Raw genomic sequence first — 123642 nt, forward strand, 5'->3', positions numbered from 1 at the left:
ATAATATTTTGATATCGTCCGCGTATAATAAGATTGTTTTTTGAATAGTTTACCGAGAAAAAGGATAAAAATAGAAGACTTAGGTTATCATCCTGAGATACGTTCGAAGTAAATTCAAATAACTTAGAGTAGCAGTCTGAGATAATAAGAAATTGTTTCCTTCAAAAGACAAAAAACATATAATAAGATTAGAACTAGGATAAGAGCGGATTATCAACAGTCAACAGTGACAGTTCGTCTATCAGTAAATAGTGGTGAACTGTATCGAATGATTTTCTAAAATCTGTAGTTATGATATCTACTCCACAGCCTGCTTCAAACCATCATTGTTTAGTATTATATTATTTATAATTATAATATTTTAACATAGGTAGTTGGTTATAACTTAAAATCCAATACAGACTGACCCCTTAGAACGGTGTGAAAATAATTCACAAGAAAATATCAAAAACCGTTAGTGAAAAAATATTCATTTAAATATGTAATTAAGTCAAAATTTGAACTTCGCTATGTTCAGCTGCAAGAATAAATAATTACCAACTGATTTAAAATAAAGGCATATAGTTGCGAATACTTCTAAAATAAAATGTTGACTATGTATTTATGATAGTTTTTAAACGCTGTAAGAATTGTTTATAATGAAAATATTTATCACTTAAATTAGGTTTAGTTCAGATCCTAAGTTAGGTGCAGGTGAATGCACAAAAATATATTTTTATTTTTCAAACTTTATATGCTTATTTTTTTAAAATCACTTTCAAAACTCATCGTTTTAACGTTGCATTCGGAAAGTAAAAAAGCAGAACACACACTTAAACACACTCACCAATGCATGTACACATTTCTTGAACCATTCTCGAGTGCTAAAATAAATCAAAAGTCGTATGACGTTTTCCCGTGGGAAGTTGTGGAAGGAGGTTAGAGTGTGAAACCGCGCGCGGGTCAACAACTAACAAGGGACATGTTTGGTAACGGTGGTAAACTAAAACTGAACATGTAACTTTGCATCGAACTTTTGGTTCTTCGAAATCGCAGTTGTACAAGAGAAGAAAATAACTATGGAGTATTGACACTATATTGCATGAATCTATGTGTATATATATTATACATAAACAAATACAAATACGAAAACAGATAAAAGAAATTATTCAAGCAATTTATCATTCTGGGTTTTCCAAACATCATATTATAAAATGTTTTCAGTATTTTACATTACAACAACAGCATAATAATATTTTGAATTTTTAAACGTTAACCTTCATAATATTTTATAATTAACATGAAATAGGTATACTTTTGAATAATTCTGCCTGCAGAGTGATTATAAATAAATAAATTTACTATAATAACAGTAAATCAACTGAAAAATAGATATAATGAATATATTATAATAATTACGTAAATACGAGCGAGACAGGGGGTGACCTAAGGATAGATACTTTATAAACATTTTTTTCCTGCACTTTTTTATACTCCAATTAAAAATATCTTATGTAGCTATTTAAATTCTGAACATTTTATTAATTATTATTTATGAACGCCATAATAGCATTAAATAATATTTTACACGGATACATATATTATGTTTAAATATTTCATTTTGTATAATTAGTTTTAAAGTGAATTTACTTATGATCAATGTTAGGTACGAATATCAACTATGTATTTTTAAACAAATTGAGTGGGCGACTAAAATATTTTAATTTTGAAACACTCATAGCTCGCTTAAAAATTAAAATATCGTAAAAACAACAATATAATAACACAAACATTGGTCTTACCTTCATAATATAATTATAATGTTAAAATATAAATGTATTTAATCTGGACATAAAATATATGTTACCTGCTCTTACCCACTTAGATTCTGTTGTTCATATTATTTAATACTAAGAACCTACGCAAAAAATATATCTATCTGTTATCTAAAGAAAATCAAGACTCATACTCTTATTTATTATTCATATACAGATAATGTTATAATGAGTAATTTAAAAAAAAAAATGCAAATATCTCAAATTCCATCGTAAATTGTATTACCAAATACTACGTTTATTGAACGAATTGTATTATGTGCCCATATAGAATGACGGAGAAAAATCACCAACACAACTATTTACTCCTTAGCCATTAAAGTAATGTTATTAGTAATTGCGTTACAAGCGTAAATGCCATAATACATAAATACCATAATATATAAATACCTATTAAAACTCAAATTTCACTAAAACATTAAGTGTCTATGATATATATATATATGTATGTATAAAAGATAAAAAAATGGGGTACCTAAAAGCAACTTTATCGTTTTAAAACATAAAAATCGTCGTTTTCATTTCGGATATTTTTGGAGCGTTACGAATCACTGTAGGTACGTCTTCCAGTCACGAGCAAATTATAATACAGCGGTATAAAATCAAGGTGATCTTATTTTAAAATCTGTTGGAAAATTAAAATTTACCAACTTATGTGTACATTTTATTATATAACAATGAACGATAATCAACTGCGGTATAACGTTGAAATATCATCAATGATTTATGACAACAACGGCGTGATGGTGGTGGTGGTTTGACGAAGAGGGAATGAGAGGATATTGTTACCGGTGGCAATTATAATTATAATTATACGCACACAACACGAAGCGCGCGCGGGATACAGTCGGTATACACTCAAACACGACAACTATATATATATATAAGTAATATAGTAAACACAATATATTATATTATGATGACTTTCGCTCGTCCGCGAATCAGCGGACCCGCGAGTCGAACAGCCTCTGCCACGATCGCTTCAGCGGCGTACAACGAGCTGTACATAACTCGCCGTCCTGCTGTCTCGCGGGTGTCGGATGTCCCCCAGATTTATGGGGTGGCGGTAAGGGCGAAGCGAGTGGAGTGATGCACCGCGGCGTATATATATATATATGTATGTATGCGCAATATAATGAGTGTGTGTATTTTTATTACGCGCGTGTGTGTGTGTGTGCGCGTAATATATCATTACGACAATATACGACCCGATAGCCACCGATCTCTTGAAAGGGGTAGGACTGTATAATAGCCGGAGATTTGGACGTGTCGTCGCCGACCCTCGTCGAAGGAGACGCCGCACTGTGCACACGTGTCATCCTATTTTTGTTTTGTTTTTTTTTTTTTAAATTATACTTCTCTATCGGTGATTGCCACTTATGAACACACAAAATGAAAAAAAAAAAAAGGTCGTACCCATTCATATGTAATAAGCGCATATACACAATAACAACATATACATAGTATTATATCCTCTGATGACCACCGTCCACGATATGAATCGGTAATAGGATTACGTATCGTATAATACTAATGTCAGTCAGCAGTGTAACCACGCGGTGTTGTAGATGCCCATAATAGTTTGCTGAAATATTAGTCGGCTTGTGGTTAAGTATAATATTATAATCGTCATCTTTGATCGTCCGGTTTAAATCCCACTGCGTTGTAACTTGTAACGTGGTCGAATACTACGGAGAAACTGACGATTGCTGTGAATTATGCCAAAAATTAGAGGGGGGCTTAACCTGCTAAAATAATCATCAAACGCCCCCTAAAAGAGAATTAAAAAAACATACGTGAAACTGATAATTTAAACTTTGTGTACTTGTCAACAATAATTCGCATGTATATCTGTGATGTTTATCGATGTTTATAAGAATTTCATTTTAGTACAAAATGTTCAAGCATTTTAATTAAAAAAAATTTTTTCAGCTTAAATTGAAAAAAAAATAATGTATAATATATATTTTAAATATAAAAATATATTTTTAAGTTAATATCACGTTTTGAAGATGTTATGATCAATGTTCAATATTAATAGTAAAACTATCAAGTCTCTATGATTATTTATTTTTTAATTACGACAAAAAAAACTCACCGGTTTTCACAAAAGCTGTTGTTGAATAAATACATTTCCCGATTCTATTGGTTAATTTTTATCAATTATTTAAAATAATTCGCTACAATATTTCATCGTAAATATATATTATATTAATTTATATCTCGTATGAGCAGATTCTGGACTGCACGTCCACACGATCTAGTTTTACATGCATATTCCTAGTCCGACCATATAGAGCGTATGATTATACAACACTTCTAGTTGTATTTATTAAATTATAAATCATAATAATATGTAAAAAGTGTTATAAATTGACAAACGGCAATACGGTTTTTATAATAGATTACCGATTATCCGTTTCGATACGCGTCTTATCTGGGGGAAATTGGTTGACGAACTTGCTACACTCACAATATTAAAAATAAACGCTCGTAATTGTTACCGAATTAAGTACTAAATTGTTTATCGATAAATCATTCATCAAGTAACGAATATTTATCGAACCTGAATCTTACATATAACATGTTACAGTATTTAACCACGACTATACTTGTGAATATTATACAACGATAATAATTACGCTTATTTTCTACGTTAAAATAGTTTTGGAGTTATAACATTTTAAAAACTTTTATAATGCTATTAATGCTAAGAAGACTCCAAGAATTGTACATAATTATCATTTGTCTATTTCTGATAGCTCCCCAGAAAGCAAGCGGACAAAAATATTTAAAAACAAATAAGATAATATTTTAAACACGGCGATACAATAAGTCATTATATATCACGTTTTACCATAACAATAGCCAATACTTTATAGTGAAATATAAATATTAGGCGTAAATAGACGAATGTACATACTTACTTAAATCAAAAAAATTATATAAATAATTATATCAATTATGATATTTAATGTTTGCATATAATATTAGTGATAAACTGTTAAAATGAAAATTGCAGTTTTCTAATTTATTGTAGAAAGTCGACATTCGATTAATCGGTGCATTAAGACTATAATTTTATCAGTGACGATTTATACGAATATTTTTAACTATGTCTAAAACAAACAATTATGCAGTGTAAAAATAATTACATGATTAATATATTTACGTAAGTATATTATTATTTTAATCATTGTTATACAACAATTAATTAATTATTAAGCAAAATGAGAATATAAAAATATTAAATAATATACGGTACGCGAATTCAGTTTATTATCTAATCGGATAATCGAAAGAATGTGTTATAAATTTTATCAAATAGGTTATCATAAAGTAAATATCATAAAAATGTCATATTGTATGAATCAGCAGTTACATGACCAATGACCACCTGTCTGTTTAGACGGGTGGTCAGTTAACAATACGTAAAAAACGTAAAAATATTATATATTTAAATCAAATAAAAATTATAAATTATAATGGATACACAAACTAGATTTTATTATGAGTTAATAAAAATTCATTAACAAAATAACAAAAACATACGTTATTTCTCAAAAATAAAGAATTTACAGCTAAATTTTAGAATACATATTTCAACTGAAAAGAAGAAATCGGAAAACAAATCCAAGAGATTTTTCAGTTATTGAAAAGATAAGTCATAATCGAAAAAAATACAATAAATGCATTTGAGCTTTCAAGTGACATTATCCTTTTTTATGCTTAATATTTTGGTAAAATTTGTACTTTTAAAGTTTTTTTTTTTATTAATATCGATTGAGTTCGCCTTTGTTGTGTTTACCTCGTCAATCCTATCTTTAATTATGTAAGGCCTATCAACAATTAAAACAAAAATAATTGTTAGTTGAACGAATAACTAGATTAAATCATATCTAGAACATTTTCGATGACTTAAAAATCGAAAGTTGTTGTTAAGCTTCCTTTTTTAGTTATAGAACACTGCAGAGTGCTTATTGAAACAGAATATGTATTTAAATAACGATGGTCGACGAGAAACCAACAGTTACATTAAGAGTAGTGGCTAATTAACATGTACAAAACAACATTTTTTAAATACATTTGTCAAAAAATAGTGCAAAACTAAAATCTTTTTAAAAAATAACTTTATAATAACTTTTAGTGTTATTCATTAGCCCTCACACTTCCATAGTTCCGTGTTTCAACAAATAATAATTAGATAATTATAAATAGTATAGGTACATAATATATAGTATATTATATTATATAATAAAATACAAATACTGTAATGGTGGTTTAACTTAATATAATATATATATTTATTAATTTATATTGTGATGTATAGTTAAAATTTGATTTATAATAAATGTATATATATATATATATATATAAGTAATATAATCACTTGGATTATTTATATTGTTTGTTACGATATTAATATGTAATAATATATACACCTGCGTTGTAATATAGCAAAATATATTAAACTTCTTGTAAAACCACAGACGTGTATAAATATAAAATATAAAAGATTTTAGCACAGCATTCTGCTAAAATAATTAGCGTTAAGCTCTATATTACCTTGACAAGGTGAACTTAAGAGTTAACTTTGGTGAGTTCAATGTTTTTGAAAATGTTCGTATTTCAATCAGATTAGTTTTAAATTAACATTTTACGAAATTATTACAACTAATCAAACTTTCAATTTTAATTTTTAATTTATGTGCGTGTTTGAAATTACCTAACTTAATTACTTAACTTAACTTATTTAGTATCATATAAAAAATAATTTTATAATGTATGCAACTAATAGGTACTTTTATTTTGTAAAAAGTTTGTCAATACTCTCCAAAGCAATAAACAAAAATATAGATAGAGTACGAGTCAAACTATTATATTTATTGGATTTTTAAATTTTAACGAGTACTCAGAGTATCCTCTGAGTTCTTACTATTTTACTATATGACGAGCAGTACCTATAAGAATTAGTTAATATTTTTTTTATCTAGATAACGATAAAGATAACACGAAAAGTGATAAGTCAATTAATTAAATGTTTTGAAAATAATACAATATTTGAATGGTCAATTTTCTTAATTAGATAATTCACCGAACTCATAAGAAATTGCTTCATATTATGTATACTTACGTTAGGTAGATAATTTAAGTAAAAATAACTAAAACTTGAAATAATTTCGTTTTAAACTTAAATCATAAAAAAATTTCTTGATAATTATAAGTATTTAGATAAGTCTCAGAGTTAATTATAATCATTCGTGTTAACACAAAAACAATATCAAAGATAAATCACTTACCAAACAGCCCAAACACGATTATAATATAGCACGGTAACAATAATTAAACGCAATTTTTTATCTCTGGAAAGCAATAATTTTATTTATCATTTTTTATATATTAATAAAATAATTTTATAAGATATTGTTTTCCAGAGATAAACATATGTATATATATATATACCTATATATAATATTCGGTATATATTTTCAAAGTTCAAACAAAACAAAATAACGTTATTACAGTTTCTACAAAAATTGTTTAGGTATTTCGACAAACAGGAAGTGATTAAAGTTAATAATGTTAACCTGGATTTCGACTCGTATTACCCGATAGACTGTGCTTGTTTACCTAGTTGCCATGTACTAAAATTAAGGGTCTTAGAACAAGAGCGAGGGAGAAGGACAACCGGCAATGTGTTAGAATAAGAGAAAAGAATAGTATATGACATTGTCGTGAAATTATTTAAAGGTTTGAAATGTTTAACCGTTGATGAAGTTTGTTTAGCGAAATGAAAGAATTGTTTGCTCGGTGATTATTTAATCAAAAGCAAATAACGCGCGTCACCAAAAAATACACCTTGCAAGATTTCCCTGGAGAATTTGACGTCATTATCTTTTATCTTGCGATTATTATTTATTTCATTTTCAAATGCAGCGTTGTCCGACACAACCATCATCGCAAAAAAAAAATTTAAATCACGTCACGTTGTGTGCGCCTACCTATATTAAATTAAAATCTCGTGTATCACATTCCAATAATGCACGCACAATATTTTTTATACGTGAAATTAACTTTAATAAAACAACTGAATATATTATAATAAAATATGTAATATATCAAACGTCGAGTCTATACGACTGCATCATGTATATGTGTCAATATTTTCCAAGAAAAAAGTTTTATTTTTGGTTGAAATCATAACAAAATTTAAAATTAACTCATCCATATAGTATTTTCCAATGACCACACACGGCATAATCCAAATAGCAACCACTGCGTATAATACAAATAAATATTTTGAAAATAAAAATGAAACCTTAAATTGGTATAAATATAATAATTAACGAGTGATGAGTGTATCAAACTAATTAATAAATTCAGTTATATTTTTATTGGCACCAATAATTTTTCTCTAAAACATTTTGATTATGAGTAAAATATTCAAGTTTTTATGATTACCTAAATGACTTTTTTCAACTTATTGAATATGCATATTGTTCATAAGTACATTGTTTATAATATGTAATTATACTGATTTCAAATACCTTGTTTCCCATTATATTATACACATTTTATAAAAGCCCTTACACACATAAAAAAACATTTTACAGGGGTGGAATAAAATTAAACATAATAAAATCAAAATACTCTATAACACTGTTTAATAAAACACAAAATGGAAATTGTAATGCATCACACATCGGCGCAATAGCCATTGATATTTTTACAACTATAATAACACATACAGACACCTAATATCAATGTAAAAAAAAAAAAATCGAGCACTGTCATAATTGTATAGTGTACCTATATTTTATCAGTCCTTCTAATTGCATTATACGTTCGTGTAATAATAACGCGCCGTAGATCACATATCATCCATCGTATCGCTGTATATTGATTGCATTTCAATAACACACACACACACGCACACACGCACACGTATACATTATACAGAAACGAACGATTCAGTTGTTTGCAATTAGGTGAAAAAATATAAAACAGTTCGATGGGAATAAAAGAGGGCTATTTTGAAGTCTGCAGCAGACTACAGGTACTCCGATACTCCGATAGTCGAGTACATGATGATACATGTGCGTACTGTTTCATGTATGATATTCGCCTTGGAAATATAATATTATTTAATAACTTTTTTACAATAGATATTTTTTTGTGTAAGGTAAAATAGTTCTTATCCAATTTACACCGTGATACGTGTTATGTTTGTTATGTTTGTACAACACGGTTGGCCTAACCAGAGCCCCTGGTTATTGTTTAACAAAGTATATTCACAATATTATACTTTCCGGTTTGTATTATATCCGCATAATAATGACATATAAAAACGGAACTAGAAACTTCGCACAAATATTAGGTTATCCGTGTACTCATGATATGAAATATCATTAAACAACAACAAAAAAAAAAAAATTCGACGGACAGAAGTAGATGACGTACGAGAGGAGACACGGGACAAGACACGACATTTATACACAGTGATTATATTATGATGACCAGAGCCTTGCCGTAGAAGGGGTCTAGGGGTCATGCGCCCCGGGCGCATGGTTTAAAGGAGCGCCGACAATCTTTTTTATAATATTTTAAAATATACAGGTGTAGAGGCTGAGGGGGTTGCAGCACCCCTTAAATATTAAGAAAATTAAAAAAAACTTTTAATTATTAATGGTCTACAAAAATCTTAGATTATATTTTACAAAAATTGATCAGCCCTTCTGAAAAAAATCCTGGCTACGCCAGTGACACACTTATGATACGTTTGTAAATATAATACGTATGATATATTATAATTTTACTATGTATTAATTTTTAATTATTGTATACTTAACTATCAGCTTTAGTTTTTTGTCAAATCAATGTTCAAAATACGTTGTGAAAATACAAAATTGTATCAAATATAATAATGAAATGCATAATGATAAATAAAATAGGGGGCGAATATTTTTAATTTTTCCCTGGGCGCCGAATCTTAACGGCACGGCTCTGATGATATGACAATAATAATTGACAACGATTGTAATAATATTACTATTACCGTTTACCTGTACGTTATTACGTGAAACGTATATGCGCGAGACGCATAAAATAAGAATCATAGCACCATAACATAATAGTATCATTATTATTATTATTATTATTATTATTATTATTGTTATAAGAATATAGTAGACGACGGTGATCTGCAGGGTCGGCGGCGTCGTCGTCGACAACGTGACAGAATGTTTGACCGAGCACGCTGCAGTGCGAATATAATATAATAAATCACCATCGGACGTATCTATTGTAATGCGGGACGAACGGATATAAATCAAATTATACATTTCTTATATTCATATATATATATATATATATATTATATATATTATACGATCGTCCCGGACGACAGGGCGTGTTCCCGTCGGTGGTTGCTTGTAGTAGTGTTAGTGTATGTGTTAATATGTGTGTGTGTGTGTGTGTGTGTTTTACCCACCGAGGGTTTTATGGGTGTGACAAACGGTATGAAAGGCAAACAGACAGAGAAAAAAAATTGAAACCCGTGTCGTCGGTATATAATATTCGCGAACTCCGGTCGTTTTTAATGTTTTCCAAAACGTGTGAAACGGCACATAATACGCGAGTACGTATATATATATATACACACACACATATATATATATACGATAAATACATTGGTTGGCATTTGATGTCCTTTATTTTTTTTTTCTAACGCCACGCACGTGTTGTACTCTCTGTCGTATATTATAATGCGGCCGACTGCACAGAGCTGTACAGATTATGACATCTTACTGAGGCGCTGCACGTTGTGTATTATATAATATAATAATAATAATAATAAGTTATATTACTGTCGACGACAATGGAATCCTTGGTGATAAATGATTTTCAACTCCTTTCGGAACGTTCTCTGTTCGCGGTTCCAAACGCTCGGGCTTAAAGAACCCGAAAAGAATACTCTGCACGTTGTCAACCGTTGTCATCGTTTCCTTTTCACACAACCCTTTGTAACCTTTCGCGCAATCGTTCAATTTCGCGATACGTTTCGCGTTACTTGCAATTTAGAGTGTTTTGAAATTTCAATGCAACACAATAATAATATCTTGTCATTTGACCGTACCGAAATATTTTATAAAATTCGTCATCGGTGCTCCGTGACCGAAGGCGGTGTGATTGCGTTCTCGTGAAGAAAAAATATGATCACAACGGGTACCGCATAACCGGACAAATTTTCGGCAACAACGTTTACCACGATGCCCATGTCAAAAAAAACATTGTTTGTGAACCGCATATGGGTCGTATCAGTGTAAAGATTCTTCTGAGTGCCGACTTCCGCCGACATAGGCATTCAAATTTGTGAAATATTCCGAAAATATGTAATATATATATAATATATATTATTATCATTTTTAGTATAATCATAATTAAATGCTTTAATTTTAAAGTCTATTACGGACAAACATTTTGTAGCATATTTAATCTTTTTGATTGGGTTAAACTGGAAAGATAATTTGCTGATTTCGTACGAAATATAAACAATGATTCTTCCCATTCTCGTTTATAGATTTTTAATATTTCTTTAAAATCGCAAATTAAATCTAAAGTTTATTTTAGATTTTAATAGTGGCCCTGACGTATATGTTGACTTTTACAACTGTATGGTTTTTTTTCATCGCGTTTTAGAGCAGAAAAAATGCAAAGGATCTTTGTGGATGTATCGTTTTACGTATTCCGTACTTTCAGACTATAAAATAATTGATGAATAGTTTTTAAATCGTATGTTTTTAAATTATATAGTAAAAACATAAGGTACCTTATTATTACCTTGGATGGTTAGTATTGGTTTCAATTACTAGAATAGTCAATAATATTTTTAATCCACTTCGGTCAAATTAATATTTATTATTGTAACGAATGTTTTTTTTTTAAATGTAAAAAACTAGTTTTCGATCAAAGCTTATATTTTATTGTTTGAAAAATAAATCATCGTTGCTCACAGTTTACGATGAATCATTATTGATATTATATTTATTTTATAAAACGAATAAAAGCAACAGAATTACGTCAAACGATGTGTACTGCAGAGGTACATTTGTGGGCCGATCAAACATGACGTGAAATGATCATTATTTACGTGTATCGCACTGTGTATTGTACTCAATCCCACTTGTTATACTTTATGTGTGTACATAAGTGTGTATTGGAGTGGGCGACGGCAGCAGACGGTGCGAAACGTTATCGTTTACAATTGTATTTATTATGATTGCCCTGCGAATTGAAAAAAAAGCCTAAAAAAAATTATCGACGCCCAACTACGACCGTACGAGTACTATTATACAGCAGTCACACGGCATTATAGTCACCCTTCTTATGTTAGGGGCGTTTCGAACGTTGTCCGTATAATCGTATTCGGTTCTATATTATTATTATTATTATTGATACCTACAACACGAGTTGCATAAAACAACGTGTGTCACGAGGAGGAAACGGCAATAGTTTTACACGAGGTGCTCTCGGGCCCGGCTCAAGGGGTAGGCGGCATAGGCCCACGCCTGGGGTGGAATTGTACAGAGGCGGCATTTAACATTTATGTATTATAGATTTTATGTAGTATTTACATGTAAGGGGCGGTAAAACCCAAGCCGGGCCTGGGTGCTATGCATATTATATCATACGTATACAGAGCAACATCCAACCGCGTGAGAATTAATTACATTTATAGGAAGGACCTACGACGACTACACGCGCACGCATAAGCCATGCATGACATATACCGTCACCGATGATCGCAATATCAAATCGTGATGATATTATCATGTGGTACAGAGAGACTGCGGCAGACGATATATTATGTTATAATAATCGACGATCTGTGCAACGATTTGATTCTGATCAGATGGACTACGGCGCACATTTGGTTTGCGCGGTCGCGGTGATTTTTACGACCATATACTTTATACTATCGTCTACGTGTGCATAGTGTAATATAATATATACTATTATTATTATTATTATCCGACGGCCGGAAGAGAGCAGCGCCGGACATGGCGGTGCAGTGTATACACTATATATAACATTTAATATAGTATATTATATTATACGCGTATATAGCTAGGTGTACATAATACGCGATATCCTCCTGCCCGAGTTTTCCTTGACGACTATACCGCCCCCGTCATAATATAATATATATAATACATGTAGCCGGACGCTATAGGGTCGGCGGTCGGAGTAAATAATAACAGAAGGTTGATTATCGAGTTCGACAAAAGGACGTAATGCAAACTAATAACCCGTGACTGCGGCCAGATGCGCCAATTTACGCGGGTGACCCACTCGATTGTTATAATATATACGGTGCAGTATGCGTATTTATTACCAGTGTGTGTGTGTGTGTGTGTGTGTGCCACCGGAGTAGACGTATTATAATATTATATTTTATTATATAGTGCGGTCGGTGCGTTTTATTTGCGAGTTCGCCCGCAAACAGAACTTTCTATAAGCATCGTCGTACCTGCTGCTCTAGGTGCAGATCCGCGCGCTGTCTGTTATGTATATAATATATATAACTCAATTCTATTTTTGAGCGAGCCCATTAACTATAGTGTTTCCTAGTTGCGGACAAACTTTTTCCGACAAGGTGATGAAAACCTATCCGACACGGGGATTGTACAAACACAAATCATTTTTCGGGACTTCCGACAACCAACTCTATAGTAGTCTCGAATCGCACTGAATCGATAAGTTTATATATTATTTCTGTCTTCAAAAAATCAGCCGTGTTAATGAGCATAACGACATAACCTATCTCAGGAGTCACCGATTAATATTTTTGAAAGGCCACATTAGGATCTGAAAATTTCTCGTGGGCCGTAAAAATCATAAGTAGATATTTACATTATTTAAAAACAAATAATATTTAACAAAAATAATAATTTACAATAATAACACATATAATGCTGTTGTCGTAATATGTTTTATTTATTCTTTGTCTGCGGGCCGGATAAAATGTGTTCGCGGGCCGCCATTCGGTGACCCATGGCCTAGTTATGTCAACTATACGTCAAAAATTAGTAAAAGAGAGTGTGGTGAATTGACGAGTCGGGAAAAATTAAAAATTGATATTTATTTGAAAATTATATTATCAATCGACATAATATAAGTAATTGATTACGTTCTGATATTAATTCAATGTTTTATCCAAGTTGTTCGTCCAAACCACATATTTCAACAGCATTTTACATCATTTAACATAAGGATTTCCGAATACCAAAAGTATAATTTTAATATAAATTGATTTTATGTTTTAGAAAGAATATATTTTAAGCTATATTTGAAATTAATGTGAAATGTGATAAATTGAATGCGTTGATAAATAATTAAAATGTATACAAAATGTTGTGGGTTAAATGACAGCGTACTGACGAAATCGTACGATAGAATAAATGTTTTTAATTAGAAATAATATTTAATTGTGGTATATTATACACAAGTCATTTTACTCCAAGGTATGTTCGGAATATTTTTTTTAAAAAAGATAAATATTTAACTTTAAACATTAACGATTGAAATTATTATCAATTTTTCTCGATAGTTTAAAAAATACTTTTATCACATTTCAAGGTGGTTTATCTATTATTTAATGATGTAATTTGTAAGTATCATTGAAACTTTAAGTCTGTCAATTTGTCACACTTTCCCATTTGTCTAAATCAAAACCCATGTCAAAAATAATGAATCGGGGAATTTTATCCACAACTAGTATAATGCTGTATTCACCTCACCAAAACCATTATTATTATATGTGACTCTTACTATACCTTTGTAAAACGTAGTTTCTACACTATGTGTCTATGTGTACACAAAGACATTTCGTATAACAGTAATAATAAAGATAATCGATCCGTGTTTATATAATAAGCGAATTTACAGTTCTGAAAATGAATTATATAATCAATTTTGAGGAGTGAAGATGACTTTGGGGGTCGTCGAAAAGAAATATATGCGCCCGTAAAAGTGAATAAGATGACGGGGAAAATGGATAAAAAAAAATAAAGGAAACCGTGAAGATATGTCCCAGGCCAGTCGTACCCTCTAATACTCAACCCAATAACCGTTTAAAACACTAGAATAAGTGTTTTTCGTCCTGCATTATACATAACAACAAGTTATGATTTTAAGAGGGCTCGAGACTATTTTGCATGGAAATAATATATGTATATATACATTCATATATAAGCCACTTCGCTTTGCCGTGCCTTTGTATATGGTAAGTAATGTTTGTTAGCACAGGCCAAGTGAAGGAAAGGTGATAAATAAAAACCGTAGCGAACATTAGTAGAATAACAAAAATGTATGAACAGTAAAAGACGTTTACTTTATTTTTATTTTTATTTCTTACGTAACTTATCTTTATGATATTATACTGTAACTGTTACGGCCAAATAATTAAGTATATAAGTATTTTCATGGTCTGTGTAGTAAGTACTAAGTAAGTACTATCCTATTGTGATATTGAAATGCTTTATCCATTAATAAAATAACTCTGTAAAATTGACGACATGATTAATATTACCGATAAATAAAAAAAATTTATTTATAGTCAAATAAATTATCATTTTATTATTAGTATATTATCATTATATTACCTAGTTCAAATATTCATACTACCAAGTACAAGAAACAATAAATTTGTTAACAAAGTCATTATGAATTTATTATTTTCATTTCATGAAGGAAAACAATTACTGTCGAATGTACTATAAATATTCTGAATTAATATTATGTTCTGAGTATGCGTAAGTATACTTTTAAAAGGTAACCGTAAACTTCATAAGTTTTCAACTGAAATTTAACAATTTAAATTTTAAATTTCCTCATAAGTCTCCACTCGGCTGAGTCTGCTGCAATAACCGTAAGCAGTTATTATTATTAAAATAATCAAAATGTGAAAAGTTAAAATACATCATTTCACACGATCTGACCGGGGATTATGGTAATAATATTATTCGCTTTCAAATTTAATTTTTCGAAATATACTATTTATATATATATATATCGGTCCAAATGGTGTGTATTCTATACGGATATAATATATCCTATTTTCGTTCATAACGGTTTTAATGAATACATGGCAATAACTGATACGTGTGTTTGAACATCAAATTTACCGCGAATATGGAATACCTACAATGCAAATTAATAATATTATGACGCTTCGGAATAATTAACGCTCTCGGGCGGTATATCTATATACATATAGATATAGCCACGCAGGTACACGCTACAGAAAACTGTCAATGTTCGATTTTCAACGATACTCCTCCGCAGTATACGAGTTTACATTACAATATTATTATTATTATTATTATTATTACCTACCACCCATTTGTATTATATTTATACAGTATGTATAACATACGTACACGTTCGACTAGTCAGCGCGCGTGTAAACGTCTAAACTGTAAACTGTAATTAGCCCGTATGACGCCGAGTAGTTAAGCCTATCGCGATTCTGTTAGGTATGCACAATATACGTTAAGAATAATAAATTTAAAGCGACATCAAGTCTCGTTTATCTTACGTAAAATAGGTACACATACATCTTTGTATTTAGCATTACATATTATTCACATGTTTTGACTTTCGTGTCTTATAGAGATCATTTTAACTTCCCTATTAATAGTTCTAAAAAACATAGTACCACTGAGTATACCTACACAATACATATTAATATCATATTTATATTGTTCATAGCTATACAAAAAAAATATTTAGTGAATTATTGTGCCTATTAGTTATATGAGATGATCAGTATATAAATGTATCAAAGTACCTATTGCAAATTTGCAATAACCAATTAACAATGCGAAAAATCGATAACCGTTCTATTATTTACAGCGCATAATTTTAAAAAAATGTCTATAATTATTAATTTATGACATTTTCTTTGACGTGGGTAGTCTATTTGTATCTCCAAGAGAATTCGATAACGACCGTTTTAACGAGTTCAATATAGGCCATTTTCTAAGCGCGTGAATGCGAGTCGTGTTGATGTATCCATAGTAAGTATATGGATCATTAGCGTATAAAGTTGTGTGCAAAAGAAATAGTAGACCGCTTGTACACGTCATATCAATAATGCACTATAAAAGTATTAATTATTTTGCTTTGTTTTATTAAAAGTATCGACTCTTTTCATATCCTATACAAAATATTGACCAACTTGTTTATCAGATACAATCCCTGTACATATTTGAATTGTTTTATGAAATTTTTTTGAGACAACTTTCTTACATTTTTAAATAAAGTCTTATTTTACAATATTATTATTATTTTAAAAGTTCTTATAGGTAAACAGGTAGTGTTCAAAATTTAAAAATCTAATATTTAGTAGTTAAATTTCAAAATAGTGTAAAAGTTGTTTTCAAGTAAGCTTTATCATGAATTATATAATATAATTTATACATTTAATTATATTTAATTGATCTCGCGTGCATATCCGATAGACATTCCACTCGAAATAAATATGACGAATTAGTACACTATGTTGCAATATAAATATTTAAGTATATATAGTACGCCTGTCCAGTACATTATTTCTCCCAACACTAAGTGATATTAAACACCAAACCATTCTTTCGTTATTACTAACTGTTCTTTTTGTCTAATTCATTCTATAAGTTGTATTTTTAAATAATCTAAATAATGAAAAAAATTCAATTTGAGTTACTTACATCTTTTATTTTATTTTTATTTTTTTATGTAACCTCGATACATAACTTATTGCGTCTGTTTACAATTTATTTAGTAACTCGCCAGTCCCCCTGACTAGATATATAATAATATATAAATAGGAAATATTTTGTCGAAATAGCTTAAATTGTGTGTGTGTAACATGATAACGCGTGCGTGCATATATAATACATGGTAGGTACTTCGGCGTGCCGTGTTCGAAAGAAGATGATATCCGTATTTAAGGACGAATAGGGCAGAGGCGGTAAGCGAAAAGAGTAAAATAAAAAGGCATTGTGCGTGCGAAATAATATGCTGGAAAGGACGTACTGGGATTTGAACGAGGTCTCAACAGGAGCCAGCACTCTCGACGCGATATCGTTGTGCGGACGCATATATACATACACATATATAATATTGTATAATATATATATATATATATATATATATATACGTATACGAATTGATAAATCCCTTTATTCGGATAACGCATGCAAGGGACATTACATTATCCGGTAGCCAAACATTTCAAACTTCTAAGATTACTGTATATACTGTTGACTACACACACGCGCGCACAAGAGCGCATACGTAAATCGTATATATAATGTGCACACACTGCGCTGTGAATACACGACGGGAAACATACACAAGCGAACGCGCGTCGGCTGTAATAATGTTGTGTGTGCCCACCGAAATATATATATACATATATATGAAATAAATGTATAATGTATGTACTATTTACGCTCAAAGATACCGCACGTTATTTGCGCCAAAACATAAGACAAAATATAGAAATCTAAAATATTTTATAGATATATAGGTAGATTAAAGATATTCACTATTTAAATATCCATGTATATATTATATATACAGAGAGATACTTACATAACCGGCTGAACGATTTTTTTCCAAAATATGTACAAATGTAAATTTATTATAGTATAATAGTAATTAAATGCAATAATAATATGTATGGACGTGTGGCTTTGGCCATCGGAGCATTACACTGACATTCAAAAAAAATGTTTAGTTATAGCTGGTATATAAGTAGGTAGGTAAATAAGTTACGAGTATGCAAAATAATTTATTTTATTCGTGTGGTGTATTACTGCAAGTCTGCAAAATCATGCATTATTATTTATTATAATACCCATCAATCCATCATCGGGCTCTATTCAGTAAAAATAATTGCATAATCCTTTATTAAATTAAAACCTGTCTAAAAATACAATGGTCAACACAAAACTAACAGATATCTCATAACTTTTAATAGAAAAAAAACGTTTAAAAAACCTCGAAATCGATAATGTCGTGAACAAATTTGCTGTTTCATTTTTAATCTTAACAACAAAAATTTACAACAGAGTAACTTTAAAATATTTAGTTCAATAATGTATTCGTGTTACTTAAATATTTGTACATAATATACATATTTTTATTATACAATGCATTATCGATTTCATAAAAATTAGAATGACTTTAAAAGTATGAAAATATGATTTTCTTTTCTAAAGATTGACTTTCCTCGAACCATACGCTTATGGAAAAAATTCTGACACTGTGTCATCTGATAAGACAACCTAATAGTTAACTATTCGATTTGTTTATTAGCTACTTACCATCCATTTTCGCTGTAGCGTATTGTTGGTATTCACTATACACAAAAATATATAGTGTATACAGATATAATAATGCCTTGTAGCGTATTGAGAACTATATATATGCGTATCGCATTTATGTATATTATACCTATAAAATCGTACGTGCCAGTAAATCGTTTTGTGTTTTTTCCCTACCCGAAATCCAATATCTATTTTTAACAGCTCGCACGACGCATGTTTTACGCAAAAATTGAATTTATACGTTCACCGTCGCATATTTTATGAACATTGATTGAACATTTTAACGTGTTTTCTTCACTCGTAGCGGGTCCCATTTAAATTTATAAACTTAAATGAACACGTAACACTTTTGGGTACTTTTTATTTATTTATAAACAACGTGCCGCGATGGAACTACCGCATAAGTACTACAATGTTATGTGGTATCGCAGTACTTGCACGTTTTACGTATGAAGTTAAATGTTTTTAAATTTCAAACATAGTGTCTTTACAATAAGATGTTTTCCTTTTGCATGAAGCAAACAGGCTACAGCAGGCTACCTACAGACTGAGTCGTACACGTCTAACAACAAAACTAATCCTTATTAATATTAATTACCTTTATAGAGCTATATAGTTCAAACCTAAATCAGATAAATTAATATTTAGTGACGGAACAACTGTTTTAATATTACTAGATACTTATTACGCATGTTAACTTTTGGACATAAATATTAATGAGTTATTTTTTTTTTATCAATTCATAGTTGATGCGTTTCGCGAACACGTCATAAATAAGACACCTGCGGCAAAGCCTTAGACGATATAACTTAATTTTGAAGATAAAGCTTTGTTGATTTGTAAGTAAGTATAAACTATATACATTATTTATGACCAGTAATAAAGTTGGTGTATATATTATATAATAATATATACATTTATAATATAATAAAATGAGCTATATAACTTTGGTTTTGATATTAAAAGAGAATCACAAAAGCAGGTAACAATGTACAAACTTCGTCAAACCTTTATAAAGATAGTTAAATTAATCCACGATGAATGTGAACTGTTCTCATTCAAAATTAAATTCGTTAAAATTCACCAACTGTCATTTCTGTGTTTGTCAAAAAGCTTTAACACCGACCCTGAAGGAAAATTCTGTGTGTCCTCGACAATTATGATGGTGTTTAGCCATTGTCAAATGTTCTTTAAGTCAGTATGATATTCATACAAAAATATTTAGGGAATACATTAAAATCGAGTACAAAAGATCTGATTCCACAAACTATTAATTAATAATGATTAAAAAGTTTATAATTAATATTATATAGGGCCGAAATAAATTGAAATAATAATAATATCATCGCTGTACCTACCGTATTAGTAAATCCGCGTTTTATTATTTATTTGAAGATGAAATTACCCAACTCGGGAAACAAAAATATAATACACATAATATTATTATAATACTAAACAGAAACGCTGACCGTATTAAACACGTATTAGAAATTCAGAACTGTAAAAATATGCATAAAATATAAATATAGGTAGGTACATCGTAACGCATTACACGGGTATCGATGATTAAATATTTCTTACGCTTATATCGCATGCACAGACCATATTATACACGCCAAACTTTCCATCGATTTTCAATCGCTTAACGGCGTGCAAATTCGATACCTATGCGTTTTCATTTAACTACCGCTACAAGCCTGCAAACAGTCTCGCAGCGCACGTATCTATCAATCACCTAAATAAATTATAATACTATGTAATATTATAATACATGTACCTACCAACTGTCTGTGCGCGCATTCGCGTCGTATCTATATCTATATATATATATATACACGACGCGTATATACGAGGGAATATAACACGTCATATATACATACAAACACATAATATATATATATTATGTTATAAAATGAGTATCGCTAAATTGCAGCGAACGCGTGACGGTGTGTATGTGTACGTACATAGAGAGAGTCTAACGCGCGGCGTGTTTATTTTATAATATAACAATAATAACAATGATATGTAATTAATTCGTTTTGTGGAATTTAATTTTCCGACCGCTAGCCACCGGCGATTCTCGCACCCCCCGCGCGCAGTGAGACTCGGCCCTCCGCCTTGCATGCAGGACTTACACCGACATCGTGTTGTGTGTCCGTTCAATATTATTTGACAACGACAATAATAACTATTATTGCCGCCGAGGTGAATTGGATCGTAAGCGCGCGGGCTCGCGGGCGTGCATGTGTGCGCTAACATTATATATATTATTATACGGACACGTACATAGATAATATATATATATATATATACGTATGTTGTACCGACTACAATATAATATATGTATAATCGTATAGGAACAAAAACGGGCGAATGACCATTATTATTACATCGCCCGCCTCCAAAACTACCGGGCAAGGGTGCGTCGGTGATATATGGCCCGTGAAAACAGCACAGGAGGAGGTTAACCCTTTTTGATTCGCGCGCGCGCTACAAACTCTGTTGGTGCGTGAACTAATCGGAAAATAGAGACACCGGAGTCGAGTGCGAGGAAAACAGACTTTCGAAAAAAAACATCATCCACGTCGTTGGCGTGTTCCGCTCGGCGAGCTGCGATCGACGATGTTTCGACTTGGTAAAATACACATCATCGTTACCAATAACAACTGCCAAATTTTTTTAATATATCGTACACAGCATACACATTATTATTATGATCGATTAAAATTATTCGATCTCCGTTTTCCGGTTCGGTAATCGGCAGTATAAGTAATAAAGGTTAGCTATATAATATTATATTATCTACGATAACAAGTCTGTGTATATATTTATATAAGGGTCGCGTCGTGTTCTCGTGTATAATGTTTATATATATATATATATAGATGTCTGTGATGCGTTTTCGGGCGGGTTTTGTTCGCGATCGTAATCCCGTTCCAAACGCGAAAATTGCAATTCGAAACACACCTGCCACGGCGATCTTGGTACGAGATATTTTGATTTTACACACGTACAACTCAAAGTCAACAATGGATATGCGATTATTACATGCGCCGCAAACGTCAAATTTTGAACAAATAAACATCTGAAATACCTATACTATAATGTTATTATATTGTCGTCGACGTACGGTTAGAAAATGATGATATTGCAGAAATAAATTAAACGCGCGTTGTGCTTGTTGTGGATGAGTAACGATTGTCGACGGTGTAATAATATTTTTGCTATTATTCTGTATTGTTTTACTTAAAAGTTATAATGATATAAAAGGTTTAAAAAGAATTAAATGTGCTATAATGTGCATCACCGCTAATAATTTGAACCTATTCTAAAAGTTCCGTGGTAATGGGGCTACAGAACATTTGTTGAAATTATACTTACATTAGGTAACAATAATAAACCTCATTACTGGTATTTTTTAATAAATTTAGTTTCTTAATATCGGCAATATTTATTATAATAATAATATGCATTATGTATATTATATAGCATGATAATAAAATAAAAATAATTAGGTAATATTAGTTAAGTAGTATATTCGTTTATAATTTATCTTAATTACAATAAGTAGTATATGATTTGTATATTTGTGTATTTTATTCATATTTAAAATTTTAAACGCAATCAAAATATATGTATGTATTATTGTGTTGAAATAATATTATGCGTTTGTCTCGTACAGTTTTATTACGTTTCAAATGATATACATTTTGATAGAAAGTACTTACATAAAACTATAAAAATGTATAAGCAGCAAATTATCGCACCTATAGTATAAATACCCACATTGAAATATTATTAGGTTCTAGTTAAAATATTCTACGTTTGAAGGCAAATACAGACTTGTATGTTATGGCTATATTCTTAAATAACATTATAATATAAATATGAATATTCCTCTTTTTTTTTATTTAAATAAATAATTCGTGTCTCTTATGTGTTTAGATAAGTGATAATGATTTATTTATTCCTGATGTTTAAATATTATGATACATTTTCAAAATACAACGAAATTTCAAAAATAACTGAATTGTGAAGTGTTGATAAGGCGATAAATAAAATTTCATCATTTTCACATTTGTTACCCTCGTTATGAGTTACTAAATATGAAACAAATTGAGGCGCGACGTTTGCAACCCTTTCTTTTTCGGACAATATGCTGTATTAGACGCTATTGAACCGAGTATAAGGGTTCGGAAAACGTAGGAATAATATATATGCGACAGAGCAATGAGCAGATGCAAATTTTTTTATTATTTCAAAATTATTGCTGTTTACATCTGCGTTATCTTATCCCTTGCGTGCGTTTTCACCCTATACTCCGTCCCGTTTCGAACAAACTCATCGATATAGACACAATTGTGTAGAACGAGTTTACACGAATATTGTTCAATTGGAAAATAATCGAGTTAGAATAAATAATATTATGGTGTACTCAATAAATCATTTTATACATATAAATATTTACGATTCATTCATTTCCAAACAGTGTGTTTATATTAAATTCCAATTCATTTATCAAATTTAAGTGCTTCTAGGTCGTATAAAGTATATACTTGCATACAATGTGTATGTTTATGTATATGTATATAATTTATATAATATTCCCAACTTTAATATTAGGTAATACCTTTACCTTTTTATAAATATTAATTATAAAATTCGTATGTTTATGCTTCAATAAAAGTGTACAATTATAAATATAATGTAAATAATATTTGTACATTTAATACTTCTCATGATATTATTAAGGAATACCTTTACCTATATCTTTGTATAAAAAAATTAGTTATTAAATATGGATATTACGATCTTCAATATAATAATATTTATTTACGCGTAATAAAATATTGATGAAATTTATATATTTTAATAAATATGAATGACAAAATAAGTGTATGGTAATACTTGCATAAATGACTACCTAGTGCTAAGTGAAACCTCTAACAGTGGACAGTCTCATATCTTGTAAGGATATATTGCTGCAGATTGACTGCCATGATAACCGCATCTTCCTTTTAAATTATTTTCCAAACTTTTTCATACGTTTGATTGACTAATTAAATATGTTTTCATTTATCGAATACAAATACCATTAAGATAAGGAAAAGTGAACAAAAAGAGTAAAAGATAATTACAGTATTTTTATTGCTTAAATATTTTTGATAATAAATAATATATTTTATGCTCGTTTATGAAAAGTAAATTATAATTTTGATGCTGGTTTTTAGTGTCCACGTCCACTATTTTATTTTCTGTTATTTTTCCCGGCTGTGTACTTATATTTTTTCTGGGTAATTTAAAAATATTCGTTTTTGAGAGGTGTAAGGTTGAGAGGTATTTATAGAGGTTTGACTGTATATTATATATTTCTATATTTTTTTTTTCAGTAAGTACATAATAAAACCAAAGCGTTCCAAAATTATCATTATCACTATAGTCGTTTAAAGATGATACCATTAAACTCGACGTAAAAACATACTGCTAAGAATATTATCAAATTACTAAGCATACTTTAGAATAATATGCGTGAAAATAATTTTGAAAAATGAATATTCGCAACGCGCGTACACGATTAAAAGTAATATTAAACATTTAAATTAGATTTATACATTTCGTTAGAGGATATTATTTTAAGTTTACGATTTGCATAACTATGTATACAATGTACTTATGACGTGTTCAGTGTAAACAAACCTACAATATAACGACAACTGCTTTAGTCGGAGTTGCGATAATGGTAAACTTGAACTTTGTGGTCACACACACACACACACAAGAACCATAAGGTTGATTATATTATTTCCGTCGTGCTATACACAACCAGTGAGTTTGAACGCGAGTGTGAATGTTAATGTAAATATACGTGGTGTTGCTTGTGTGTGTATAATATTTCGTGATAATCAAAAAAAGGGGGAGAAGCTTGTTAAAAACGAAAAGATACAAAACAATATAATAACGCGGGGGGTAGTTCTTTTGAACAGACCTACGTCAGTATGTAACATTATACCGTATGGTACTGCATATTACTCTACATTTTCATCTATTATACGCGCGTTGGTCCCGTTTTGGAACAGTTTGGATCGATTTCTGAACGGACCCCGCACTAAAAACGATCGTAAAAAATGTTTTATGTCGAAATCGACTACAGTTTTTGTTATGATAACGAGTTCCATGAAAATAAAAACAATTTTGCCTCATTATCGGCTTAGTCGTTACACAATGACGTTCTTATGTGACTAATTTACTGTTTTCAATCGTATATAGTCTCCATTTATTATGTTGCCTTATGGCACACATTAGCCGTATCGTAAGAGCATATATTTTAAATACGTCAAACATTACAGTCACTATATGATCATCGACTACTGGAAATTATACATGTGATTTTTTTATACATAATATGTGCCTGCAGGTAGAATTTTTAATGAACTGCAGTTTATTATGATCCTTATCCGAGAATAATATAGATAATAGTTTGGTGTTTTTGGCACGTGTTACTTCAAAGCACGAACACGTGAACGATTCAAGCATATAACCAAAAGACATATTGTATATTTTATTTTTAAACTTAGCTATAAGAAGTTATAATGAAGAATTCACAAAAACAATATACTCAATCAATTACGTGAATTTCTGGGGTCACAAATCAAAGAATCAAACAAAACAATTTATTTTAACTATCTGATTTATATAAACACTCAATCTAAATATCAATAGAATAATCATTATAAATAAAAAACAAAAAAAAAAAATGTAAACCGTCATTATTATAGGTAGATCAAAACCATTGTAACACAATAATTAAGCTTATAAGATTAAATAAAATAATATGTCTGTCTACCGACTATTAATATACCAAGCTGGTAATAATAGTGTTGTAAAAGGTTGTTGATATTGCAATGTTATTACTATTATGTACATTTTGTACTTATAAATCACATAAACCGGATAGGGTTAAATTGTGTACAATATTATATAATTTTACTTTAGCTGTTGGCTGTTTTAAGTAATTGTTTGTTGATACCTATGCAAACATATTAGTAATGAATTCGTTGAATGAATTCTCTCTCTGAATATAAATTTGATCCTTTTGTCTTCAAATTATTTTTGTGCAGATAATTCACTAATGAATAACTTACAATTTGTGAGATTATGAGATTTAGTATTACAACTTTCAAGCATTTGGTTAAATGGAGTTTTAGTCTTTACACAGTTTGTCAGTTTAAACTGGATTACTTCTGATTAAATTTTAAAGTAGGACTAGCGTTTCTTTTATAAAATTTACGCAATAGGCAATTAATCAAAATAATTAAGGTTTCTTCAAAGATAGAGGAGAAAGTTAAAAATTCAATTTTAACATCAACAGTATTACTAGGATTCTTAATAAAATTAACATAATATGCATTACACAAACTCCCAACATAACCGATGTGTTATAAGTGTGAGTACGTGCGATGCAAGTTTAACAGCAAGTTTGTCAACATTTTTGTACTTAGAGAAATATTTGCTTCCTCTCTTCCTATAAGAAACAATCACATTCTCGAAAACATTTTTCTCAAGTCTTTTTCTATTCACAAAGTTGTTCAACGAAAAGCAAAATACTATTATTTAAAAAATATCATTGTAAACCAATATATTTCTAGCTTTACGTGATTTCCTTGTAAAAAAAAACAATTATTTTGAATTATAATTCGTGATGTAATGTTATAATCTATCGACAATGATTTGTAAACAATACGTAAATACTCAACAGTTTACATTCTTGCAGTGCGTCATAGATCTTTCGAAGCGAATACGCCGAAATGGTGAATGCAAGTATATGTAAATATATAATATATATATATCAATGCTTTCAATTCTTAAGTCAATATATTATATGCGTGGAAAATACAAGCTAAATGTGTTTGCAAAACAACTTTGGTGAAAACTTTCGATCCATTACGTGTAATTATGCTAAGAAGACAATCTAAGATAGATACGCCGTATTTTCGGCCTGTATACTTATATAATGTACCTACTAAGTGTACAGTGTAGTGTGTATACAAACTTATTATTACGTCACACACCCACATGCATAATTAAACGTATCAATAGTGCATATCAAAAGATTAATTAAATTATACCTAATATTATGTACGAAATAATTTTCTACTTCTATGCATTCACCACATAATAAAATACAAAATAATGATCTGCTTCCTTCTAGATCGACATTAGAAAATAGGTGAATAATACATAGTATAGAAATAGTGTTATGAGTAAAAAAAAGTAAATGAAAGTTTTGAATACGTTTTTAGTTACATTGGTATCGGCTATAACGACTACATATTAAGATTCTGATCAAAGTAAAGAATATATTGTTTTTACAATGTGTTTTTTTTTTTTTATCTGTCATCAATCATCACGTTTTGGAGCAGAACATTTACTTCAATCTTTAACTTTAAGAATCAATCGTGGTAGAAAATCTAAATATATATATATATTATATTATATTCTAACCTAAATTTAACCCAAAATCAGAGAAAAAAATGTAAGGGGAAAATGCAGCAATATCGACACAACATTATTTGTCGTAGCTATCGACAAAATTGAATTTGTTTACTATTTTAATAGAATTGTTTGTGTTGAAATGATAGTTTTACAAGAATTGAACGATTTAATTTAATTTTAACTTCTTTTTCACATAATATATATATATGCATAAAATAAAAGATACCGGAGCCATCACAAATTTGGCAAACTAAAAAACTAATTCAATCACCTGTAATTATCAATTTCATCATATTTTTTACGTTATAAACACTTATTCCAAAAAATATTAAATTAATAAATTTATTAAAATAAAGTAATAACGAACGATTCATGCTGATGATCCATAGAAATTAAACTAATTTTTGTAGAATTTTTTTATGATAAAAATTAAAAATTATATTAAGATTTCAAAAAATCTTATACTGAAATTATAATTTAAATACTTGTGAGAAACATTTTATTATTACTTGAATACTACAGCCAACTCGGCATCCGATACAATATAATAATTTGCAATTAATTGAAATTCTATATGAATATATTTAATATATTGAACCAGTGAATTGAATACATATAACTTTAATCACGATTCCTGAAAAAACACGACACAAATTTTAACTATATGGAACATGCAGCTAAAATTAATTTTCGATTTAAATCCGCACGAATTTCAACCTATTCGTATAAGCTATTGATGTGTTAAGTAAGATATTAATTAATATTAATATTAAATATCATAAGCTCAATACATATAAAAATATATTTATAAGTGCTTACTATGATTCACGCAAATAACAAAATAATGGAATAAAAAGTTTTAATTATTAAATATTACCGTCGAAAATATGATTATTTAGTATTTTGTTTCCAATACAAACAAAAACTACTGTGATTATGTTATGAATAACAACAATGGCTGTTTAGACTGGATGCCAAAACCGGTGTTGCATAAAAGAGGGTAAACCGCCCAGAAGTGTCTTCTTTGTTATACCAGTAGAGGGTTATACCTAACCTATAATATTGTAGCCTGTAAGCACATACGCTAGATAAAGAAGAGGCATTTAAATCGTCATCATTGTATGCTGTTAGCTGTTTTTAGACTTTAAGTCCCTAAAAACATCTATCATGAATATTAGGGCTGACTGTTTAACATTTTTTTTTTTTAGATTAATGGTGAACAAAATACAACACATTTTTAATGGAAAATATTTTCAACATCGGACTATATCTTTAATATTTTAACCCTAAATGTTTATGTGATGGGTTTTGATTAACTTTTAATTACGTTTTTATAAATTATCCAATATAGTATATATGTTTCAGTGCCATATAATATGATAAACATATTAAAAAAAAAATTGTTTATCCTATTTCATTTATTTTATGAATAAAACAATGTTATAAATTATGAAATGTAATTGATTCGTGTAACAATTCTGTACTCTTTAAAGAAACATGAATTTAATATACCTACTTTTGATGTTGTTAATCTATATTACATAGAACAAATATAAATAAAACAACTAAAGTTTTTAACTTATGAGTATACTAACCCATTTTGCAGGCCATTTTTAAATTAAATTTTTTCTTTCATAACTCGTTTTGTTTGTTAGTTAAAATTATTTCAAATCTCTAGATGAGTATATTGGTTTTACAATAATGATTTTTCGAATAAAATTCTATAGCAGAAAATTTCTTCAATCTTGAAGGTTGAACCAAGTTGAAACTTGGATCTAATTAACACTTTGTCGAATTAAAAGTAGATAATTTTCAGTACTATTTAAAATAATAGAGAAAAAATATGATATCTTAAAAATGTAATATAATGTAATATACCTGTAAGTGAACCTTAAAATTATTAAATTTTAAAATATCAAAAATATTATAATAACATCAGTTATTTTTATGTATACAGTAATATATTTAAATGTTGGCCACAGTTGATGCTTGTATGGAAAGCATCGCGAATTTTCAAACATATATTAATTTACACAAAGAAAAACGTTCACGGTAATGAAAACGTACAGTGGCGGTGAGTAATGATGTAACAACACTCGTAAACATTATCTCACCGGTTTGTGTCAAATAAATTGCCACAACTTAAATCCGGAAGACGGAAGTATATATGTATAGAGCGTGACCGAGTAAATATAAACTTAATCCTATAGAAATCCAACATTTCCAAACGGTATTCATGAGCCAATTCACGTGGTTACCGGTACGGCTTTTACTGAAACCACAAAACGCACGTTACGTTTGTTGGGATCAAAAGATTCAATTTCACAATAATTACCGAACGTAGAAAAGACTCACGATTGTTTATTGTGTTTGCATCCTACAACAATTATCGCAATTCATTGACACTCAATACATTTTTGTTCACTTGTCGTCATATCAATTTTACAGAAGTAAATACTTTTTTAATATTCAGATAGAAACTTTGTTATAAATAAAATATTAGACTACATAATTATTAATTATTTATGTATATGCATTTTAACTAAACAATTTATCATAACATATTATTATTACGATAGGCACATATTGTTTTTTTTTTTTTATAATAATCTTACATATCGCACACATAAACATCACCTGAATAAATTAAATAAAACATATTATATATTAAGTTAAGTAATTATATACTCGTATGAAATGATAAAAATTATAGTCATTTAGTATCTACCGTTGTTAATATAGATCATTCGTAACATAATTATGTGCCAAAATTGTTTTATTATTAATATTTACAAGGGAAAATCAAAGGGGTTTAGAAAACGTCCAAAAAATAAATAGCTGTACAATATTACTCTTTTATTAATTTCTGCGAAACAAATTTTTTTAAACCAATGCATAGTTATCTATTCGTGAAGAAAATACTATTTCTTATTGTATATTATAAAAAGTATGGTGAAGAAAATAAATGTATAAATGCTTAATTTATATTATATGAGTATAACATGTGTAGAGATATGTCTTACGATTTCATCATTTATAATATTTTAATTGTAAGATTAATGTAAATATTTTAAATTGAACTTAATAAACGCTCCAATAATAACAGACAAAAACTAAGCAAACCTCACTGGTTAAAATTATTCACGTTGTGTATGTGTACTTATAATTTGCTATTAGATTTATATTTTATTTCATAACTTACTGTATGTACATTTTACTTATCTAAAATTTAATTATAATAACATAATTGTATGTTATTTATCTGCTATTTGAGATCCATCCGGTATTTACAAAAACTTAAAAACTTTCTAGTTTCTTTGAAGTAGTAAATATATATAGGAAAAATAAAGTTCTTTCATATCTGAAACTGTTGATTCCCTCGAGTATTGGTCAAGGTAAGTTATCCTAAGAGACTTCACGTATATAATAGGCAAAAGGGGTAAAAACAGAGAATTTAATATCTTAAAGTAAGTTTTTCCGATCGTGGTACTGATGGTAGCTTTCAAACTAAATATTAACCACCCTTCATTTGTACCTTGTCTGGGCACTTTTCGTTTTCATCATAAAGAAACGTTTTTATTTCGTGATTGTGAGTTTCTATATATAATGTTTCTATTGTTTGTCAGATTTAAGTAACAAAATGAGGACAATTCTCAAGACAGGTACTCTATATAGTTATTCAATTTGGATTTTCAGTAAAAAAGATAAATAAAAAAATAAGTGAACAAGTCAGTGATTGCAGTATTAGGTATGTTTCTAGTATTCGTATCGTATAGCCCACCTATGCACGCAGCAATACAACTTTATACTATCATTGATATTATTTTAATTACTCGTATTAAATTTACATTTGACAGTAAGTTACAAGGCGTATTAAATTATTTAAACACTGTATACAGCCTAATATATCTCGAGACTGAAGAAGCCAAACGTACTCGTTAGACTTTATACTATATGATGCATTAGTTGTATGAGAGATAACGCTATTTATATTCAATAAATAAATTTAGTTCGGGAACTTTTCAGACATAATGTGTAACGTCAAAGAATTAAAACGAACATTTTACAATTAAAATTATCGGAGAGAGGACAAATGGCCCCGTTGACATCCTCCATTCAAATTCAACACTAAAAGGTTTCATATAAAGTTTCGCTTTTAAGAATTATAAAAAAAATTAAATGTATAATTCCACAAATATTTTTTTGAGCGTTTGAAGTTAAAGTTTTGATGATAAATGTTTATAACAATTATTAAACCAAAAACCTTGAAAATTTAATACAAGGTATAAGACATATGCTGGATATTTTAGTGTTTAAAGCTCAAATTTTGAAAAAATTCACATTTAAACGATGAATAACAATGTTAGTTACTTTTAAAAAATATTATCTTTGGGTTACTTGATATTTTTAACATATATATTATTATATTTTATACACACGATTACATTTTTAAAGTGGTGTATACGAAAAAAATAATTTCTTCTATTTTCTTTTTAAAAGTAATATAAATTACTATAATAGCAATATAATATAATTATGCAATAAAATATACTTAATAATATAGGCTGACAAAATGTCTTCACATAGAATCGTTTTTCGTATGTGCCTAATGATCTATCACTAAATTAAAAACGTCTATTACAGTGACTTACTTAAAAACGAGATACACTTGAGGCTTGACACCCACTGTATAGCAGAGCTACAGTTACTTGGCTCCTTTTTTAAAATACATTTTAATCACGAAAGTATTATTTCACGGCATTTTAAATAGGCAATTAAATATTCATCGATGATAATCCACTATTAATTCTTGTTTGGTAAATATGTGTTTACAAATATTTATCTGAAGTCTAATGAATTTTCTCACTCTTATAAACTTAAAAACTCAAAACAATATTATTATTTATTACTTTTATATTTTAGAAATAAACAATTCATAAAATTAAATGGTTTAAGAGGTTATGATATTTCATATAGGTATGTTATAAACTAAATTAAATTTCAAAATAAATAATTTATAGTGCACGAATTCTAATAACTATCTACCTATTATACCTTTTATTTAGAAATAAATAAAATATATTTATTTATTTATAAATATATTTGATTTAGAATAAAAAATATTATTCATAAAGTATTGGTATTGTACAATAAATTTAATTTGACTTTTCAATTGTAAGAATGTCGTCGTTTGGAATGAAAATGAAAATGTATGGTATATTGAAAATGTTATTGTATTTATAATAAATTGTATTATAGTTACAAATACAGTTATATTTATCTAAAAATTTTGAAAATATAAAACATCATTACAATTGTTGATGTTTTTATATAAAAGTTCAAAGCTTAATTTTTGGTTACTATAATATATATTTTAGATAAAACTTATATTATTTTATAGTTGTTATTAATACACTTTATTCACAGTGTCTTAAAGCTTAAACCAAGAAAAAGATGAGCAAGTTACGTTAAAAACATTAACTAAAATCTAATAAAACAATAAGTTTGTTGCTAAACACAATATTATTAAATTTAAAAGTTTAACATTAATATGGAGAAAAATATTAACTTATTCAGTTAAAATAAACTTAATTAATTAATTATTTTATCAACTAGGTCACACATAATTATAATAATATTATAAAACTTTGAATTTTATAAATAATTAATAATTATGTAGTTTAATATTTTATTCATAACAAAGTTTCTATTTGAGTATAAAAAAGTATTTAATACTGTAAAATCGATATGACGACAAGTGACGACAATGTATTCAATGTTAACGAATTGCGATAATTTTATAAGACAAAATGCAATTTCTTGTTATTTCATACTAGCTAAAGTGGCTAATGCAAATACACGTTTGTATCATATAAACATTCTAAATTACCAAATCAATAAATATATATTTAGTTTATTTGTATTTAAAATCATTGTATATATACAGAGACACCAAACAAAAAAATAATTTTCTACCTCCCAAATATGCTCTACTACCATTTCGTGTATCTATATATCACAATTAAAAAGACTGAATCTATTATTTACTAAAATGTTGTATTGTATATCAATATCATCATTCACTTTAATTTTATTTTTATTGAGGCTTACTACAATATTTATTGATAGACCACAGATTTTTTTTAGACTGTTTATTAAGATGATCAAGATAACCAAATAAATTTAAAAATAAAAATACCGGATTTTTAAACCGATACTGAGGTTAAAAATGTAGGAGAGTTAGCACTTGAGACTAACTTCAAACACTTGAACGCTAGAACGGCACTATTACTCGTATTAATTATGTCTGCAGATATAGGCAATAATAAAAAAGTGGGCAAGTGGGTATCGCTCTGCTGTATAGTAGAGATGGAGAGTAGGTCACTGGTCACTATGATGGATGTGTTAAATTTGATTGCAATGACGGGTATCATTGTATACGAAAAACAATTCTGAATGGAGATGATTTGTCAGTCAATGATAATTAGTTGGATATATTATATATTATTACCTCTATTTAAATTGTAATATATCGTTATTTTACGCGATTTCGTAAGAAAATTAAATTTCATACGCTCATAAAATGTTTTCTATATTTACGCTGGATTTTATTTTTACACTTACTTGAAGGAAAACTTATGGATAACCTTGTATTGGATTTTTAAACCTTAAGTATAAATCACAAAAATTTTATGAATTTTCAACTTCGAAATTCCTTGCAAATTTTCGTGATTTCGATATATTTTGTAAACATTTGAACTTTAAATGCTTATAAACAGAAATTGTGATTAACGATTTTTGATTTTTTTTTTTTACTACGATAATTACAACTTATAATAAACCTTGTAGGTAAATTTTAAAGATTTTTTGGATAGCCAAATTTTTTTTATCGGCATTTTAAGAAAAAAAACTTAGAAAAGTCGAAAATTTTAATTATCTATAAGTAGCTTAAAAAGGGTCAAAATATTTTGAAAATTTAATCATAAATAGATAACCATAATATAAACATTTGATAAAAATTTCAAATATTTAAAATGATTCGTTTTTGAGTTACAGCAAAATCAAAAAATTGATTTTGTCGAAAAGTGGTTATATGTAAAAATTCCCGTATTATTGTTATTTTTTCAGAGTTTATCCCGACGCTTTTGAAAATTACTGGACATTTTTTACGTTTAACCGCCCCAAAGTACCAACTAGATGAATTTTCCTATTCAAAGAGGAGCCGAAGTCAAAAATCGAAGCATTATTACTACTCCAAAACGCGATGACAGATACAAAAATAAAAAAAACACACATCATTATAAAATCAATACATTCATCACTCCGTTCAGAATCTAAAATCATTGAATTCGAACAATTTTTTAACAATGTTCTTTAAAGACTAATCGTTATTTTTACACTTCTGTACAAAAATGTTACCTATTTCTTGTATTTCTTATGTTTAGAAAACTTTAAGTAATAAATAATAATGATTACACGTATACTTCAATGTATTGTCTCTATAAGTAAGATACACAATGACGACATTTGAAACGTATTGAACAATATTATTTTATACAAAAAAGTTTTTAAATATTATTATCTTAATAATATAATAATAATAATAATAATAATAATAAAAACAATATACTTCTTCCTAGTTCCAGGTGTAAAATTGATAGTTATAATTATGATATATCTCGTCGGGACAACTATACAAGCAGAAGCTTTTAAACTTGACGATGGCAACCGTTGAACAACGGATGTAATATTTATACAACATACTTTGTAATCGTGATTTCAAACGTAATTTCGAGTGCCTTTAATCCGCCATAAATAAGATAATGGATGCGCATAATATATATTATTATAACGCATTCTCTGGATAACGGTACCTAGTTGAGTTATGCGAGTTCGAAACTTTATTTATGAACAAACTTTTTTTTCTGTGTTTTCCAAGAAAATTTTAGAAAAAAAAAATAATTGTGAATAGTAAATATTTTGCTATAATGTTTTTATTCGTTTCGTATTCGGTTATCATTATAATATTCCACGGAAGCAATTTCGTATAAAACGGATCTCATTTAAAATGTACGAAGAGTTAAATTACGTTAACAGACATAAATTTCCTACTGAGTCGCTGTCAAGGATAGCGAATTTATGGAGTTAAAAAGGCAATGTTTTTTTTAACCGAATTACTGTGCTCTTCCGTTCCAGGATGGCACGGTGGCAGGTTAAGGGTGCCGGTAGATTATTCTCCCCTTGACTCGGGAGATGGTTATACAATCTACCTATCTGGTATATACCTGTCGGTCGGTCGACTTCCCTCCTCGTTTTATTTTCCGTTGTTGTTGTTGCTACTGCTGTTTTATTTATTATTATTTTTTTTTTTTTAAACACGTTCTTTTTTTTCCTGTCTTTTTACCTCTCCCCCGATGGTTTGTCATGAGTGACTAATTTATTCACGTGGTTAAAAAGAAGTTCATTTGTTCATCTTCCTCCTTCTTCCCGCTACCTCCTATTACTCCCTCCCACAATATCGTTGTACACCGTTTATACCCAATAACCTCCCACAATTTAAAGACAAATCCCTTAGGCTACATTAATTGTTCAAGTACAATTTTTTCTCTACAAAAGGCCACATAATTCTTTATTTCCAGGTCTGTCGGAACTGTAAATTATGTGTTTGACCTTAATAATTTGCTCATCTGCTTTCGCACCGTTCTATACCAAGCGTAAGTACTTTGCTCTTCATCCCCATCCATGGTGAACGCTATTCTCTTATTATTTTCTATCGAGTCTGAACTCTGAAGTACTGAAGTACCTATAATAAATCACGAAAGGAACAATAAGAATCTGAAAAGCAATAAATATATTATTGTTTGTAAATGTAAGCCTCTATAGCCTTCTATTAAGGATATATTTTGCTTAAATACTTCGAAGTTGTGTTCCGTAAGTTATAATATACCTACATTGGTACTTACGACATTTAAAAATAAAAAAATCAAGTACATAAAATGTTAATTAGGTATACTTTATATCATATTATTTGTTTATACGAGTACAACGGAATAGGTTATAGATGTATTCATATTATATATTTACGTACGTCAAGTTGATACATAAACTTTAGGCTAAGATTATAAAACTAATATCAAATTATTTTTAGGAACTGCTAAATTTTGCTATGCTATTTTCAGAATTTACTTGTATTTCATCAAGGTATAAATCTAAATACAAATATGTCGGTGCCAATTTGACAAAGCACCAGCACATGGCCCAAAAATGGAATAAAAAAATTGCTAGGAATATGCAAGATTTTTATTAAGTAATTCGCACTCCTAGAACAAGACTGCCACAACTCAAAATTTATAATTTTGAGAAAAATCGATTTGAAGTTTGGACCTAAAATATTTTAATGAGTTTTTTACTTATGCGTTTGAAATGTAACACTTAAATACTTACAATCATATTTTACAATATTAATTTTTCAAATATTTTGAAATTCACTCCTCAACCCAAAAATTTAGACTTGTGACCATTTACAATTTTTTAAGTAAATGCAAGACTGACATATTTTGAGATTTGACTGTATTACATACATGACGATTTGGCGCAAAACTGTTTATAAATACAATAGAGCCATATTTCGTGTTGTGGCTGCACTATCACAAACTATAAAATGCAATACTACGACAACTCTAAATATTGCTGTTTTGCACTCAACATATTACACGATAATTAGTTTTTATTCAGTATAAGATCGCCACAAGTCGAAATAAAGCAGTCTTGAATTTTGACTTCAGTGATAATTTTGATAAATAAAAATAAGTATACTGCCATAAAGTAAATATGGCTCTCTTGCATTGAAAATTAACTAACATTTAAATAATTCAATACTGAGACATCTCTATAGTGGCTAAATGAAAAATTATATTGAATGTGGCGTTCTTGCATTTTATAGAGCTTATTTTTCTCTATTCAACAGTAGTCATAACTCAAAATTGATGAATTTTGAAATTTGATGAAAAACCCAGAAAATGAAAAACAGTTCAACACCGGCTTATTATCTATTTAGTTCAAGAATACGGAAAATGATATCAAAAATTGAATTTTTTATTATTTACCTACCTACTGAAAAAAATATGTATAATATCAACCATTTTTGTGTTCAATACAAAGTTCCAAAAATAATGTACAGTGATAATGTTAGACATAATTGTAATATAATTGTTTTTGTTCTTGAAATTTGAATTCGAGATTACTTATACTTATCATAATATGTTATTACTTATAAACTTCAAACTTATAGCAATACCTTAATAAATAAAGATATAAAATATTTAATTATGAACATATTATAAATAAATAGCTTTAAATTAATCTAAATTATATTATATATATATTTGTGTGTAAAATATTATAATAATATTCATAATAGATATGGAATCTTTTCAATTTTTTTTTGAATTTTTATAGAATTACTAAAATTGTTGGTTATCTTCAAATTGTATAAAATAAAATTATAATTATCTATTTTTAATAATAGAAAAAAGACAATAATTTTAAATCTCTAAAATAATTTCAAAATAATACTATATATTTTAAAAATCATATCATGTCTAAAAAAAAAAAATAAAATATACATTTTCTGAAAAAGTTAAGTCTCTATAATTATTTATTTTGAATTACAACAATAAAATAAAATGTATTTTTTCAAAAACTGGTGTTTTTTCCCAATCTTTTCTAAAATTACTGAGAATTTAACTCTTAAAGTAACAAATAGATCCGATTTATTACAATAAAGCATCTCTATAATTTAAGATTGATGCATTTTTTCTGCTCTAGAATATGGTAACCAGTACCTACATTCATTAGTCCGTTCAGGATGCAAAATTTATAAAAAGTAATAATTGTTTAATATAAAATTTGTCTAATTAAATGAGTCTTAATTCAAATTTAATTATATTTATTATTTATTATGTTACCTATATAATTTAATTTAATCATATAATTTATTCTATAACTCTCTACACCACCACAAACTTACCATCAAGGTGTAAGTAATTTTTGTTATTTTTTTTTAATACCTACTTTCTATATTACATTGTTATAACCTAATAATAAAAAATTAAAATAATAATAAACATAACCTATATCTAAAAACAAGTACCATATAGGTACCTAAAAAAATATAACCTATTGTCCTCACTACTAATAAACAACCTTTATTTCGTCAGTATAATTATTAATTACAAGTTTATGATAGTCCAGTACTGTAGCCAGGAGAGAGAACAATTGTGGCACGTTCTCCTCTGAATTCCTTTTTTATATTGGCCGTACCACCGTAGTGTATATAATGTACAGAACAATTCATAATTGAGAAATGCGCATTGCGCATCATTTTTGAATGTGAGGCATTCCTGGAGAAGTCAGATTTATCGTTAGGGGGATAGAGAACCTGAGACCTAATATTACTAAGAATACGAAAACAAAGTAATTCAAGAAGCCTAGGAGCATCGGATCGACCCTCAATCAGACTAAGAATGAAATTGAAACCGAATTTTTCGCACCTAGCTAAAAGGGGATTGATACAACGAAGCTATGGCTTATTTTATATCATGCATTTGAAAAAAGTTATATAGTTAACTTATAAGTTATGATTTCATTTTCACCAGTACCTGATCTCTGCCATTTGAATAAAAAATTAATTGTTATGTTTCACGATTATTTTAATATATTATTATGTTAAATAACGTACTTCCAAATAAAGTTATACCTACTGTCAAAATAAAAATACAGTTAAATTTTTCAAATACATAGTACATCTAGTACCAGAATTTTAAAAAGTACGCTGCAATTAATTAATAATTTGTATACACCATACACGTGATAAATAAATAAAAAAATTCAAGTAATTATTAAAGTGTTTAAAAAGACTTATATTCGTATTTAAATTAGTAATCTGTAAACTAGATACATATACGTTAAAATGAATTAATGTTTCATTATTCTTAATACTACTGAAACTTACAGAGACTATGGTACAGTCAAAATCAGATACTTACCGTTATAAAAGTACACTATTATTATTATAATGAATAATACATTTTATTCCTGAAGAGTACGTATTACAATATGATTTACATGACAGTAAATAATTTACGTTCTCGTTTATCCTCCGTAAAATTGTATTTATATTATTATATCGTCCGTACAATATAAGGCTGGCGCACTCTAACGTTGACCATTGCAAAACGAAGCTCGTTATCGTTTCTCTACTGTGTATAGTTTTTGAATGTACATGTTTGTAAAATGATCTATAATAAAACGTTACTTGAGTCTAAAAACCATACATATAAATAACTCAAAGATAAAATTATAGAATTTAATAGTTAATATGCAGACAACGAATTTCAATATTCCTCAACTCAAATTTGAAACTCAGATTCCTTTTTTTTCTACTGGTTTTTTTTTTAGTTTTTAGGTATGATTTTATATTTTATTTTAACTTTTAATTAATGTTTTAACTAAGCTGATCAACTCCATGTTTTCACAGTGTATGTATTTTACACTATTTTTTTTACCTTGCCATAGCTGCAGTGAAAGTAGCGGACAAAGACATTATTTTGTCAATCGGTTTATAATTAACACAAATTTTTTTAAATATTGTAACAACACATTTTTTTTCTTTTTAGACACTGCTGAATATTATTTTTCTATATGAGTTTCATGCAATTATTATTAATACCAAGTCATTCAAATATTAATTTTGTATAGATACACATACACTTAATGTTATACATTACATTTATAATTACATTATAATATGAATAGTACCTACGTAATAAATTGATATATTTTAACTAATTTTATAATTCTATAGTAGAACTTTAAAAACAGCAATATAATGTCTGTCTATGATGTGTACCTGAAGTATGTAGATATATATTATTATGTATTGGTTAATTATTCGACTACACACACATCTCAATAAAAGGTATATTTTACCGATAATAAATTCAACCGCGGGCAATACTTTTGAAAACACGGCTCAACTATGTTTTTTCATCCCTGCTATAATAGTCATACCTAGTAAGGTTACAAGAAATTAAAAAAGTTATTAACTACTAAAATATAAGTATTTTTTTCCAAATTTAACTAATCTTTTTACTCAAGTGAATCAACACTAATACACATATATTTATAACCACAGCTGGTATAAATAATTTCAAATTAAAACATAAGTGGTACGTTTTAATGAATACAATAATACACTAAAAAAAGACAATAGAAATAAATCGACTATTTGAATAAAAAATTTAAATTTCCAAGAAAGTACGAATTCCACACTAATATAGTTAAAAATAAAATGACAATATTTGCCAGAATTGTAAGCTAATTAATTAATGATTTTTCAAAAATTCACTGTATAATTTAACTCAAATATAAAAATATATTTTCCGTGTTTTAGCATTTTTATTATTTATTAAAGGGTAAATCCCTGTACAATAAGAATCTGTACGCGCTACTACACTGTGATTGAGTTTTTATTTAATTATACGTTGTGTAATTTTATTGTATTTTTTTGTTATTGAATTTATGTTCGTTTTAGTTTCATTATTAGTTGTCCATGTCAATATTTTTATATGTGTGTTTAACGGCCTTTTTCGAATTTCAGACTTACATTAAATAAGTTTAGAAAACGTACGAATTTATAAATTAAACTTTAAAGTATGTTCAATACAATGTGAATGTTACCAAATTATATGTACCTATTAAATATTAATGGCATGTTAGTATTGTTAAATCAATTCTCCTATACATATGTAAGCATAGTTAAATAACCATAAATACGTAATAACGATAACACTGATGAATATATCGATTAAATCAATGTGCAAAATGATTAATGAAAATTTAGGTACCTACGTAAAATTTAATATGTCTTACCACTCCGAAGCGAATCGAATGTTTATATTATAATATTATATTTTGTATAAGAGTTAGATATTAAACTATTAGAACAACGTCATTAATTCAATTTATAATTATTTTATGTCCCAACCATGTTGTAAAAATCACAAAATATGATTAATTTATTGTAAGTTATCGGTTCAAATTTAAATACTTCATCAATTAAATTATTAGCTTGTACCTTGGATACAATAAAAATAAATAGTATTAACAACGATTTTAATATTATAAACACTAATATTAGTTAATAAAAATGCTGAGGTTTGTTAAATAAATGCTTTTAATTTACCATGATCTTCTAAGGTTTTATTAATATTTTTTAAAAAGTATTAATAATAAAAAATGTTATTATCAGTGACAAACGAGCGGCGAAAAATTCTTCGCAATATTGTATGCACAATCGGTTTGTTTTATATAATGCATTTTATTCATAATCACAAATATAATATTCAATATTTATTAATTTCTTCTTAGATAAATTAATATTGAATAAATAAAAACATAAAAAACAATAAAATATATTTATTTATTTATACTTAGAAAAAAGTATAAACTAGAAAAAACATATTCTAGCTGTTGAGCTAGATAAATTTTTTCTAATCTTATCTCTTTTACTATCATGGTTATATTTTCGTCAGTAAGTATATGCACGTATTATCGATTTGCTTTCGCAACCATTGAACTATAACGGTATTTATATCTATATATTTATGCATGTATGGCCAAATTATTTCTATTACCCACAATTACAAACTTATTTTATTATGTACTAACTAAAATTAAAAATTGTATATTTCATTTATATTTTATAATATTATTTAAGTATTAAGGATATGTGATACTCAATCACGATTTACAGTATTAATTAACACAAAAACTTGAATGATTTTGAAATTAGATACAGTTATGAATTTATAAATGTATTAAATGTACACAGTACATAAAAACAGTTTAAAAAATGATTAGTTATAACTTATGATAATTCATCACAGAAAACAAAAATTACTTTGTAAAACCGGACTTCAAAAAACTTTTTTACAAAATTATCTCAACAAACATCAATGCTCAACCGTATGGTAATATTATGTCAATATCACAAAGGTAATTACCTAACTATAAAAAAAAACCTAAACACCTTTAGTTGGTTTTAAAATGTATTAATAACTAATTAATTTCATTAATCGTTAAAAAAAATGTACTTCAAGTGCCCTTACCTTTAATCATGTCGAATAATTTAGATATTTATTATGATTGTTTTTATCGATGAAATTAATATAAAATATTGATTTATACAATACGAAAATTATTACAATAGTAATAACATTTACCTATCCCTATACTACCTATCTATATAATAATATTACATAATACATATTTATTTTTGTTACACTAGAATAAATAATATTATTGAAATATTAAAATATTTCAGAAGTTAGTACTCACTTTAGATTGTTATTATTTTATTTTTTTACCTATATTGAATTACTTTTTGATATTAAAATTACATACCTTCAGCAATAGCATTATATCAAAAATAACAAACACGCAGTTAAAGGTAGTAAGTACCTTATAATAACACTGTTTAATTGTGTAAATATACATTTAATTATTTGCCTAATCAATAGTTTAATATATTATATACCATCGAATGTTCTCGAATAATCAAAGTTATAAATAATGTTTGATATAAACAAAATTATTATTTCTTATGATAAGCGTAAACATAGTATGTTATCAGTATAAGTAATATACCAACTATATACTTTTAATAAATGTATAAGTAACTTACCAACTTTCCTAACTGACGACTAGAGCATTTTAAAGCGACCTTTAATTAATTAAACTCTACTCTGCTACTCATATTCTTGAAAATTTAAATTGCATAATATTATGTAGGTAGGTACTTAACATCACTCTATAATATCTTAATCTATAATGCAAAAAAAAAAGTGTAGTTATTTTATGAATATTCAATTATGATGAATATAATCTTACAAGAATAAACTTAATCATTAATCTTTATATTTTCATCGGGTATTTTGTACAAAAATAATAAAGAGATATGCAAAATACCAGCTAAAATTAAATTACCTACTGAAATAATTAGTATATACCTATCTATTATTTGATACTGCAGTTGTATTAAATAAAAATATAATTTTAACAGTATTAACTATAAGATAACAATTGCAAATGTAATTTTAATTTAATTTCACGTACAGAAATTATGAATAATTTAACCACGGATAATTATTATGTACATAATTTCTAACACATATAACAATTTATTGTTTAAGAAAATTTTTTTGTATAAAGTAATAGGAATTTAGGGTCATGAAACTAAATGTGTGTGCATTGCACACGGACCCCAAGCCTTGGACTACATTAGGCTTCCCATCTCCCGCTTGAGCTCTTCACAATAGTATAAAAATGTATTGTTTCAAAGATTTCTCAAAATTCAAAATTGTCAGGTGCCTATAATGATGACCCGTGATTTTTTTTTTTAACACAAAATAGTAATAAACTTTTAGCTATTGTGCCTGTTATTAAGTCCAAAACTTGATAACCTATAATAGTTAAGTATATGGCTCAAAGAAAACTAAGAAAATAGATATTTTATATTTTTTAGTCGTTCTATTGTTATTTGTGGTTATAGCATGTGCCTACACTATTAAGCAAATAATAATTCAGAAATTTGAAAGCACAAGTATAATGTAATTTAGGCATTTAATATTTATGTACAATACTAAATAGCAAATACCTATAGGTATTATATTATTTAAACCAGTGGTCCTAAACATTTTTGAACTCGCGACCCACTTGTTTAGGCCTATATTTTTAAATTTTAAACTATAGTGATACGATTTATATTTCTTGAAAAGCCCCTACGATTTTCAAGCAAACTGATGACATTGCACATAATGAAATAATTTATAAGATAATTTTAAAGTAAGTTATATCTTTCATACAACTAGTATAGTTAGCATATTATAAGTGCCTAGACGAATAGGCTTAGTTCCTCAAAGAGAAATTGTTAACCATACAAACTACTAATTATTTATTGAGCTATTTTATTTTTAAGTCAAGAAGTGTACAAACTTGGAGAACACCCCCCCCCCCACGATAAATACTCCATTAGACAACAAATTATTATATCTACGCACAAGGCACAAAAATAATCATAATTAGTAGTATCGGTAATTTGTCACTTCCTTTACTTGAAATTATAAGTTAATTTTTGTTTTTTAAATTTAAACATTATATTAAAATTTTAAATGAAAACTGTTTGAATAAATATTATTAGATTGATACCTAGGTATCTATTATATTTGAGAATTTGAGATTCTGAGCGGAGCGATGAATGTATTTATTTTACAATGATGTGTATTTTTTTTTTGTGTGTGTGTGTGAATGAGTACACGATAAGTAGTGGATAAAATGGTTCCATTTTCAATATTGAAAGTGGCTTTGGATAGCAAATAGGTTTATTCTATAAATAGGTCAAAATTACAAATTCCTATTATTATTTTTTATGACTGGAAAAAACAAACAAAATATGAGAACTGTTAGGTTAAACCAGATTTGACGAAAATATTTTATTTAAATCATAAATAACAATGTTAATATTTTTTTTTTTATAATTTAAAAATATTATTCGTGAAAACTTAAAACTTTTACGTATATTATAATATTATGAATTTCTCTATACGCAATAACATTTTTAATTTAATAATATTTTAAATTGATATTTATTTATACCTATTATAAATTATGTTTTGTTGTTTTACGATATTTAAAGAAAGATAAAATTGAATTTCAAGTCTTATACAGTTATACATACGACATAATTTTATTTTTATATTATTTAATAATATATCATTTAAGAGGAAGTTATACCCACGTGTGTTGTTTCTATCTTATTCAATGGCGTGCCCAAGGGAGAGAAGTTAGTGGTAGTTATATCCCCTCCCGCCATTGACTTTTTTTTGCTGACTTTGGAAAACAAATTATTAGATATTAAAGTTGTTACTTAGTATAAAGTTATTTCTTATAAATTATATTTATTATAATATATACATTTTATTATAATTATATACTTTATGTTCTCTCATTGTCTGCCTATTTAATGTATAATGCAATTTATTGCAATTTCCCACGTTTTTAGATTTTTTTTAAATTGTATGTGTTTTAATAAACAAAATACTTAACTAAACTAAATTTATTATTACATCAATAGATTATTTAAGTATGGTAATTAATTTAATACATATATTCTAAATACACAACTTAAAGGCAAGTATAAATAGAACATATCATATTATGCTTTTAGTTAACACACGAATACACAATAGATATTTTATGTAAGCCAAATTGACGATTCAGACTATAATTTCTCTATAATGTGTATACCTACTAGGTATACCAATATACCTACGGTAAAATTGATATTTTCTTCAGGACATTGTTTGAGGAGGTTAAAGATGGTGTGATTGCCACAGTAAAATATGGAAATGAACTGTGAATAATTTATATAAACACAATATATTATATATTAACTCTTAAGTTTTAAACAGTTTTTAGTTTTTTTATTTATTTATATAGTTTTATAAATGAATAAAACAAGTAGCATCCGCTCTTTAAAATAATATGAAGTAAAAATATATTAGTTTTCTTGTATGCATATTGCATATAATATTTTATACAATAGCCAATAGGTATTTTATTATATTTCACTATTTTGTATATTATTGTATGTAGGTACGACATACCTATTATAGGCTTTAGGCCATTTTAACAAACTTTGAATTTAATACCAGTTGTTATATTGAATATAGTTAAAAATGGCCTCAATTTGTTTAAATAATCTTTAGTTACGTCACGGTAGTATATATTATAATAAAAGCTATATAAGTTTTACGAATGATTGTGTATTGTACTTTGCACCGATAGCTTCTAAAATGTTATCGAATTAAATTAGTTACTTACCTATTTATTTTTTTCTAAATATTTTACGAAGATCGTATTTATACTGTACATATATATCAAATTATTAAACAGTGTTTTATAACGTATCATTTCGTGGTTATATCCATTTAATTTATTAATTATACATGATTATATGTATCATATCAATATTCATATCTATATGCCATTTATACGTATATATATAAAATAAAATAATAGCTTGATCGACAAATTAAAATTAATTATCGATCAAACACTCAAATATATTTTTTATTTTTAAACTTGTTTCCAATGATAATTCATAACACAATAATTAAAAACAGCAATTATAAAATAAATACGTACATGCATATTCATACAGAACTATGTATAAATTTAATTATAAGTAAATACATGAAATACCTAATTATTTATAAATTTATTTTAGCATATGTATGTTTTTATATAGTTACAATATTTATTGCAATCTAACCTAATAATTTATTGTAAATTTATGATATATTTTCATAAGGATTAAATAATTTTATTAAAATATATTTGTATTTGCCAATTTTTTTGTCATAAATATCAGTTATATCTGTACCTACTATACCTACCTAATATAAACATTCTATTTTCTGTATATGCTTTTCAAAGTTTTTTCATAAATTGGTACTTTTGTTTCAATTTGTATTATAGATTTATAATAATAGGTAAAAAAACTATTTTATAATTTGTTAAACTTAACAAACCCATCATGTTCAATAAATGTCACATGAAAATCCTGTATAGACTAAAAAGTATACTCTATGATACAACTGTGGCTCGTACAAAGTAAAAATGTATTTATTTATTTAATAATTTTGATATATATATATAAACGATTGTTTGGAACATATACATAATAAAAATATTAAATAAAAAAAAATATATATTATGATAGTAAATCAGCCTATTTATACAGATTACAGGCTGATCCGCTGATCTATATAAATAGACTGATCCGTGGGACGTGGGTACATATTATGGTCATGTTACGTGTAGTCGTGTAGATAGTATATAATATTATACAATTTATTTTTAATCTGGAAATTGGTTCTTAAGTTTTTCTCGTCAAACGTTCAGAAATAAAATAATATATTGACGTACCTATACTAAAATAATATAATGACGTTAAATGCGTTTGTACCGTCAGTCCACTTAAATTAAATATTGGAATATATAAATCACAAGCCATAATGCAAACATGTTACGAAGTTTAATTGCTACGTAGGTACATCTAAAGCCTAACAATCTAAAATACTAATATTACATTCATAATACACTTTGACTCTATAATATATTTATACATACGAATTAAGATGGCATAGCGATAGTGTATAGTATATTTTAATATTTATAGTAAATATTAGATAGGTACCTATATAGTTGCACTAACTACTGGCAACTGCATACAATTTTTTTAATTTATTTTACTGTACTAACTTAATTCAAATATAATTACTAATTAGGTTTATAAGTTATAATATAATCACGGCCTCAGTAGATAAAGTCAGATAGTGAGACAAACATATGAATTTGTTTTTAATATTTTTTTTTAACTATTTATTTTGCATTTTTACATAACAATTTTACAATAAGATACGTATTTTTCCGACTGTATAGGTCCACGTGGGTAAATAATTAAAAGTAAAATTTTTGGACCAAAAGGATATTACCCCTCTTCTCCTCGCCTCATAGAAGACGAGTCAAATCCACCACTGTTACAAGTACTAAGTAATAGGTACAGGTTAGGTGTATGACGAATGTAGGTGGAAAAACGACACCGTAATGAGAAAGTCGATCCTGCAGACTATTATACCTTCTTATTATACCTATAGTAATAAAATATATAAAAATAATTTTTTTCTCAACCGAGTGTAAAGAATCACGTACGGTTTAGATTTACGAGTGAAGAAACACAATATACTTATATATGTATACATATATTATAGTACATAGGTACGTATTATAATTATTATTGTTTACAGTCGGCTCGAGCGTTATCTACTATTCCGACGATGACGACGACGTCAAACAACAAGTGGTTCACGGGCAGCAGCAGGTCGTCGCGGCTAAAGGTTATAATATATATTATACTAATATTATAATATTATAAGATACACCACATCCACAATACCTCTAAATAGGTTATACGGCCGGCCGGCTGTACAATATTATTACCGTACTAAATGGTGTATACTAAAAATTTATATATATAATCTATATACATATCGTATATACACAATATGAAATACATAATAATTAATAATTATTGAAACCTGAAGGTACATTATAACGAACGCGATTGAGGCTTATCTGCACGATGATAATTGTACGTATTTATTTTATTTTTAAGTATTATACAACTTGTTTTCTACGTTCGGCTTATAATAAACCGCGCCGGACGCTTATCTGAATGCCATTTCCCACGTACTACAGCAAGTATAGTCGCCGTTGAACCGCTGCCAATAGTAAACCACTCGTACGACACGCGCCTACCTTCAAGGGCCAACGCCGAACGAAAACAAAACTTGGGAAAGTTTCCAAAAACCTTTTTTTTCTTTCAATTTTTTTTCGTCGCTGGTTGGCTGCCAATTAATTCCTCGTCCCGACAACTATGGGTGGCAAACACTCTAAAATGGATCCCATGGACGTCGAAGTGCCCGAACTTCAACAACAGCTGGATCGCGATCCCTATTTAAAACCCTACGAAAGGGAATTCAAACGCAGGTGAATGATAATACTAGGTACAATTGTTTTTTTAAACTCACTGCCTACGATAACCATTAAAATATATTTTGTATTATTATTATTTTTTAAATTATAATCGTAAATATTTGTTTGTAAAAAAGAACCAATTTCTCGAGTGTTAAAATTCGGTTTACATTGGTTAAATGCCTATTTTATCGGTTTTGTTTACTTTCTTATAGGTATGCATGCTTTTTGGATTATTTGGAAAGAGTTAAAGAAGAGTCGAATTTAGAATCGTTTACCACGGGTTACAAAACATTTGGTATTCATTTTAATAATGATGGGTCTGTGTATTGCTTGGAATGGGCTCCAGGAGCTAAACAACTCTATCTCACAGGTGACTTTAGTAAGTATCTATTTTTAATAATTTAATTAATTCAACACTACTTATATATAGCCATATAGGCAATAGGCTTAAAGTTATAAGCTAGCAGCTAGCGGCCTAACTAAGATACTAGGGCTTCCATAAAATGTAATTTCTAGGTTCTTAAAATTAATACCTAAGCATATCTTTATAATTATTTATAATTGTTTTCTGTTCACTCAATAAATTCTTCTTCTTTATTTTATTACCACCAAAAATTTCAAAAAATATATGTATGAAAATTATTTATATATTATTGAAACTATTCAAAAATTTGTTTGTCTTTGTATAATTTATTAAAGTATAATATTATTTTATAGTTAAATCTTTTATTTTTTACAGTAAAAAAAAAATAATTAATATTTAAATAGGTATTTTAAATATGTTATTAATACTTTACAGCAGCGGTTAATTACACCTAAATAGTACTTAATAGAAAATTAATCATTTTCATAAATGTCTTAAGTCATAATTATTAGCTATTTATCACTAAAAAAATCTCTTGCTATTCTAATGTTTAATTATTGTAATATGTAAATAATCTCAATTTTTAAATGTATACCTAAAAATAACTGAAAACAAAATATCAAACACAACAATTTAACAAAATAACAAAATTACTATACTCAAGATGACCAAACACTTAAACAATACAAATTTTTTGCACAAGTATATAGATTTATTTATAATCATTGGTTTGACTTAAGTATGTAGGTACACTATACACTTCTAGTACTACACTCATAAACTCATAATTTTCTAGTAAACATATTTGATGAGTTATTTTCTTTACCTTTAAATAATAATATAATCAAATAAGTTTTATCTAATTAACATTATACAAATAAATTAGGAGTTTTAATTAAAACTTTAAAATTATTATTTGATACAATGAAGATAGTATATTATTAAATATGCTAATATATAGATATTAGATATTGATATAAATTATGCTATATTATTAATTGTCAGATAATATAAAAACCAAGGTCAGAAAATAATATTGGTTCATTTTTTTGTTTCTATAACATTAATATAATATTTTATACCAATACCTACACTGTATTATTATTATCATAATTACACATTAGGAGATATGAAACATGAGTTTTCTCTGATCTGGAGCCCTAATATTAGGCATTGCCATCTATCCCGGTTATTGCAGTAATATATTAATTTTTTCAAACCAAGCTTTTTTAAAACTTACATATTTCAAAAATTAGGTTTATACTTAAAAAAAATTGAGGTTATCTTTTTGTTGTATAGTAAGTTTTAAAGATAGGTACCTCATCATTGAGTAAGCCACTGTAATAATTACTGTGTTTAACTTGAATTTGACAATACATTTATTAATATTACTATAAAATTAATAAGGCAGATTGAACTAAATTTTCAATTAATATTACATATTATATTATAACAACAATGTACCCATTACCTACCACAAAGTATTTTTCTAACATAAAGTCAGTCTAAATATTTGGAGAAAAGAAGTGTTGTATTTTGAAATAATAACCGCAAAAGTGAAAAGTTTCAAGTTCCTACAGTTGTAAATATTCAATGTTATGTATTGAAATTAAAATTTAAAATCACTTTTAAATAACCACAAAAAACATAATTGATTTTGGTAAAAATTGGGTTGCATAAATGTTTCCATTTTCTGTAATATTTTTGAAGTATTGCCTAGTTATTTTTAAAGCACAAGACATTTTTTACTTTTGACCCATTACAGTATTAACTAGATCCAATTTATTACCATAAACCACCATGAAAGTTATAGATTTTTTTATTGCTCCCAGATGTAACGTTGAACAAAAAATCACATCATTATTAGACTAATATATTCAAAATCTGCCCAAAATCTAAAAGTATTCTACAATTTAAAAATATATTATGCTTGTTGTCTAGTATATTAATTTAATATATTATGTTTTTTTAGTTCAAAAAGCACATAATTTAATAAAAGAGTTATGAATTTTAATAAATGAACATTAGTTAATAGTTATTTACCTAAATATAGATAATTGGAACAGAGAAAATTATCCCTACAAAAAGCTTGAATATGGAAAGTGGGAATTAACTATACCTCCAAACAGTGATGGAACACCAGTTATTAAACACTTATCTGAAATAAAGGTAGTTTAATTTTAACATTTTATTCATTATTATTATATAAAATTTAGTATGATGGTATTAACCTAACCTATTATAGATAGTAGTTGAATCTCATCATGGTGAAAAAATGGATCGTATATCACCATGGGCAACTTATGTATTGCAACCACCTCGTGAAGAAGGGGTAACATTTAAACATAAAGTTTGGAATCCATCAGATAATGTAAGTGTCTAAAGCTTTTATTGTATCTTAAAAAAATTTAATTATATTTTTATTTAAAATAAAAACCAATTTATAATGAAAAATAACAATTGAAGTATAAAAAGAAAAAAAATGTCAACTTTTAAATTGTCATCACATTAAAATATCAGAGTATAAAATATTTTTAAATTACTTATAAGTATTCAAAACATTTTAATTTATAATTATAAATTATTTTAAAATAAAGAATGTAATTTAAAAATTATGATATTAATTATTATGTAATATGTGCAGTAATAATTATTGAATATGTGTATTATTTACCAGTGTTATACACAATATACCTAAACAGAATTTATTTTATCAATTTTATGAGTATATGTGAGTATAAATGTCATGTATTACTGATTGGCAGAAATAAAAAATGTGACACAAACATAATATAGTAGGCGATTTTGGAACTTAGTAAAATTATCAGTAAATTACCTAAAACATTTTTTTTTCTGGAATTAATATACTTTATACCTATTTTTTTTTATTCAAATAATTTCTGCATTTAAAAGTGGATATAGAAAAAATAATTAGAAACCAAAAAACTTGTATTATTTGTATTATAATTAATAGATAAGTTACATTCAATATATATGTATATATATTATTTATATAAGTAAAATAAACATATCTGTTTGTAGTTGCAATTTATTAAGCTATAAAACACATTATTTTTTTTAAGGTATATCAATTTAAATATCCCAAAGTACCAAAACCAACTAGTTTGCGAATATATGAATGTCATGTTGGAATTGCCACATCAGAATATAAAGTTGGAACTTACAAAGAATTTAAAGATTGTATGTTAGATCGTATTCTGGATTTAGGTAAGAACCAACCATACATATATATTTAATGTAACTTAATTTAAAAAAATATATTTTTATATTGTTTAAGGATATAATACAATTCAAATAATGGCCATTATGGAACATGCATACTATGCTTCTTTTGGATATCAAGTGACAAGTTTTTATGCTGCTTCGAGGTAATAATTATACTAGTGATATATAATTAACTATAATACTATGATGCAGTATTGATTTAATTGTACACATACTCAGTGGCAGACTAAGAGAAAAAACATCCCAGGAAAATCATAATTTTAGCGGTCCTCAGTATACTAACGGCGCTTTATATGAATATATATATATAATTATTATTATATACTTTTGTAAACACAATTTAGCTTTTAAATTTTTAAATATTTTAATTAATTGATATAAAACAAAATAAAATAAATAACTATTTGAGATTCTATTTTTAAACTTGTTACAATAAGTTGTCAACAAACATGGACTGGCTGAACACAAGTCAGTCCAGCATTTTAAAATAATCAGAAATTTGGGTTTTTAATGCTTTTATGTTTAATAATATACATATTTATTACTTACAATGTAATATTTATAATTTATAATTTCTGAATAATAATATTAATAAATATATATTTTATACAAGCAGCGGCCCATCGAGAAATTTCCCGGTATCCCGGTTGTCCAATCCACCATTGCATACTTGTATACTAGTATTATTGAAAAAATAAAATATTTTTCCTTATTTGACAAATATTTACTGTCCCATTTATTAGATTAATTTAATGTTTAAGTAAAAAAGTTAATTTTAATTTCAGTCGCTTTGGAACACCAGAAGATCTAAAAGAACTAGTTGATGTTGCTCATAGTAAAGGTTTATATGTCATGTTAGATGTTGTACACTCCCATGCATCAAAAAATGTATTGGATGGTTTGAATCAGTTTGATAGTACAGATGCTGGTTACTTTCATAGTGGACCTAATGGAAGTCATCCCCTTTGGGACAGTAGACTTTTTAATTATTCTGAGTAAATAAATTTCTATATTTTTATTAGTTTAAAGTTAAACGAATGATTATTATTTGATTATAGATATGAAGTATTACGATTTTTATTATCAAATTTGCGATGGTATATTGAAGAATATAATTTCGATGGCTTCAGGTAATAAAATCATATTAATTATTATAAGTATTAAACAACATATAATTGTATTTTGTATTAGATTTGATGGTGTAACGTCTATGTTATACCATTCTCGAGGTGCTGGTCAAGGATTCAGTGGACATTATGATGAATATTTTGGTCTTAATGTTGATACAGATGCATTGATTTATTTGATGTTAGCAAACTATATGCTCCATAAATTTTATCCCAATTGCATAACAATAGCTGAAGTAAATAAGTATTTAACAATTTATAAGGTTTATATTTTCAATTTCATATTGATTTAGGATGTGTCTGGAATGCCTTCATCATGCCGACCTGTAAGTGAAGGAGGACTTGGATTTGATTATCGTCTAGGAATGGCTATACCTGATATGTGGATTAAGCTACTAAAGGAGGTTCAAGATGATGATTGGAATATGGGAAATATTGTACATACACTTACAAATCGAAGATGGATGGAAAAAACAGTAGCCTATGCTGAATCTCATGACCAGGTTTATATTATATTAAGGCTCTGTTTTTATAGATGACTGATAAAATGTATGATGATTTTAGTTATGCATTTAAATACTTAATTGATGGTAGGTACTATTTAACACTTCATTAATTTTTTTTTTTTTTATTAACATGCTAATGAATAATTTAACAAGTATTATTAATACTTAATAGAATATTTATTTATTTATTATAATTGTCTACAGTTGTCTAGATTTATTATTTAATTCAAACATGCTTTTAGATCAACAGTAGTTATAAAATTTATTTTTGAGTCAAAGAATCAATCCACTAAAGAATAAAAAAAGTTATAATTATATAATTATTATATACGTACACTTTTACATATTATTTAGGCTCTTGTTGGAGATAAAACAGTTGCATTTTGGTTAATGGATAAAGAAATGTATACACACATGGCTGTCTCAAGTGATCCATCTTTAATTATTGATCGTGGAATAGCATTACACAAAATGATTCGGTTAATCACCAATAGTCTTGGTGGTGAAGCATATTTAAATTTTATTGGTAAAGTATTGTTAAATTGTAGCAATTATAATATTAGTAATAATTTTCTCTGAAACAATAGGTAATGAATTTGGACATCCAGAATGGTTAGACTTTCCTCGTGACGGTAATAATAGTTCATATCACTATGCCAGGCGACAGTGGAATTTAGTCGATGATGAATTATTAAAATATAAGTTTTTAAACAATTTTGATAAAAGTATGAACCGTTTAGAAAATAAATATGGATGGTTAAATGATAATCCTGTAAGTATTTTAATGTTATAATTGCAATTAGATAAAATATTATATCAAAATAAAATGTTTCATTTGTAGGGATACGTAAGTTTAAAGCATGAAAGTGATAAAATAATTGCATTTGAAAGAGCTGGTTTATTGTTTGTATTCAATTTCCATCCAACCAAGAGTTTTACAGATTACAAAATTGGTTTAAATTTGTCAGGCTCATTAAAAATAGTTTTGAATAGTGATGATGCAGAATATGGAGGACATTGTCGCATTGATAATAATATTACATATCCAATTATCAATGGCGACTGGAACGGTAGACAAAATCATATTTTCGTAAGTAAAAATATTTTAAAAGGTTTAATTTCATGATAAACTTATACTATATAAAGTATTACCAACTCCAAATTTTATTATTAATACATACTTTCCTTCGGAACCATTAGTATTGTGAACTAGGTATGCATAATAACATTGTTTGGGGGTGAATAAAAGTACATATTTAAAAAAAAAAAAATGAGAAAAAAATCAATATTTCCAAGTGTAAACAAGTTTGTTTTTAATAATGAATTAAAAACTTACACATTGTAAAATAAACAATTAAATATTTTAATTATAATACATAAAAAAAAATTATATATATATAATATATATCATAAACTCACACTATTTTCTAAATATTATGGAATATTAAAAAATGTATAGGTTTTTTTTATTAATATGTTGGCAAGTGTAAACTATCACATCTACAATTATATTTAACATTTAACTTTTTAAAAAGTAAAATGGATATATTCATTCATAACAATATTTATTTATATGTTATTAGGCTTTATAATCCTTAAATATTAAACATTATTTTTAAATCTCTAATTGGCACAGGTTTTCAAGAAATTTTTATTTTTTGTTTATGTTGTGTAAATGTTTAGTAATATGCAATATATTCTTACTATATTTAACTTTTTTTTAAATCTTAATACATCAATGTTAAGTTTTAGGTTGATTAGATTAAATTGAATTAAACAAATTATTTTAAGACAATAGCTATAGATTTATCATAAAAATCAAAACTTTTGTACTATTTAAAAACCGGCAACTCAGTTTATTTAATTACATTTTTTTTTAATGTAATCAAATCTATTCAAATTTAATACAATTTGATTATTATTTAAATAACTAGTTACACCTACATCAAAAAAAAAAAAATATATAAATTATTAATGTATTTGATGTACATTGTTGAGACATTTAACAAATTGGGATATGTTGAATGTTTTATTTAAAAAAAAAAAATATTAACAATTTTATATTTAACTAGTAGCTATTTATGTCCATGTTTCTCTCCATTTTTTTAGACATTCTAATTAATAACGATATTTAATTAATTATTGCTAAGTATAAATAAAAATGGTGTTTTTATTAAATCTTTTTTTATATTTTATAGCTATATTTACCAACAAGAACTGCACTCGTGTTTTCTATGTCAAACTAAATCATTGAAATTATGCTGGGCTGCTTTAGCAAGTTATGATATAAGTACTACTCAACTTTTACAAAATTAATATTACTTCATATATTTTACAATTTTTATTTTAAACAATTAAATTTAAAAAGTCTGATTTTGTTTTAAAAAGAAAATTAACCAAATCTATAATTGTTTGAAATTATATTTAAAATCCATTTATATTAATTATTTTTATTATTTGTACTATATGTGGAATAATAAAAAGAAATACCTACTTAATTGTTTACCAATATAATGTCAACAGTGAATAGTAAAATTTAATTAAAAAAGGTTATAAAATGACTTATGATTAAAAGAATATGTTAGTTATATATTTTTCCTCTAATATATATTATTATTTAATGATGTGGTAAGTTTTTAATAAAACTACAGTTATTTCTGTTAGAAGAAAAGTTTTCACAAGTAATAAAAATAATAATATATTTTAAAGTAACAAATAATTTTTATTAAGCTGTAAATAGTTTTATTTTAAATTGGAAATCTATATAACAAAAAAAAATTGAATTCTAAACAAGGTTATAGAATATTATTTATCATTATGCATTTATTTTGTTGTACTATTTAAAATAACAGTATGTATTATTATTACTGACCTTAAACTCATACTCTACTTATATTAGTAACATTATGTGTCGTGAGCTGAAATAAAGGGCGCAATTTACAATGACCGTAGTGGCAATGTACAAACGCACTTAAATACATATATTTTCAAAGTAATCACTGATCACATTTAAATTTACAAATCTGATCTAAGATTATAATTTAACCATATCATCATATTATTTGGAAGATAATAATTTAAAGATGTAATTTTATAATTCATTTTTATGGTAACTTGTCCAAAGTATTTGAGTCAAAACCTTTAATACAATAACAATTATGTTATTTAATGAGTTAAATTTATTATGATGTTATATTTTAAATATAAAGTGTATAGCATTTTATGTTTTAAATAACATGCCTTAAAATTTAAGACTAATTATTTTCATAATTGTACAACATAAAATCAAGTTAACAGAATATGAGCAGTGTACTATATACTTTGATAACAACTATAAAATGCAAGACATATTTCTTACATTATATTATCAACCATAATTTTTAGAATATCATTTAATTTTAAAGCTTGCCTTGAATACCAAGTTATATAAGATGCACGGTCTAGGAACTTTTTGATATTTAGTACGCCAAGAAATCATTTTGTAATATTAAATTAATTAAGTACAATTAAAATAAAACTATCGTAATAACCCAATTATGAAATAAATCAATCTCAAATAATTATTTGTTACATTCAATAAAGAAGTATTTAACAGTAAAATATGATTAATATAGACTTACTATTATTTATATTTACTAAAATTTACTACTTATCTATTTTGAGAATACAATTAAAGTCTTGTCAAGCAAACATGTGTATAAAAATATGATTTTTATACGAAGTTTAATTCGCGGATTATGGTTATGGATTCTTGTTGTCTAATTTTTTACCATTTCATCTGGCTTATCTACAGAAACAATCTCATTAGGCAACAAATTATTATGCCTAAGTTGAGAATCTTTTTGATCTTTTTCAGCAGTAGAAGCAGTATTATCAGCAACTGATGTCTTTTTAATCAATGATATTAAATCCTTTTTTGGTGGTATAATTGGCTTATTAGGAGGTACTGGAGGAGGTGTCCCACGTCCCACAGTTGTTATTTGTTTCTTAATTAATCCAGGAATATTGCTTTCGGCTGTATTAGGAACCGACATGTTACGTTGAATACCAAACAATGATTTTTTGACTGTACTAGTTGATCCAGACTCAGACTGCATACTACGACCAAAAGAAATGGGGTGTTTTTTAATGGTGTCTAAAGGTGTAGAACAATCTTCGTCGTCTTGAAGTTTATCTACCTAAAATATACAGTGTTATAGTGTTATAAAATGTATAAAATGTTGTATTCAACAAACATAAAAAGTATCAAAATACCTGTATTTCATTAGTTTTACTACTAACTGGTTTCAAACAACGCAGACTTTGACCAGGATTTACTGATCGAGCAATTCCAGTCACTAAAACAAACACAAAAAAGAGGGAAATCAAACAATGAATTATATCATAAAATCGAACAAAATATACTTAATAATTATATTTATTAAAAATAATAAATAATAAGGCATTAAATTGAGATTTTATTAAGCTATAAAAAAATATTTCAGTCAAATTCTAATGAAAGATTTAATTCTATTTAATTTAAGTGTTTCAAGATTTAAAAAGTGCGTAAAAAATATAATGTCTGTATTTAAATTTTGAAGATAAAAAAGATCACATTTTACGTAAATTCTGAATAATTTTGTCAAAAAGACTTAACCACAAATTATAAAGTATATCAAATAAAGAATTAAAAAAATTACTTGGACCAGAAACTCGAACGCTAGATGCAGTTGCTGTAGGTTGGACCACTTTAGCGACACTACTCGTTATTGGATCACTAGGTGAAGACATAACTCTTACACCTACAATTATAAAATTACCATTGAAAATTATGCAATTACAATAATAAAATATTAATTTTTAAATAAACATCAAAATATGTGGTAAATATTTTTTGGGGGCATTAAGATATTCAAATGAGTTGAATAACATCCTCAGTTTTTCTGAGACTGATTTTTGTGATATAAGTACATAATTTGTATATAATAAGAATACATACAAACATTGAAATTCAATAATACAGATTGAATATGTATTATGTAGGCTGGCTATTGGTAAATTGATTAAAATATATTTTAACTAGAAAAATTATTACATAGCCTGATCAGAAAATTCTTTAGTTGTATTAAATACAGACGATTAGTGTGACGTCACGTATGTTATTAATTCTTATCAACATTTTATTTTGGATCCAAACAAAACAAAATACACATTTTAAATGTATAAAAAATAAAATAAGTTCGTAAGTCATAGTCTATTAAGACAGCTAAACCTATTAGATATATTCACAAAAGAAAAATGCAAAATAAAAAAAATTTCAAAACTGTTTTAAATTGTTTTAACAAACAAAATTAATTTAATAATTTATTTTATATATATTTTAAATAAGTATCTTAGTTTGTTTAGATCCAAAACGATCCAATTGATAAAATTTATATAATTTGATAATGTGTATGACGTAGACACTAATCGAACGTATAGGATATTATAACTTAAATTATTAAAAAATTTGATAAAATTACAACTAAAGTATTAACATAAATATATGCAATATTTCTAGTCAATTTAGTAAATATTAACGACTATTCCTTTTTATGTACTTTTATAGGTACATACAAATTAAATTATAAAAATAATATAGCTATATTAAAAATTCAATTGAGGAACCAATAATATTCTTGATAGTACATATTTCAACTCGAGTTTATATCAAACTTAATATTATTATCTTATAATATATTAAATTAAAATAAATTAATTAAACTTATAAAAAAAATTTTAGTACTCATAAATCTTATCTTATGTTCAGTAAATTTGATTTTACTCAAAGTTATAGCAATCATATTCTATTTAAAGATTATGAAAAACATATTTAACATGTGAGTTTATATTAGTTTTTTTTTTTATTATGTTTTATAGTTTGTTCAATATTTAAATTAAATTAAACCAAAAAATATTTGATAAAAATGTAAAAATACTAAACCCATATAAAATAAAAATTTTTTTTAAATAAAACAAAAAAATTATTATAGTTTTTATTGTTAGAGTTGGACTAGATAATTCAATTTAGTCTAAAATATATGAATAATTTTACACATTAAGATTTGTGAGGCAGATGAATTTATATTATTTTATCTTATTTAATACAAAATTGTTTAACAATAATTTAACGCGTAGTTTACATGTGCTAGTCAAAATAACAAAATTAATTTTACCAAAAAACTGTATGGGTAGTAGGTAGTCTCGATAAATGGTAAGCACTGATTTTATAAAACCTTAATCGAATTTGTATCTAGGTTAATACAAAACCAGATAAATACAACAAAAAACACGTAATTTCATAAATAACAGAGCTCTAATTTTAACTTATATGGTTTAGTTTTTAAATATTTGGATAAAATCTATAATGTAATATGTAATAACCGTAATAAAAAATGTATAGAAACTTCAAATTAAAAAACTTTTAAATTACCAATTAAATACATTATATCATATAAAACTGGAGTTAAATATAAAAATAAATTTATATGATTACCTGAAGATTTACTGGAAAGCTCCATCAAATTATTATGAAGTGCTTCACTTAGTTCTTTTTCTAATGAAATAATCTCACTTCGACATTTTGCCAATTCCGCTTCTAAAGCACATGTTCTATAACATCAAACATTAATATTTATAAAAGCCTATACAATCAGTTTCACAATTTTACTAAAGCCTCCCTCTGAATTTAAGTTAGGTAATAAAAAACCATATTTATGAGTAATGCTTAATCATCAGTAAGTAAATAGCAATAGCTAATTGTGCTATTTCTCTAACAAATATACTCCACGTCACGAGAGACCGCAACATTAATGGCAGTTACTGCTATGAGTCTGGTTGTAGACTACAATGTATTTTAGTCACTTCTAGGTTGCGGTCTCTCATTTTCCAGAGAATAGCATCTACAATTTTTTAAACAATTTACTTTTTTTCTTCCAAACTTAGAGCTGCCATCATCTTTTTGCTTTCAGTATCAAATAAAGCCAATTGTTTTTCTAATTCTGCTTCCATCTGTAATGACTTTTTACTTTCTTCTTCCAGCCCTTCAGCCATTGAATCAATTTTACTTTTTTCTTCACTCAATATCTAAAATAGTAATTAAAATAAATTTTACTGAAAAATTGCTATTTATCATTTTAGTTTTAAAATAATTTTAAATACTAAATATTATGATAGCTGATAAATAAAAACCATTAAATTAAAAATAAAATACAGTCTTCAGTGAATTTTAAAAGAAATACCATTTGGAAGTTTGAAATTTTTATTTTTTTATGTAAACTTTTATAAATTATAATATTAAGGATGTAACAGCCTTAATGTACTCTAGCCATCTTATAAGCATATAAAACATGATAAATTTGCATCTACCAAAATCTATTTCTAAACCACACCAAATTTATCTATTATCAAATTTAATATATGTTCTTTCGTTGTTTTGTTATAACTTAAGTATAAAAAATATTAAAATATTTATTACTTGCTTTAAAATGAAAATAATGAATTTGGAATTAATACTTTGAACACAAAATTTTAACAATTTTATTGATATTAAACATTACATACCAGATATTTTTAGAATATGGTCAATTGACACACAGTATAATAATTTTTGAATGAGGATTACGGCTTTTATAGTATGTTTCATTGTAGTTGTTATGTTAGTTATTATTAATTTAATAGCTCTCATAGTAAGTAATAACTTTACGAGATATGAGTAAAAAGTAATAATACAAATTAAATACAGACATATCAATTATTTGTAAAATTAATTAAGATTTTTAAAAGGCTCAAATATATATATAAAGCTTCACAGTTTAATACAAATTATGAATTAATCATTTTTTTTATATTAACTAAAATTTAACTGTAATACTTTAAGTTATTATATTTTTATTGAATATTTATATTATTATAATAAATTCTAAGAAATTATATTCAACATATTATTTTATCAATCAAAACATTTTAGTATAAATTACCCTATTTCTATATGAGTGGAAAATGATCAGTGAATATCAAATGTTCTAAATTTGAAATAAAACCAATGAGAAAACATAAATAATACTCTTGTTCTTGAATTTTATAATAAATTATTTTATTACAATATAAACTAACATAAATGTAATTTTTTTGTAAAACAGATAAAATACTTGTAGTAATACATCATTTTAATATAAAAAGAAAACTATTCATATTATATTTGCATTTATATTATATTGTTAAAATAATAATTATTAAATAAACTTCTAGTATCGAAACCAATAATAATAATAGTTAAAAAGATAAACAATAATATTAATAATATTGGTGAGAAAAATAGGCATTACTTGTCCAAGATCTTCAGAACGTTTTCTTTCTTCAATATATTTCATTACAATTTTTTTTCTCTCAGCTAGTAAAAAAAATACGATTTGTTTGTGTTTTAATCGTTCTTCTTCAAAAGTATTGTGCAATTTTTTATATTCATACTGTAATTGTTGTTTTTTTAATCGCTCTAGATCTAATATCTAAATTAAATAAATACAAAGAAATAAAATTATTAAGTATAATAATTGTCTATATCAAAGGTTCTCTAACTTTTATTTACGCAAACTACTTATGTGTACTATAAATCAGTCATGTAAAACTTATGACTAAAAATAGAACTATTTAAAATTTCAATAAAATCTATTTACACAAAACATAAAAAAAAATATATCCTTTACAAACATTAATAAAAAAATTATTCATTTTCTATTATAACCCCCCTCACAACCTTTTAAGAACTTTTAGCAGACTTTTTTTTATGCTACCGGTGGAATGCGTAGAACTGTTTAAGAACAATTGATCCACATAAACCATAGTCTGGCTTTGTGAATTCAAATAACAATCAATGACAGGGGGCGCTGATGGCAGTATAAACTATCAGTAGTAATTAAATAAATAATAATATATGAACATTCAGTGACACCGATCGTCAGAGTCAAATGGTATTGCATAAAAATAAAATTTGAGATAGAAGACCCCAATAACCAATGAATTTGTTACATTAAAAATATGAGACAAATTGCATATACTTATATCCAAATATCTAAAACCTATATACCTAAATCCTACAGATTACCATTGTCTACACCACCCATATAAATTAAGTATTACAAATGTAATACTTAAACATAGTGATCGGCACCACTATGTTGCTGAGTGAAACCAATTAGTGGCGTTGGATCTTGACTAACAATATGTGATGTTAAGGTACGATTTCCCTGCAGCATCAAAGAGTGGAACAGTACGGCATCATGACGCCACGTCTAGACGCTTACCTATGTCCAGACCGGTAGTTGACATTAGACACCGCATCTGGACGCTGCAGAGAAACCGTACCTTTAGCAGGACCAATAAATAATAATTTATAACTATAGTTTTGTTATAATATAATAAACTATATAAATTGAAAAGATACTTATGGGTTATTGCAACTACCACATACCGTGAATACTATTATATCTAATGTTGTTATAATTTTATCGCGATTGATGGATTTGCGTAGGGCACAGTGTTAATATATAGTATTATTGTATATTTTGGAAAACTAGCAGGGTAACTTTTAGAACAGTGGACTTTGGTAGTTTGGCTGTAACATCATAATACTTAATCACGACCACACTGCTATGCTTATTTTTCAGTTATTTTTGTATTGACGATTATTTGACAATGGATCTGTGGAGCTTATCAACTACGGAAAAAGATGCAATACCTTTTTTTCAATAAAATGCCATTTTACCACAAAAACAAATCAGTTCTAAAGGTTACAATGCAAAAATTGTACTTAAGAAAACAAGTATTATGGAAGTGCAATGTGAAAACTCATTAAAAAAAAAGTTAACATGCATGTTAACATTGCATTTCATTTTTGAAAACGTTACGTTACGTACGTTTCATATTTAGTAGACAGTAAAAACACTTCAAAATTTGTAATAATACGGTAAATGATTGGAATAATTATTTATGGGAAGTATGTGCTATAAATTTGAGTGAAAAAGAAAATAAAAAAATTGGAGGAAAAGAGAAATAGTGAAAATTGACAAAAGTTTGTTCACTTAATATAAAAATAATTGTGGAAGAGTACTCCCACAGCAATGGATTTTTGGGGGAATAAGTTGCAAAACAAAGGAGAAATTTTTAGTAAAACTTCTTGTTCGGTCTTCTGCTACTTAGATGTCATAAATACATAAAAACATAGAAAAAGGGACCAGCATTTCACAGTGAATCATTCTTATAATTTTGTAGATCAAAATACACAAATTCACATAAAAAATATAGAAAGACTTTGGGAGAAACAAACGTCATAGAAGTACAGCAAGATACCATTTAAAATCCTACTTGACAAAATTTATGTAGAGGAATACTCATAAAGAAGACCAGTTCAACATGTTACTTCGTTGTATTGCAAAATATTAGTCAATCGAATATTAAACTGTTAAAACAGATTAAATTGATATGATAACCAATAACATAGTTAGTAGTTACCTATTTTATAAATTTTACGTATTATAGAGACATGCATTGCAGCATGCGTTTGTCACATAGAGTAATACTCTATGATTTGTCATCAAGGTAGTTGTGATAAGGTAATAGCAATCATAATAATCCATAAGTACCATTGAAGATGTTAGACTTAATTGTTTAAAAAGTGATTAAATTTTAAGTTTACTTTACCTTTCGATGCATAACTTGATTATCTTTTAAGACATTTGCTATCCTTAAATGAGTTCTTCTTTGCTGTAATACAAGATTTTCAAGCGATCCTAACTGTTGATATGAAAGACTATCATTATTTGTTTCAAAGGTAGCAAAGCAATCACGTTGTAAAGCTGCTAATGGATCTTTGACAACACGATCACTACCTCTGTTTCTTAACATACATTTTACTTTTTCACACTGTATGGAGATATAAATAGAATTTAACTAGAATTTATCACATTGTAAACCATTATATATTACCTTTAAAGTTGCAATAACAATATCTCTTGCTTGAAGTTCACCCTCTAAATAGCTTAAAAGCTTTAATAAATCAGACTTATTTAAATCCATTTTTGGAATTTTCTAAAAAAACATTAAGATTAATATTATGAGTAATTGATTTAAATAAATAAACGTTAAGTGTTGGTGTACCTTTACAGTATTTCTATCACTATTCTGACGTCCTTTGGCTTCATTTTGAGAACTATTACAGTTTATTGAATTTTCATTCTTGGTAGTCATAATGCAGATAAATATTGTACATTATCCTAACAAAAAATAAGAAGTGTTACTTAAAGACAAAGCAAAGTTTATAATATTTAGATATGATACACTTTATTTATCTTATTAAAAGAAAAAAAAAACCGAAGACATTATGGTAAATATATTATTAATGGAAATAATCTTTTTCAAAAACATTAAATATAGGGTAAGTAACTTACTACATAACAGTAAGTACACAATATAATAAATCTTATGAATAATTAATAATAATTGAGTTATTCTAAGTGGTAAACACGGATGTACGTTACATGTACCTCTGAAGCCAGAATCATAATTATCATACATGTCTTATAATATGTATGTAAAATTAAGTTTGTCATCACTTTACCTACAAGTCGAACGTACTCAAGAATAAAAGCCACAATGTAACGTGTACCATTTGCAACTCTAAACACGAATAAAAGTTTGATTAACAGAATATCAACGGGGACGGTGGTTAGAATTGTGAATGTATTTGCCGATGAGCAACAATAGTGACTAGCAGTGGTGCCTATAGTGGTAATCAATCTAACGGTCTGGTGATTCGCACCTCGAGAAACGTTGTGTAAACCATTGAAAAAACGATGAGTCGCCAACGGTGGTCCGGCCGAGACGGTGTGCAAACACGATCGAAACAATATTGCAGTGTGATGCGTGCACGCACTCACTCTCTCGTACCAATCGTGTCGGCGGCAGCTATGCGGAGGACCTGTGGAGACGCCTGACGTCCCAACAGTACCGGGAGACAAGGGACAGAAACGACGTTGGGATAGCGTACCTGGTGGCGACGCGACGCATGACCACTACGACGGGGCGGAGTTCATGCCGATGCCGACGAGCGGTCGACGACGGGACGGTGAAACGGCAGAACCGACGAAAAACGCAGCAGCAAACCGGAAATGACTAGAAGAAAACGGTGCGCGATTTTCGAACAACCGGATGACTCGTCACTGGATCCACCGCCGTCCGTGATCTACGGAGATCGTCGTCATTCGCAGTTTTCACGCATCACTCGCGGTATCAATCTCCCAGGTCGCGGCACCGATGGGCGGGGCGCGGTGCGGCGGACTGGCACGGAATTGATTAGACGGCCGCGATATTCGGCCGGCCGACCGTGCCGCACACCGGTGCGCGTCCGAAAACCCAAAAACGTCGCCGTCCGGGCATTCGGGCGACGGCGAAACGTTCGGCGAGCGCACCGGCGGTACGTGAATCGGCCGGCCGCCGCCGACAGGTGTGCCGATCGCGCGAACTCCGCGGCACACAATGCGCGTACAATATTTATGTAAAATATCGTACCGTATCACATAATATATTTTACGTGCGCGTATCGCATGATTATCGAATGGCAAAACGTAGTCTCGTAGCGCGCCTGTGCGTGCGCGCGGCGTCACGCACACAAGCACAAACATACGCACACGAACGCACCGCAGACGGGCCGCGCGGCGCACACCGTCGTCTATCGGCACGGCACTACTTGCCCCTCCTCCTCCTCCTACTCCTCCCCGCCCACCACCCACCGGACCGTCAAACCCACCGAGTCTGCCGGTTACGGTGCCGCGTCGGTACATAATCTTTACGGTCAGGGTCAACGGAACGAAGCATGTGTTGTGTTGTGTACACTGTACGCGCGCTTTGTGTTAACCGGCCATATTGGAATGCTTGTAGTGATTGCACCACGGCCGCGGCGGTGACGGCGATGATGTGAGCACGGTGATGAACGGACGTGTATTTATTTACCTTCAACAACGATTCAATGTGTACATCCGTCGATTAGATTTCCTCTGCGCCGGTGTCTGATAAAATTATAATACAATAATAATAATAAAATAATATTATAATAATCGTAATGAAAGAATGACGAATAATGGATAAGACTGTGGAAAAAAAAATAACAAGACAATAATTATTGGTGTATTCGACACGACACGATAAATACCGTTTGCAATAACAAAACGATATATCGTGTATCGTACGTCGGCGATTGCGATTTCCTTTTGATTTTGATTTTGATTTTATTTTTTTTTTTTTTTACGGCACCGGCGACGACGACCGGGACACCGGAAACCCGCCACGACCGGCTCGCGCGATATAACAATATCGCGTCGCAGAAATTATTGTACGCGCGCGCGCACGGTTTTTTTTTTCTCTCCCCCGACATCAACGCGCGCGCCATTTACGCACCGAGATATTACATTATTATTATTCCATAGTACCGTACTCGGGCCGCCGGATCGTGTAAACACAACGTTACTCGCGCACTACGCACGCCGCCGGTCAGCCGGACAAAACGTCAAATAGTCATAGAGAGACACCCGTGTCCGAATACCCGTGGATCACAACAGTACGCCGATTGATAATTATTGTTATTAATGTGCTGCCTATCTCGTGGCGGCCAGTGAACGACGGCAACAACAATAACAACAACAACAATAATAACACCGCACTGATAATGATAATGCGACCGCCGCTGTTGCTGCAGCCGTCCGGACCGGATTCGACGATTCAAAGTGTTCGCAATTATTGGTAGTTTTAAACTATCGCGGGACATGACCCATGCAGTTCGGATTGGATGGTAACTGTACCCGCGCTGTGACATGTACCCAGTTTCGTCAGGTAACTAACAAAACCCACGACAATAAATAATAGTTATTAATCCCTCTAACAATAATAGAATTTATTATCACCTCGATTGGATGGCCTCTGGGGAGGATCGAGCGACACACTTACTACCATCCGTCTTGTACTATGTGCACTCGTCTAGTGCTCTCCGGTTCTATTGTAAAGCCACCGTCGTGTGCGACACCATCTGCGCAATCAAGTATTGTGTCGTATTGCGTAAAATTTAATCCTACGACGAGTATGTGATGCCAACAATACTTGTTCACGGTGTACTTGTAGACTCGGTCTCCGGTGTACTGTACACCTATATCATTTGACGCGGTTTCCTCTGAATCTAAACGATAAATCTGTTTTTAACGCTGTCACTAGACCATTGAATTTTTGGCTGTACAATCTACATGTATTTGTATAAAGTACGCTCTTGCTTAAGGTCAAGGCCTAATATTATTAACTCAAACTAAATACAACTGTCAATGGTACTCGTTAATCAAAAATGCTGATAGTGCCTACTCAATTCGAGTAAACACAAAATTAGATTAATTAGTGTCAGTAGGTATTAAGTTCTTAATATGATACATATGTTTTTAAAACTCATATCAACACATTATTAGCAAAGATAATATGTTACTATCTCCAAACTCCAATATTACTTATTGTCTGTATAAAATTTATTGAATATAAGTATGTTTCAACATTTAATTAATTGTCTTAGTGTTAGATTTTTTTTATGCTTTTTTGAATGACCTAAAAGATTTATAAATTAATTTTTATACTTTGATATTCCTTATAAATACATACAATTAGATACCGATTAGTGATTGGGTTCATTTTATAAAAGACAAAAGCATTTTGTAATAAACATTTTACTTATTAAATGAATAAGTATATAGATTGGATAAATAAATGTACACATTTCTATATTTCTCCAAATATTGTTAAACTTTATCTAGATAAAATGATTTTCTTAATCCTAAAAAGTCATAAGTATTGGTTAGAAAAGATTTACCTTTGGAAAAATTAGTTAGGTTGGACTTAAAATTGTTTCAAAAACTTATCTCTCAATTGTAATATTATTACTATAATATTAGTGTAAGAACTTACATTTTATGCATAAATAGCTGTTTCAATTACCTAGCTATATTACAGTTAGCCTGTTTATTTACCTAAAATACCTACCTTTATCATTATATTATCCACAAAAAAATGCTTTATCAATGAAAATAAGCTGTCTTTTAGTATAATAGGAATATATGATAATTTATGCACATTTATTAAAATCTGAATGAAGTTTTTGTATATTGCTTGAAAGTTTCTTAAAAATCTAATCTACTGTGGTTAAAAAAATTCTAATATTAATCAACTTAATTGATTAATTCTATGTTTTATATTTTTTAATTTGTTTAGTGTTGATTATCTCTTATATAATTTATTAGGTATTTAAAATAATTGTCTTAAGTAGATTATTGATTAAATTATTAAGTCATTAGTACCCAATAGGTTTCTTAAGTTAATTTAAAAACAATTATCTAGCTATTAAATTGTGAAATAAATTTTCTATTAAATAACCATTTTAAGTTTTATCCAGTTAAATATATGAATTATATATAATAATAATAATAATTCAGATTTAAGTAAGTTTAGTTGGTACATTGTGTTATTAATAATAACCAATTGATATTAATTTCTATTCATCTGAATTAGGTCACCTAATTCTTTAAGATTTTTTAAATAGATTATTAAACATTTAGCTTTTTATTATTATGCCCAACATTTATTATTTATGTATTTCTCTTGATTAAAAAAAAAGAAGAAGAAATCCTCTCAGTTAAGTATTAACTATTCTTACTTTTTTTGATGATAATACTTGTTTTTTATTTTTAATGAAGCAATTGATCAATAAATATCAAGACAATTAATTTTAATTATTAAAATAGTAAATTACAAATATGTAACTACTATCTATATTCAAAATAATAAATGATATTTACAATGGGTAAAAATATTCATTAAAGAAATTAAATTTTGTGTTATTAATACTGAATGTAAATAGAGATATGTATACCTAGTTGTTAGATATTTTAGGGGACCATTCTATAATTTGACTACAACTGTAATAAAGGAGTATTTGTTTAATTAACAGATGTTATTATTAAAGTTTGTTTTATGTTTTAACAGTACTTACTTTAGTATTGACCACTATATATGTGAGTAATTGTATTATAAATTAGGTTTACTAAATAACGTTAAATGTTGAGAACCATTATTTAGTCTTAAATATCCTGCCGGCATAACGCCAAATTATTTGACGATGACTGTAAGGTAAAAAAAATTACCCAATGGAAATTCATTAAATTCCGCCGTTAGAAATATTTTATTTTTCTTTAAATAGAAAATACCAATGTATGATAATTGGTAGTTAATTGGAATTTATTTTTAAATTTAAATAATAAGTAGCTTTATTACTTACTACCTATAATGTGATTGTACTCTGTGATAAATTTAACAAGCTTTAATTTGTTTTATAGCTTATAGAACTATGATAATAAACTAATTCTCTATATTTATTTAGGCATATATTAATGTATATCTTTTGCTATATTCAATTAAAATAATCTCTATAGCTAACAAATATTCCAAGCTTACAGTTAAAATAATAATTAGTATGTTTTAAATTAATATATTAAAGTTCTTGTATGTCACTAAGTGTAAATTATTTTTCATTTTTGTAATTTTATGAGAAGGCATCTTAATTTTAAAATATACTCTTAGGTTAGGTTCGGTATTTTATTTAGTACTTTATTGTTTTAACAATATTAGGTAAATTTATATCTTTTAAAATAAGTTTATTAGTAGTTTTACATTAATTAACAGATTATTAAGAAATAAGAAATAGCTTGTCTAAAGTGTTATAAATTGGTATGTTTAAGAATATTTTGATAATATAATCGTTTTACCATTTATTTTTATTCCGTGTAATAAATAGTCAACATAAAATCTAAAAATGTTGGTAGAAAAACATCATTACTGTTTTTATTGACTATTATTTGTGAATCTGTGATAATTAATAATTTTCTATTTTCTATTTATAAAAGTTTATTAAATAATTTTTTTGTACATAATCACAATAATATCACAAATGCCCACAAAATATTATGTTATCAATATATTAATTTTATTTATTATATTACTCATCTACAATTCTAACACTATTTAAGATAAATTTTAACCCAAGGTACTTCAAATATAATTTTGAAATTTACTAGGTACCCGATAATATAAAACTAAACAACCCACAAAAAAATAATCATTTACCACTACAATCATTATACTATAACACACAATGCTCGTATCAATTTCTAAGTTTGTAAAAATCATGTCATGAATACATTTTATAAGTAAAACCAGTAATTAATTCTATATCATCTATCAACATTATATCTATATGTCATACTTAATATCTATAGGATTATTTGCCAAAATTATGATTAAATAATAATATACATCTATATCTATCTACAACAAGTACACAAAATAGTATCCACGGCAACAGATGTCGCAAAGGACAAATAAGATATTTTATACTCTATATAGAAACCTAAAACTTAGTACCTAATTATATGAACCTATCCACAACCATATCAGATTTGAAATCAGCTTTATATTACCTAACAAAAGTCATATTGTCACATCTTTCATTTTTAGTTTTGAAAACTTTTCCAATGTAAACTAATCAATATATTATTGATTTACTTACTAAAAGAATAATATATATAGCATTTAAACAATGTTTGATGCTAAATTACAATAAAAAATTTCTGAAATGTTTTTTAGGTTATTAAATGTGAACTTAATTTCTTTTTAAAAACACATTAAGTACCTTATTACAATAAATTAAGGTTAATGTTATTTAATTTAGTTATAAAACGTTACTGATAATTTTAACTCATTTGATCATTATTTATTACGGATTATTATATTGTTAAAATTTTTTTATAAAACGTACTGAATTAATATATATTATTTTATCAACTAATTTTAAGTTTCAGTTGTGTACATAAATCCTGATTCCCCAAAACAATTTCTGGTGGAATGGCCACCTTAAGCAATTTTTCAGACAAACCACATGTTTGCATTTTACTAGTTAATAGTTGAGCCTAGAAATTATGACTATATTGTTATCATCATAACAAGTATATTACTTGGTAAAAACTTCAGGTACATAACTATAGTTTCCATTTAGACATATTTTATTATTTTTTTATATACCTATTACTAGATGATTCTCTTATTATTTCAAATAGTTTATATGAATATGCATATTGATGTATGAATAAAAAATGTTTATGTTTGCATGTATGTAATTGATTTTTGTATTGCATAAAATATCTCTATAATAATATTTACTTTATTTGTGCTTTATCATTATTCCTTTTTATTTTAATTATATTTCAACTTGAAAAAATTGAATTGGTTTATAATAGTTATGTTTATTCCCAGATGCCAACTACCTAATAAAACATAATTTCACAATTATTTTCAACAAAGTTAGTTTTTTAATTCTACTTAATGCAAAAAAAAATTAGGTATAATAGCTTAATATGTATTTGTTTTACTATTAACAAACACTTAAATATAATGCATATACATTAATTAAATTATTTAAAATAAAGAGGAACATTAAAGTTTGATATTAATTTAATTTGCTCAATTTATAATGTATTATAAGGTATATTTTAAAACCTAAACTGGTTTTATTGCAATACCTATAGATTCCACAGATTTTATGAAGGATTTTATTATTACATTTTATTATAATGAAAACTGGATAAAATAAAAATGTTATTATTTAAATAACTACTAAATAAGGCATATGGGCCCATTTTAAACACACCCTAAGAAAAAATAAATAAAATGGATGTGCTTTGATTAAATATAATTAGAAATATAAAAGAAATTTAGTGCATATTTTATGGTTTTGCATTTCTTCTTCTAATTTTATAATTATTTTACTATTTATTGCTGACTATTTTGGAAATCAGTATAAAATGTGATTATGAAAAAAGAAAAATTCCAACCGCTTGTCAATGATTGAATTTAAATTAAAAATGTTTGATAAATATTTTTTAATGCAATAAAATATAGATACTCCTCATAGATACCATACACTTATAATCAATTTTGCATAGTGATAATATAATGACTGTTATTAATACTATACAAATACAATACTATGCAAATCCTTTACTAACTTTCTAACAAATCATTTTTTGAAAATCTGTTTAAAAAATTAATTCTTGAAACTAGATTATAAACTGATTTCAATCTTTACTTAAAGATTTAAAAAAAATGGTAAAAATAATTTATTGATGACATTTTAGTTTTAGGTTTTTGAATTTGTGGGTTTTTTTTACTTGGCAACTGTATAAGTATAATTTTGTGTATTTTATTAAAACTGTGCTTTAATTTATTTTGAACAACAATATATTTTGAATTATAAAAATCAGTCTAATTTTTTTTCAACAGTTTTTATATTTTTATTTTTTTAATTTTATATTTAATATTGATTGTCAATCGAGTTGTCAATTTATTAATTGAAAAAATATATAATAATACCTACCTATCTACTTTTTTTTTTATTATTTTAACATTAGATAATTTATTCATGTATCATCAATTTACATAACTATTAGTATATTTTGATGAGATTTTTTTTTTTAAATACATGACACTTAGATTAACGGATGTGTATATAATATGTTGCATACTCTCAAGTTAAAGGCTTTGTTGTTATAAATTGTTGTATTAGGATGAGACGTAAACACTATTCATGAGGTTCCTAAAGGAAGGGACTCATAAAATAAATTGTATACATAATCCAAATGTAGTGCATATAATACAAATTATTAACTTGAGTATTTTAAAGTTAAGATATATTTAAAATAATCTTCATATTTTCTCTATAAGTCTCCAAGCCTTAACCATGCACAACTTGTAGAGCATATAGACCACAGAAGTAACAATAAAAATGTAATCACCCTGTCTTTCAAAACACGCAATATTACAATAATTTACAGTTGGACTTTTGTGTGAACTACAGTTTTTATATAGGTTATTAATATGAATATAACTAGTAACGTTTTTATTTTTACATTTTTTACCGCGTAATTTAATGCTAATAAATAATAGTACTTTGATTAAATGGCACTTACTTTTTAAAATATTCAAACTATACCAATTATTTTTTAACAATTATTTTCATGCAGAATTGTATTAAATTATATTTAAAAAAAAATCATTATTTGTGCACTTATATTTATGATTGAAAAGGAAATATTATTTTAATAAAAATATTTCAAATAAGATTTGTATTCAAAATTGTTCTTTGAATGTTTTTTCTTTTTCTTAAAAAGTACTTGTATTCATATGGTTTTTATAATTGAAAAGAAAATTAAATGAAATCAGTTTTATACAAATAATTATACATAATTTATTTAATAGTATTTTTACGCGTGTATTATTTATTTTACTGTTTTTGTGAAATATTACCACCTAATATAATTATTAATATCTATTTCGTGAAAATAAAAATCTAAAAAACACATTAAAAATAATATTTATCATAGTTTTTACAGATATATAATTATTATAATCTCGAATGCATTTATTTTTTATATGTTAATCCTACAATAATCTATTGGGAATACTTTATTATTGATTTAAATAACGCCTCGACAACTCGACACCGAGGTCATGAGACGACTAATATTTTATAGAACATAAAGTTTATTAGTTTAATATTTTTGAATTATATATCGTCATATCTTCATATTATATAATTCAAAAATGCTTGATAAAATACATACAAATCTGTTGAATTGTATTTGAATTTGTTGTGACTTTACTAATACGATAAATAGAACTGCGTGTTTTCGTATTCTCATAAAAATATATATTTAAGATTTATTGTTGAGATATTTTAAATGTTAACAAAGCGGCCTAATGGTTGTGTTAATATGTGCCAGATGGTAAGTCTACTGTGTGAATATTCATCCAGGTGGACCAAGATTTACCTGCCTCCTAGGGTGTATGAAGCAACCCTTGTGTGCCTATTCACTTTTTAACAAGACATTCTTCATTTATTATATTTTACACACGCAGTAAAATCTGATTATTTTTCATTCATTCAACTCTACCCTCTTTTTGAAAGTCGCATCTGCATTTTGAAGGTTATTTCTATCCACCAAATTATTTAAAAGAAATGTTTTTTTCTAAAGATTAGTTGGTGACAAATAAATAAAAAATAACACGTGTCAATAATTATTTTACAAACTGTTTGGTTATATATTAATTTACATATTGTAGCATAAATTTTAGCTTACTATTGCTTATACTTTATACAATCATTGTTAATTATTTTTGATTATTCTCGTGTAGTATAAATTTAAATATTGGTATAAAATAAACGTGTGTTTTATTTATTCTTTTCTTAGAACGTTATAAAAATACATTTTGATATAATTTTTTTAATAATGCTGAATGACAAGTGACATAAAAACGTTGTAAATCATATTTTACATTGTTATAATAAAAACAAACGATAATTGTCTATATAAATGAATATAGATATATAACATAAATAATATATTATAGTTTTTTATTAAGTAAATAAAATATTATTAAAAAAAAATGTTCGTTTTATTATGAATTTTGATAAGTATACTCGTACGCTATGAACTGAATATTCAATTAAGCTGTATAAAAAAAATATATATATATAATAAATAAATATAGATTTAATAGTATATTAAATACAAATTTAATTTCGGTTTTATTTTGACATTCCAGATTTTATATTTTAATAAAACTTTTGTAATAACCTTATTAGTTATTTGGTAATATTTAATATAATTTATTATAGGTATTTGAAATATTATCAAGTTTTTTATTTGATTATTAATTCAATTTAAATAAATAATTAATGTTTTTCCTTACGAAATATCTCACAATTTACCAAAAATAGACTAATGGACTTCATGTTTCAAACTTTACTAAATATGGTTATATAATTAATATGAACTATTTTACTTTAGTTAATTTTATCTTGTTTATTTTAACATAACTATACATACTTAACCTTTACTCCCTTGTTGATTTTAAATATTTATTAATTATACGTAATATTTACGTTGTAGATATAACCTAATAAAAATTTACGAGACTTATAAAAAACCATTGACAATTAACTCGGAACCCAGTGGCATAATATTCATTTGTTTTGCTTTTATTACTTTAGCCCTCAGAATAGGATTGTACCAAAAAATTCACCAAAACTAATACATCAATTATAACCAATTATATAACCAATTCACCAAAAAAATTTTAAATATTGTAATTTCAATCTACAATGTTGTAGGTCTCGGAAATTCATATTATGATTGATATCTGGCATGTATTGAAAGTAAATTGAGATCTTCGACGATTTTATAATATAATATTACCTACATAATAAGTCTATTTATATTTTAACTTCAATCATAGCTTAATTATAGTAATAAAAATATCATGTGAAAATGTATTCGCTATTAATTTTATAGGTACCTTTAGTTTCCATACTGTTATTATTATGTGCCCTTATTTTCTTGAAATATCTGAAATACGTTGTATATCATACAGATTATGGAATTACCCTTTTACTATACATTAATAAAAAAACAATCTTGATTATTTATTTCAAAGTGTTAAAAAAAAGTGGAAATATTCAATGGTAATATTATCTAACTACGAGTGTACATTTTTATGCAAAATCAAAATGCTTCTAAAATGTTACCGATTTTCTCAAACATTTTGTACCCCCACGATGCGTATAGTCGTATATAAACACACTCAAAAAAAAAAATACTTTAGTGCGTTTTCATATAAATCCATACCTATACTCGAATGAATTGTTTTACTAGGCGGTTCATAAAAAATCGATTTTATAGTAGGCAATCGTATGGTTTGTTAAATATCTAATGAATAGGTATATCGATTTAAACTGCCACTAAAAATAACACTTTAATAGGCCCTATTGTTATTGTACACTAAAATATGTAAGAGTGAGTTAGTTGCACGTTTAATGTAGATGGATCATTAAATGCCTATTACGACTCTATTATAATTTACTTATAAAATCGAATCTAATAATATAAGTAATACTTATCTTTTAATTGTTTAATTTTTGTTGTTGTTTTTTATTTTTTTTTACCCCATCGAAAATGAAATACGACGTGGTGTATTAAAAAAATAGGCACGCGTTTTAGTCTTCTAGAACAATTTACATCACGTATTAAATACAATATATATATATAACATCTATTCTACCGTTACCATGGATACTGTAATACTTTTGGATATAATGATATGAAACGTTTCGGCCGTTTCGGGGATGGTATATCGTTTACTGTAACCTTAATATGTATTTAGATATATAGCGTGTTATTCAACAGTATATTATGTACCGTACAGTCATCTTTTTGTATGCATACACTTACATCATTGGCTGTTTGGAGTGTGAAGTGTGAAGTGTGGGCAAGACGAAGATCACTGTGTCGTCAGCGACCACCAATATGTCCATGTTGTGGTATAGTGTGTTTGCGGTAGTGCGTGCGCAACATTGCGCTTGGCCTACTGACCTGTTTGCTCAGGACCTGCCGAGTGCCGACTTCAGTCTGATTCTAGTCGCCGAACGTGACGCGCGAATTGCGTGCATTATATGTTGTGTCGTACTTCTCACCTCTCCCAGTGAACTATTATTATTATTATTAATTTATTATATTATTTAGTTTGTTTTCATATATTATTCATAAAACATTATTATTATTATTAATATTATTGTTTTCCTATACGATTCTTATTAGTATTTTCATTACATTAACATATATTCGCATTTTAATGTAACGATGAGTTTTTTTGACTCGTCGAGCAGTGGAAAATCATGTCCTCTATAAAACTGCAAAACAGCCTGTCTTTGAGTCCGTTTAATTTCGAAAACGATGCCGATGAACCCTACGAACCGTCTTCTCCCGATTCGCTGTGCAGCGTGTACTTAGACACGAACAATTCTCGGTACGTTAAATTATTCAAATATCTTCTGGTACGTAACTTATAACTATTTACAAAAAGATTGAAAACAAAATAATGTACAGTGTTTTATTAATATGACATAAGTATAATATATATTGCTATACGTGGATTGCAGAATATCTGAATATAAAATAAAAATAATTTTTGCATTTACTAAATATGTAGTTATCTATTACCTAACCTATCTATCTGTTAGTATTTATTCTGTAATTAAATACATTTTAAATTCAGAATTTAGCTTAGTTAACTCGTTCATTTGAAGGTTTTAGCTATTTCTAGTGAAATGTACATCTTTGATTTACTTACGTTTATCAATTAAATTATTAAAAATGAAAAAATAACTTAAAATTTTTGATTCGTCAACTATTACAACCAATATAGAAATAAAGGTTTATAATAATTCTTAAAAATAGTCAAATACCTATACATTATATTTTGCTAAGCTGTAACGTATATTGTATTATGATATTGCGCATAGCGTCTAAAGATAAGTTATAAGTTATTAAGATAAGTTATCTTTAAGATTGTCTCCGTTTTTTTTGTCAATGTGGTTTTATTGTATTTGTACTAATAAATACGACTTTTATTTTAATATTTTGTATTTTTTTCACCGGGTAATTTTATTAATTTACATTTCGGTGAAATGATAATGTAATAAAAATTTTAATTATTTAGAACGTGTACTTTATTAAATATGATGTACTTATATATATTATATTACGTTATAATTATTTAACAAATACAGTAAATAATTATACATATTCAAAACTATATACCTGCTGATATAAATACTTTTTCAAAATGATAATCTAACAAAAAATAATGTATAATTATATTTTATATGTATGTTGTATTATTCCATTTCAATTTTTTGGATTCAGCGATATTAAAAATGATGAGAGTATATAATATATGTGATAAGTGGTTTGTTGTTGACTATTATATTATGTATGAATTAAACGGAAATGTGAGATTTATGTAACAAAGATGCCTTCTTACATTTCACATAAAATAATGAACATCTGTACAATATCTTACATTTATACATTTTTATATTCTCGAAATTTGCTGAGCAAAATATTAATATAGGTATGCATATTTTATATTTACACATAATTATATTTAATATTATTTATTTCATAGATAACACTGTTCAAATGTGGTTAGTGATTAATCTACTATATTATATTGTGTGTGTGTATATATTTATTTTATATTCGTTTATACAAAATGAAATAGAATAAACAATAAAAAATGTTTTTACAATTCACTGTTGCTGTTTTAGACTACTTAAAAACACGTACAGAGGTTTAGAAACTTATAGAATTTATTTAACCGAGGGTAATTTATTTTTTCTTGTAAACAATACGTGTGTTCTTTAAACTTGTAAATTATTATTTGAATTTTACACTTTTACATTTTTTTTAATGTACGTGATCAAAGTATAAAAATAAAATAGGTAGATACTATTATACTAACAATATTGTATTCTGTTTATTTAAACAAAATGTATTGGTTCACCCACGGGTCATTTAGTCATTACTGCGAACATTATTATTTATGATCATATATAAATTGTATGTTACAAAATAACATCATTGCTTATTTTTGTTGTATTGTATTGTTATGGAATATATTTTATATTATGTTGTTGATTTCTACCAATATAAAATAATTATATTATTATTTTTATTTTTAAACACACAATACATGTATGGTTTGATTTCGATAGGTACTATGTAATATGCATAATATTATAATAAACGAGTAGTGGGTATTATTGTCTATACTCTATAGGTAGTATATTTAGAAGAAAAAATATTTTTTTAATTTCAATTTGATTATATATTTTTCCCGTTGCTTGGTAATAATAAATTTATTTAAATTATGTTATCTGTAGAGTTTAGAGTAAACAAATGAATAAATATATAAATTTATATAGTTAATTTTATAGGAAATACGCGTAGCTTTATTGTTATGCTAAATATGAAATTTAATTTAAGCTTCAATTAATAACTCTCTGATTGTCTTCCAACGGTTATAAAATTATCTTAATATGATTCAATAACTTATTTGATTTTCGATAGACGCCCAACTTGTGCTCAACATATAAAAAAATAAGAAAATCAGTCAACTCCAGACTTAACTTGCTTCACCCACTTCTCTGATCCCAAATATTCTTTCAGAGTAAATTGTTTTTATTAATTGATAAAGCTTTTAGACTGCTATGGTTTTAATGGTTGATAAACTATCAAACCTTCTATTGGAAAATTATTCTGGCCTTCCAATTAATTTGCTTTCGTTATATTGTCTCTGCTCCTTTGATCATTAAAAAAAAAAAAAATGTCTACCTACAATACGAATAAAAATTTCTAATACTTTCTGATAGGTACCTCCCCACTCCAGTTATTCTCGTTACTTTAAATATGTAATCAAAATTGCTTATAATATGAATAGATTGTAATTTTTATTTTTAATAAAAAAAAATGAAATTGAATTTTGTATTGAAATTAAACAAGTGCTTTGAATTTAGATATGTTATTTGATTACATTATATTTGTTACAGTTTTGAATACATTAATCAGTCTTCGTGTACTATTTTCAGTCTCAAAAACATGAATTTGTAGCATTTTAAATGTATATATAAGTGTATAATACAGTTATTGAAATATTTAATTATTCTTACCACTATTGTAACAATATATGTATTCTTTTTAATTTCGGTAGAAAAACGTAATTTTACCAAGAAGTTAAAAAAAATAAAAGTTTTTCCAATTTCACAATATAAATTTCCTTGTTAGGTAACTACTCAATTAAAATTAAAATATACACAATCATATTACTTTTATGTATGGAACTCACGAAAGACTTGTAATTTTATATTTTTAATAATTTCCAAGAATACAAAATAATTGCTAAATTAAAAAAAAAAAACATTTTTATCGTTGTTATTTCATCGTCATTTCATTAGTGAATATTTTTGTAAACTACATTGCCTCATTTTTAATATTTACTAAAGCAAGTTTAAATATCTAATTGATATATTTCTTATAAAAGTTTCTCATCCAGATCATCATTGACTTTGGGAAAACATAAAAATTATATTATTTATTAAAATTCACAGCATTGTGAAATATTACATTCACGAATAATGCCATATTTTCAATTTATTAGTGTTTTTTTTAATTTGAAATAATACTCGTCGAGCCAAAGTTATTTAGGAACATTTTAAACACAATAATTGAACTAGTGTCATTGAAAAAAAAGACAAAACATTCAGTTAAATAATAGGTAGTTATCATAGATTATGAGGTAATTTAAAAATGAAATGCAAATAATGTAGTGAATTAAAAACTAGAACATCGTTTTGGTTAACTGTATTCCGTGTTTCGCCATATACTGGCCCTCATATGCGGGTATGCGAAACGTAGTAAATACGACAAACGGCGATAATAATAATATGATGTTATCAATAAGAATAAAAAATAAATTACAAAAAAAAAAATAAAAAAACAAGAGATTTTAACTCTGAGTGGTGAGCCAAAAATAATAATAATAACTGTTGTATAGGTAGAAAAAAAAAAGAGTGCCCCAATATGGAGTGTGTGTGGCGTTTGATAGTATTATCGAACGTCAGCTATAATAATTATTATTAGGTAGCGTGTTCCGTTCGAAATGCCGACATGGCCAAAAACGATTTGATAATTATTAATTAGTAAGCACGGGACGGCATAGGCGCGTCGCGAACGTACAATATATAAATTACACAACGCGAACGGTATACGCGATTGGGAAAAGGGAGAAAAAGAGAGAGAGTAGGCGAGAGACGACGGTTGTGCAGTGTAAATCGCTCGGGGACGTGATATATTTTATTTATCGTTTTCGTCGTCAGCCGCAGCGTGTGCGGCGCAGCGTTACTTACTATATTATTATTATTATTATTATTACTATTGCCGAAAAACGCGCGCGTTATCCAACATTGACACTGACTGTGGACGGTACCGGCCTACACGCACACAACTACTGTGTGGCCATCCCGAGTGGGCGCTGTAACGGGGTGAGGTGCCAGGCGGAGGTCGCGTGCGAATAGTATAATAATACGTATATAGGTATATATTATGTACACACCTATATAGAGTGGTGTTGTGTATACACCTTTGGCGCTGTTGGCACCGGTCGACCGACGTGTGTTCGCGCTCGCACTGTACGCGTACGTCGTGCAGTGCTGATGGTGATGTACCTACATCGTCGGTGTACGTCATGTAACGTATTCACACCGTATATATATATATATGATGATGGTAACCGCGTGATAGTGGTAGTGGCGATGATGGTCGTGGTGGTGGTGGTCGTCGTCGTTGTCGTTTACATCGACATCAGCAATGATTATTAATTGCAAGACCGAATCGGTGATGGTGGTGGTGGTGGTGGTGGTGCGCGATCACGCCTTGGATTTCGGGCAAAACCGAAACGTGTCGCCGAGTATAATGTAGTTCAAGAGTAACACACACACGCACACTCGCACGCATACAAATTATATATGATATACATCGGACGCGCGCGCAGGTTTGGTCTGCGGCGGCGGCGGCGGATTCCGCGGCTTGGAGGTTATAATATTTTTATCGGACTCGGGCGGGCGGGTGGGACGGAGTGTATACGCGTATACACGTTCAGACCGAAATATGAAGGGCGCAGCGAGAGGACGCTGAGGGGGGTGGGTGGGGGGAGACTAGCCGCGGTGCGATATAGTGTCACGGACAAACGCGGGGGGCCCGCCTGCCCCCCGTTTTCAATGGTCGTCAATGTACTGCGTGTTGTGCGCGGCGCCGGTAATGCGGAAAAATCGTCAGGGGGGATAACCCGAGTAAGGAGGCGGGGAGGGAGCGGGCGAGAGTCGACGCGAAAAAAAATTGCGCGATTCGGTCGGGGTGGAGGGGGCTAGGGGTTCTAGTGTCGCCGGGCGTAGAAGGGTTGGATGACTCTCGCGCCGCCGTTTCTTTTTTCGCTCTTATCGTGTGCGCGACGTGCGTATAAACCGCGAGCAGCCGCCGCCGTTGTCTCGGTACCATCGTCTGGGTCTGGCGAACGATGAAAAATAAAAGGCCACCCGTTGTCTGGGTGAATGCGCCTCGTTATTATACGCGCGGCCCAGACGGGTCGATCGTTCGCATGTTGTTATTATTATTATTATGAGTTCCATCATACCCTCCACGCGTAATCAATTATTAAAATATTATAATATTCTCACTAATCAACTTGACCTACAACACACTTGTGTCGGCGACGCACATGTATAACGTCACATCGATATTATATTATTATTATTTATTACCCGACAAATACGATCGTCATATAGTGTGTGTGTGTGTGTGTGTGTGTGTGTGTGTAGCGGGTGTCCGTATATCCGTGTGTAATAAGGTTTTTTATTTTATTTTTCTATCAACCTGTACAAAAACGACGATCCGCTCTCTCGCATGCCCGCGTGTGTCAGCCGAGTACGAAGAGAAAATATCGTCTGTTGTGTAACGCACGATGCGAATAAAAAAATAATAAAACATTATGCCGCCAATCGTTTTGTACCTATATACCTATTACATATTAATTCAGAGACCGGATTTTTATGTCCTGGTAAAGGTTAAGATTAGATGTTGTTTAATGCAGACCAAACTTAGAAAAATATATTCACTTATCATTTTATTTTATCCTTGATTTAAAAAAATATATAATTTGCAAAAATAATTAAATTGTAAGTTATATTATAGTTTGTATATCGGAACAATAGTAAATTTAATAAACTTTTAAATGTGTTCTAAAAGTGAAATGTTCTACATGTAGTCTTACAACGGTAACCGAACAATTCAACACTAATGTAGTCATTAAAATGTTGGTCTGATATTCTAGCAACACTTATTGTATAAAATCTTAATTTCTTTTTTAAACAAATTAATATATATATTTATTTAACATAACGTCTTGGTTGGTTTTATTATCCAAATAAAAAAAAATATTCACAAAAATATACTATGTAATTTTCACATTCAACTTTTGAATTTGCTTTTTATGCAAAATGAAATTTCTTATACTCATAAAATATAACATACGTTGTGATATGAAACGTCAGGAAAGCTTTTATCCAAATATACTATACAGCCTCAGTAAAAAGATGTAAATACATAAAAAAAAAACCCCCGTCTCTACCGGATAATATTATCATCATATTATGACTACGTTGCTGTTATTTGAGATCAGTCTGCCGATGTTTCGTCACAATAACGCGTACGACGTTTGCTATGCGTTCAATTCCCGACAGATTAGAGAATAGTAAGAATCGTGCCCGCCGCCTGAGATTGCAGTAGGTAGTTTTGATTACTTATAGACGATTGCACACTGGTTGCCGTGTATATTATTATGGTTGTTTGCGTTTTCTGTCGACAATAATTCTCATTATATTAGAAGATGCTGTATTGCTGTCTTTTAAAACACAAAAACCGCGTATATATAATATAATGCCACCGCGTGCGTTATTTGCACTGTTTTGAGATATTAAATTCTGTCCGAACCAGATTTTTATGCATAATGGATGGGTTGTATTAAAAAGTAGAACGCGCGTATATACACATTTGTATTTTAATATATTATAAATGAAGCAAATTATTCTGCAATGCCACTCATTCATATTTTTTATGCCCTTCAAAACGAATCTGAACACTTTTTAATAATTTCGTTTTAAATAATTATTGTGTCACTATACTTACTATATATTCATTGTAATTTGTATGTATTATATAATAGTGATAAACGTTAACATTTTACACATTTTTAGTATATTATTAATATAATATAATAATTTTCGAATTTTCGCGCATTAGTTACATTATTTAGTTTATATGTATTATGTATATGACTATGAAAGAAATCCTGTATAGAATAACGATGAGAGATCTGCGCCGATTATATAATTTGACAATCGTGACTAGTCAAAGTGAAATTTTCGGGTGATGTAAACAAATTAACTCACAATGATATTGTTTAAGCATTATATTATATATTATATCGATGTTATTAAAATATTTATAAAGGAACTACTAGGAGTCCAATGTTTATTTTAGAAGCAATGGTCAGTAGTCACTATTAAATATATATATAATATTGCTAGTTGTATAGATATATTTATCGTTTTATTTTAATAAGATGATTGTATTAATTGTTTAAAAAATGTTATTTATTTTTACTTATTTGTCTGCTGTAGTCATTATTTGTAATCAATTTAAATTAATAACTCAAATAAAAAGTGATTAATATATCATTGCAATGGTACCATGGTTATAAAATAAATCCGATAACCTACAATAATCATGTTTCTCATTTATCAGCTATGTGTTCATTAAATTTACTATTTTCTTCGCAGTTAATAAGACATGGTTTAGTACTTGTTAGGCAGAATCATAAATATTTCAAACGAACGTAATTCGTTTTAAAAATGTTCTTTAATAAACTCCGAACAAAACATAAATAGCAGTATCATAATCAAACCTAAGTGTTTTTGGAGTGTTGATGGCCCATCGCCACACCAATTGCTCGAAATCGTTATTCTAATCTAAAGTATTATATTGCATTCTAGATTATAATATGTATATTTTTTTTATTATTATTATTCAAGGTCTATTTTATTTTATATATTAATATTTTAGCAATTAATAAGTCAATTTTAAAAACATTAATTACACAAAACTTATACCGTTATACGCGATACATGATACATCACATATTATATGCATGAACAACTGTACATAAACGACAATTTATTTTTATATTTTATTGATACTTTTACGAATTACCGGAAAATAAAAACGTTATTGTAAAAATAAAAAATCGTTTGTTAAATGTATTATGCGGTTCTTGAAATTAAACCGGAAAACGTACCGAACCGTTGTAAATTTATTTGAATCCCAGTTCGTAACGGTATCATTTTAAAACACGTATTAAATTAGGACGGGGCCAAGACATTCTCTCGAAACGTGTAATAATTTTTGTTGGAAGAAACAAACGCATTTACAACACTTTATCTTCTCTCGGTACGCTATTTTCCAGATAACGCTTATCCTGTGCTGTGGGTTGTTGACCACACGCACGCATTGGTAAAAACCAAACGTCACTGTAATATTGAACATACACGTACAAAATAGTCATCTATAAACCTTGCAACACAGTAGCGACCAAATATATGACGATATTTTGTTATCGGTTATAATGTTCTTTTAATGGTGAAAAAATTAAATAATTTCACTTAAACAAACAAGGACCTATTATATGTGTTTGATAGCAACTGTAATACATATGTATTATATCATGTTACATAGCACATACGACATACCACTATTATTCTATATACTAACAATATGCTTACATTATACTATTTTATTGAATAAATGCGTGGGACAGTGGATTAATGTACATTTTATTTATATTATACATGGATTATAATATTATAATATGTAAAAATTGTATCAGCAATACAGAAATAGTGACCCTTTATTTTAAAACAATGTTTGAAAGAGGGATAAGTGTTAAAAAAAACTGTTTCGATTGGTGTAGAATACAATTATTGTAAAACCGTATAGAGTATAGGGTATAAGGCTCAAAATAGTTCAGCTATCCACGTGTAGATATATATATTTATATATAAATATATATTATCATAGTGTGACATTTATGTTCTGTCTTCTTTTTTTTTTAAATCTCGTACAATGAAATATCCTGTTTACAAAATCCTTCTGCGATGTTAATATTCCCAAATGTTAGATCGCCGTCGTGTTTACCCGTTACCATAGCGTATTTATTCATTTTTCATAGTAATTTGCTTTTAATTCAAAACAAAAATACGAAGTTGTTTATTCAGCTATTCGAGTAAAACGTGGGTAGATTATTTGTTGCATGTATACAATTTGGTAATAAAAAGGTGAACGAATCACCTGATACTATTATTTGATATGATGATATATTACTTATTGGTAACAGTATAATTCAAGATCAACATGTATAAATATTAAACATAAAATAAAAAATATGAATTTCAAATGTCTAATAAAAATGTGTACATAATTTAATTTTCAACCAATGTCATTCGTTCTGTTTTTCATTTTGCTCGTATTTCTTGTTTACGAATAAAACTACCTACCCATATGTATTATAATTATACTGGTTAACTTTAATTTAGTTTAGGACACATGCTTATAATTTCTATACTGTTGTGTCAAAACTTTTTAACTGGTTAAGCCGTTATAATTACATGTCAAAAAAATATTTTCATAGTTTACACTGTTTTTAAACTATTTAATACTATACCCGGGTGTTATAGGTCGATACATTAAAATAAGTATACATTTTTGCGTTTATTTTAACTTTTACCACAAATCACTACAGGACCAATTTATTAGTGTTAAAATTTTGTAACAAAAGAGTAATTATCCTTGTTATGATCTAATCTCATTTCTCTTACCAAAGAGACCACTAAAAAACGATACCATAAAAAAAAAAAAACACTAATAACTACAGATAAAGTTGATAGTAGACGGGTAGTAAAAACAAGTTTTATTATGCCTAACGTCTATAACTAATATATTCATCCCACAATACGTCATTGTATCCCTCTCATAAAACATTCACCATAGCAAATATAGGTTCCGTTTTCTATCGTTAATTTTAATGTAAGGGTGATTTGACATATGTATCATCAATTTTAAAAGTAAGAATATTATCTCGGGTATCTATAGTAGGCTTTTATTGATATTTAAATTATTTATATTATGACTCAAGTTTATAATATTTAATATAATGGTTAAAATAAACATATATTTTCATTATAAGCAGTTAACAATAGTTTCGTTACACGTTACGATTTCATGTCTATAGAACACATGTATTATGTTTATATACTGCAGATGACTTAGTGAGACGTCTGACAAGGTATATTATAAAAATAAAATAACTTAATAAGTACGATATGATAGATCTGAAATCTAAAATAAAATAAGAGAGAATGATTTTTATGGATCGTGGCCAATGTATATAAAAAATTATGTAATTTTTCAAATAGGCTGATGGTGATCACATATATTGACTTGTGAAACAATGAAACATATTCAAGTCTAAGAATAAAATGGTATTCGCTAAATTATTTTAAAGATTGACATTCAATTTATATTGTATATTATCTATATTGTGATGTAATGTGTATAACTACGTATTTTGTGTCCTGTGGTATAGGTGTAGTGTTTTTGTATAATATGTAGTCGGAGGGTGTTGCTGCGTATGTGACAGGGGCATCATTATATCTAAAAAAACCACCCTTTGTCATACACATCTGTGCCCATATGATTATGATTGATATTAAATTTATGGATATGGCATTGTATAAAAATCTTTATGCCAACACAACTGATAACATTGTTAACCGTAACGTCGCGTCGTTATACCTATTTTCTCTGTTTAAATGTTAATTTTTTTTATCGCTCAAAAGTTTCTGAGTGGAAGAGATCTATCGGTTCTCTCTCCGTTATATTGACCTAAAAGTGGATGTTTAGTATAGATAGGAATGTCGTATCCATATGTTTAATATGAATGGTCTGTTTTGTAAAAAGCGTATATTGTGCGTGTTGTATGTATTATAATATAATATCTGATCGGTTTGATGTGTATAAAAACAACTGCGAGGGAGAGTATATTATAATGCACGCGAGCAATACACATAATAATAATAATAATAAATAATAATATATCATATTCGTCTACACCGCGCCGGAATAGTGCAACGTCGGTGTTACTTGACTAGGGTCAAGTTCAAATGAGAGAGACCATCTTCCGACAGCAGTGGCATGTCATATTATATTATGTAAATTATATAATGTTCGACAATAATAATAATAATAATAATTTAATATACACAGTACACACATATTATTATATTATCAACCTACTTATAACCGATCTGTTGCCATCAATCGACCATACCGATACCGCGCCAATACTTTTGTTTTTAAATTCGTACTTATTAGTGTACATTGTTGGGTACCCGTGTATATTATATTGCCTGTAGCTAATACTTTACAAACCGGTTTTGCGGCTAAGTTTTTTTTCAATCGATTTGATTTGATTTTTTTCATATCGCGACCACGACGATGATCCTAGGTCGTGTTTTTGTTTTATATACACAATAATAATATATTATTTACGTCACAGACGTAATAGTAGCCAGTCTACTTATTAAATAATAATAATAATTCTACGTCTGCGTCATGTGCGTCTGTATAATGCATTTATCCGCGAACATGTACACCTGCTAATGTTGCACACTTGCATATTATTATTATTATTATTATTATTATTATTATTATTACATATATTGTTATTGTTTATCGATTTATATTGTGGTCTAGACTATGTATTATTATGATTATCGAAGTCGTTCGGCTGCGTCTTTATTTATTTTTTGAATTATTATTCATATGCTGACGATTTACTATTTTGCATTGCCGGTGTGATCATTGCGCATTTTCAACGTACCTATTATTAGTGTTATTGGTTCATTGCGCAACGTACGCGCTTTATTACGGCGGCGCCTTATCCCACGCGGCGTGTGTCATCCTCGAAGGTAAATTCAAAACGCGTTGCGCCGTCCGATCGAAGTGAGAATCCCAATAAAAAAAAAACCGCGGTCGACTGCCGCCACCGAGCTTATCTCCAAATTTCGATTATACGGATTTATCGTCTATACTTACTGTGTTTACGTGCAGAGCACTTGAACTACTGACCTAAATTAAATGCACTTACGTTGTGCGTGGGATACAAATCGATAATATGATTTTCATTTTTTAATAATAATTACCGTTTTGTCTATGTATACATATATTTTATATTGTTACTTTTTATTATTAATATTATATAGAATGGGACAATAACACAACGTTGGCAACGACGGCGTCGTCGTCGTCGGCGGCGGCGGTGTCACAATATAAACAGATAGTAATGTATAATGTCAATTGCCAATGGCGGCGTATTATTGCATAATGTTTTCTCTTAGTGTGTCTGTCTGTCCCTCTCTTTAGAGTGAACTAAAATATACTTTGGCTATTTGGCGCACGGGGTAGGGGAAACTGTTGCATCGATGTCTACTTTCTTTATTATACAGGGTGATTCGGTTGAGTATCGTGTATGATTATATTATATTGTTATTTGTATTATATTTTTTATCTCATGATACTACAATATATTCAATAGGACAGTGACATAAAAATATTTTTAATGAAAAGTTCAGTCGCGAATGTATAACATTATCCACGTATAAATTATTTTTTTGATAATAAATCAAAACTTTATTATTTTTAACAATAATACATAAGTAAACGGTTATCGGTATACCAAATACTGGAGATAATTTTGCAAAAACGACATTCATTACTGTTTACCTAGTAATGCATGATAAATAATAATTATTAAGATGTATATGAATGTTTCGCAGTAAACAATTCAAAGCGATATACACACACAATAATAATGTATATAAAACTCTGTTCATTTTGACTCGTAAGGTAATAAATCGTAAGCAAAAGAAGAAATCAATGAACTGTGTAGTCATGAAAATAATAAAAATATGTAGGTATTTTGACGTGTGTAATGTTACTATAAATTATTGGGTAGATTCGTAGATATGATATCTCGTACCGACGTTGAAAAATAATTAATTAAAAAGCCACGTTGTCTTAGTCTTGGATAAATTTATTTACCTAACTCATCACGAACGTTATAGCTTATTGTATACATAGTTTACTAAAAAATAAATCCAATAATAGTTTTGCGTTTTATATACATTTGATAAAAAATCACTGTCGCTAACCAAAGTGCAAACCGTTGTGCACCGAACGTTATCGGAGCCGTGCCCACAGTAGATACCTACTACTTATTTAATTAATTAAAGCGTATTTTAAACAGCGTCTTTTTACGATCGCAGTGATCGCAACGTAATAGCAGACTGTAGTACACATCAGATACGCTGTGATTTGGCAACAGGGGGTTGGAGGGAGATTGTTTTTTCCCCCTTTTCGTACGAAAATTCGCGCACATTGTTGTTTATCATGCCGATATATTAGCTGCAGCAAATCGTGTATATCGGTACCGCAATGAAAACGAAACGCGCGTATTGTAATATCGGTTTTGGCGAAAATCGCCGGCGGTACCACCTCGCCCGCCTCTCTGTACACGGGGGCCATGTGCCGACGGATGATAAATAATGAATAAAATAACGCCACCGAGACGCGTCGTGCTCGAGAGTTCGTCACTCAAACAGAAAAATAACCATTTACATTATTTAAAACTTGGCAACACTGAATTTAGCGAAACGATTTTTTTTTTCATTTCCATCTCACACTACGCATTATCATATATTAATATATATATATAGGTATATTATATTCATATTATTACGCTCAATATTGACCCCCTCCCTCTTCCACACCGACTCCCACTCCTTATTATCCATCCCCCCTCCCCGCGTACGCAACCACCGATGTCGCCGCGCGTCCGACTCGGTCTACCCGCACACATGTCGTCGCCACGCTAATATTATTATTATCATATACACACATATATCATATTATTACGCACATTGGTCTATCGTCGTTTGTAAAAGTGATCGCTGTTGGCGCGTTTCGTATTATTCTTATTATCATTATTATTATATATAATATATATTTCGCATAATATTATTATTATTATATTATATCCGATGGCTATTATTTCTCTCGCCGTTATAATAGTAATAATAATAATAATATAAAAAATATTCCGTTTGTGTGTGTGTGTGTGACTGACGTTTGCGTGTTCGCATCGTGTGCGAGCGACCACGTTTGTTACGCGCTAAAGCGAGACAGAGAGCTGGCGAACGAGCGAGACGGAACGAGACGAACGGTATAGGCCCCGGCGATCCGCATTGTGTAAACTTAATACGTGCGGCGGGGGGTTGAGTCGGCGATGGTGGTGGCAGTGGTCGTCGTCGGGGCCGCCGTCGTAGGAAGTGGGAAAGTAATACGCGCGCGCGCGCGCGCGTGTGTGTGTGTGTATATACACCGTGCGTGCTGCGCGCGCGTTCGCGAACCTATACGGGAATGACCATGAATCGCCCGTGGCCTCTACGCACCACACCGCGGCGGCGGCGGCGGCTACACTAATGCTTATAATAATAATATATTATGTAGTTGCTACGCCAGCCACCGACTCACCTATGATAATATTATGGTGTGTGTGCTATTGCTGCGGTCCGCAACGATTCCACAATGCGTAAAACTGGCCCGGCTCGGGCGAATTGTTGTTCGCAGTAATTACATGTTCATAAACAATGAAAGAGTTCGAGCGACGTCGTTTCCACGCGTTGCAATAATGGAAAACCGTTTCGAAATGTCGCCGTTGCCATTGTTGTGTTGCGTCGCCGCCGCCGCGTTTCGCGCACATTTTTTTGGTGGCGGGCGCGATGACCGCCGCGAGGATTTGCGTACGGGTGAGATTCTACATTATGCGATCGGGCGTTCGGATCACGCTGCTGTGACATTTGTACGTCTTTTTTGTTTTCGGATACTCCAGCAGTCGAGTGTGATTAATCACAGGGTCAAATAAATTCTTTTTTTCCGGCGGGGGTGTATGCGACGCGTCCAAAATTGTGTTTGGCATACCTATACCAATTATTTTACGTTTTTAAGTATTTTTCTTTTGCCTGATTATTGGTATCTAAATAATTATGTAAAATGTAAATATTGTTGTGTAGTTTTCCATTGAGTTTTCCCCGTGATAAGCTGTGCGCTCGTCGCTCTCAATAACGACTGTCTATATTATATTAAATCTTTAGTTATTATTAAACGATAGTCAGTCGAATAACATAATTAATATAAGACATTTAATAGAATTATACAAATAGATAAAAATGTATAACAAGTAATAAATTCAATAATTCAGTCGACAGTTGTTTTGGTATTTATTTGGTCATTTTTTTAGTGCATATCTGTGTGAATCTTAAGTCTAATAAAAAGCTTTTGTATTATTGTTATCAACAAATTTTTAACCTAACCTTAAAAGATTGTAAATCTTGTATAAAAAAAAATAATAAGAAATAATAATAAAAATTATAATAAGAATACATTAACAATACAACTTCTTGCTGAGTACGTTTTCAGCAAAAAAACGTCTGAAACATTCGAGGAAAAGTCAGATCTTCGTTAAGAGAATGCCTTATCATCTGCTTTATTTAATCTAGTACAAGAAAGTGTAACGAGAGATTTATAGGATAGTCGAAAATAGAAGTATGCGGAAAACGGGTAATATTGGCGTACACGGATGACATCTTGGTAACGGGAGAGATGAAGTTATAAAATATTATACTACACCTAAACACCTGAGAACATGTAAAACTATATAGATCGCATATAGTATAATATAAACGAAGAAAAATCTAAATACTTAATGATGACAAAAAGAAGACCATATTATAATAGTTGATAATTATGTTTTAAAAAATTCTATATGTATTTAAATACCTAAGCGTTAGCATAAATAGCAGCAACGACATGCACGAAGAAATTAACGATCGAATAGCATGCGGTAACCGCTATTACAATATTACTACAATATTATGAAACTCTTTAAATCAAAACTACTGTCACACAATTCTGTCTACCAACGTATCATAGTTATTTACAATATTAATAATAGTCACATACGCGAGTAAAACATGGTCACTGACCAAAGGAGACAGCCGACGACTAATTACTTTCGAAAGGAAGGTACTGAGAAACATATAGGGTCCAAGCTCTAACGCAATTTAGCAAACATACAAAAGAAGAAAAATCAAGAATTACAGAAGTTATATGACAAGCCAAATATTATATCATTTATAAAAACTTAAGTCTGGAATAGTTTTAATATGTTTAGAGAGCGGATGGACAAGTTGTAAAAAAAAGTTTTAGTTGACAAAATAAATAGAAAACGACCATTATAGGAAGACCCTGGGTTCGGTGAAAATTGAAAATTTGAAAGAAAACTCAACTTTTGACGAAGCGTATGACAAAAAGCAATTTCAATAGAGAGGTTTCGTGATGACAGCAACAGCTATCAATGAGCTGACAAACTGACGATGAAGCTTAAAATCGTCAACACGATCAATGCTCATAAATGATAATTTGTTGTATAAAAAAAGTTTATAACTAGGATCCTTTATAAGTTTGGTATACCGATGACTGATACCGTTGGTAACTTATATAGCATTTTTTTTTACTTTTACAGTAACCTTAATAATACAAATTACAATTTTGATACATGATTATTAGTTAGGTACATGTAACAACAGTGAAACCATACACCACTGCACGAGGGGACATAATGCTTACACAATAACCATGTTCAAGGAGTGAATACATTATTTGATCAGCTAAATATTTAAATATTTATTTTAAATTTTATACATTGAAACTATTAATAAATTTGAGTGGCTCCAAAATTGTATTTTACACCGTTGTCCTAGTTCTAGATCTAGCACTGACTTCTATAACATTATATACCTATATAAGAAACTTGTGTCATCGGATGAATATGATACTAGTTTGCAATTGTCTAAGTTGACAAATCAGTTCTCGCATACATAATGAGTGTAACATTGGTATTTCAATGCTCTATAACCTAAATAGTTTGCAATTTTTATATTTACCAAAATTTTAACATGGCGGACGAACTTTTATTATCTTGTTTACGTTTTATTTGGAATTCCTAATTTAGCATAGAAATCTATCTATATTATATAATTTTTTATCATCGTAATATTTAGGTTTATCATTTGTTTTTCTCCGTAAACGTCGTTTATATCCGGCGCGCGTGTCTGCTTTGTTGTTTGGGTAGTTTCAATTTTTACAAACCTACTTGATAATCGTCGTTGTTGTTGTCATGTATACCTTATACAACGGTACTGATGCCAACCACATGAGTTTAGAATTTCGTTTTACTCATATATTATACTGCAGCTCTTATTGTACATTTGTACATAATTATCTGGAAATTTATTTAAATTCTTGGAACATTTTGGAAATTTAAATAATGCAAGTGTAAGAAAAATATGGGTACATTCTAGTATGTAATAAGTAGCCAAAAGCTACTATTTTATTTTAAATTGTACCTAATCATATTTATTTTTTTATGATATGATTTTTGTATTACAAACGACTATGTGATATGAGTGTTTTAATTATAAATATTTGAACGTCAAATCTAAATCTATTAAATCTTTTTTCTAATTTCACACTACTACAAATATTGAATAATTCCTAAGCCCATTTCTGACTATAAAACTGCTGCATCGATTGGCTATTTTTATTTCAGCAGTGACATCAACTGCCAGTTATTTGAGTAAGACCCTAATATTGTGACCTCTAAAAAATGTCAAAGATGTGAAATAATAATTTTATGTTTAGAAATGTTCAAAAGTTCACATTTTATTTCCATTAGATAATGGTTCTTAAATGGCATACATTTTTTTTTCGTTGTACTTTATCAATTTTCAACTTTATTGTCATTGATTTACTATATATAATATAAATTATTATCGTGACTAAAACAACTATATACCCACTTGCAATATTATTTTGTAATAAAACAATTTTTACTGCCATAACTGAATGCTCGAGGTTTTAAATTGAAGTAATTTTGTTAATTCACAAAAAGTAAAAATAGCTACTAAAAGTTAAAATTTAAAAATCTAATGAATGCTCACTCTATCATTAGCTAATACTAAATACATCATAACTATATAGATACTACTTTATATCAAATTGAGGTACAATAATTAGTTTGATAAAGTTTTGTAATGTGTATGATAATTAACTTTATCTCGATTATGGTTTATAATTTATAAATGATGCCGATACGTTTAATTGATAATTAATTACAAATTATCGTTTGAACAGTCAGAACCTATTTGAGAGACATCTATTCGGTAAGAAGAGCCAATAACCGCGTCAATGACCCATTGTGTTTAAATATAATATTTTTAGTAGGTAACATCATGTCACAAGTATTTATAGTGTAAATTATACTGATAATGAGAAGTTTTATTTTTCTTCTTTATTTCTTTTTCTCAACTAGGAAAACTAGTCTGGGACGATGCAAAGAGAACTTGTTTACTGACATGAATTGTAATATAGTATTGTCGTTTTATGGCTATGTTTACCGGTACAAGAAATGCTTGAATAGCTCTCAATGTAATCGACATAAATGAACAGTTATATTATAGCATTCCCTGAAAAAAATATCTAAGAGTTTGTGTTTTAAAAAAAACGTTATTGAAAGTAGATAGGTATATAAAATTTTAGAGATTATTTGAAAATCTCACAATAACACAATATTTTACTAATATTTATCCGTTTTGTCTATTAGCGTATATTATGATAAAAGTATTTTTTTTAATTTTTTTTTTTTTTTTTGATAGGTAGTAGTGAATGCATTCATAAGTGTTGATTAAGTAATTTTATCAAACTTATAGTGTTAACTTTACACAATACTATTTGTGGTTATAATAAATATTACTATTTAAAATTAGTTTGTTAAATAATAATAACTAATTGTTTCATATTAAATTCATTCCAAAAGTCTCACAGCATCCATTTTCCGATACAGGGTTTTTATACACATATACTTCAGGAATAATTATTTTAAAGCCCTGGATAAGGTGATTATAAAAACCACTATTTAACAAAAGATATAAATCTTTCTTTATCTGTATTTTTTTTTTGCAATACCTAGGCCCTCATACATTTTATTCCTATTTACAAATTATTTATCCTCCGATACACATTATATTATTATTACCATCCTCTCTCTTATCTCAAATATTTCAGTTTTCCAGATGGGTTTAATTCTTTAACTTTATAATTATAAATGATTTTTATGTATAATTAGATGTAATATTAATGTGAAAGTAAAATATAGTCTAACCTATTAATAATAATGTTCTTTTTTTGTAAATTAGTAAAATTTGATCAAATCTTCTGGATATTTTTACTTACATTCATAAACAGTTTACTACGATAAAAAAAAAAACCGGTGAATGAATATTAATTTACTTCTGGCCATTCTCGGTTTATTGTCTTTCTCATGGTGGATTGAAGCATTCCACTACTTTAAATCTCAGTAAATCACTAATTGTTACGGGACCCTGCAAGTATAAACACATGCAACGCATACATCATTCATTCCTGATAATATACAAAATTGTGTCTGTTTATAATTATTGTCATTGTTTTTGTTCGTTTCAAGTGTGTACTAATAAAGTATCTAATCCTCTACTGATCAAAAATGTCTATCTAACCAAATATTAAAAAAAAACATGTGTGATTTTGTACTTATTATATTAAATGCTAAACTAATCTTGTAGAGTACCTATGTAAATTTAAATATTGTTTTACATTTTGAAATTAGTGTATAACATCATGAACATCATACATGCACAAATCATTTTTCTCGTTGTAATTTTACAGTGGATGTACCTATATCACGTAGTGTTTACGCTAGATATAGCAATTGTAAACATTACCCGTGTTGAATAAATCTTAAAACATACATACATAATCCAATATTTACGTGTCGCGTTTTAATTTTCATTTAATTGTATATTTAATCACAAGGATTTACTAACGAAGAAATACTACTAGTAAAACAAAAAAAAAAAAATTAATAAATCCATACAGTATCACGTCTGTATAATTCCCATATGACTCAACCTCGATGTATAGTCTTAGTATGGTCTCTAAATTAGTTCAAGGTCAATCACGGTCGTGGGTGTACAAAACTATTGCTTAGGATATGAGAGACAAACACCCACAAAAATTCACTTTTTAACCAGAATCCTTTTTTTTTAGACTTCAGAATTCCACGATATAGTCATAAGTATCATAATACTTGGCCAATGTTGTTTTCGTGAAAATCAAATAATAATAGACTCTAAAGAAAACTTAATATGACGAGTTATTTATATGAAATTAGGGTTTAATTATTATTTATTATACTATAATATAGTTCTGTTGTGATTTTTTTTTTTTTTAATAATCTGGCATACAAAAAATACAATAATAATGAATGGGTTAGTTTCTCAAGTGTTCCTTTGTACTATACACAAAAAAAATATTATCGATTACTCTAAAAGACCCTATTGAATACTAATTTCCCACGTATATAATATAATATTATATTATATCACCAGTGAGTATAAATTATATTTTTATATTATGACGTAAATGAAAGTCATTTAAACTTCCCCTTCACGTGCTGTTAACGGACAACGGTTTTAGTTTATTATTTTTAATTTGTTTTAAAATACTCCATAATTGTATTTCTCCTTATTATCATAATTATTATATAAAATTTATATATATACACAAGTACATTGTGTAAAAAAATTAAATCCTAACCTTCTTTACAACTGGCTGTAGATTAATTATATTTTCACACGACACGCATTAAAACAGCACATAATTTTATACTATCATATATGTTCTAAATCTAAACTAATGATGAACCAGCAAAATATATATAACAGCGTTTGTGTATTTTTTCAATCAATTTAAACTTTAAACCTGTTGTATATTTTATTAAGTTATAAGATGGTAGTCAATATTATTTTATCCCTTTTCGGCAGAGACAACCCTTTCAATATTAAACTATCTACTGTGTATATATATGTAATTTGTATAACTAGGTCAATAAATCAACAGGGTGGTTGGGTTACAATGAACAAGAAATCACATCCTTACCATAAATATAACTTTACAATATAATATAATAAATAATAATGAAATGTGAGATATAGTAATGCATGTATTATTATAAATTTTATAAGGGATCTATGTCATTCGTTGTAATATATTTTTACTCGTGTATCAAAATTTATCAAATAAATATGAATAACGCACTTACAACCTATCTCTTTGTCAATTTTGAATTGACGCACAGATATTGTTATATTGTTATCCGCCAGAGGCGCCATTTCAGTACATATATTTTCTATAGTTACCTCCGGGCCATTAAATATATTACTTTTTTGTAATTCAATACTTATAATTTTACCCGTGATCAATATTCTGTTATTAAATTGACTAGAATGATCCCATTATTTTTATATTTAGTCAACCTATGATCTATCTATTACATTTGACTCAAAAAAATTATGTCTTTTTTTTAGTTTTTTTACCTACTTAAAAAATTTGATTTATACTAATTATTTGTTCTACGACCAGCATGAAAATTAGCTAACAGTGTATTATTTGAAATGTCCAAAACAGTTGTTATGATATGTTATAACAATGTGAATCATATTATACATGTACAAAATACTTAGTCATTTCTTTATTACTGTTATAATGTTATGAAATCGTGTTTTATAATATACCTAATGTCGTACAAATATTTACAAACAGTTTTATCATTTAACCTTTAAATTGTAATTATATTTTTTATTTATTTAATTCTTACACGGTAATTAATCAAAATTGTCTGAATTTAAATGCATTGTATAATATTTTTAAAGTTTTTATTAACTTAAATTATTTTAATTATCTTTAGGCTAATAATACGAACTTCAAACAAAATTTTAATACATTTTATGATAATACCTTTTATTTATTATGTTCAGCAATTATATTGATCTATTCCAATGTGTTAAAAATATTGTTCAAATTCATTATAAGTAGCCAATAGGTACCTAATACATATTAATTAAAAATGTCTTATACAATACCTATCTTAAAAAGTATGACATTTTGTCTGTCAAATAATTAAATCAATTAAACGAGGAAACTCAAAATGCCAATTGAATAAATTAATAAATTAATAATTACATGTATAACTTATAATTATTTTAAAATATCAAATGAATTGCTCAAATGAGTTATAACTATTTATTTATTTAGAAAGAATCTTTTTTTGCAATATAATTAGAATAACATAGCTAGTTAGTTAAATAATTTGCAATATTTACTTAATTATTTCGTTTATTTTACAGACTGGGTCCATATGATCTCCAAGAGTCTAGGACTAAGATGAGCGGCGGCGCAAGCCCAAGCTCTGCGTTGCCCAAAAAGAAGAAAAAAAGTGACGCTAAGGGTCAATCTCAAATGTAAGTATATTATATTTAAACTCGGTATAGTCTATAATTATATTATCTTTCATAGTTGTAGAAACTATATTTTATACGATCAAATATAATATGTTAGTTATCTAGTATATCTATACCTTTTTGGGAATATTTTTAATAATGTTAGTTGTTGGCTAATTTCTACAATATATTATATATATATATATATATATATATGAATAACCGTGATTTGTTAATTTAACAGTATCATGAATTATACCATATTTTTACTCCAAGATGTTTGATCAAGTATTGGAGCATATAATATTATAATAAATTATTAAATAATATTTACTTCTATTAATAAGCAAATTAAAATAATATAAAGCAAATCTAGGAGTGTTTTATTTTATCAGACTACCTATTATATTATATTTTTACTATTTCCTTGGCCTACTTTTTTTCGTACTTATTCATAATAATTTGCTAACTCCTTAAATTTAAAAAAAAATTGTTCTTAATGTTAATCTTGTTTAATCTTGTTTAAAAATGTATCTTAATATAACTTGTGATAAATAAATAAATATACTATTAATTAATTTTTCAACACATTTTGACATTCGACTAAACTAATAGTATTTTACGACATTAGATATTGATTACGAGTAGTGCAAAGACCTCTAAAACGTTGATAACCTTACAATACAATATCAAACTTATTTTTATTATAGTTCTATACAAATATCATGCGTTGTTTTTTATTTTAAATTCAATTATGGAAAATTGATTAATTTTAGGATATATATACCTGTATTTAAATATAAAAGAACAATGTTATACCTAGATAAATTATATTAATCTCCTATTTCTACTTAGTATACTTGTTTGTTTTTTTTCCTAATTTCTTATGATTTCATGGAAGCAGTATAATTAATCAATTTTATAAATTTCTTATAAAATCAATGTTATAACGAAAAAAAATTATTATTTTATTTCATAAAATATGAAAGATTTGAATGACAAAACAATAATTTTTCTTAGATCAAAATTTATTATAGACAATATTAGTGCATAATATTATATATATTTCTATGATTGTTAAATGATAATTGAAAATTATCAAATTCAAGTTGTTAAGATATGGTTAAATACACCGTGATGAATTACTTTATATAATATTCATGGATAGAAAAAACTTGAACTCCTATTAATAATTATTATAATTCGTACCTACTGCCTATTACATCGTCAAGATTACGCGTTTTATAGTAAAACAAAATTACATTTAACAGTATCGTAGGTTCATTGTGTTCTTGTAATCATTATTAATATTTGAAGTATTTTTTTCTTCATCCATATTATTATATGATAAACGTTTCTTTAAAATAAAAATAAAATACATGTACCTATATAAATATTATAAATGTATAACAATGAATAATGCTATCAGAAAGTAGGCACTGGAAGTGTAGTGGCTGTGGCGGTTTGGTGGTTATGGCGGTGGGGGTGTTCATCGTTCTTTAGCGAATCACCTTGTACGCCAGTTAGTGAATTTGACGGGGAGATTTAATTATCGTTTTGGCGTAACACAACTTATTTTAGCAGCTGAGTCGGCGGCAGGTCTGTATACTGTGGCTTTCTGCCGCCGCTGCTGCCATCGTCAAGGACACGCGTTTTCCCTCTTTGGTGGCGGCGCACACACCGGCACATGCTGTAGCACAAAGGAACAACGACCAAATAATAATAATATAACATAATACAATTTCTATTTTCTGTTATAACCGATTCGAATGCTGTGTGCCCGAGTTGTGTATAATGTATATATTTTATTCGTGTATACATATATATAAATACAGCACACAAATTACGTATAAAATACAATACATATATATCATATTCGTAGTTCTCTGATTAATATCATATATATTTATTATTTAGTCGGCGTCATTTGCGGGGTGTGTGCATTGCGGTTTGTAAAGGACCTAATTAATTCCTTCCCCTTTGAGTTATTTATACACAGCGCCTGCCGCCCTCGCAGCAGCACTACTTCTAACGCCGGAATCCATACTATACACACGATCGTAGTACCTTTTACGATTTCTACATTATTATTATTATTATAACGTAATATATGTTAATTAACACTGTTATATTACGTGTGTGCATATAATATTGTCATATATATAGCACAGCAATTATTATTATTAATTTACATATTGTGTACATATATCTTCAGTGTATAAGTATATTTAATATATACCTAACCCCCTTTTGATTGTTGACAGATATTAACGGAGAAGTGAGAGAAGGGTCGGTTTTTAAACATTATTATATTTTTCCGAGGTAATTTGTGTCGACAAAAGCAACCGACTGCAACTCCTCAAAAAGTACTCGAAAATCTGGAGGAGCCGTGCCGTAAAATAATGTACGACAATAATTAGGCGCCGCACAATATTTACGTTCGAATAATTAATCTCATTAAACTTCAAGTATCGTGACAATTATTACCGTGTTATTGTGTACCTCGATCGTTAAAAAGTACTTAAAAGTGATTTTATTACACACTCGGAATCATAATATAATATGAATACGAGTAAAACGATTTGTAATGCACTGCACTGTTGTTAATTTGGTGTAGGTAATGCATGATTTATTTCAAAAACAATATCAAGTATAAAATAACGGTGTGTGCTGCTATTAATTATTGGGGCTTAAATTTAGTTGTAAATACATATTCGTTCTCAAATTGTAAAGAAAATAAGTCAATTTTTCACCTTCTTGTATTAATAATTATCCAATTTCTATATAGTAAATTTTATAAGCATTTCATTTTTCTCGTGTAATAATAATGTCAAATAAATTCTTATGAAAATGTTATACATATTTGAAGCTTGCTTCCATTTTATATGAATATTTGTGTATACATAGTAAAATGTTGTCAATGTTTGTCCATTGATGTACCTTGTGGCTTGTACACAATATTACACGCTATAATAAAACCTGGGAGGTAACTGGTGTTATCATTTTTGGCTGACAGCAAAAATTATAAAATGTCATAATGATAATTGTATTAGTTAAAATAAATTAATGTTCATACCTAGTACCTACCAACATAATATATGATTTTATTTTAACTAATTGAATTATAGTTTCAACTAAATGCTATATTGGTTTTAACTAATGCAATTATATCAACATGTACTTATATGAGATAGGGTTTGGTTGTAAAGTCTTGCGCTCCAAACTTATTTCAATACGATTTGCAAAAATACGTACTATAGAAAATCTATCATAAACTAAAATCTTATTTTATAGTTTTTATAATATCTATGATTAACCAACATCTTTAGTTTAAACTAAATATTGCCTTGCATCATTGTTGGTTTGGGTTAAAATCTTATTTTATCCATTTGTTTTTGTAATAAATAATAATTCATTTATTGAACTTATAAACTACATGTTACAACTTGTAGACTATTGGATTTTATAGTTTTCCTCCTACAGGAAAGTACATAGTACTTTACAGTAGAAGGAAAACCACAATCACAATTTATTTACTATATATAAATTTTGTATTATACTTTACAAGAATATATGATGTTTAGCTGAGTAAATAATTTTAAAATTATTATTTCCATAGAAAAATAATTTTCATTATACTTAATGATTTAATTGATTTATTATATTATCAATTTATTTAATTATTATGTTTTTAATATGATTACAGTTTATTGGCATATTAACTATGAATAGGTGAAGAATTAAAGAAATACAATTGAAAATATATTATATTATTTAAATTCAACGCAGAAGTGAAGTTCTTCAAAATCGTCTCACCTATTTGATAAAATATATAATTTCTGAAATAGAAAAATAGAAAAATTTTACCATTTGCTTAATTCTATAATAATTAGTTACAAACGTACCTAATATAACACAACCTAATATTTGTTATACATAATTTCACGAGTAAGTTATTTAATATTCTATAATTTCAATTGAAGCCATACCTATAATAATATGCTCGAAATTTCCATTAAATATTGTATTAAATGTATTTATATTTGCTCAATAAAACAATAATCGTCTCATATATTTCTGTAAAATTCAAAAACATGATAAAATAAAAGTATCTTTCAAAGTATGATATTCTACTCCCAAAATGTGACTTATCAAATGTGAGATGAATACTATATTTACTATATATAAATGATCTTAAAAAGTCTTAACAACTGTTATTAAGTTTGCAAATTAATTAATATTAAATATAAAAATTGTATCCAAAAATTACATTTAGCCGCTTTTTGGACAGCAACAGAAATGTTGCAGTCCCTCAAATACACAACTTTTAACACTATTAACTATTAACATATTAAATAATTTATTTTCAGAAACAAGTGCCGTAATGAAAAACGTCGGCGAGAACAGGAAAACATATACATCGAGGAGCTGGCCGAGTTGATCTCAGCTAGTTTTGCGGACATGAATTCCTTGTCTGTAAAACCTGATAAGTGCGCCATTTTACAGGAAACTGTGAAACAGGTGCGAGCCGGGGTAAGACAATTTTTTTATTTTTCTTATCCTATTTAAAAACTTCTTGTATTCCTATTTCTTAGGTTATAATTATTTATTTATTTCTAAATAATTAAAAAATTCCATAAATATTTTGTTTTATTTCAAAGTTAAAGAATTTAATATGATGATTTAAAAAAAAACATTTCATGATTATTTTTGATATTAATATTGCTTAATCAAATGTTTATTTTAACCATATTTTTCATCTATACTTCTTGAAGTTAAAAAATATAAAAAAAAATTAATTTTTACTTTATTAATTTATTTGAACTATTCATTATCAATTTAAATAACTTTAAATAAGATAGGTTTGAACTTATACATTTTTAAATAGTTCTCTAAGACTTAGAGTTTAAGTAATGTAGGGTATGTTTTAACTTTTATCATTTAAATTAATTTTTTTACCCCCTAACTGTTAACTAAACTATGTATTGTAAGTAGATAAATATTTTATTAACCATAGTTGTATTAGTAATTAATATACACATATTGTTTATATGTATTGTAAGTCATAACTGAATTAAACATACAATAGTAAAACCACTGTATATGGTGATTATACTTATTTCATTAATTAACTTCAATACAAAATGAAATATAATACCTATAAAATAAAATGAAATATTTATAATCTTATATTTTTTGTTTAAATGCACTTACAATATATTTTATAAATTTGAGTCAAAGATACAAGAAGTTTCTTTTTTATGAATATTATATAAAATGTATTGTAGTCATACACTCTGCATTAAAAATATAGGAATTAGATTTTATTTAATTAGAAACTAAGTTTATTTTTTATTATTCATCATTATTTGTTTATATTAAAAAAAGTTTAAACAATTAAATATTTAAATAACTATTTATATTATTATTATTATTTATTTATTTTATTTTATATTTTAATAAATTATTTATTATATTTAAGTTTAAAATTAAAATTAATATTATAAAGTGTTTTTTTGTTAGGTTAGTTTAGAGCCTTGTAAAAATGTATCCACCTGATCATTCATGACCACAGTCCTCTACTGTGTGCTATTAAACATTAAAAATGTATTTAAAAAAAAAAATCTATTTATATAAAAATTGAAATAGCAGATAATTTCACTTTCTGAAAGTGTTTTATTGGTTAAATTGTTTATATTTTGCATATTTCTAACTGTAGATTTTTATAGAATTTTTTCATGCTAATATTTTATAAATAACGTAAAATATTTTTTCGGTAGTTAATTTTATGTAGGAAAACAAGAAGTTTTAGAACCTTAAGTTTTACTTAAAAATAATTTAACATTATTATGGTTTTATGTAAATTTAAGTCACAAAATTATAATATTCACTTATTCAAGTTTATACTTCATGTTTTTTTTATATACAAATCCAATGATTAGTGATAATACTATTTTAGTTTAAAGTTTTATTATTTGAAAACAATAACAATAATGAAAACCATTGATTTATTTAATAGTTATCAAGATTCAACCGATTAATATTAGTAGTTAATAACCAATTATATTTAGTAATAAACTTTTCATATATATATAATGATATTTGTAATAATTATTATACTATATCATATTTACTTATATAATTAAACTATACTTTCAAGCATTTGACATATAACAACAATTATTGTAATGACATTTTTATAATTTAACTATTTTAAACAAATTATAAATAATTATTTTTTAACAATAGTTTATTTTATTGCTTATAGACTCATAGACTTTCATCTGATCAAACAGAAAGTTTAATTAGTACAGAAGCCGCTGTCCAACAAGGCGAAGTATCTTCGTCAAAACCGACTAGAATATCAAATACAGAATTGGCACCTTTGTTACTTTCGGTATGTGATACAAGAAATAAATTCTCATGTCTTAATTATTAATTATAAATACATTTTTGTAGGCATTAGACGGGTTTTTATTTGTTGTAAATGCAGACAGTCAAATAGAATTTGTAACAGAAAATATACAACAATTTCTACATTATAATAAAGAAGAATTACTTGGTAAGAGTGTTTATAATATTATTCACCACGGTGATCACACCAAGTTTGGTGTTCTTTTAAACAACCCATTGTTAATCTACGAATCATCAATTGGTTCTCTGGGCTCTAACGTACCAACCACTCCTCTTATGGAGCAATCGCCCTCTGGTTCCAAAGGGAACAATTGGAATCAGAGGTTTACTAAAAAATTTAATTGCCGGCTATTAATCAAACCCCAATCTGATCAAGATCAAACTATTGAAGAAAAACAGACAAGGGTTAGCCAGTACGAAACGTTACAGGTAATTAATTATAATAGATTCTATAAATTTATAAATCTTATACTAACTGGAGTTAAATTAATAACTAGATATCGTCTACAAAAATTAATGGTGGTATGGTCGATGACGAAGATAGTACAGATGGCATTAGCCAGAACTTGTTATGCATAGCACGGCGAGTGCCATATAATGAAAAACATTTAAGTCCACCTTTGGAACAGTTTACAATTAAACTTGATCAAAATGGGAAGATTTTAGCTTTGGATACCAAAGATGTATCTGATGTTTATGCTCAACACATAAATAAGGTAAAATTAAAATATTATAAACTAAAAATTTGAAAAATGCCTTATTGTATAAAAATATTATTTGCAGGATTGTTTGGTGGGTAGAATGTTACATGACAAATGTCATAAAAATGATGTAATAAAAGTGGCCAACCATCTACAAGAAACACGTCGAGCCGGTTTTGGTACAAGTCCAGTTTATAAGTTACATTTAATAGAAGATAAATATGTAAAAGTTCAAACTAAATCTAAGTATTTCAAAAGTAACGAAAATCAAGAAATGGACTTTATAATGGCTGCGCATTCAATCATTGTGTAAGTGAAAATATTAACAAATTGGTATTTTTAAGATAAAACTTTAATTACTTTATTATCTTAATTGTTAACAATTTAATTTTTTAATTTTTATGTTCAATATTTAGATTAATAAAGCATTTAAAAATAATGATCTGTTGGTATTTGATAGTACAAAATACTATAAAACAACATTAATTTCTTAAATCACTTCTTAGTTCACTATTACATTATAAATTTTATTTTTTTTAGTGATAGTGAAATGTGTGCTATGATCGAGAACAACAGTGCTCGTGCAGCAGCAGCAGACCCATTGAATGCCTCATTAAATGGGACAGATCCATTACCATTAATGACTAATAATGTTGGATCTAATCAGTCTGTGTCAATCATGCAGTCTGAATCTAAATTTGGTAATGACTATAACATGACTCCGTCAGCTGATCTCAATTTTTCCGATTTCGGATTATTTCCAAGTACAACATTTGGTGATATGTTGCAAGAAAATAAGTGGTCTGAACCATCTACAAACTCAGTTGAAGCACCATCTAAAATTACACCAGTACCTAGCCCAGCTACTGTGTCATCCAATCCACATACTCCTGTGGCACAATCACAATACACTTCATTCCCTTTCAGTCCACTCATACCATCACCAAAAGACTCTTATGACTCTTGTGGAAGTGTGGATAGAATGGAATCAGCTCGGCTGCGAACATTATTAATGAAACGAACTGATGGATCAGCTGAAGAAAACAATGTATCAAAGAACAAACATAATATATTAAAAGGATTATTGAATCCAGATGATATGGCTTCCCAAAGTGCAGATGACGAGTCTACTAATCATAGCACTCCACCAAGTCCTGCTAATGTACGGCAAGCATCTCGCAGTAATTCTACCATGAATGAAGCTCCATCAACTCCAAATAATGCTACTACCAGCAATAATAATAACAATATGTTGCTTAAGGTGTGTATAACTACTACTTTGCATAAAAATAACTTCTGAACTTTTTTCTTTCTTTTTTTATGATTTTGGAAATAATTTTTTTTTAATATAAGTTTTACGAAATATTCAAATTTTTATTTTATTTGATCAATTGAGATCAGTTATATTGGGCTACAATAAATTTTTCATAAAACCTTGCAGTTATTAAATGACAAAAGCGAAGATGAAGACATTGAAGCTCGAGCAGGGCTTAAAAAACAAAATGATCTTCTTCAGCAATTACTAAAAGATGATGATAATGTTAGGCAGCATGGAATCATGCTTGAGGTAATTTATTACTAAAAAATAATTTGTGTGTGCACGTTTTTTGATTAATTTTCCATATTATTTCCAAAGTCTAAAATAAATATTTATTTCAATGTGTTATTGTATAAATGTAATTCATAATGTTAAATTTACTTTTTATTTTTTTGTTTTTGTAGCAAAACGATCAACATTCGAATGAGGACTTAATACTGAATAGTATGGGTTTTCGTATTTTGTCCCCTACTTCACCAGATAGTCATAACCATGGTCGTAAACGAAATAGTATAAGTGCTGACGATGAAAATGATCATCCTCCGTTGAAACGTACCAATAGCTCAGGTGGAAATTCAGGTCCTTCAGTTCTTGAATCTATGCCTAGCCCTAGTGGCTCTCAGGTCCAAGTTACCAATAGTAAATTACGTGAGCGAAACAAAATGCTTGCTTCATTGTTAGCCAAAGATCCTCCTCCCACTGCTATTCCAGCAATACCAGCTTCTGTCATATCAGCTACACCTCAAGACAAATTAGTTACGATTATAAAACATCAGCAACAACAACAGCAGCAGCAACAACAGTCTGGTTTGTATTTTATTACTAACATTTTAGTAAAATAGTAAATTAAGTAAATTAACAATAACTTAAACTAAATTGATTTGTTTTTTATAGCTAGCGGCTGGAACATGAACAGTGGACAACATCCAATGACTTCGTCAAATGTGCAACAAAATCAACTTCATAGTCACCAAAGGATTTTACTGCAAAAAAGTAATCAAAATTATTATTATAAATTAAATTATACTACATGTTTGTGTATATGTTAACTTACACAAACTTACTATTCAGATGTAAAATAACTAATTCATACAATTAATCCTCTTAATTAGTTAAACTAATATATTTTCTTTCACTAGGTGGTAATAACTTGTACCTAAATCATATGCTGGATCAACCACAGGCTAACCAAAGTCAAAACCAAATTCAAATACAACAAATGCGACAAGTTACCTCCTCAGCTATTAGTGGCTATAGTTCTCTATTAAGTAATATAGCTGAATCAAATAGTAACAACTTACCATTTAATTCGGATCCAGAATTATCAGAACTTTTAGAAGAAGTCATGGATATCATGAATGTTACTTCAGGTAAGATATTTTTAAAGTGTAAAATCATATTAAATTGCTATAATTTTTAATTAATATTGCAGATAATACAACATTGTTAAACTTATTCAACGTTTTAGAAACACCAAGTGCCCCCAATCCTGTTGGACAAAACACTACCAACCAAAATTCTTACAATTCATTAATGAATGAAAAAATGGCTGTAAATGCTATTCAAAAATCTTTAATGCAAGTTGAATCTACAGTCAAATCGCCTTCACCGGTAAATATTTGTGACAGACTATTTATTTAATATATTTTTATACTATAAAATTGAATATTTTAATTTTAGTTGAACTATGGTTCTCCCAGTGGAAGCAATCATCATGCACAAAACCAATTTATTCCACCTCCAGCATATCAACCTCAGCAAAAAAACACTGTCAGATTTAATCCACAGCAATCTCCTAGGCCACCATATCCTAAGAATGTTCAAACTCCACCTTTGGTTAGTTTTATTAACCATATAATATACAATTATAACATTATTAATTTTTAGTATCAACAATGTTTTAATAAATAACTGTCTCTTTTTTAAAATAGCAACAACAGCAGTTAATATTGCAGCAACAACAGCAACAAAAACAAAGGTTAATTCAGCAACAACAACAAAAGCAAAGACTTTTGCAGCAACAACAACAACAAAAAATAATGGTTGTTACAACAAATGCTGCAACTTTACCAGCCCCAGATCCTACTACTGCTTTACAAACTATTGATTCATTGTTAAATAATACCGGTCCACCTAATGTTGCGTTACAAGTAATGAAAACACTTAATATTAAGGGATATATTTTATTACAATATACAATGTGTTTTTCAGCGTTCCTCAAGTGTACCTGATTCACAATCTCAACTAAGTCCAGTTTATGCTGCGCCTTGCAGTGTGTTGCTCAATTCATCTCAGATCTCACCTTCATCTAACCGACAACCCCCATATTCTACTCTTACACAACAGTCTTTCCCTATTTTAAAGTGAGTAATAATGCTTTAATATCAGAGTAATGTTTATATAAACTTAACTTTTAAAATGTTATTATTTGTTTTCTAAAGGAACTACTCATATTTATATGATAAATACAAAATATAAGTATTATAATATTTGTCTAAAATTTGTATTGATGACAACTTTAAAATGTATATGTTTCTATACATCGCTTAACCAGAAAGACTTATTTATAACTCATTTTACAAAAAAATACTGATTCCATAAAATGTCTATGTTTTGGAAATTATGTTTGGGTCTTTTACTCTTTTAGAAATAGTTTATAATTTGTTATCTACTAATTTGTACCTGCAATGTATACAGTATATATCTTCTATATAGACCAAATTAAGGTGATAATTAAATATGTTTTGTATAATGCAATTGTATTATTTTAATACTATAATCATATTGTAATATAGTCGTAGGATTTATAAATTTGATATGAATATTGAAAATAACTTAATATTGTCTTATATCCTTTTGATATTGTTGTACAACACCAATATTTATTATATAAAAATTGAATGACACAGATCCCAATGGCTCTGATAATTGGATATTATAATTTATATTTCACAATAGAGTTATGTAGAATCTTTGAGTTTAGATACATGCTAGTGCTAGTTATATTGTTAGCAATAATAATTTAATAAAGTATAAAAATATAAATATATTAAAAACATTAACATTAATAAATAAAAATACAATTATTAAATGTAACAAAATATTAATTATAAAATGAAATTTTAAAAGATCTATAATTTAATATAATATTTTATTTCTAGTTATGGAACTACTACACAAACTCAAACCACTACACAAGCGCAACAAATTGTTCAACAGACCACATCAAGAATGTCTCCATCATCACATTCACAATATCAAAATCCTATCAACCCTTGTGTTAGCCAAGTAATTAATGCTTATTTTATATATATATATATATAATTAAAAAAATATTACATTGTATAATACAATAATATTTTAATTTTTTATTGTTATTATAGCAACAGCAAACACCAAATATTTATATTAGCCAAACACAACAACCTGGGGTGTGGACTCAACAAAGATTGACATTACACCAACAACAGAATCCTATGCTTAACGCTCAACTACAGGTATAAAAATTATTTTTAATTAATTTTTGTGTATACATTAAATTAATTGAAACGATAAATAATTTTTATTTTAGATCACGGGTGGTTTCAATAACAATTCTGTTAGGCAAAATTTTATTAATCAACAGCAACTAAGTCACGGGAATGCCACTCGTGTGTTAACAACTCCTGTAGGTTATAATACTGAAGTACCGCCCAATACCAATTGTCAACCACAGCAACAGCAGCAGCAGCAATACCGGTCACCTAGAAATATAAATATGACAACTACTAATTCACAAATCCAGGGTAAAAATGAAAAAATAATATGTTTTGATTATGTAATATAATATTTTGATTGAGATTAATATTTATTTGATTTAACAATTACAGGTGGGAATAATGGTGTCACAGAATTTACTAGAAATGAATTGCGGGCATTTGTAGGTGTTCGTAGTCAACAACAGGGAGTAACTCGATTATCTAATCAATTATTACCTGGACAAAATGTTAATTCTGCAGAACTCGATCCGTTGGGTTTAAGTTTTGAAATGTCTCCTACAGGTATAAAAAAATATATAAAATATGTTATGTATTACTGATCACTAATATTACTAACAAATTTTAGGTGGTAATGAAAGTCCCAAGTGGTCTAATTTAAATTCAGATTTAAGTTCATCCTCACCACAGCCCCAGGGAATGCCTGCAAGGGTGAGTTAATAGTAGTGGTAATGTGAATGGTGTTACATTTACATAATTGTGACATTTAAAATAGAAGTGGTATGTAGACCTTGATAAATGAAAATAATTGCCATAATTTAACAATTAATAAATGTTCTTATTCTGTTGGTAAATTATGGAATATTTTACAAATACTATACTTAAATTACTCAATAATATTTTAGTTTCGCATTGAATAGTTAATCATTCAAATTAATATACAGACAAGTATGGGTTGAAAAATAAATTATGTTGTTTTATCAAAGGTCAAAGTTCTTATTACCACTAGTTTAGAGTTTCCTCTTCATAATCATACTTTTTATGAATAAATAATTATTTTGGTATTTTATTTCTTAGAATTCAATAAATGACTCTTCTTCAAGAACTAGTAGTGCAAATTCAACCACTAATGTAACTGATCAAAAATCATCTTCTCTTCTGCAAAAACTGCTTTCGGAATAAATACTTGTTTTACCTTATGTAAAAGCTGGTTACATTTTGGGTTGAATTGTTTTAGATATTATTATTATTATTACTTTTTTTTTTTTAATATTATATATTTAGTTTTTTATTTACTTATTTAATTTAGTTGTAAAAAAAAAACAATTTGGAATTTTAACAATTTAACTATGTACAAACCTACCTACTTTACTTAAATAGGTGTACATAATATTTTTAGAGTATAGGCTTTAATGTTACATGTTGTTTTATTTATTAATAAGGATAAGTTATTAATCATTGTTTTGTTTTACTTGCCAATGTAATGTTGTAAATTAGTTTTTTATAGTAGTTTTGATAACAGTTTTACTTTGCTTATTATTTTGTTTTTTTTTTTTTTTTTTTTTTTTTTAATCGATGGAAATCAGTATTTAAGAGCAATTATTTTCAATGGAGTCCAGTCATAGTTGGCATATGTTCATGATTAGTGTTCATTGTTCATTTGTGTGCTCTTTGTTATTTGTGTTAAAATTCATTATATTTGTATAATATATACAGTAATTAGAAAACATTTCTATAAATATTCCCAATTTTAATTTTAATTTATCCGCACTCTTAACATAATTATTTATTTTTATTATTATTATTATTACAAACTTTTTTGTTAATTTGTCATAATAGTTTTGTTAATATTTATTGATATGTTTGATCGTTAGTATGTTTTTATTATACCAACTTCAATGATCAGTTTAATGTCATTGCGTTTCATACGGTGACTACATATCAACAAAATGTCTTCCTACTAATATTATTGATAGAATATAAATTAATTATTATTGAATATTATTTTTAATTATGTTTTTCTTTTTCTCTTTCATTATTGTTTTGATTTAATTATTTTCTTTGGTCTTCCTACAGTTTTATTTTTGACATTTATAGTAATGTTACAATTTAGGGTATTTAAATTCATAGGTTTCGTCTGTTTCGGATGTTTTTATAATTCATTTCATAATAAAAACATTTTGAATTAGGGTCAACACATGCAAAATACAAATATAAACAATGGGCTTACTCTTATGATTTTAAATTACCTCGTTATAATTTGAATATTATCACTTGTTAAATTCTTCTTCTTGTTCCTTCTAGTAAAAGATACTGGATTCCATTATTCAATTCACTTGGTCAATTTAATTATTTTTATTACACGCCTATTTCTCAGTTAAGTTACAGTGGCAAGCAACTACGTTTTAAGTCCTAATTGTGTTCAGCAATTTTGCTTGTTCATGTAATAACATAATTTCTTTAAAATTATTAGATAATTAGAACACTTAAGACAATTTTTGTATTTTATTTTAAAATATATGAAAAACAATTATATTTGTGAGAAAATTTTTAACCAAGTATCTTTTAACATGTTTTAATAATAATAAGTCGTTATTTTGCTTACTATTATTATTATATTTTTATTATTATATATTATTATTTTTACTGTTGTTGTTGTGAGTTTTCTTTTTTAAGTTCCTTTTGTTATTATTTACAAATAATTTTTTTTCAGTCTTAAAACCTAGATTTTTAGGAAGTCATGTATAATTCAGTTTTATTCCTAGGTGTACATTAATATTATTATTATTATTATTTTTATTATTATTATTATTATTATTATTATTATTATTATTGCCCTATTTTATTAATACAGTTGACTACAATTAGTTAAAATATTTTCAACAGTAAGCGCCAAATGCTGAAATTGAATTCTTCTAGTTTATCTGGTTGATGTTGTTTAATGTTGGAATTAGTATAAATTAATACACTTTTGGTGTCGTTTTTGAAAAAATATATATGTAGGGTGTTATTTGCCAATTAATATTCTTATAATATTATATTATAGTTACCTATGAAATACACTCAGGTTATTGCAAAATATATATGTAATATAGAGGTGTTTGTATGTGGATTTTTTTATTATTATATATACATAAATATATATATTTTTTTTTATATATATAATTTCAAGTCTAATGTGTAATGTTACACAATAATAGTGTTAGAATAATTTAGATTTATCTAATGTATGATAATATTTCATAAATTTTTAAGCAACTATGTACATTGACCAATTTGGGTTATTATTATTACTTTTTAATTAATTATTATTCATTAAGTATTCTTAACGCAGGGAGATATGCATTGTTGATGTGGGAATGTGTGTGTTGAGATAGTGATTTTATTTATACACTTGTTTTATATGTAAATATTGTAAAAGTTGATACTAAATGTGAAGGTTATATGAAAATATCTCGTAAGTGATAATGAGAAAAAAATTTTGCAATTTTTTATTCCATTATTTTTGTAACAGTTCTTATTAATTTAATTGAAAATGATATATAATATGCACGTTTTTCATTTAAATGAATTAACAGTGTTATCTTTTTTGAAATATAATTTTAATTTAACGTAAAGAATAAATATTTTTTTTTATTTATTTATATTTTTTCTAGTAACAAAACATGACTCAAACATTTCTCAATTCTCATGAATTTAAATTTTAAATGCAAAAAATTAATTAACTAAAAATATATTTTTAAACCTAATAATATTTACTATTTTTAATATGAATGAGAGTAAATTTTACAATTTTATAAATAGTTTATATTTTTTCTGAGTGTATTAAAAAATAAGGAATTTAAGAATGGTAACACATATTTAAGTAGCATTTAAATTTTATTTTTGAAAAATATGTTATAACGTCGGCATCTTGTTTTATTATTATATAAATATATAATTTCTGATGATATTAATTACATTCATCAAGAAATGTGTGTATTTATACATATATTATACACAAATTTATATATTATACATACAAATATATTATTATATATACATTGTTTAAAATATATTTATTTATGTACTACATATTAAATGTGAATAATTTTTTAATGTAGAACTGTATACCACAAGAAATTACTAGTTATTTTTATGGATGTAATTTTTTAATTTATATTATATGATTATTATTATTACTATGTTGCAATTTAATTTTGGTTATGTAAAGTTTTATTTTGTGGATTTATGAATGTAATAATGCAATTTTTTAATATTTTATTAAAGAAAAGTTAATACTATATTATATTGAAGTATATATGTGTATACATATATTTATAAAATTAAGATAGTAAGGATACTTAATTCCTAAATTGTATGGATAATAAGGTGTATTCCTGAATATTTTTTATGTTTTGAAAATTGATGTTTATGTCTAAATAGACTTTCTTTGTACTAAATGGGTTATTTAAATGCATTTCCATCCCTCATTATTCTCATATAGTAAATATTTATTTTTTAATTTATGTTGTACAATTTATTATTTAATCTACTTTTTGCAAGAACTATAATTAGTATCAGTTGATATATGAACAATAATTAAAATTTTTACTCAATTTTGATATATAATTTACCTTAATAAACCTTAAGTTCTTCCGTTTGGTTAATTAACTACAAAAACTTGGAACTCAGCGTTTATGCTGGACTAATATAACTGGTCTTCTGTTAATAATAAATTTCAAAATATTTGCTTATTAAAGCAATAGCAAAATAAATACTGATTTAAATATGTATAAATTAGTCAATTACACAAAATATTACTTTACATAAAAATACATAATATATAATATTATATAATTTAATGAAATAATTCAAGTGTCTAATATTTTGTTAAATAATAACTAAAAATGACTGACATTTAAACTACACATTTTACAGTGGTTAAATTGTTAATGAGTATTTCATCTATAATGCAATAGCCTAGATATGAGGATGCAGATGATAATATGAATGATAAATCCCAACTTGGTCTTTTTTTTAAACTTGTATAGCACTGATCCAATACAATAAAAAATGTATTTGTTATGTTTGATAAAATTATTTATATTAATTACAGACAATATTTCTCTTAAAAAGTTTTACTCTCACATATGTGCAGATTTTTATTAATATGCCGTTGTAGTATTGTTTTGCTCTTTCCTAGTATCATCAATTCATCATCAACTCCTAAAAACCTATCTATAATTTAAAGAAAATAAAGCACTATCTTAAGCGCAATGCTTGAATTGTAAAACTAAGAATTAAACAAGATCCTATATTTGAAAAAATATAAATAAATATTAAATTATATTCCTTAGCTGTTATATAGTATATAATATAATAAACTATAATATTTCATCAAATAAAATTTTAATCTTTTAAAATAAAAATTATAAAAGTAAAGGATACTAAAAAACATTTTGTTTAAAGAATATGTTATAAACTCGTACTAACAAATTATTTGAATAAAAATAATTAGAAAAGGTGTTCTAAAAATGAACAACAAACTGTAGTATTTCCCTCCTATATACAATTAAGCACTGCATAACTACTAAGATCAAGTTAGAAGTGATGATTTATTTCTTCTTGATTGAGATTTATAAATGTATTTGATTTAAATGTTAAACAATAATTTACAATAAATTTAACTTCTCTTGTTTTAATTACTAATATTATTAAATAATTTAAGTATTAACATAAATAGGTATGTAACCTGTTTGCTTAAAACAAAATCTTGTATGAATGTTTTTAAATTATTTTACAAAATAAAAATGTTTCTGTTTAAATTTTAAATGGATCAATAGGTATTCTTTAGGGCAATTTAAAAAGTTTAATACTTTCCTAATAACTCAATAATATAAAAATAACTAATGATACTATTGAATATTGATACTAATAGTTTAAAATATTCATCTAAATTATTATTTAAATACTACCTTTTCCTTAAATTTTTTTGTCAAAAAAAAAGTCATGAATATTGATTCATATTGATTGAGAATTTGAGAACAAAATCCGACCGGGAAATTCGAATTAACACAAAATGGTAAGTATATATGATATATTATTATAAACAATTTTTAGTCATTACCTAATGCATGATGCGCGACTAATGCGTAATAAAAAAAAATACTAACTACATACTCGTATCACGAGTGCTGTGGCCTGTTTTTTAACCAAAAGTTTGGGTTTTCTCAAAAATATGTTTATCACTCACAATGCTGAACTTCCACTTAAGTAAACTAAGCAGCTGCCCAGCCCAGGCCCCCAGCTAATTATAAAAAAAACGTCACACAAACATTGCAAGATAGATCAACATGGAGAAATATTTAGTGTGTAGAATATTATTTATTAATTTATTTTTTAAGGCTTATAAGAATACTATTATGAGGTAAATAATAACTTGGAAATTAATATTATAATACACTACATTGTTATACAGACTATAATGACTAATGAGATGATGTGTATCGGAACCGTATTTTAAACACTTTTAAAAGGCCCCATCTTAAGATGTAGCTTCCTTGGGGTTCTGTTACCGTTCAGTTCGGATGAAAACACTGATGTATAATTATTTGAAAATTCCAGGAAGTGCTTGCAATTTGCAACTCCAGTGCCTATACCTATATTAAGATTCACATAACATGACACTGCGACAGTACCTAACATTAATTATTTATACACTCACAAACGTATACATCGATGGAATAATTTTAATTATATACATTTTGATCGTCAGAATTAGCAATAATAATATTATTATGATTAGACAGAATATTTTTTATATTTTTATACATATTAACCATGTAGATATTTCGCGTGCACACACACGCTGTTTATTATGATTACCTCACACCAAATGCATACCGCACCATAAACGTATCGCCTCGTTTATTGTGTAGTAGGTAAAGTAGGTAATCGAAATAGGTGCGTGTAACATAATATTATAATCTGTGATGGACGGTAGCTGCTTCGGGCTTACGCCTCTGCGTCCTCGTCGTCGTCATCTCCTTCACCGTCCTCGTCGACGGTCGCGTCTTGATACTGTTGGTACTCGGACACCAGGTCGTTCATGTTAGATTCCGCCTCGGTGAACTCCATCTCGTCCATGCCCTCGCCTGTGTACCAGTGCAAGAACGCCTTGCGCCGGAACATGGACGTGAACTGCTCGGACACGCGCTTGAACATCTCTTGGATTGCCGTGGTGTTGCCGATGAACGTGGCCGACATCTTTAGGCCCCTAGGAGGTATGTCGCACACCGCAGTCTTCGTGTTGTTGGGTATCCACTCGACGAAGTAGCTGGAGTTCTTCGTCTGCACGTTGAGCATCTGCTCGTCCACCTCTTTCATGGACATGCGGCCGCGGAATATGCTGGCGGCCGTCAGGTACCGGCCGTGGCGCGGGTCGCACGCGGCCATCATGTTCTTGGCGTCGAACATCTGCTGCACCAGCTCGGGAACAGTGAGCGCGCGGTATTGCTGGCTGCCGCGGGACGTGAGCGGCGCGAACCCGGTGATGAAAAAGTGCAGACGCGGGAACGGCACCATGTTGACAGCCAGCTTCCGGAGGTCGGAGTTGAGCTGCCCGGGGAACCGGAAGCACGTGGTCACGCCGCATATGGCCGCCGACACCAAATGGTTCAGGTCGCCGTAAGTGGGCGTGGTGAGCTTCAGGGTCCGGAAGCATATGTCGTACAGCGCTTCGTTGTCGATGCAAAACGTTTTGTCGGTGTTCTCGACCAGCTGGTGCACGGATAATGTGGAGTTGTACGGTTCCACAACAGTGTCAGATACCTGCGCACGAAAATCGTATGAGTACGCGATAAAACGATTATAAGAGACGTTGTATACGCGAGTTATTACGCCCGATTGCATACAACTGCGACAATAGCGTATAAAATTAGGGCTACAGCCTATAACAGGTATGGGCAACTCAATACTACTAGAGGGCCAATTTTTTGAAAGTGGAAATCTAACGGACCAGAGAACATAGAAAGCAGAAATAATAAAAAAAAAATCAATTAAATTTACAATCAACATATAAAAAATTATAAAAATTATGTCAGTTTTATAAATATAATAATAAAATAAAATCATTTTATATTTTTAAAAAGTAATTTGAAATGTAGCACGAGCCACCCGCCCGGTAAATGGTACTCGGGTCTATATAGTGTAAGTAACGAAGGACCGACGTGACAGGGCCGCTGTATACCGGCGTAACTATGGAACTAATTTAGAGTCGAATAATTGAAATATACATATTTAAACACCTATCATACGTTTATAATTATTAATGACTATAGTTAATAATTTTTACATGTATATAATCTATATATACTGCAATACACTCGTCTATAAATTATTGTAATAATAAATAACCATTGATAGAAAAACCAACTAACGTTTAAATAATATGTTTAACACTTTCAAATAACTGATGCTTTACATACGTAAAAGTAAACCTTATGTAACTATTTTATTTAATATAGGCTTGCATTTCAAATGAAAATTTCGATAAATATATTATTAAAAATATTTTAAGAATTTAATTTTAATTATACCTTGGGCGAAGGAACAATACTGTATGTCGTCATAATACGATCCGGATATTCTTCCCGAATTTTAGATATCAAAAGTGTGCCCATCCCGGAACCAGTTCCGCCGCCCAATGAGTGGGTCAGTTGAAACCCTTGCAGGCAATCGCAACTTTCTGCTTCTTTCCTGAAACACAAATTTTTTCCCGGTGATTTAACACGAAAACCGGCAATGTTAAATTATTCATATAACCGTATATTTAAGTACCTGACTACGTCCAAGACAGAATCCACCAATTCTGCGCCTTCCGTATAATGTCCTTTGGCCCAATTATTTCCCGCACCGGATTGTCCAAAAACAAAATTATCTGGTCGAAAAATTTGACCGAAAGGACCCGATCTCACCGAATCCATAGTACCCGGTTCCAAATCCACAAGAATTGCTCGAGGTACATATTTACCACCTAATATTTCGTTGCAAAAGTAATCGTGTATTTTTTTCATTAGTAGTACACAATACGCATTAGGTACATACCATTTATATTATTTATAATAAGCAATGAAATCATAGAACAATACAGTGTGACTAGTAAACTAAGGGACATTATTATTCATAAATTAATTTACCGAGCGCTTCAGTATAATATACATTGATTCGTTCCAGTTGTAAATCAGAATCCCCGTGATATGATCCGGTCGGATCAATGCCATGTTCGTCGGATATGACTTCCCAAAACTAAACAGTTTATAATAAATATGTAACACTTAATTGTGTAGGTATCAATCATTTATTGGTAATTAGTACACATATTTATAAATATTAAGAAAAATTATTGAAATCCCATCTAGAATGAATAAATACATTGATTCATGTAATTACCTTAGCGCCGATTTGGTTTCCGCATTGACCCGCTTGTAAATGACAAATTTCCCGCATGATTATTGTACACCGGTAATCGAATTAGATTTAAAAGCAAAAAAAAACTATGTGAAAGACGAAAAATATAACTGAATTCATCAAACGTTTGAACACTATGTACTACACTAACAAACAAGACGCCGAATAGAATAACAATGTTCTCGTAGGTAGGTATATCAAATCGGCCAGCCATAATACGTGACAGATGATCATATGAAAATCATCGATGGTGTTTATTTCCAAAGACGCTTAATATTTGCATAGTATAACCAGTGGGAAAATATGTTCAGAATTTGAATTAATTGTTAAATTTCCCAAAACGAACTTATAATTCGCCTTATTGAACACCAAAGGTCTATACTTAGACTAATTTCATCATACAAATACGAGTAATCAATTTGGATTTTAATTTTTTTACTTAAATCGTTTCCGAAACTCTTGGCAGTCGGCAGACATACTGGATATATATGCATCAATTTTATTTTTCGTACCTTTATAGCCAGTCATTTTCGTATTTATTATACTAATAAATAATATGTCTGCATCCACATTCAAAAAGTATACTTTTAAAATTAAAATAAGTACCAACGTGCAAGATAACATATTTCAGTCCTGGATTAACGAATAACTCAAATAAGTTTAGGCATATTCCAAGTCAATAGAAGTCGATATTTTTTTTCTTATAATAATTAATAATATTTCAAAATTCAGCTTACCTATAAAAATCAAAAATCCTAATTTTATAATTGTTTGTTACTTTAACTTTAATCTTAATCAATCGTAATTGTATCGTTGTAAAATTATCAATAGTAACGAATAACAATAGACCGTAATTAAAATAGTTAAATTGTTAAATAAGTATCAATTTATATTTTATACATAACAACATAACAATGTAAATAGTATTTACTACTATATATACCGTTATACCTAAATCGATTATAAGCAGGTGAGGTAGGTACCTCGTACCTATATAGGTTTTAGTATATACCAATTATATGAATTATGAAAATAAAAATTGTATTAACAAATACCTACCATTATACTATTAAATTATGCTAATTTTTGTATAGAAATATCATACTGCAGAGATAAATAGGCAATTTTTATCTTACCCCTAAATTTTAAGAAGGTCCCACTTAGAAAAAAACCACTTGCTCCGCTCAAAAATGTTTTAATGGAAAAAAATAATTTCTATATAATTGTAGTTGCAACATACTATTCATAACTATTTTGTAGTAAAAACGATCTTAGTAGATATAAATACAAAATTGTAATTAAAATATTATAATTACTAGTACTATAATTTAGTTAAAACTATTTCTATTAACTATTTATTTTAGTTAAAGTTTGGTTTAATACAGAACAGTTAATTTTACTATAATTTATAGTATGCATATTACCTAATTAGGACACTGGACAATTAGGTACGTATTAATATTATAATTAGTAGTTTTATTTTTAACTTAAAAA

The 123642-nt window shown here is 27.8% G+C and overlaps 4 protein-coding genes across 10 annotated transcripts; 2 read left to right on the plus strand and 2 right to left on the minus strand.

The window, feature by feature from the left end:
• The first annotated feature begins 49014 nt into the window (after positions 1-49014).
• LOC113559389 (1,4-alpha-glucan-branching enzyme) lies at positions 49015-57022 on the plus strand. Its single transcript, XM_026965160.2, has 14 exons — positions 49015-49357; positions 49558-49724; positions 51763-51878; positions 51955-52080; positions 52793-52937; positions 53008-53098; positions 53741-53950; positions 54014-54085; positions 54147-54318; positions 54376-54585; positions 54943-55114; positions 55176-55360; positions 55430-55678; positions 56787-57022. Exons 1-14 carry the CDS (start codon positions 49245-49247, stop codon positions 56832-56834), a joined length of 2076 nt encoding a protein of 691 aa, XP_026820961.1. The 5' UTR covers positions 49015-49244; the 3' UTR covers positions 56835-57022.
• A 1175-nt stretch (positions 57023-58197) lies between these two features.
• On the minus strand, positions 58198-67024 carry LOC113559390 (uncharacterized protein CG10915). Of its 2 annotated transcripts, none has more exons than XM_026965162.2 (10): positions 66650-67024; positions 65761-65876; positions 65590-65691; positions 65305-65526; positions 62934-63113; positions 61532-61692; positions 61103-61218; positions 59268-59369; positions 58843-58925; positions 58198-58766 (listed from the first exon to the last, which is right to left on the minus strand). In XM_026965162.2, exons 2-10 carry the CDS (start codon positions 65848-65850, stop codon positions 58347-58349), a joined length of 1476 nt encoding a protein of 491 aa, XP_026820963.1. In that variant the 5' UTR covers positions 65851-65876; positions 66650-67024; the 3' UTR covers positions 58198-58346. The 2 variants fall into 2 exon arrangements, with proteins under 2 accessions (XP_026820963.1, XP_026820962.1); XM_026965161.2 differs by having other exon boundaries at positions 66422-67023.
• A 1044-nt stretch (positions 67025-68068) lies between these two features.
• LOC113555645 (nuclear receptor coactivator 3) lies at positions 68069-114180 on the plus strand. 6 transcript variants are annotated; one of them, XM_026960117.2, is made up of 22 exons: positions 68069-68487; positions 100697-100810; positions 105160-105322; positions 107058-107186; positions 107249-107632; positions 107701-107919; positions 107987-108213; positions 108445-109165; positions 109346-109471; positions 109627-110029; positions 110117-110215; positions 110362-110592; positions 110655-110833; positions 110903-111058; positions 111154-111372; positions 111434-111585; positions 112384-112510; positions 112606-112719; positions 112794-113007; positions 113092-113262; positions 113327-113409; positions 113776-114179. In XM_026960117.2, exons 2-22 carry the CDS (start codon positions 100734-100736, stop codon positions 113878-113880), a joined length of 4299 nt encoding a protein of 1432 aa, XP_026815918.1. In that variant the 5' UTR covers positions 68069-68487; positions 100697-100733; the 3' UTR covers positions 113881-114179. The 6 variants fall into 6 exon arrangements, with proteins under 6 accessions (XP_026815918.1, XP_026815916.1, XP_026815917.1 ...); XM_026960115.2 differs by lacking the exon at positions 68069-68487 and adding an exon at positions 77336-78597 and having other exon boundaries at positions 110691-110833; positions 113776-114180; XM_026960114.2 differs by lacking the exon at positions 68069-68487 and adding an exon at positions 78467-78597.
• A 5514-nt stretch (positions 114181-119694) lies between these two features.
• Positions 119695-122199, minus strand: LOC113559278 (tubulin beta chain-like). The gene is made up of 5 exons (XM_026964941.1): positions 122131-122199; positions 121878-121986; positions 121519-121714; positions 121278-121437; positions 119695-120510 (listed from the first exon to the last, which is right to left on the minus strand). Exons 1-5 carry the CDS (start codon positions 122185-122187, stop codon positions 119695-119697), a joined length of 1338 nt encoding a protein of 445 aa, XP_026820742.1. The 5' UTR covers positions 122188-122199.
• Positions 122200-123642: the final 1443 nt, after the last annotated feature.

Source organism: Rhopalosiphum maidis, chromosome 3 (genome assembly GCF_003676215.2).
Source record: "Rhopalosiphum maidis isolate BTI-1 chromosome 3, ASM367621v3, whole genome shotgun sequence".
Lineage (NCBI taxonomy): Eukaryota > Metazoa > Arthropoda > Insecta > Hemiptera > Aphididae > Rhopalosiphum > Rhopalosiphum maidis.

Bases quoted from the DNA above. Each gene is read 5' to 3' on its own strand.
- LOC113559389 (XM_026965160.2), top strand. From the start codon at position 49,245: ATGGGTGGCAAACACTCTAAAATGGATCCCATGGACGTCGAAGTGCCC. The intron at 49,725-51,762 runs GTAAGTATCTAT...ACCTAAATATAG, and splicing joins CTATCTCACAGGTGACTTTA to ATAATTGGAACAGAGAAAAT. The intron at 54,086-54,146 runs GTAATAAAATCA...ATTTTGTATTAG, and splicing joins TATAATTTCGATGGCTTCAG to ATTTGATGGTGTAACGTCTA.
- LOC113559390 (XM_026965162.2), bottom strand. From the start codon at position 65,850: ATGACTACCAAGAATGAAAATTCAATAAACTGTAATAGTTCTCAAAAT. The intron at 65,692-65,760 runs GTACACCAACAC...ATGTTTTTTTAG, and splicing joins GTGATAGAAATACTGTAAAG to AAAATTCCAAAAATGGATTT. The intron at 58,767-58,842 runs GTATTTTGATAC...TGTATATTTTAG, and splicing joins GTAAAACTAATGAAATACAG to GTAGATAAACTTCAAGACGA.
- LOC113555645 (XM_026960114.2), top strand. From the start codon at position 78,467: ATGTCCTCTATAAAACTGCAAAACAGCCTGTCTTTGAGTCCGTTTAAT. The intron at 107,920-107,986 runs GTAAAATTAAAA...TATTATTTGCAG, and splicing joins ATGCTCAACACATAAATAAG to GATTGTTTGGTGGGTAGAAT. The intron at 112,511-112,605 runs GTAATTAATGCT...TTGTTATTATAG, and splicing joins TCAACCCTTGTGTTAGCCAA to CAACAGCAAACACCAAATAT.
- LOC113559278 (XM_026964941.1), bottom strand. From the start codon at position 122,187: ATGCGGGAAATTTGTCATTTACAAGCGGGTCAATGCGGAAACCAAATC. The intron at 121,987-122,130 runs GTAATTACATGA...TAAACTGTTTAG, and splicing joins GAAACCAAATCGGCGCTAAG to TTTTGGGAAGTCATATCCGA. The intron at 120,511-121,277 runs GTATAATTAAAA...TTTCGTGCGCAG, and splicing joins GTATTGTTCCTTCGCCCAAG to GTATCTGACACTGTTGTGGA.